Below are 107,934 nucleotides of genomic sequence, written 5' to 3'. Positions count from 1 at the left end.
AACTACACTGAGCACAAGTACACTCACCCCACTTTGTTATGCTGATTTAAGGTATTTTCACTGTTAATCGGGTGCATGGTTCTTTCCTGTATTAATTTACCTCTCAAAATATTCTGGGCAGTTATCTCGTGGAGCGGTGTCCTGCTACTCAGCTGTATGGGGTTTCTTTCACAGTGTGCTGAGAGGGAATTCTCAGGAATTTGGGAATTCTGTGAGTCGACCTGGCAAATTATTATTCCTTTACTCTTGGCATACATTGATTTTTGCCTGCGCGCTGCCTTTTTCAAAATGCTGCAAGGTTGCAAGAAGAAGAAACTGGTAAATCCATTACAATGCGTATTCCTGTGGGGTTGCAGAGGTGGAAGGATTTAGTTCTGTGCTTTCACAGAGCTTCTGCTACTTTGATAATGGAAGAAATGCAGAGAGAGAAAGAGTAAGATGTAATCAACCTGCTACTTCTGTACGGGATTTATCTGGAGCAGTTCACTCACTGGGGTACTGTTTCTGGGTGCAGTCAGCTAGCAGTGACTGATAGCACAGGGTACCGGTGCAGAACTGGGATGGCCAGTAGTGGCAGCCAAACACCAGGATGACTAAATTGCATTCCTAGAAACCTGTGCAGATCCTGGCTGCAGAGGCAGAGTACAAAACAAGGACCTCCCTTCACATGCAGAAACCCATTGCCATCTGTGGAAGAGCATCATTTCTGATTGCTTCCGACTGAAAACAAGCAAGCTCTGTGTCAGGGATATTGTTGTGAGGGTTTTTTTTTTATTTATATATCTGGAGAAGGTGCTGATCTTCTGTGTCGTCAAGCCTGGCAATGTGTAAGAAATTACCGAGAGCTTTTCCCAGGTACGGTCTGTGAATCAAATGAGGGTTATGGGGGTTCAAGGAATAAACATGGTCTGTCGAGCCAGAAGAAAAAATTTATGAGGACAGAGAACAACTTCTTAATGGTTGTACACGGCCTTGCTCATCAATGCAGGTGATTTACCGTTGAATGGATGTAAAGTGAATATGGAATGGTATTATGAAACTTCTTCAGAACAAACTCATTAGAAACTTGACCTTGCCCTGATTTGTACAACATCTGTAAGAGGCAGGGAAAGATATGAAAGGTGGGTAGAAGCATGGAACGGAAAGATGCTTTCAATATTATGGTCGTCCAGTGAAAAAGGCTCTGCAAAATAGTAATTTTATGAGGCAAAAGTCTGTACTGTGATTTTATGAACAGAGCAAATTAAACAAAGAAACAGTGTTTGACTTTAATGACAATCACTACAGGTGATGTCATCTGCTGAGGTGTAGCTCGGTGAAGATCTTCAACAAAAGTGTATCAAAGCAGTTTGACTTAGCAAACTAAAATAAAACAAGGAATTTTTAACCTGAAATGCCTCGTAAACTTTAAACTCGGAGTGCACGTATATTTGCATGAGTGATGTGCTTATAACACTCCCTCACCTCTTCTGGAGCTGGAAGCTGCAAGAAAGTCACCCAAGTAACTCACTGCAATGGCAGCCTGAGGCAGCGGCCCAGAATGGTGTGTGCTTCATCCAAAATTCGGCTTTTCTAATTGAAATATGCCCTTCTCACCGGTATTTTTCTTCCTGTATTTGCTATAATAATAAATACAGCTGTCACAGGAGACATCAGGAGGTCCTTTGGTCCCATCCCGACTCTGAAACAAGAGAGATGCTTATCTGCATCCCACCAGATGTTTGTGTGTCCTGTCCTGAAAAAATCTGAAATGCAGGGCGTTCTGCAACTTCCCATACTGGTGTTTTCATTGTTTAAACCTCGCTTTTGCTACTCTACCAAATCTTACTGTGACTTAAGTCTATGACCTGTTCTACTTTCGGTGGACATGAACGTTTGATTGCTGACCTTTACTGTAACAAAATGGACCGTCAGTATTTTGTCCCCTCTCAGTTCTCACATGAGCTCTCTCCTTGTTCTTTTTCTTTTTTTTTTCAATTAAGCAAATCCAGTATTTTAATTTGTTCTTGGGGTTTAGATTTCCTCAGCCTCCCAGCATTCTTGTTGCTCTTTTTGTGCTCTTCCAGTTGGTTTATATTTGGTTTTATTTTTTATGTGGTATCTGAAAATGGATACGATATTCCAGCTGAGATTTCACCAACACTGAGTTGAGCCAGATAATTGTCATGGGTGTCCTACGTAAAGCAGCCTTGTTAAACATCTCTGCGATGTTTTATCTTTATTGTGTTGACTCAAATTCAGTTTGCGATCCATTATAACCGCTGGCGTCTTTAGTCCGGTACTGCTGCCCAGGCAGTCACTCCCCTCCTTGTGCGTGCTCGTGTCTCAATCCTTGGCCACAAAAAAACTACTGAAAATGTCATGCCTGAAAATGAAGGGAAGAAAAAGATGTGAGGAGGCTTTTAAAATGCACTATTCTTGTGAACTCCGAGTGGGTCAGCCTCTTCAATGGAGGAGGAATTCTGAGATAATGTTAATTTTCAATATTGGGTGGAAATTAGAACATGTATTGTCTTATTACTCAGAAAGTGCTAATTTCATAAAAGTTCTGATATGAGCTGGAATAGGAATGCTTGCTTGCAAATGGGAAAGAACACAGTATAGTCCATGAGCCTTAGATTATAATTTTCTTGCTGAACTTTCACTCTCCTGTTGTTCACAAGACGAGCAGAATAATTTGTTAATGCCTCGTTAAAAAATAATGGACATAGCTGCTAGAGTTGAGATGAACCAATGTTAAATCTGAAAGGCATTTGAAGAAAGAAGAAAACACAACAGAAAAGTTATGGGATTCTGGTTTTGTCAAAACATCAATGACATGAAGATACAATTTATGGATGTGAGGTGTCTTCTTGGTCTCTCACGCAGTTACCTGGTTAGAACACTGAGAAAAGGAAAAGAAGGGGGGGAAGAAGGAAAAAAACCCCGAAAACTGAAGATGCTTTTCAGCTCCACGTCCCTGCTTATTAAGGCTTATAGAAACACAAAGAGGTGGGAGAAGAAGGAAGGAGTCTTTGACAGCGTGGAATGCCCTGCATTTGACATCACGAAAAACATCTCCAGTGGTCAAACAGTTGAGACTAGATGATCCCAAGAAGGGCAGCCATGGTTTGCTTGATAAAGAACAGTATTGCTAAAGCATGTATGTTTTGTCTGGAGAGGTTAGGAGACCTTAGATGGAAAGAAATAGGTGATACATACTCCTGGTGATGTTATTTATGATGGAAACAAAAAGCCATTAGCAAAAACCAGAAATGCGGTGTGAGCCTTTTATGGTCTTCTGGGGAGGTGCGATACTCTGGCGTTTTGGAAAGCCTGACCCTTAGAAAAGCTTGGTTTTGCAGCAGTTCCCTCCAGAGGTGGAGGACCATTGCGCTGCTGGGGCGACAGCACGCGTAGCCTTTACTGCAGCAAGGATCACTGCTTAGTCCTCCGAGCACTGTCTGACACAGAGAATTTGCTGAGCTTGTGCGTAGCCCAGAGCCGGGTCAGTCTACATATTATTCACTCTCTGTATTTCATGCTTCTTTATGCTCATGTGGCCTGGACGAATGTAACAGGGACCTGAGCAGTGGGTTTGGTTTTCCTGTGTTCGGTTCTTATGCTTTTTCCCATCTCAATCCAGTTCCTCGCACCCTGATGCAGTCTCTAATTATAAGTGAAATCATACAACCAGCCTTCCAAACTCTTGCCTCATTCAATGAATGTTTTTTTCTGATTTTTCTTTTATCCTTGTTATTTGATGTTTGCTTACATATTTTATTTATTGCATATAATTCAAGTGCAGCAGTAAATTCAGAATTACTAATTGTAATGGATTTTCGCAATGCTCTTCACTCTAGTTTCTGAATACTTTTTAACCACCATAAATGTATCTTCGCAATATTGCAAAGAGATTTTCCTCTCATTTTTCTCTTTTTTTTTTTTCTCATTTCCTTTCCTTTCTCATTTCCTCTCATTTCACTGATGCAAAGCAGGGAAAGTAACGGCAAAGCTACCAAAGTTCTCCACTGTATCTGTATGGTCCACAGTGACGATACACAAATGTCCAACTTGCCCCAGTAAACTAATTTTTAATTTTAAAAATTTAATTTTAAAAATTTATTTATTATACAATATATAAATATATAATTATAATTATTCAATTAATTTAAAAACCTAATTTTAAAAAATTTTTAATTGTATGTATCCTCTTCATTCCTCATCCACCAGGTTGCAGGTGAGCTTTCAAGGGGGGCTGCTGGTACTCGCTGTCCCCGCTGCTCCGGCTTTCCTAACACAGGGCTTCAGGAGGCTGCCTTGGCTGCCTTATGCCAGGCTTTGGCAGACAATCATGGCTCATTTTGTCCATAAGGACATCAAGCCCCAACATAAAAAGTTAGTCCCTGTGAGCCTGGTAGCCCTGCTAGAAGGATTTTTTAAAATCTAGTTTATCTAATAATCCCATTCTAATTTTCATCCTAAATTTACTCAGGCCTTTATATATATTTGGTGCCAAAAAAGCCCTTGAGTTTAAGTATCTGTGTTCAAACCATGATCTATGTATACGAACCAACCTCATCCTATCTCAGCCTTTCTTTTGCTGGAGTTAGCTGAAGTAAAGCTTTAGTCTTTTCTCATGATAGATTCTTTGTTCTTATAACCACTTTAGGAAGCCTTTTTTACAACTATTATAGTTTTTACCTATCATTCTTGAATATAAACCGTACCCAAAATCCTGCAAGAGAGCCGTTGCCATAACATCTGGATGTGCCTTACCTGGTCTTTAGATCACATTTGTCATCTTCATTTTTATGATGTTTAGTCATTTCTGTGACTAAATAATGCTTCTGCGTCTTCATCCTTCTCTATTAACTGCAACGAGTTCCCAGTTCACAAGAATTTTGGCTGTTAGTCCTGTGCGGACAGCCTTGTGCTTCGCATTAATCTTATTACTGCATTCCACTAGTCCATTCCTCAGGATTCCTGTGCTGTTCCAGAACCTCATCCAGTTCTTCATGTAGGATATTCCAGTCTTCTGTACTGATGCTTTTTAATTTTGTCAAGAACTAGCTATATTAATGCTCTTCTTTCATTTCCTTGTGCTAATGTAACTGAAAAGCAGTAAATCGCACCAGTTCCGAGACCAATGCTGGAGGAGCTTTTAAAGCACTCGCTCTCTAGCCCAAAAGTTCCCATTTCAACACAATTCAGCATGGCGTTTTTTTAGACGTTTTTACCCATGAAACTTTTCCTGCACTAATCTTCATGTTTTCCAGTTTAACTTGTATTTTCACATGTGGCACCAGATCAAATGCTTTACTGAATTTTAGGTAGGTGAGATCAACGGTGTGTTCCCTTACCAAGAAAAATCTTTCTTATCAAAGAAAGACATCAGACTTGTCTGGCATGATTGCCTATGTCGCTTTTTGTCTGTTTATTTTCCTCCACATCTTTTCCCCCTCCAGGGGAAAAATAACTTAAGTTTTACATCTCACCAAGGTCAGGCAAATTAGTCTCTATTTGTCTGGACATTACTTTCCAAGTATGTGGCTTGATTCCCGCCGCCTTCCCCTTTCTCCTCACAGTAGGATGTCAATTCTAGATTATTTTTGTACCCTTAGAGGTGGTAGGGGAAAAAAAAAAAATCACTCATTTGCATCACAGCTCGACTGTGGTGCTTCATGTTTGGTTTGGTTTTTGTTTGCTGGTGGGGTTTTTTGTATTTTTAAAGAAAGCTGCTACGTCATGGCTATTGATACAGGAAAAAGTAATGAATTTTCAAGTATTGCAAAGTCCTTTAAAAAAAACCCAAACAAACAAGAAGCTTCTTAACTAATGGTAACTGAGTGCGGGACTCCATTATCCTGCATAACTGTTGATAACCACCCGTGGACCATTACAGCCCTGGACAGCCCCGATCACTGACGCCCAGAGGTTATGTTCCTTGTGCTGCTTCAGCATTATTTACTGCTATCGTTCCTGGGCTTAAACAGAGAGTGACGGGTGCTGGCTACTCTGTGCATATGTGTAAGATAATCGTTAAGAAAATACAGTCTGAGAATAGGCACAATAAGTAAAACAGTAGAAAGGTCGTGGATCTGGAGGGTCAGGATTCCACAGGGAAGCCTGCGGTGCTCTCGGGGATTCCGTGAACCCATGCCACTGGAAACCCTGGGTCATTGACTGTGTTTTCTGAAGGTAGGAAAAATTAATAATTTTAAATACTTTGTTTCATAATGTATGTCGTTACACTCCTTACCCATAGGTATGATGAACATGAATCCTTCTGAGCACGTTTTGCTCAGGTACCTACTTATAAAGATAGGAGTGTAAGCAACAACCCTTGAATGTTAGAGGTTTGGGGCTATTTTTTGCTGTCGTTTTTGGGGGTTTGCCAGAGATACTCAGTATTTTTATAAATACTTGAAAATCATGTCTCTTTTATGATTTTCAGTAAGTCTGGAGCTTGGGATTCTCTTTTACAGAGAAAGTAAACAGTTCTGGCCAATGCCTTTGTTTGACTGAAAGCGCGTGTGATAGTATCAGCCTTTATACGAAGTAATATTGCTAAGGTTTGATTGTGGGCCTCTCTAAAGTCAGAGATAACTGTTGGATAAAAAATGACCTTGTTTCACAGGTCCAGTACTGAATTCCAAAAGTTCCAGAGAAGCTGGACAGAACGTGCTTAAATTTTTTGTTTTGAATGCAAGTAAATTTCACTGAGGTGCACACTTGTGAGGCTGGGAGTCCTACCTTTAGGCCATGCACGTTTGAGCGAGGTTTCAGGCTCGAGGCCTAGAGAAGTAGAAAAATCAGAAAGCAGAAAACACTGACTTCTGTGTGCGTGTAAAGTCCTAAAGCTCCCCATGTGGGTTAGATTACAGAATTAACATTTTGAAATACACATTTCTGGATGACTGTTGAAAGGTGGGTAAGTAGAATTTCTGTCTGACCCTTTCACGGTCAAATGTTTCGAAGCTGGTCAGCACCTTGTTGTGTAGAATATTGCGATTGTTTTGTTTTATTAAATTTTCCTTCAGTCATTCATGCCTGCCTTTGTACATCTGAAACGAAGGGACATTACTAAGTGTTCTCCCCATAGCATGAATATTTAATAGTTTGTGTGTTCTTTCTCTGTATTGTGTGCGTGCCTATGTAATATCAACAAAAATCTCTAAAAATCCATTTTTGCAAGAGATTTTCAAAGCAAATCATATGATTGAGTCACAGGGCTGAGTAAGCTATCACAGAATTTCACCTAAAATACTGGAATGAATTCGCCAAATGGTGGTGTTTTGCAAATAACCGTGGATTCAGCTAACCTCCCCTACAGATTTTATTTCTGTGTGACCTGAGTTCCCAGCACTGATGAACCGGTGTCTTTTAGAACTCAAAAATTCTCTGGCCCTTTGCAAAAGAAGATTTTCTTTGTTTTCTCAGAGGTACAGATACATTTTCTTGAGCTAGGAGCTGCTATGAGTATTATGGGTGGATCCTGCAAAGTGCTGAGTACATGGGTAACTTTAAGGGAGTATATGCTTAAAATCACCGGGCCTGCTGATGTTTAAAATTACGCATATACTTAAGTACTCGGATGGCCTGAGGCCAGTGGCTTTTGCATCTTCTAGGACTGAGCCCTAAGGAGACTAGAGTGAACGGCTGCAGCTGAATTTTCTTTTCCCATTTTAAATATAAGGTTTAAAGCACAAATTCTGATGGCTGTTTAATTAAAAATACTTATTCTAAACATGAAGAATGCAATATGCAGAGGCGATAAGCCCGGTTTCTCTCTGCCTCTCCTGGCATCTGAGCTCACTCCTCTCCAGCATTAGTGCAGGGCTTGCAGTTTTCAGCGGTGCTCCGTTCCTGCCGTATCCTCTTCCATCTTTTCCATCTGCTTCATTCTGTTTGGAAAATGGCAATGTAGAATGTGTTTGGTGTAACCTTAATCCTGACCAGCATCTGGGCTCCGTTTAAAAAAAAAAAAAAAAAAAGCATCTACTGCAGGCAAGGTTTCTGTGTGTGTTTCCCTGCTTTAGTAAAACAAAGTTGGGGTGGGGGGTGGGGGGGGTGTGAACAAGCAAAAATAACCATAGCAAAATAATATTTATTTTAACAGACATGTTCATTAAGATGTAGGTTTTAATTGCTTTTCCCGCATACGTGGACAAGCCGTGGGGCTTGTGCGTTTCACCTCACCTCTGTCCCGGCGGGCGTCGAGTCAGAGGTAAACCGGATTTGCACTGTTTCGGAAAAGGAGGGAAAGGAGAGAAGGGGGGGTTGTCTTTAAATCTTTTCTCAGCCACGCTGTTAATTACTCACAAAGATGTAAAAGTTAACACCACCATAAAAAAACGTGAAGAACTGAAACCCCTTATGACATGTCCCCATGAAACTTTTACAGGCCTTTCAGAGGTCCCCGATGGCGAGGCGATTTTACCAAAGGCTCCAGAAGAAAGTCCCGAAGATGCAGTTGTGGCGACCCACCCGTGACCGCTGCCGCTGCCCCCCTCCCGAGCCCCCCCCGTGCGGCACCTGGGCAGCCCGAAGCCGCCGATCAGGTCGGTGAAGCCCCCCGGGGGGGCGCAGGGCCCCGCTCCCGCGGGAAGAGGGGGGGGGGCTCCAGCCTCCCGCCACCCCCCGCCGCTCCGGGGGACGCTTTGAGAGCTCGGTGCGTCGGGCACCGGACGCCTCTGAAAATCCGGCGCTAGATGTCCCCAGCACCTGGGGCTGGCGCTGGCCCTGCCACCGCCGGCTGTCCTTGTGCTCAGCCGCACGCCACGGCAGCCGCTTCCCAGCCACCCCCGGGCTGCGGCTCCTCGTCCAGCCCCGCAGAATAACGCTCCTTCTGGAGCGACCCTGCTGGGGTCGGGGGTCCCCACACACGCTTCCCATTTTTTAAATGCTTTTCCATTTTCCCGGCCCCGCAGCCGGCGGTGCCCTGCGCTCAGCTCAGGGCTGTTCAACTTCCCTCCCCGAGCAGCCACAGAGGTCGCTTCTGAGCAGCACGAAAAGGTTTGGGGTTTTTTGTTTTGTTTTTATTTTTTTTATGCCCCCCCCCCCCAAGGCTCGCGGTCCCTCATGGCTGGAGTGGAAAAGCACGTTTAAATCCTAGCTCGGATTTCCCACGTGGTGTCCCGCCGAGCTGCTGTCACAGCCACACCATGCACTCCCTTGCACAGGGCGAAGGCGCTTCTCCCCTGCCTCTGCTGAGAAGGCAGAAGGTGATGAACATTTTTTAAATCAAGCCATATTTGCAGGACACCGGCACTAAAAAAGCAAACTTGTGCAAAAAGCTAGCTCTGGTCATCCACAGGCTCCTGCTTTTTGAATCCACCACCAAGTGCACAAACAACGAGGGGATTAAAGTTCTGCTGCACCTTTTGCGGGTGACCGTTGAAGCGGTGGATGTTTGTCAACGATTTGAGGGTTAATTCACATGAGTTTACATGGCGTTCTGTGTTACATGCAAAGAGCACGTGTGGTTTTGGTGTGAAGAATCAGCAGTGTGTACTGGGAGGCAAAACCGATTGCTTATGTGACTATAGAATATATTGGCTATGTGTATAAGCGTTAAATCTTGGGGGGGGGCCCTTTTTTTTTTGTGCTGTTTTCACCCTGTTCGGAGATCACATACAGTGTTTCAACACCACCTGGGGAGAAAGGGAAACGGAGGGGAGGGTGGGGAGTCCCCAAAGTTGCGCCTGGTCTTCAGACCTCCCTGTAATTTCTAAGGGAAGGTGTCCCCTGCATTTAATTATTTAGTTTAAACAGACCTAGAGCATGCCTCATCTTTAAGGCCTTTTTCCTGATGTCTCTAGGAGGCACCCTTCTTCGAGCGAGGAGATAAAAATCTTGGCAAAAAGAGCACTGAAGGATGTGAACCCCGCGGAAAATTCCACTTCCTTCACAGCACCGCCTGTCCTTCGGTCCCTCACTCGTTCCCAGGCACCCAACGAGGGGTGTCTGCCCCAGGTTCCCACACCAACTTCCTAAACAAATGCCGTGCCGCAGAGCCCCCCAGCTCGCTGCTTCTGCAGCTCAGCGCGCTCTCCCTCCTCTCTTCCTACTTCCCTCCATTTTATTTCTCCGCTGGTTTTTCTCTTCAAGCAGACTCCCAACTCTCTCTCCTGCTGAACTTGCCGGGAACAAAAGGCTCCGTTCCAGATCCAGCCCGCAGTTGCCGTGAGAAACTTCCTCGGCAGCGCCGCTGCTGCTCCGCTCTCCTCCCTCCCTCCTCGGGAAAATGGCAGTGCAAGAGCTTCATGAAAAAGGTGAAAAAACCTCCTTTCTTGGCGCCTGCCTCTCCCGCAGCAACCTCCCCCCCGCCCCAGTCGTGACGCCTGAACTCAAACTTCTCTAAAAATACACTTTAGAAGGACAGAATTTCACGGGAGTGAATATTTTATATATATATCTATATGTATAATTTTTTTTCACACTCCACTGAAAAGAGCAGCCGAGGGTGGGAGAAACCCGGCGGACCCACCTCCCGCATGGCATCGCCGCTTCCCAACTACTTGAAACAGAATAATACTTCTGCTTGACTGGGAAAATCCAGGCCCAGAGTTGAGGTCTTTCTCTTTTCGCAGCTTAAAAAACCTCTTGTTTTGTTTTGTCTTGTTTTTTAACTCTTCCAAGCGAGGTTTGCAATGTAACCCGCTTGCTCTGCGAGCCCACCCGACAGGTCCCGAATCTGGTGGGATTCAGTAGGAAATGAGCCGGTTGGCTCCTGATCCAGTGCAGGGGGGGTTTAGAAACTCCGGTCCGCATTTTGTTTGAATTTTTTTTTTGGCCTTTTTTTTTTTTTGTAAGTAGATTTACTCTTCCTTCTCCGACGCTCAGCACCCCAGCGCTCGTGTCCGGGGGCGGCTGGGCCGCCCGGGGAGCACACCCGCGTGTATAAAATAAACGCGATTTACTCTTTCCCCGCACTTTATTCCTGTTTTCCTCCCCGCGTTGCCCCCTCTCCGAACATCTCTCAATTCTCTCTGGAATTATTAAATTCCAACTCCAGCCTTATTCACCTTGACGAGTGGGAGCTGCTCTTCCCGATTAGCCCCCGAATCTGCACATATGCGCCCCAAAAAACTTGTTCCTGTTCCAATTTCAGCCCGCCGGGGATGGCTCAGGTGGGAGGTGGCCGGGCGCACGCCAGCAGCCGTTGGGCCAGGAACTCGTGTGTCACCGGGCCCGGCTGCCCCGAGCCCACCGCTGCTGCTCCGCAGGGCGTCGCGCAGGATGCGCGGCCGGCTGCGCGTCCCTTCCCCTCCGCAAACTCCGCTTCGCCTTTTACTCCTCCTAGCGAGGGCCGCTAAAATAATGCATTTCCTTGAGTCAGGCCGAGTCCCCTTTCCTCTCTTAATATGCATCCAAAGTTTTGCAGCTCCCTGTCAGATGCTAACGCCAGGCTCTCGCAGCGCGGCTGGGCAAGGGCTCGCTCCCTTCCCTGGGGAGCCACTCGGTGCTGACTCCGTGGGAAGCAGCAAAACCCCGTGTACGACCCACTCCTGCCTTTGAGCTGTGCTGCTGTGTTCAGCAAACCCACACGAGTTCCCTTCTGCTGAAACTCCGCTTCAGTCGGCAGCGCAGAGCTGCCTCGCTGCCTGCCCCTGTGCTACGGTGGCAGCGCTGGAGAGGGGGCTTCTACAGCATCCTGACCTTTATTTTTTAAGAGGATAAATCAGCACTGTCTCTCACAATGCCCAGCACATCAGCCTCTCACGGCAAACAACTCAAATAATATTAATCTTGGTGGTTATGAAGCTGCCATGAGCGAGCTTAACCTAGATATGACAGCGGCTGAAATACTGGAAGGCATGGGCTGGGCAAATATAAACACATTTACAGGAAATGTAATTTTCTTTAGCAAAACTACTCTCAGATAAGCTGAGGTACAGTAGAAAACCTTTCCTTACTCCATTCCATATTTTGCAGCGTGCTCCATGAATTATAATAGATGGGTCTCTTGTTCTTGGGTCCAGTCTGCATATCTCAGCATACCGTGCCTTTCAGTAAAATGGAAGAGCATCCTTCTTCACCCAACTACGTTTTCCTTCTTCACCCAACTACGTTCTCCTTCTTCACCCAACTACGTTCATCGCTTCTCAGCTCGTTTCGTTCTAGCTTAGTTGCGCTAGTCAATACTTTATTATAGAAACTCTACCCAATTCCTGAAGTAATAATCCAGTCCATGTTTGTAGCAAGTTGAAAGGCTGGGGATAATGATAACTTGTGTTTGTGAGCGTGAGGGAGCGCGGCTGACTTTAGTCCGGTTTCCATGTCAACGATTCAGTCCATATTTGCCATCACACAGTTGGCAGGGCCTTTTTTTTTTTTTTCCGCGGGGGGGTCGGAAAGAAGACATTACTCCTGTTTCTAGTACTCTAATCTAGACCAGGTTTCCTAAACTGCCTTAGTGTTGGGTTAAATGGCATGGCCACCTTCATGAAGGAGACTTCCACTCAGGAGGAGCCAGCCGAGCGGCGGTGGCCTGCAGTGCCATGTGAGAGCGGCGAGCTGGCTCCCCAGCCTATCTGAGCAGCCAGGGGCTGAGCCTGTTGTGGAGGAAAGCGTGCTCAGCACTTAGGGAGATGGGGAAGGGAGGACTGCTGCGTGCTGCTTAGCAGGGATCGCTCAGGCTGAGAAAAGAGCGTTGGTGCGTTGCAAGAAGCCTCGTCCGGTTCTGCGGAGCTGGAAGGATGGTAGTTACAACATGGGATGACACGACCGGCGGGAGGATTTTCAGCTCTTGGGTGGAAACGTTGTTAAGAACTGTACTGTCGTCTGCTTCCCAAAGCCCATAGTTGGAATTTCATCGAATGCCTTAGTAGTTAGTAAAGTGCCAGGGCCTCATTGATGAGGCATATTCCAAAATCTGCTTCAGCTTTCACAAACATTTGGTAAAGTGAGTGTCTCCTCATTGTGTGGGTGGCTGGGGAATCCAGTCTGCTTTTCACATTACAATCAACACCAGGTTTCATAGTCTGCCATAGCGCTCTTTGAAGAAGATTCCAAAAGACTGACACAGGGAGGTTGCGAGCATGGAGTCTTTATCTGGATGCACCTGAGCTGAAACCTAAGCTCCTGAACCGTGGTCGTTAAACTTTTGGTGGTGCTCGGTTGGATGGTGGGGCTTTGCTTCCTGAAGTAGGCTGTAGCTTTGGAGTTGGGGAGGTGGTTGCTCGAGATGGTTCTGGGATTAAATGGCAGAATTCTCTCCAGTTTAGGCCTGGTTATTTTTTTTTGAGTTTAGTGTAAATGAAACATCTAAAGAAGCATGTTTTGGTCCTGTGGTGCACTACAGCTCACCACACACATTATAAAGCCACCGAGCCTCACTTGTGAGAGCCTAACCTGATGTGTCGATTTTCCCTCTGCTTCTTTGTCTTTCTAGAACCCTGGGTTTGATAAAATAACAGAGGCGCCTCTGAAGAGAGCACGTAGATCAACTTTTTGTTCTAGCATGTTCCATGGTTTTCAAACCCTTCCAAAGAAGAGTATCTTAGCGGTTTTCCTGCTCTGTGGCCCACACAGATATCAGTAAAGCCACATGGCCTCCCTTGTGAGATTCTAGCACCGTTCTGGGGCTCCAACCTTCGTGAAGGCCTTCGAGTACTATCACAATCCCGATGTCATAATTTTATTACCCTTTTCTTTCGAGTAGTTTATTTACAGCTGCGAAGAAAGACCGACTGACCAATTTGCTGAGATGGAATCTGCTCCGCGTTGCGGGGTCAACTGTAAAGACTGTAAAACGGCAAGGCTGTCTTTGTTCGGGAGCCCGCAGGGCAGTTTATTGCTCTAGAATACATGTAAAATTTTGCTATTTATTGCCCTGTCCCGCCTCCCCTCCCACTTTCCAGCTTTGGAATAAACCCCTTTGTTCCGCCACCTGCATTCTAGGTGATATTTTATATTATAAGTTTTATAATGAGCGTGAGGGTTGAGCTGACAGCAGTAGACACCGAAATCTTCATTTCATCTGTACCAGGCATACAGCGCTGGCAAAGATTCAGTCCTTCTATGCATTGCCTTGCCTCTTGCTCCGGACTCAGGTTTCCCCACTGTCATCAGTGTTGTTAAAACAGGATTTCTTGTGGCGTGGCCATTAGACTCGGGGAGAGCCCTGTGCTTTTTCACCGTAGAGCTGGGAACGCTGCTGCCCCGTTTTTTTGTTTTGAGGTGATGTCCAAAATGGCAGACATAGACCTCAGAAGTGTCTTTTGACTCTCCACCCATTGCTTTCTGATGGTTTTTTTTCTCTCCTTAAAGTTGTATGTAATTAAACTTCACTTTTCCAAATATTTCCATATTCCAGAGGAGAAACCTGCCCATGGGACCCAGATCTGAGCTTTACCACGACCGCCATTTTTACTAGGCAACTGCATCCTAATTTCTGAGAGCCTGTTTTTTATAATCCAAACAACTCATCCTTTTGTATCTTCCAGGCTCTGTCCCAGACCCGAACCATTTGAAGTAAAATACACAACCGCAGAACCTGCTGGCGTGGGACAGGCCGTGGCCAGGACGGACTTCCAGGTATGTTTTTCCTCTCCCTCTTCCCACTCTGGGAAAGGTAGCGGGGTTGGAGGAGGTGGGAATCTGGGTCTGAAAGGGTTGCGGAAGAGCACGGCCTAATTCTCGGTTCACCTCTTGACAGCTGGGGAGCTCCAGCGCTGCCTTACCCTTTGCGATTGCCAGAGCATCCCGTCCCATTGCTCAACGTGTTGTGTCTAGACACGTTCAGGTGGTTTTGGTTCTCCCCATCCAGCCGCCCCGAGGGAGTTCCTGGTTCAGTGCCCACTGCCGTCGCTTTGGCAGGAGCGGGAACCGGACTTTCTTGGATGTCCGTGTGTGCAGTTATAGTTCTGGCGCACTGCCAACGCCTTTTCCAGAGGGACACGACTGGCGGAGAGGAAATGACAACCGCTAAGAGTTTGCAAAGCCTAATTCTAAATGGAATTTCTAGGGACAAAGAAGAGGCGCTTCGTTAACCTACGGGCCGAAACCCCAGAGCCGGTGGCGGGCAAGGCGGCCCTGCGCCCTCGCCGCTCTCCCGGAGGATTCCCGCCGGAGAACGTCGCCTGGGAAGCGCCCGGGGAAGGTAAGGGAGGCCGGGCCGCCGTCCCCGTCCCCCCCCCCCCGCCCCGGCGCCGCCAGCTCCCCCGCCGTTCGCTCCGATCCCCCCCCCCGCCCACTGCCGCCACCCCTCCCCGGCGCGGTGCTCGGCGACCGGGCTCGGCTCCGCGGATCCGCTGCGGGTTTTGCGTGCGGCAGCCTCCGCCGCGCCGAGCCGCCAGCGGCCGGGGCCGGCCCGCTCCTCCTTTGTGACGGGCGGGGGGGGGGAGCGGGCGGGGGGGGGAGGCTCCCGTCCGGGCCGCGCTCCGCTCCGCTCCGGGTTTGGCAGGCGGCCGCGGCGCTGGGTAAAATGGCAGTGCTGAGCCTCGTGTCGGAGTGAGCCCCGCTCGGCGGACCGGAGTCGGGAGCTGCCGCGCTGCTCGCCCAGCCCGGCCCCGCCGCCGCTCGGCACGGCTCCGGGGGACGGCGCCCGCCCGCCCGCCGTGTCCCCCCTCCCTCCCTCCCGCCTCTCCCGCACCGGGAGCCCCGTCCCGGGTCCCCCCCTCCTCCTCCTTCCCCCCCACTCCCTCCTCCTCCCCTTTCTCCGCCGGCTGCAACCGAGGAGGTACAGCGGGGCCAGGCCCCGGGAAGCCCAGCCCAGCGGAGCCCTCCCCGCCTCGCCAACCAGGCCCGGGGGGGAATGAGCCCCCGCTGCCCTGAAGAGCCCGCCGCCGCCTGAGCGGGGAGCAGCAGAGCAGCGAGGCCTCACGCCGGCCGGCCAGGCAGGGAGCAGCTCGGGGGGGACCGGTCCGGGGGGGGGTGGCTGGGTGGGGAGGGGGGGGGATCATGGCTGCTCAGGTCGCCCCCGCCGCCGCCAGCAGCCTGGGCGCCCCGGCTCCATCCGAGCTGAAGAAAGCGGAGGCGCAGCAGCGGGATTGTCCCCCGGAGGAGGCGGGGGGTGAGGCGGCGGAGCGCGGCGGCGGCGAGAAGCAGGCGGAGAGCGAGGGCCCCACGGGGAAGGAGCTGCAGGACGGGGCCGAGAGCAACGGAGGGGGCGCAGGGGCCGAGTCCGACCTCAAGAGCTCGAACGGGAACCCGGGCCCCAGGCCCGCCGCTGCCGCCGCCACCCTGAACAATAACCTCCCGGAGCCGCCCGGTGGCGGCGGCAGCAGCGACGGGGTGGGGGCGCCGCAGCAGCAGCAGCCGCCGCAGCAGCCTCCCCCTTCCCACCCGGCCGCCTTGCCCCCGCCAGCCTACGGCTTCGGGCAGCCCTACGGCCGGGGCGCCCAGGCTGCTGCCGCCGCCGCCGCCGCTGCGGCCGCCGCCGCTGCCTTCCACCAACATGGCGGACAACAAAGCCCTGGCATGGCAGCGCTGCAGAGCGGGGGCCTGGAGCAGTCCTACCCGGGGCCGGCGGGAGCCCCCGCGGGGCCGCCCCCTCCCCAGAACTCGCACGGCGGCGCCGAGCACGGCTTCCCCAACCACCAGTACAACTCCTACTATGCGGCCGGTCGCAGCGCCGGCTCCTACCCGCCTCCCCCCCAGGCCTACGCCCTGAGCTCCCCCCGGGGCAGCGCGCAGAGCTCCGCTCCGGCGGCCGCCGGCGCGAAGTCCCCCGCCGCCGCCGCCTTCCAGCAGCAGCAGCAGCGCTTCGGGGTCATGGGGCCCTCGGCCGCCGGCGGCGCAGGAGGAGGGGGCGCCACCCCGCAGCCCACGGCCACCCCCACCCTCAACCAGCTCCTCACCTCCCCCAGCTCCGCCCGCGGCTACCAGGGGTACCCCGGGGGCGACTATAGCGGCGGGCCGCAGGACGGGGGAGCCGCCGCCAAGGGCCCGGCCGCAGCGGAGATGGTCTCGCAGTACGGCGGGGGCAACAGCCAGGGCTGGGCCGCGGCGGCCGGCGGGGCCCCGCCGAGGAGCCACCATGCGCCCATGAGCCCCGGGAGCAGCGGCGGCGGAGGAGGAGGAGGAGGACAGACCCTCGGCAGGACCCAGCAGGTAACGGCGGGGCCGCGTGGGGCGGGCGGGCGGCGCGCCGGGGGGGGACGCGGACGGACGGGGACACGGGAGCGGACCGGGACGGGGGCGGCGGGGGACGAGGGGCCCGGGGTGGGGGGACACGGCGCTTCTCCCGCGGCTTCCCCCCGCCGGGCCGGCGCTGCCGGGGAGCTGCCATTGTCTGTGCCTGCTCGCTCGCTCTAAAATGGCTGCCTCGCCGCCTTCCCTTCCTCCCTCCCCAGCCTTTGTGCGAGGTTCCCGGCGAGCCGCCGCCGGCCTCCCCGCGGTCCCGGGGGCTCCGGTGGGGGAGAGCGGGTCGGCCGCCCCCGGCGGAGGGCGGCGAGGGGCAGGCGAGGCCGGGCGCGGGGGGATCCGGGGCTGCGGGCGGGCCCGCCCGGCCCAAACGCGTGGCCCCGGCAGCGCCGCCGCCGCCATCCGCCCCGGGCCCCGTCGTCCCGCTCCCCTCGGCGGCCCCCGCCTCGGGCGGGCGTTGGAGGGGGACCCGCACCCCTCGGCGGGGAGCGGCGGGGTCCGCCCGGGCGGCCGCGGGTCGGTAGGGCCGGTCGGGGCCATCTTCCCCGTGGGGCGGCCCGTCGGGCCGTCGGCCGGGGCCTGTGGCTGGGAGCGCCGGTAAACAGCTCGGCGATGGGAGCAGTGAGTGCAGATCGCTTTGGTTTGGGATTTGAATTATGGAGGTAAAATCCTTCTGTCAAAGCCAGGAGACAGTTGGTCTTAGGTTGACATCCTATCTGTGATCTGATTGGCTCCCCATCTCCTGCTCTTGGCCATTTATAATTGCCTCTGATGTAATGGTACAACAATCCTGATGAGCTCATAAACTTTTACACTCGGCTTTTCTGCCAGCCCCGGACCCACGGCAGCTCTGCCGCTTCGCTTGCTGCCTCCTCGTCCTCCCTCCACGCCGGAACCGGCCGTGACCTTGAGGCGGTTGGGTGGCAGCCCCGCATCGGCAGGAGCGGAACCCCAGACAGCCTGCCCTTGTTGCATTGTGCCCGAAACAAAAGAGGAGGCGATGGCATTTTGTTTGTACCTTGGGTTTATTTTGCTTGTGATGTTTTATGCAGCCCGGAATAGAGTCTGTGTTGTCGGAACAGTGGCAGGGCTGCTCTGCACAATGGGCTTGCTGTTTATTTTGGTTATGTGACTTTCCCTTTGGTATAAATGATTTCTTTGATGGGTCTGAGGATGCGTTTGTTCTTGGCTAATTTTGGCCCTTTTCAAAACTGCGGCTGTTTGGATTCTTTATTAGATGGAGAATGTGGGGGTTTCTGGGGTACGTTACAGCCATAAGAGGGGAAAAAAAAAAAACCCCAAACCCAAATGACAAAACAATCAAAATCAAACTTGTGGCTGAAGCACTGAAAACGGTGAATTACCACTTTGCGGTCAGTAGAGCCTGAATGTAGGACAGGCCTGAGCCCCTAACTGGACGTCTTGGGGCACGTTTTGACTGACTTTGGGTAGAGCGCTGATGTGTTTCCTTCCCCCTGTAAATAAAAGGGCATATTACAGACATTCAGGTGCTGCTCGTGGTCAGGCTCAACAGTGTCACAGCTCTTTGCTTTTCGGAGGAGTGCAAGTAGGAAAAACGAGCCTGCAAATCAAATTTATTGTTGTATGTGTAGAATTACCTCTTTGCTGGAAACGTGGTTGCAGAGAAGAAAGCAGTACAGTGTACGCATCAGACATTTTAGGTACAGGGAAAAGAGATGCTGGTATCTAATATCTGCAAACCTCAGTTAAAACCAGGTTACTGTCTGTGTTTAGACACGCATCTCCAAGGCCTGTCGTGGCCTCGTGCAGGACTGACAGACTTCCCTTTTCGTTCTGTGCACTTTGCTCTAACTTCAGGCCCTGGCTTGGAGACATTTGATACCGCGTGGTGTGACATGCAGCCTCCAGAGTTTCTTGCTCAGTACTTCTCTCGTGTCGATCTGATAACTGCTTAATTTTTGTTCCTTGATTACCGAAGGCTGAAGTCTCCTTCAGCATCCTGAATTACTTAATTGTCTTTTCTGTCAGATTGAAATAGTGCCCTCTAAGAGAGTGGATCTTATCTCTGCTGTGGTCATCAAACTGTTCAACGGTAACTGGTAGCGAGTATTCGATTATCCTCGGCGAAGATCTCGGCTCTCCAGGCACACGTTCATGTGTACCTGCAATACATTCAGACAAATGTCACGACGTGAGGGTGTTTGCTTGAAGGTACCTTTTGTACCCTGAAAAACTTCAATTTGGAGAAAATGTGTGCCAAAACATGGTGTTGGATTGAACTTTTCATGCAGGTATTTTACTATAGCACATACCTGATGAAAGTGTGCTTCTGTCAGTATTCTGATATGAATTTTATCTTGGAAAATGAATTTAACTCGATTCCACGAGCCACTGATACGTAGCGTATTCATAATATCTGAGTAACTCGTCCCATCAACTGGAATTATTAATGAATAGTTGTTCTGAGAATTAATGGAACTTTGGGTTAGTACAAATAGTGTATATAAAAAGTAAACCACCAGCCCCCACACCAAAAACCAAACAACCCCCCCAAAATCGTTCTTGTGCCAAGGATTATTGGACTCAAACTGACAATTCTTTCTTTTTTGTCTACTGCAAAAAGAAAAGAACAGACTTATCTAGTGAGATGAAAAAAGCTTCCACATGTCATCTGTGCTGCCCACAAGAAATGGTTGATTAATAATAATACTCCAGTCCTAAATTACAGCCTCCTTTCGCTGTGTACTCTGTTAAATTCCGTAGATTGGGAGAATTTAAAGCTTTTGTGTCTTTTCTTTGTCTTGTACAGTGATGAACGGAGAGGGTACTTACCACCTAACTTCTGAGAAACTCTGGGAGAGTGAGAGGAGAATGTAATTCATCTGACCAAACACTAGAAAGAGAATCATCTCTTGGTGTGCAGGCTTGGAGAAGATGATGTGGGAATTGTGTGGGGTTCCTCCGATCGGGAATCCTTGGGATAGTAAACCTGCGGGTTTTGGGTTGGGAAGCAGGAGTACGCAGAAAAGAGAAGTGCCTTTAATTTTTGACGCTTTTTAGGATTTATGAGTGATGCCATAGATTGTCAAGAAAGACAAAGTAATTTCTGGTGTGAATTGGCGGAATATTTCCGGTAATAACATGAGAGCAGTCACTCGCGCAGAGGCACAGGCTCCCGTCTGTAGCCCTTGTGGACACCTTCACTTGCTGGTCGGTCCTGGGAAGGTGGTGCCGAGTGGGAGCCCCTGCGAAGGCAGGTGTGCTCTGCTCTGTGTTTGTCGGGGCTGCGATAGAGGATCTTGCTTTTTTCCCCTCCCCAATGACCTTTATAGCTGGGAAATGTGGAGTAGGTTCAAGAGATCAGAATGGCTGTTCTACTGTGTGTGGGATGAGAAATCTGTGTGTTTCTGTAGGAATGACTTGTAGGAAACCAGGCCAGGATCTTAGTTTTCAATTTTTCCAGCTCTATCATGTATTTGTTTCCACCTCCCTTCCCCTCAGAGCGTGTAGCCGTTCTTAATAATGTTTTCCCAGTGGCTTGGGACTTGAGGGATACTGCTTAGGAGAAAGGACTTCCCTCCCTTTAATAGGTGGGCATTTCTCGTGGTATGTGCTTTCGCTACAACAAATGATGTCTCCTGTAACGGGAGATGTCTTTGGATCGCATTAAACCCCGACGGGTTGGATAACCTCCTCAAAGGTGCGTGGGCATCTCTAGGCCTCTGTTCTAAGTTCAGTGAAGGCAGCTTAAAAATAGTAAGTTAATAAAAAAATGCTTTTGGGCCTGTTGCCATACAATAGCTATTTTTTGTTGACTTAGATCTCAACTTTAGTAGCAAGTGAGGCATGAGAAATGTTGTTGAAAATATGTTTTTTTTAAACTAAATTGGCACCAAATGGCTCTGTGCTGCCAATGAGCTGCGATATCTTGGAATCGGAAATCGAGACCTGGCTCCTGTTGGCTTGCGTGGCAGGGTTTTTCCTTGCTTAGCATTGTAATGTTAGGAGCCCTTGAGTTGCTCGTGAGGTGTAGTACGCGCTAGACCTTTCCAACAAAATGGAGAGTGGTACATCATCTTTTTTTGGGGTAGGGTTTGCCTCCAAATGAGTGATTTTAGGCCTTGTCCGTTCTAGAAAAAGTAGGAAAACTATGCTGGTTTAATTTTGTTGTTAAGATCTAGTTAATTCAGGTGTGGACGCTGAAGGTTTGCTGGCTTACCTTTTCATATAGTCTGCGCTAATCTGAAGTAAACTAGGGGGTTGCCCGATTCTCTTCAAATCTCGTTTTCTGAAATAGCATCTCCTTGATGCTCAGTTTTGAGGTGACTAATGTTTCCAGGCAGGATATGTGTAGGGTACCGGACAGTAAACCTCAATTCTGACTCTCAGCTGGAGCTTTTTTCCCTGCCCTTTTCACCACCAGTTTACTGGGAAACCTGGGACAAACCACAGGATTGTTCTGTAGTATTTTTTTTCCTTGGTGAAATGGGGCTAGCAAGGCTTGCCTACCTGCCTTCTGTGAAGTACAAATGAAATGCTCTGTCAATCCTTATTTATTATCTGGGCTAGGGGAGGGTTTCTACATTTGGTGTCTCTTGTAATCATGTTGTTGGTTGCAAGACAGAAATGTCATTTCTGGAAGGTTGTATGTTTGACTTCCAGGCTTTTTTTTTTCCTTTCTTTTTTGGCTAGAATACTTACTGGTTTCCTAAAACTGTCCAGTTTAATTCTTTTTACCTGCTACAACTTGTGTTTCCTGAAGCAACTGCTCAACAAACAGGCAGAACCTCTTCCCTGTTCTTAAATAATACTAGAAACGGGGGCTGGGGAAACATGAGAATCAAATGTTCTGTTAGATAGCTGTGTCTTACTGTTCTTGTAAGCTTAGTATGTTCATAATACTTTGTTTTTTTTCCTGCAGTCTCATTGAGAACACTGGTCAATGGACACTATGTTACAGCAGTATTACACGAGACCCTACTAAGGGTCTTACATGAAGACCGTATTAAAAAACCCAGCAGCTTTCCTTCAGAGAGAAGCTAATGTCTAAAATGAGGCGAAACAGCGCAGCGGTTGGTTTTATCTGTTACCTCATTTGCGACTTTTCCACCATTTTTTCTTCCTGCTCTTTGCAAAGGAACACCACCAACTTGGAAATCCAGTTTTTACCCTATGAATCTGAATCTGTGATCTCGGTAATTAAAATATTAGAGGAGAAAGATGCCCTTTCCAGTTTTTACCCTGTGTATTTGAAACTCTTTGTCTAGTCAGTTTGATTTCTTTTTTGAATTGCAACTCCTGTGTGATGGATTGCTCTGGGGAAAAGCTCATCAGCATGCCATTGCCCAGTTCCTGCCAAGAATGTTTGAAACTCTCAAGTAGCAGCAGTAGCAAAGCAGAAACCAAAGGCAGGCAAGCGGAATTGCAGGGTGGGGGGGGCGATAAAAAAAGGTAAGCTTCTCAGTATTTATCATTGCTGTTACAGCTACTTGCATTTTCTTCTGGAAGGGTCCTTAAGCCATCAGCAAGGTAATAATATCTCCCCTTTTGTTCTGGTGGAAAAAATAAAGGAAATGCTCTTCCTGGGGAAAAAAATGTTTTTGAGAAGTCCTGCAAAAGTTTTTCTGTCATGTGCTGATATCAAGAAGTCCAACCTTTAATTTATCCGGAGGTTATGCACGTGCGGCGATAAACTATACTGGATGTCTGTTAGCCAAAGCCATAAATCTCCAGCTAGAAGTGAATGGCAGGTGGGATTGGAGGAAAAAAACAGTTTTCTTTGCCACACTGGACCAAAACTGACATGCTTCTGTCTGGGTCCCTGCTGTCTGCCTGTTCCTGGATGACATGGGAGGAGTTGATGCTTTTTTTGTTTCTCGTTTTAGTGGCTGGAAAAGCTGAGAAGTTGGGTCACCTGGAGAGAGACCGTGTGCACTTTCTGTGGGCTCGGGAAGACCATGCTGTGTTGATAAATCGAGCCAGTAAAATTCCAGTCAGAAATTTAATGTCATCTCTGCTGGATTGAGTATATGCTTATCATTCTTAAGGCTGAAATTCTGTAGAAACCAGGTTTCAGGCAGTCTTTTGTTTTGCCCTGGTACGTAGAGGAGGAACGCGAGGTCTTAAGTTCTTGCAATGACTGTTTTTTCAGCAGAAGCAGCTGAGATGCTGAAGTGGGAACTTGCCAAGGCGAGGCACTAGGGCTGGGACAGGGCGGAGAGTGGAATATAAGTCTTCTGAGTCTCATCCTGTGCTATAAGTGCGAGACCATCTTTTCCTCCCTAGTGGATGATTTTAGCCGAATATATTAAGACCCTTTTAATGGAGTTCTGCGCTTTAAAGAAGCAGCACCTGAGCCTGCTCTCGGAGTCTCATAGAACGAAAGAAGCAGGGCTGGAACAGGAGGAGCTGCTTCTCTCAGGACTGAGCTCATGTACATATTTTACCAGTTCCTGTAGTGTCTTAATCAGATGATAATAGGTATTAACATATGGATGAGGGAGGGGTTCCCAGTTCTTACTCTTCTTCTGTGCACCTGCACTCCCAGTGTTATAACTCAGCAGTTCAGTCGTGCAGCTTGAGCATTTTTGAGTGGTTTTTTTTTTTTTTTTTTAACTACGTCGAGAAGAGCATTTCCAGGTTTGCCCCCATGTTCTTTCTGGAGTATTTCTGAGTTTAAGTGACAGCTCAGTAAGTATTTACACAACGTAGGCTTGAGCTTTCTGTAGTGAAATCTAAAGGATGCTACATAATGATAGGTAAACTTAATAAAAGCTACTTCAGAATTTCTCAGCAAATAATTTTTCTGCTTTATGTGTTCAGAGTAAGATGATAACTGGAGCAGAATCTAGTTTCTAGTCATGTTCTTTTTTTATTTTTTGGGGGAGAAAAAAGGGACAGAAGTGCGTAGGAGCAAATAAAGAAGGGGGATTGGTTAATTCTGTAAATACTCATGTTAAAGATTTCTTTATGGGAGGGTGAGAGCGTGGAGATAGAGAGTGTACGTGTTAATTCCTATGAAATTCCCATGAAAAATCAGTTTGCGTAAATAACTCTGAAAAAGCCACTGCTCCATTACAGTTATTGGCATTTCATGCAATAACCAGCATGTCATTATTTCCTTAAGTTCGCGGTAATAATTGAAGCTCTTTCAAGGACAAATCCAATTGCTACTTTTCTTTTCTTCCCCCCCCCCCCCCCCCTTTTTTTTTAACTTGGGTAACTTTTCTTTCCCCAGCTAATTAATATTATGCTCAAACTATCCCAAGGAGCTGCCAGTCAGACATGGGGAGTAGTTTCCAGAGGAGCTGTGGGGGACCCTGACGCAGCCAGTGTCCCCTCTGCGTGGAGCAGAGCCCCGCTGCTCGCGCCTGCTGTGGCCTTGCCCTGTGTTTTGTGAGTGTGTTTGGCCATGTGGCGACCCAGAGCGGACCGAAGAGCACTTCTAAGTTTTTTGGTGTGATGCGATGGTGACATCCTGCATGTGGCTGGGAGCAGAGAGCGTTTTGGTGGTCACTGATGTCAGACTGTGGCCTGAGGTGGCCGTGACTTTCCATCCTGAGAGATTCTGTGACTGTTCTCAAAGAGAAATTGTTGAGGTTAGGAGGACTCTGGAATTTCCCCTGGGGAGAATTACTGGGTTAAACAAGTACTTCCCCCCCCGGCCCCCCCCCTCCACTTGCTTGTGAAATTTCATTCAGGTTTGACTAAGAAAAACCCTGAAAATTACCATTTCCCTTCTGATGTCAGCACCGTTCTGGCACCCTGCCTGTGAATAACCGAACAGGAATGTTTTAAAACCTGCACACAGACCACAGCTGCAGCTACACCTCCAGACGCCGTGGTGGGAGACCTGCTCTGCCCCGGCCAGGGCTGACATGTGGGATACACTCAGACCGGTGCTTAATCCAGCCAGCTCAAATTGTCGACAGTGGGTTTGTACTTTCTTAACACTATTGGTGTCCAAAGCAGTAGTTTCAGCACTGTGATTGGGGTCTGAGAAGCACGAGGCGCAGAAGAGGGAGAGTACTTGCTCTGAAAGTGGCCGTTCTGTTTTGGGTTTGCGGCACTGAATTTGATCTTTTTGATGAGGAGAACGTGCAGAGTTAGTCTGCGCTGAGTGCAGAATCTTGCTGTGGGTTCGTTGCCTGCGTTGTCTTTGTAGGTGACTATTTTTCGCATTGAACAGCGGTCTGGATCTGAATTTAAAAGGTCATCTAGCCTGCTGTCCTGCTTCAGGGCAGGATCGGCTATACCTGGGGACAGGGCAGACGGTGACGAACACGATGGAGCTGCCTCAGTCTGTTTCAGTGCTTTGCTACCCTTAGCAGTGGACATTAGGAAAAATATTCCAACTCAAATAATTTTATTTGATTTTCTGTTGTTGTCCTAGACTCTCTAGGTATGGGGAACAGAGGCATAAGTGGGTAACCTGCTTTTAAATGTGTAGCTTTCTGCCCATCCCCTGTTTCCTTGAGTTAAATTTGCTAGTTAAATTGCAAAATGTCTCCCTTTACTTCCACATTACTGTGTTCACTGGGGTTTGCGTTGAAGGGATTGTCTGTCCTGCTTTGCCACCTGAACTTATTCCAGGGTCCTGGAGCTGATGGGGCTTGCTCTGTGCTTCTCTGTATTGGATCCTTCCTGTAGGCTTGCTTGGAGTTTTGTACTTCATAACAGTCTGATGATGGATTTAAAGTCCAAATGACTGCAGGACTCTGCACCCTGTACAAGTTTAGGAGGAGAATCTGGTATTCATTAACTGTACGTAAATAATTAAACCAGTGCCAGACTAGAGGTGGTCTTCCCTCAGACATACTCCTTGTGAAATGGTTTGAAGGAAAGTTCTTACCGCTATGCAGAAGATATGTTGAAACGGGAGAAGTGCTGGAATTAGTTAAAACTTGATTTTTTTTTTTTTCTTTATATTAAATACCTCTGACTTTGGAGCTGGCATTGCTAATTGAGGAAAAGGCTTCCTGTTCAAGGGCAGTTTACAGAGCGTGATCCCGTGTTCCCAGAAGCTGCCTTTTTGTTGTGCTGTGGCTGCACGTGTTGTTTCAGTGGTCTAAGGAGTACTGGAGCCCTTTGGGCTGGGGTAGCTGTGTGCATGGGGTGATGGTGGTATTTTTTTATTAAAAACCCCTCCAAACGAATTTGCTAACTGTTGTGGGGGGAGCTTGTGGTAACTGTAGTGCTTTGGATCCCCTGGAAAGGATTCGCGGCAGCTGCTGTATATAACAGATTTGAACATTTATTTTTTTTCAGGCTGTGTGTGGATAATTGGACTGTATTGTGACAGGAAGCATTGAAGTATCAAAGTATGTCCTAGTCTTTCAGTTTATTGTGATATACCAGCGAGGCTAGCATGAGCAGTTCTCCATGTCCCAGAAGCCTTTCCTTGCCTCTGCACCCTACAACTGGGGGCATGGGAAATCTTCAGAGCAGGTGCTCAAAGCCATATCTCTCAAAATCAAGGTTAATGCTATAACTGCTAGATAATACTTTCTCCCTGGACATGGGGTTACACCTCAAATAGTTTTCTTTAGTTTTACGAAAAATCGTCATGCTAGAAATGTTGTTTTTAGCTGCCTGCGGGCAGAACGTGGCTCCCCTGGAACAGGCATGTTAGTGGGGAAGGGACTTTTGGGTGATGAGTGTGCCAATCCTGGATGAGGGTTCATAACAGAAATGGCATGAAAAGCACTCTTATTCAGCTCATGCTCTGGAGGAGAAGCAAAATGCCTGGCTATCTACTATCTACTCTTGGAGGTGCAGAAGAGGCTGACAGACCTATCCTGAGTTATCCTACCTGCCTGTACTTCAGCGATATTTCTAAAGCGCTTTCTCTGGCCTTCCTGTTTGGTTCACAAGGCATGACAGCATTGCAAAAGCTTGTTTCCACGTTAATTGTGATTGATTACCTTGCAATCTAGGACAAGATTTCCTTTGAAAAGCTATATGCTGATTTGGTGTCAGGAATTAAAATCAGATGAAGTGATTAGTGTTCTATGAAATATCCCAGAGCCGTTGAGTGCTCCCTGGCTTTCAACTGTGTTTTGGCCCTTAACCCTTGCCTCCCTTCTCCGGAGCAAGGTGCTAAATCTGTTGTCTGCATGCTCAGGTGAATAACTCGTTAGGCATATTGTATCAGGAGATCGTGGTATAATTTGCTGCTGAGCTTCAGAGTGTAGATTTACTGGCTTTAATGATGAATGCAGAATATGTTGGAAGTGCACTGTGTCAAGGCAACAGTGATACTTGTACCAAATGGTGAACGTGTATTAAGGTTAGCTTTAAATCCGATTGCTCTGTAAATGGCAATAAACTGTTTAGAGTTGTCACTGCTGTCAAAGTACAGTCATGTCTCATCTCCCTTTTCTCCTATGAGTTGTCTTACAGTTTCTTGTTATACCTGTTCCTGAAACCAGTGAAGACTTTGCAGCGTTGGCTGTTCCTCCTCCCCCCATGGCATTGGCACAGTTGTGAATTTTTGTATCTTCTCACCGGCTGCCAGCACGCACTCCCTTCAACTTGCTAAGCAACTCCCCACGTTGTTCATTTTGCTTTAAAAGAAAGCTGGATTTTCCTGTGCGTAGATGGAATAAAAGCCCAAGGTCAGAAGCGAGTGTGGGGTAGTGGACCCAGACCTCAAAAAATCACTATAACCAAGGGCTGGTGGGCTTTTCTTTTTTTTTTTTTTTTTTTTTAATTATTGTTATTTTCAAATAACGATGACCTTGTGTCACTGTGGGGCTGGGATTTGTGTTGGGCTTGCCAAGTGTAACAAACCTGAATCACGACAGCGTTGGCTTGATGAAGGCTCCAGTAGTGTGTCTTCACTGCTGTCTGGGAGCTGGCTTGGCTGCAGCTCTGAGTTTCTTGCCTACGTAGTCGTTTCATCTCCCCCAACCTCCTCTCTTACCAACGCAGGCACGACAGCAGCTCTGCTTTCTGGATGCAAATAATTCATTTGGGTATAAATACTGGAGATTGGTTGTTGCTTGCTATAAAGTTACGGAGCGCATCCTTGGTAAATGCAGATGGTAACTTGTCATTGCTGCAATTTAAAATATTTTTGGTTCCGTGGAACCGAAGTGGAGTCTTGAAGGCTGAATTTTAAGGCTAAAATAAGAGAAGGCTCAATAAAATCCACAAAAATAGCACCCAAATTTGTCAGCTGCTGTAATGAGAAGGGAAATAACTTTTCTTCCTCCTGTTAGCAAAACAAGGCTTTGTTACCTTGTTTCGTGTTGGATATAACATCCCGTGGCTGGGTCAGGAGGGATGGAGGGGGTTTAAGGTGTACTAAGTTGCTTTCTAATGAGGTGATGCTAGGGCTAACGCCAGCGCAATACAAAGTGCGCTGTGAACATCAGCGGCTGCTACCCTGTAACTGAGGTATGTCTGAGACAGTCTTGAAATAATTAGCAGGTCATTACCCACCCACCCCCTGCCCCGTGCTCCTGGCTGGGATAAGGGTGTGCCTTTGGGCAGTTACAGCTGGCTGATCCGCATTACCCCGTCACAGAGCAGAGGTGATGTCCGCCACTCGACCGGGAGTTCGAATTCAAGGCCTGCGAAGCGAGGGTGATGGAGCAGAGTTTTGTGCTATCTTAAACTGAGATTGCCTGTCTCTTCCACAGGTTCATTCCAAAACTCAGATTTCTTGGATTATTTTGATCTTCCTTTATGTTGCATTGTACACGCTTTTAAATAAATTCAGTTTTTCTGCAGAAGCAAGGGAGAGCCTGTGTAATGCTGAAACGTAGCTTGGAGAAACTACAGGCCCTGACACGCAGCTCTTATTAAAGCAGGCAGCTGCTCTGGACAAGATGGAGCTCTGCATGCTGAGATGAGGTAGCCTCTGACAGCTGTACCTCTCTTTTAAAATGAGCACGGCCGCGTCCTCCTCCATCTTAGTGTTGTGTGTGGTAGGAGAGTTAGGACCATGGAGACCAGTGGTGTTTTAGAGCCCTGACCTGATCCTGAGATGCTTCTCAGGTATGCCCATACCAACCTGGCGTGGTAGGAGGTAATGGGAATTTGCCTGCCCAGTTGAGTCTGTTCAGCTGCCATTTATTCTGGTGTAAAATGAGACAAATTTGCAAAGTGATGAGATATTCAAATACCAATTGAGCTTTCAGACAGACAGAAGTGGGTAGAAACCTGCAATGCTGCATTTTACGGATGAAGAGCTAGGAAGAAATTGTTTTTAGGAAGCTAGGAGGCTCTGCTGAAGGTGCTTTATCAGCTCTTGAATGTGTACCGGGACCCGTTGCATTTCTGTGCAGAAAGGGCTTTTAATGAATTGATAGAACTAACTTTGTTCTGGAGAGTAAGCTCTAGTGAGCCTCTTGCATTGGGCAAATGGCCTAAAGTTTTGGAAAACCACTACCGTGTTCAGTAGCAAACGACATCTCTCTGTGAGATCAGTATTGCCCATTTGAAAGGAAACGGGGGTTACAGAGAATCAGCTGGATGACCAAAGTTTGCCACAGGTCACAGTTGTCTGAACGTATTTCTGGGGCTTCTGGAGCCCTTTCAGGTTTTCAATGGTGCTTAGTGCAAATATTTTGCATCTTGCTAGTGATCTGGAACAGCTGCTTTCTTACTGATCGAAATTAGATCACTTAAGTAGCGGTGACACTTAGAATAATTTTGCTCTTCCATCCTAGCACTTCCTCCTCTTGTTTTTTTATGGCTTGCTCTTGGCCCGGTCCCATTTCTGTGGTACAACATGAGCTTGCTTGCTCCTTCTAGTGTGTAAGTAGGCCTGGAACGAAAATGCTGTAATGAGACACTTAACCGTCTTTTTGTTGACTTGCCTCCAGTTCATTAGAGCAGACGTAGGAGGTTGGCTAAACTTAAAACCTGATTTAATATTCAGGAAGGAAGTTTCTTTCCATCTTAAAAGGAACACCACCTCATTACAACTATCCTGTGTTCCTTGGGATCATCTCCCACAGAGCTGAGGTGCAGCTTTCTTTACATCTTGGTGGTGTTTAGGTTTTGGGAGGGGTCGATGGTGGCACTTCGGGAATATTGGCAAGTTGGCTGAATAGTGTGCTTCTAAAGTGAGTTGAAGTCTGGAGTGAGGGGTTAGCTAGTTGCCTAATTATTTGGCTAGAAGGAAATTATAGTTTCCGTGCTTAAATATAAGTCAAAATTATTGGAGATGACAGAGATCACACTGCCCATCTAAGTCACAAACTGTAGTCTGACTCCAGCTATCTGTGAAACATCTGAAAATTTCACTAGTCTCCGGCTGTTGCAAAAGAGTCACAATCCTTTAATTTTGACTGCATTTAATTTGGTAAAATAGAGTTTGTCAGAGTCTCCTGCCATGTTCAAATACCCATGTAGGTAGCTGTCAGCTCCTGCTTCCACTTCAGTGTCTGTTTGATAAAGAGGGAACCGATTGCCCGGCCAACTCATCCAGGCTGGGCTGGGCTATCAGATAGGGACAACGTGCGTTGTCCAGCCCGCTGCAGAGAGCGGGAGCGAGCCGTGCCACGGGCAGGCTCAGCCTGGGCTCTCTCAAAAGAGAGGTGGAGGGAAAGGGAAATGAATCCTCTGGTTGCTGCCTAACTTTCAGGTGGTAGGGGATCCCTTGTGCTGTTTGCACAAGGATGTGCACTGAGCCTGCAGGCAGGAGAGGTGTCTGTGAGGAGCCTGTCCTCGTGTTGCTTGCACATCTTGGGAGGACAGGGGTGCTGTGTGGGCCCGACTGTGGGCGAGGTTTGGCCTGGTCCTAACTTTGCATAAAAACAAAGCAGAATTTCCCCTCTCCCAGGTCATCCCACCTCGGTGTTTTTGACATAAATCTTACTTCAGGTCCTTTCATACCAAAGCTTTTCACAAGTCCAGAAAAATGTCCTGTTAATGTGAGCGTGATTCTGCCTTCAAGTAGATCCTGGAGATTGCAGAAAACCAGTTGTGTGTCGTCTTTAGATATGGTAGAGGTTGAAATATTATCGCGAGGGTCCTGAGAGATACCTAAATAGTGTGGTGTGATAAGCAGTGTGGCCATGTGTCAGAGAGAACGGACTAAAGAAAGGAGCTGAAATCCAGAGCCTTGATAAGCTGGATTTGTTGAATTTATTAAGGAGGGCTTAAAGTCGGGCTGGGAAGGAAAGATGAGATCAACAAACGCACTTTGTTTAAAACACAGGCAGGCATGGCACCTTCCTGCCCTCCACCTTTTAAAAAAAACAGAAAAAAACCCAGAACGCTGCTAGTACTTGGGTGCGAACATTGTACTCCTGTTGGGTTATTTCCAGTGAGGGTTTGAGGTGGGGCTCTCATTTCACTTCCCCACCAGATCACCTTCATCTGTTTGACTTCTTTCAGGAATAAAATGTTCCGTAATGATACATCCTGTAAGCAAAACTCTGGTCAGTTTTAATCAATTTGAAGAGTATTAGTAAGAGTGGTGCTTAAGCAAGTCCTCCGAGATGTGTGGACTGGCCTCTTGCTGAGAAACATTAATAGGGTAATTACTGATTTGTGTTTAGCCAGGAAGATATGGTTCACAGTATAGCTGCTCGGAGAAAACTTGCTCATCGTTTTTCCACTGGTAAAACTTAGTTTAGTATCCTGGCTTTACAGAAAATCTCCCCAAAGGAACTGGTGTAATAAATGTATAATCGAGGGAAGGAGTAACATTTAACAGGGCTCACTTTAGGTTTATAAGAGCTCCAAATGACTCTTGGTTAGAAGCAGGTGACTGAAGTAATTTAGAAAATGTCCTGTTTTCCTTTTGTGTGTAGCGTTAGCTTATTCTGAGGTCTGTGCGTTAGCAGAAGATTAGAGGAATAGAAAGTGTCTTTGGTCAAACTCTGACCTACTGGAAAAAGTCAGAAGAAAAAACAGGCTCCCTCTAGTTGCAGAACTGAAACTATTGGCCAGAGGTCAGTTATCTGAATGCTTTGGCATCCAATAATTTAGTCTGCATTAGCCATCAATAGTGAGACGATATTATACGTTGCCTCTCGGTTATATATTAAAATCAAAGTTAGATTCTGGGATTTGTGGGGGCGAGATGGGGAGTTTTATTTTTCTGTAGCTTACATAAAAATTCGTTTGTCCTGCAACTTTCTGAAGGGTGAGTGTTTATAACCCTGAAACCAATCCTGTACTATATTCCAAAAATCAGGTTTTGGTACCCCGAGATTGCAGGTGTGAGGCAGAGCAGCCCAGCCCGCTTCGTTACTGGGGTGAGGTGTGGGAGGCTGGGGAAGGACAACGCATTGGCCACCTCCAAGCAGAGCTAACTGTCACTGTACGGCAGACACTGGGCATTTGTTTGCTGTCATTGGCCTGATGCTTCCAGGAGCCATACTGCCTCGCAGAAGCGTTGGCTTCGGCCTCCTCTAGAGTGCTTGTTTCCCAAAGTGATGGGTACTGCCCTGGAGGGGCAAGGAAACTAACTGATGGGTGCTGAGCAGTGCCGGCGCAGGCTTGGTGTGCTGCCCTGCTTCTGGCGAGGGACTGAAGGAAGTTGGTGGATTTCTCAAATTTAAAAAAGGGAGAGGAAAAGAAAAAAAGGAAGTACGCATTTCAGTGATGACGTTCTCAGTAAAACAAGCAGGTTGTTTAAACTGTCCTGGTAAGACACTTGGTTCACATCACTGTAGTGTTTGCTGTGGGGTTCTCCAGGTGTTTTGTCTTTTTGGGGGCATCTTCATCTACTACAGTAGGATTTTTCTTTTTATTTTAACTTTAATTTTCCCTTGGCCTCTTCCATCTCTCTTTAAAAGCAGACCGCCATAGGAAGAGAGGCAGTGAAGTGTGACCCAGGGCACTGGCCCTTCAGAAGGCTATAAAAGGAGCAAGTTCAGGCTGGGATATTGACCTTAGCGCAGCCAGTTGCACCTTAAATAGGTCAGATGAAAGTGTTCCTCACTGGAAGATGAGCTGTGCTTGCTCACGAATGAGGACGGTTGTTAGTTTGTGCTCTTTTTCTCAGCTTGAACTCTCTAGACTGGCTATGGAGGAATTGGAGTTACTTGTGCGTGGAGTTTAAGGAGAAACAGTTGGGCATGAAAGTGCCCGAAGTGCAGACTTGAGCGTGAGAGTGACCTACAGCTGAAGGTAGGGCTTGCTGAAGCATCTGATGCTATTCAAGAAGCACTTGGACAACGCCCTCAGAGATAGGGTGTGAATTTTGGGGTTGTCCCGTGTAGGGACAGGAGCTGGCCTCGATGATCCTTGCGGATCCCTTCCAACTCGGGGCATTCTGTGATGCCATGCTCTTGAGCTGCCCATTGGATGTCGCTGTGTTCCCTCTTCCCCGTTAGTTCTGTTTTCCCAGTGACATCATGGCGTTGCCATGGTTGGATGATGTCACAAGGGAGTAACCATCTGCCTGCGTTAGACTTCAGCTGGTGTGCATCGGCACAGCCTGGCTGGCTTTCGTGGGTCTGCAAGGCTTTGTGCTCACAGCTCGGGTCAACCCCCGCTGCGCGTTTCGCACTTGTTTGCTAGTACCATCACACTGGGTGCAGGCACCATCACACCTACCATAGCTTAACACTGGTGAGTACCTGGAAAATTGGGTCATCTTGGTCAAGGCACTGATGCCTTGATGCTGCAGGCAGCATAACTCCCATAGTGCCCTTTGAACTTGAAAATATGGCAGAGGTTTAGTTTAGGGGCGGGGCTTAGAGGTGGGAGGTCAAATCCCTCGTCCCTGGAGGCAGGGATGTTAGTGGAGGCAGGTGTTAATGGTGTTGGATGTTGGGACCTCCAAGACCTTACCCAGTCCTGGTGTCTCACAGCAGCCTGAGCTCTTGGTAGCTCCAGAGGATGTGGAACATACTAGAAATGGCAAAGGTCAGTGCAGCCTCTCTACTTAGATTAGGGCTGCTTTTTAGAAACGTGAACGCTCAGTTGATAAAAGCCTCTTGGCAGCCTTGTGATCAAGGCAAAATATTTTTCCTGAGTAATTCTCCATTTGCTGTGACTCTCACGTGGAGGCTCCCCTGCCTGCCTTGGCATGGTTGGTGTTTCTCAATGGGGTGGAAGGCCCTGAAAAACAGAAAGCTGCTGGTGTTGAACCCACGTCTTTCCATGAGCCACTGTAGGTGTTAGCATCCTGTTAAGATGATGCTGCTATCCCTGATTTTTCAGCTTGTTGATTTTGATAGAAATGGCACAGAAAGGTTGGGGGAGCATGAGTGGTTTTATTTTCTTGCCTGGTTTCAATGATTAAACCCAATATGACCATGATACCAGCTGACTAATTCTTAGGGAAAATAATTCCCCTTCCCCAGCATAGTCCATCACTAATACAATTTTATAGCCAACATGACAATCTTGCTTTGTAACTTCACTGGCTGCAGAGACTGCTTGCCCTTGCCTTTGCATAATGAGGAGTAGGAGACGCAAGGAGAGAGCATGGTCTTCTACCGGGACCTACTTTCTTCACTTCAGTAACGTCCCATCCGGATTCATCCTCTGGGAGGTGAGCAGTTCATTCTCTGAGCCTGTGGGACGGTGTCAACCAGTGGCGGCGCTGGTCAGCATCTTCTCAGCTTGGTGACTTCCAGGCCTCTGGGGTTTGGTGGTGCCTGTCCTCCGGCCAGCCTGACGGTGGTAGGGGAGCAGCTGCGCCTCTCGCTGAATTCGCAGGGCTCGGTCGGGCTTGCCTTTTGTACCGGCGCTCAGCAGCCAAACAATAGTTTGTGCTTGCGGGGCCATGTGGTGAGTCACGTGCGGTGCTGTTTCTGCCGGGGTCCTTGCCCATCTGTTCTCGGCTCTTTCTGGGTTATCAGGCGTGGGTCCAAGTCCTCGCAGGCAGCCAGCTCCATGGCCAGAGATTACGAGCACTAACCTTCCTGGCAGGAGTGGTGTGGCTTTGCTTTTATGCAGATTAGCCATGTGCTTCTCACTTCAAGGCGTTCCACAGGAAAAGACGTTTCCTGTGTTTGGTTCTCGGTGGGCGGCTCCGGCACGTTGCACCGGCCGGGGCCGAGCCTGTACGCGTCGAGCGGGCTTGGGAGAGGGATTACGGCGTGCTGCCCCCCCTTCCCCTTCCACCTCCACTGCTACGTCACCACAACACAACCACACACGCGCTCATACTGTTGGTGTCATTCATTCAGTGCCAAGATTGCTTTAAAAAATTCCCTTGGCCCCAGTTCAAACAGGAGTACAGCTGGGATGTGTTAGATTTTAGGCAGTCTGCCCTCAATTTGAGATGAGTTATAAATAGCAGTGCCGACTTCCTTAACTACCACTCTCCGAGGTAAAATGCAGGTTAATTACTGTGGGAATCAATTAGGGCTTCTCTCGGTTAAACAGCCAGTAATGCTTTTTATTATTTTTCATCACAAAAAATGAACAACAAATCTGGTTGAGAAAAGATCTCAAATCCAAGGTGAGGGCTTAGGGCTTTTTTTTTTCCTTTCTTTTTCCTTTTTTCCCTTTCTATTTTTTGGGGGGTGGCTGAGGAAACCAGTTGTAGCCAATACCCACGTTTGCCAATAACTGAATGATGCTGATTCGAAAGGGGAGAGTTTATTGAATGACTCTCCTTCCTTTTCTTCCTCTGGCATAATAAAATACAAATATGTAATTGGGGAAAGTCAGAACTGCATTTTTCTATACAGCTGTGGAAGGTTTGGCGCTTGCTTCCAAAGTGGGATTTGGCTCTTCCCTTTACTCATTTTCCTGCTGGGACCATTAAGCAAGTCCCCTCCAATTTAACCAAACTGTTCTTTTGAGAGGCCAAATTTCTCTTCTACTGGACAAAATCTGAAAAGAATTGTTTGTGGAATCCTCTCGTCTGCTTAGAAGCTTTTTTTCTAGGAAAGCTCCAGCATTGTTTTCGAAGAATAGCTGGTTTTCACGGTGCTGTTTCATTTCTAGGGGTCTGATGTCCTTTACATTACACATACTGATTTGGAGAGCCTTTGAACTCGGCAATTTAAGTTCACCTTGGGCTTGCTGTTACAAGCTTTTAGGCTAGAAATATCTTAAATTTTCTTGAAAGCTCAGTGGTTTCTCTGGAGCACCAGCTTACGGTTGCTTTCGTTACACGCCGTACTGAGCAACTTTGCTTTTGAAAGTTTGACTGGTGACAGGCCTGTGTTTTGCCAAGTTTCGGTACTTAAGAGTGTTATAAAACAGCAGAGATACCGAGGTTGAAGGGAGAATAGAGGCAATTTCTATGAATGCAAGGAGGTGTAAGCAGGGGGTCTGGACTTCAGTGATCAAGGAGCAACACTTTCTCTCAATTATGTCTCTCTGTGGCAGGGCCTTGGCTTTTGAAGTGTAATCACAGTAATCTACTCCTGTGGTTTCCTATTGAAAGGATTTCCCATGTATCGGTCCAGAGAAGAATCTCCAGCCTTTTGCAGTCAGAGTGTGGTATTTCCTTATTTATCCTGAAGTGTTCTTGCAAGCGAACAGGCGTCACTTCCTCTTGGCTTACCCATCCCGTGTAAATACGGGTGCAGAGAGGCGCTGCGCAGCACCTCCGCTCCCCCCAAAGCCTCCGCGTGAGCTCTTGGATCGATCCGCACTTCACTGCGTTTCAACTTTGTCCTTTTCTTGGGGCGCATGTAGTTAAATTACCTAAAAGGATTGAGACAGCAGATTCAAGTAGACTTTCTGATGGTAGGCTCTTTAAGCCAGAGCAACACTGCTAAGAGGAGAGCAGTTAAAGCCCTGTCACTGAAAGAGACGTGCGTCTTTAATGGGAGATTTTGAAGGAAGAATGCGTAGCAGCATTTGAGATGTACACGGCAGCCCCAGGGAGTATGAATTAGCCTGTTGGTTTGCAACAAGGCAGGAGTGTGTGTATGAAACAGTTCCTTCATTAGAGATTAATTGGCGTTTACATTTCTTCTGTTTATAGAATTTTATCTATAAGGCTGTAATTTAGAGTGATGCTCTTCATGTTTGTTTTTAGCATCCTCTGTGCGCTAGGGCCTTGTGGAAGAGTGGCAGTTCAGAGCAGCGCAGTTTGGAAGCACGTTGTGTACTCCTACGCTGAGCAATCAAGGTGGCGACTTGGTCACATCCTGGAAATATGTTTGGGTTTTGTTTTGGTTTTTTTCTGTTATCTTTCTTTTTTTTAATGGCTGCGTAAACAGTTCCAAATGTTTCTTGAAGTTTTTTAACAGTCGTCATGCTTCCTGTAGGAGTCATGGAAAAGTGGATCTTCACCTTGTTTCTAGCCTTCCTGAAGATATGGTTAGCTTTGTGGGTGACCACAGACAAGAAAATCTGTGCAGAGGAGGCACCATGTGCTGTGTGCATATTTAAAAAAAACCAAAAAACAAAAACCTCCAAACAGGAATGTATTTGAGAAGCTGCCCTTGCTAGCGGGCTGTGAAGGTAGAGTGACAACCTGGAGGAAGCAAGTAACAAACGGAAAAGATGCCAAAATGTTCGGCCAGTAACCCCAAGGTTGCACTTGACCAGGTAGAAGAAGGAAGGAGGTGTGTGTTTGGGGGGTGGTGAAAAAGAGGTTTGACTTGTCAAAATCTAGGGCCTGGGAAGCCTCCTGGTGGCACCCTTTTTGCATACCAAAGAAGATTATGTGGGGAGGGAGAAGATGTCAGTAACCTAAGGTGATACCCACAAGGCAAGACTCGGGAAGCATTAGGGGCAATTGCTTGAAAGATGTAAACACGATTTGCATCTGTTAGGGTGTATGAAAGCTCCACATGGGTGCTGCCATTGGGGAGGTAAGTCACTGTGGCTCTGAGGGTTCAGATACAGCCATCAAAGACCTCTCTCAAATTTTTTTCTGACCCCCCTGAATGGAAGCTCCTTTCCAGAGCATCGTACAAAACCCCGTGTGGGTGCATGGTATCATCTGAGGGGTACGGCCGTTGGGGAGTGCAGGGATCTAGGGCTTCTCCAGGCTTCCTCCTCTGAGGTCCTGCAGCCCCTATCCGTGTTACTCCTCAGCAGTAGCATCTGTGGGAACTTGAACATAAAACATGAAATGTAACTTTTTCAGAACTGTTTTAGAATCAGGAAGGATAAATATGGAAATGTTCAGCACAACGGAGCATGGCAGGGCATCTAAAATCTGCCTCAATAGAGATAACCATACTGGTGCCATGCACATAGTCCTTTGTGAACAGTGTCTGTAGGATGGCAAACATGGTATCTGCAGGGGTGTCTGGGGCTGAACTGGTGTGGAGGAGGGGACTTGGATGGGGTTCTTTAATTGACTTGTGCCATATTGTTGTAAATTTGTCCAAGGGAGCCCAATTTCAGTTGAGTGGGTAGCCCCCCCTTACCAAAAATGGGGTCCTTTTCCTGCCATCTCCATTAAATTCCCTCCCATGGCCCAGCTCCTGTTGCCCCACATGAGAACCATTAACTCCCCGTTGCGCCCCTACTTACTTGTGTTTGGCGTGGGCTCGGTGCTGTGTGGCTTGCCTGGCAGGCAAGACGTAGCAGACAGCTGGTCAAACAAATGTTTTCAGGGTCTGTGTGTTGGGACTTCAAGCTGTGCTGGCTGTTGGGGTAGGATTTTCTGAAGTGTAGCATACTGCACCAACTTTTTTTCCTAGGAGGGTGGATTCTGCAAACATAACTGAAATACTGTTCTGGTCTCCGGGATTCTTTCAGGTTTCCAGCTGGAGCTGGCTTTGTGCGATATTTGCTTGTGCAGGCCTGTAGTGGCACTCCTCAAGCACCTGATCTCAGCAAGAGGGGGTGGATCTGTACAAATACCAGCCTAGGGCTAGTTGCAGGAAGGAATGGTGTAATAGAGAGTCCATTGTCATGGTGATCTGGTGGAAAAAAACATCTAATTGGTATTAGTTAGGTCATCAGGAGATCAGTGAACAATTCTTATTCAGTCCGAGTGATGGAGGTTAAAGACTGCGCCTGGGATTCATTTAGAGGTCACTACACCAAAACAGGCCTTGCTTTAGTGTGGGAATAGTGCTGTCCAGGTAGAAAGACTGGGTTTTGAGGCTTATAGTATTTTCAGGAAATGTGATTGACTGTTCTTATGTCATGGCTCCAGGCAGGGGTAGTACAGATTAGGAAGTCTTAGGAAAGTTGCATTTATTTACTCATCTCATCATGTCTGCTCTAAGACTCAGGGTTCTGACTTTCAAGGCTGACAAATTTTTCTTTTATGCATCTGAAGAAATTTGATTTAGAAACCTTTATTCTACAAAAGGCAGCAGCCACAAAGTACATGTTAAAAAAAAAAAAAAAGTGCAAAATGGAACTGCGGTCCTGAACGCTGCGAATGTCAGTAGTGCTGCATTACTACATCAATATGGATTAATTGAAATGCGTACGTGTAAATTAACAGCCTGTAGTGTTTTGGGAGACCTTGTTATATGTGAAAGAAGCAGTGTTTCTTGTGAATATTTAAATTTTCAGCCTAAATTTACCTTGTTGTGGAATATCTGGACATTAAACTGCTACCTACTACAGGGAAAAGCCACTTACACTGATAATTTGTCTTTCTTAATGATCCTTCCCTCCTTCTTTCCTGTCCTCCGGCCACAGGAGATACGTCGGCATAAAATGACTTCTCGTTGGGTTTGTTCTTTGTGAAACGTCTGTAGGTTTGGAAGGGCAGCAGGAATCCTGCTGTAATTCAGAATGTAACTGTGGGGTTTAGCACCTGAGAAGAGACAGACGAGTTTCTGCTTCTCTGTGCCAACCTGTTGGAGTTTTCTTCTGGGGTTTTTGGGAAGTTGTGAACGATTCCTATGTGTAGCTGGATGTACATCGTGTGTCGCACCTTGCTTTGCAGCCTACAAGCCCAATGGATCAGATGGGGAAGATGAGGCCCCAGCCATATGGAGGAAACAACCCGTACACACAACAACAGGGACCTCAAGCGGGGCCACAGCAAGGACATGGATATCCAGGACAGCCGTATGGGCCACAAACTCCCCAGAGATATCCCATGGGAATGCAAAGCAGGACGCAAAGTACAATGGGCAGCATCTCGTATGCACAGCAGGTAGAGCACCCAAGTTTCTGTAGTCCCTATTTACAGCAGGGGCAGGCAGAAGAGCAACGAAGTACTGTGTCTTCTAAAGGAACCACCTTCAACCAGGTTGGAATCAGTTGCTTAGGTAAAATGACATTTCTTTAGGCTACGGGTTGCACCACACCTGGATCCAGGTGTGATCGATGTACAGGGACCTATGGAATCCTTGCTTCCCAGAGAGGCAGTGGCAGAGGAGTGAATCAAACAAGGGAAAAATAAATAGCAACGGGAGTAAGATATTCTTTCTGCTGTGTTCTGTTAAAGACACAGCTATTCTTTACAGAAGAAATTATTTTGGGTCGGTTTTGGCTCATTACATGATCCAAGTGGCTCCTGCTGGACTGTTTGCAGGGTTCAAAAGGCTGCGATTTTTTTCTTTTTTTTGTTTTTTGTAAGCAAGCAGTCTTTCCTTTTGATTTTACTATCATTGAAGGGTGGTCAGATCAGGGTCCCTAAAAACTTAGTTATGGTGCCTATGAAAGCTTTGTTACTGCAAAGAATAACGTCATATGCAAGTGACTTTTGCTGTTGTCTGGGAAGTATCTAGGTAGTGGCATTTCCAGTACGTTCCCAGTTAACTGCTCTGCACAGGTCTCTGAATTTTTATTTCTTGAGCATAATCTTACTTTGTGTGTGTATATAAAATAGCTTTGTAACTGGTATAACTCTACCCTCTTCTCCTGTAGATTCCTCCTTACGGACAGCAGGGCCCCAGTGCGTATGGGCAGCAAAGCCAGACTCCGTATTACAACCAGCAAAGCCCTCATCCCCAACAGCAGCAGCCTCCGTATTCCCAGCAGCCTCCATCCCAGACCCCTCACTCTCAGCCTTCCTATCAGCAGCAGCAACAGCCTCAGTCTCAACCTCCACAACTTCAGACATCGCAGCCTGCGTATTCTCAGCAGCAGTCCCAGCCGCCCCATCAGCAGTCCCCAACTCCATATCCTCAACAGCAGTCCACAGCCCAGCAACACCAACAGAGTCAGCCTCCCTACTCGCAGCAGCAGTCACAGTCGCCCTACCAGCAGCAGCAACAAACTCAGCAGACAGCTTCCTCGGCTCTTTCTCAGCAGTCATCTTCATACCCTCAGTCACAGCCGCAGCAGCAGCAGTCTGCGTACTCCCAGCAACGCTTCCCCCCTCCTCAGGTAGGCCGTCTCCTGCTTTGTTTCCTTCTGTAAGTGATTTTTAAAGAAACTTGGGCAAATCCTTTTCTTTGTGCATTAAAGATGGCTGAGCTACTACGCGTCAGCAAGCTGGCTGGAATGATTACCGTAGTAGATGTGCTGCCTGCTCTGTTGTGTCTAGATCTGTATCTCTTAGAGAGGTGTTGTGGTGGTAACAGGCTAAGCCGTGCTAATGTTGCAGTTTTGAAGGCTGCTGTCGAGTAAATGCTGCTGTTTGGCAATGCCAGTCTAAAGAATTTCATACTGGAATGGTTTTCACGCTGTGGTCTGTGGAAGTTCTCCAGGTGGTCTCCAGAGCTGCTTGGTTTAGCGCAATAGTAGAGCACAGTTTGCAGAGTGACACATAGATGATGACGGGAGAGTTTGCTCTTAAATGTGAAACTTGGCTTTAGGGAGGAGAAATAAAGCAGCAAGTGCATGGAATTGAAGATAAAATCATGAAACCAATTTTTTTTTTTAGTATAAATTGTATTTATTTTCACCAAGGCTTAATAGAATTTTAATAGTTGTGTGAAAAGCTAGCTGGCACCTTTCAGCAAACATTGCAGTGCACCAAAGGTAGCTTTTGAAAAGTTGAAGATTTTAATTGACTGACTTTGTTTGTGTAATGAAGTGCTTGGAGCTGTGGTAGGATGTTAGAAGATCAAGAAGCTAAGTGGGCAGTCTCCCAGGGCAGTCTCCCAGGACAGTCTCCGCTTTTCAGGATCTGTAATAAGGGAAAGCTGGAGAATTACTGTTTTGTCATGTTTTAGACTTCGAGCCCCAGCAGTCTCCGTAGCAGTCCGGCAGTGTTTGTCCTCCTGCGGAGCAGTAGCCCTGCTGGCTTGAACTCTTTGCTGTCTTATTTCCTGTTTTGGGCAAATGTCACTGAGGGTACATAATTCTTCTACAATGTGAGAATATACCAGAGTGATTCCATCAGAGCCTTTATTTTATTCCCATTTGTGGTTTTCTTTTGGTGTTTCTTGACGTTTCAGGAGTTATCTCAAGACTCATTTGGGTCCCAGGCATCATCTGCTCCCTCAATGGCTTCCAGTAAAGGGCAAGAAGATATGAACTTGAATCTTCAGTCCAGACCTTCTAGCCTGCCGGTGAGTGGCGAGCTGATCTAGAAGTGAATGGGGCGAGGGCAATCAGAAGCACAGCAGGATAAATTAGCGCTGGTGGTATTCCACGTGGAAATGGGAATGATGGAGGCTGCCTGTGCTTTTTACTAAGTCATTAGCTTCTGGCTTCCCACTGGAGATTAAATGTAATTTACAAAAGTAATGGATTTGAGAGAAAAGTTTAACCCTAAATGCTCTGGTCTGCATGTTCTAGCTAAGAGGTTTTTTTATTTTTGAGCTTTTTGTTTGCAGTGTCTGAAGTACCTGACTGCTGTTAGAGTAGACCCTGACCTTCAGAAGAAAGCATCTAATTTTTATTTGATTTTCTTGTTCCTTCAGCCCACTGTTGCACTGGTGGTTAGCAGACCGGCAGCGTGGTTCCCTTTCTGTGTCACTGGATCCTTATACTGCTGATTTAGGCTTCTTTGGTCCAATCTGGCTGAACAGTTGGTGAAAAAAACAAATTTGTTAGTACCTGGAGTGAGGAAGATCAGTCACAGATAGCTTCTTCCTTGGCAGATGGAGAATTATATTTTTCTTTTGCATTCTAAATCTGCTTGCTAAATGTTCAGTGAAGCCAGGCATGAGATTAGTGCCTAGTGTTCCAGCAGGTTTTGGACCAGAACAGTTTAACTTTGGGTTAAAACTTCATCAAGAAAATGGAGAAGGGTTAAAAGTTTAGATTAGTTTGCATGAGTTGGTCTGTGCCTCTGACTTGGAGGGAAAGTTTTGAGCTGCTGGGTTCTGATTCTGCTGGTTACTTTCACTGCAACCAGTAGGAAGCGAGTGAGCTTTTATTTTTTTATTTAGCCACTGGCTAAGTCAGTTCCCTGAGCTGCAGTTGGATTGGTCAGGGGAGAGGGAGCTGTGTACGTAGCAAAGTTATTTTTTGCTCTCAGCAATGAGAACGGCTTTGTTGTGAGCCCCTTGAAATAATTCCTTTGGATTGTGGGTACAAATTGTCACCCAAAATACAAAGTAATTCTAGTTCTGACCACCTAACGGGCGTAGTTGTGGGTTGTTTCTTTTTTCTTCCTTTTTTTCTTTTTTTTTTTTTTTTTTTTTTTCCTTTTGGACCCTGATTGCAAAGATTTAATTTGTTCTGAGGCCTGGGGGAAAAATCCTTTTAAATAGCATGTTTCTTTCCACTCTGCCTCTCCACAAGTTCTTCCATGTGACCCATCTTCTGGCGAAGAATGTAGGAAAAGTGAAGCCACTGAATTAATTGAAGAAATTGCTCTAGCGCCGAACGGTGGGAAGTCCTGTTCAGTAGCATTGTTGATAGAGCCTTCATGAATCCTACCAATCAGCGCCCTCTGACTCAGATTATAGGAATTAGTTGCTCTGCTTAGCAGAAGTGGCTCCTTCTCAGCACCAAGTGGGAGTTTGTTTTATACCTTGTGGTTAAATGTATTTGGCCTTTTCAAGTTTTACTTTTTCCCAAGCAGTTTAAGAAAAGATATCCCTCTCTGCTGCAAGAGTGAAGGAACCTCGAAATGAGGGAATTTGACCCAGTTTAAAGGTCTACCAATTTCTGATCAGGTACTTTAGAGGTTTGCTGAAGAGAAATCCAGGGTGCAAAAAAACAGGTCCAGCTTTTAAAAATGACTAGTTATAAAGCTCCCTTCTGTTTTAAAGAGACTTTGTAGTCATCTTGTTTTCCTGACTTTATCACCAAATAATTTGCATTTAAAAAGTTGAGCAGTCTTTAGCTTACCGAGCACTGGTGGACCTCTGGGCCTTTCTTCCTCGGTAAGCAAAAAAAATTAAAAAAAAAGGAGACCCCCTGCAGAAAACTCGCCCTTATTCTTGCATGTGTTTCATAATTCCTTGCCTTCTTGTTAACGGTCGTGTAGGACAAGGCCAGCATCTGTTAACTGAGAAATGCATCAGAGGGTGATGCTCTGGCATGGTTTGAGGGGAGGAACGCTGAGGTGTGTGGGAGCCAACTCTTCCTTTCAGTGATCAATCTCTTGCACAAAGTTTGGCCTGGGGATGCTTCGAAACCAAAGAGCTACGTGGAAGGGTGCTATCAGTTTCTTTTTATCTTCCTTATATTGCTCTGTCTGTCTGTTCTAGAAAGTTTTAACCTACTCGGGAGGATTCCTGGATCCCTGTTTTGCCATTATGTGTTACTTACAGAGGTATAGTTAGTTTGTGGGCTTTTAATTTTTTGTGGAGTTCTGAGCCCCTTTCCAAGCCTCACTGGGTGCTGTGGAATAGCTCACTGGGTATCTCGGAATCGGGGCAAATTGTGCCATGCATCATCTTTAATTAAACGTAGATCAGCTCCAGGACGAAAAGGAGGTTGCTGCTTTTTAGGTTCTTATGAAGTGTTAAATTTATGTAGCCACTGCATTTACGAGTCTTTGGCCTTCACACATTAATATTGTACATCAACATCAGTGTTGGAATTCTAAGTAAGAAAGGGGAGAATATTTCTTCGGCTAATCCTACCAGTGTATTGGGAGGTGGTGATCTCCTAGGTGGTGACACTGTTGAGTTGTTCAACTCCTGTGAGCTCTTGGTGGCTTTGTTAGGATCTGCCTGAGAAATGTCATGTTGATCGTTCTGGGTGGCGGACTTCAAGGTATCTTCCCAATAATGATTTTTGTGTCACTAAGTAAACTTTTTCCTGATGGTGTTCCTGTGTTCAGACTGTTAACAGCAGAAGACTCGAATTACTGAATTTCTCTAATGCTTTGTCTGCTCATCTGTAAGTAGCAAAAAGTCTGGTCTTCCGTTTCTGCCGGTGTTACACGCTGTTCTAGCTTCAGTATTGCCTGGTTTGTTGCTCCCTTTCTGAAGATTCTACTTTCTGTATTTTGGGGGAGTGTGCTGCTGCTAACTCGAACTCACTGATGCCTTTTAAAGAGTCGATGCATCCATGCGAGTGTCCTGGCTGGTACTGTTTTTCACCCAGCCTGCTACAGGAAGAATTTCCCTGAAGAACTTGCAGCTTCCCCAGGGAGGCTCTGTGAGGATTGCAGCTAAACTAAACTTAGATTGCTGTTGTGCATGGGAGAAGTGAAGTGTAGTCTTTTGTGTCTGGGTGTAATAGAGGAATAGTAATCCTTAGTATAAATCTGTTTCTCCCAGGAGATTCCCTAGCCTCTTCTCCTTGGCAAAGAATTCTTCCTGGCAAGCTGTATCCACTTCATTTGGTGTCTTTATCTTTAAAGGCTTGGATTCTGAGTCTGTAGGAGTCAAATATTTCCAGCTGTTAATTACCTTCTGCTTAGACATGGAAGGTGCTGGTAGCAAGTACAGGGGAAGCAAGTAGGGTGCTAGGACATCCATTTGGGTTTGGATTGCAAATCAGTTCTCTGGACTTTTAGGTCTGTTGGGAGGAATTCTGTATCTCATTCCGGAACATCTCAATACAGATTGTTATCTTGCCCCAGTCTCTGTCTTACGGGCTGCCTTGAAGGAGTTGAGTGCAAGTTTCTGATGTCTTTGAGGGGGATGAGGAGTAGAGCATCGAGACAGTGGTTGTCATACCGGGCTGTTCATACCTTCCCAACCACAGGAGGTGATAGCTGTGGTTTAGGACTTCCAGTTTGGCCCCAAAAGCCATTTATAAAGCAAAACTGATTTGATACCAGTATGTACTGGCCTGTATTTGCTTTTCATTGGACCTTCTGGGATTTCTTCAGTGAAGTTTTCCTATCTATGGAAACCAAAACTTCTGTGAGAGGTATTGTTTTCAGCAGTGCTTCGATGGGAAACCTTCTGCGAGGGGTGGGACTTCTGGAACCAGGAGGGTAGACACTGGCAAGGTTTCCGAGGCCCCAAAATAGCGAGGTTGTGTTTGAGGTTTTTGTTGCGGTAGATATGTAATGAAGCAAACTGGGGCAGCTTGGACAGATGTTTCAGAATTCCCACCCCAGAATGTCCTTTGTTTATTTTCGTCAGTGTGCTGCGTAGCCTGAGGGAGAAACCCCATCCCTCTTCTGGGCAACTTACTTTCATCTTGATCTGGAGTAGGAATCGCTTTAATCTCAGCATCTTGCACTATTGGAAAACTCTTTTGCTTATCCAGCTGCGTTTCACTTTGGCTCATCTCTGACTTTAGATCTGAAAAGTGTCTTGTCAATGGCAGAAAGGAATATAACCAACTGAAAACAGAATCCTGATCCGTCTTTTGAATGTGCATCCTGGTCTTGGGTCTTTGCAGAATGGATTTAGCAAAACTGGGTTTTGTGGGGAGGAGAGAGGAATGAGGCTGCAGAGTTTTGGCTTGTGCAGAAAGAACCCTTCTGTGAATATCCCTGGCAGTTGTGGGGTATTTTTTGTTTGGTTACCTCTTCCTTAAGTCAAGTGGTTTCTGAATTTAGACACTGGAGGTTGTCAGGGAAGCACCGTTTGGGATCTCCCATTCTTACAAAGTGGTCATTTCAACGTGTATTCTGTAGGTACTTGAAGTGGAATAAAGTTGAGGTCTGTCAGCTGCATCTCCTGACCTGGAAATAATTAATGCAACAGGCTGAAATGCAGCAAAAAAAACTGTCTCAAAGCTGCCGTGGATGGAGAGGGAGGTGCAGGCCAGGAAATGAACGTTTTCTTAAAAATTCTCTGAGCTCGAAATTAATCATTTTGACAATTTCTTTTGTTTTGGGGGAGGGGAAAAGAACCTTCTCTAGTTGAATTTGCTGGTCACTTCAGGCTCTTTTTTTTTTTTTTCTCCTTTTCTTTTTCCATATGGGACTTACTGCTTCTGTTTGGTTTGTATTTGGCCTTTTGAGCTTGTCTTATTGCTTGCCTTAAGAGAAGGATTAGTGATGTATGCATTTCAAAGCAGGGTAGTTGCATGCTGTGGTGCCTGGGCATCACAGTAGATATACAGATAAACACACCAGCACCCAGCAGCTTGCCCCGAGGAGCACAATACCTGAAACACTGGTATTAGAGATTGGTGCATTCCAGTTTATGCTGATATGAAGGTTTCTATCCCAAGTTGTGGTGATACGGGGAGTTGAAAATGTTTTTTCCTGACTGAAGCTCCTCTGAGCTTCTTGTGGTGTGTGATTGTGGCCATCATTTTTGTGTGGCTTCTTGAGAGGACTGTGACTTTTTTTTGTAAATTTTTAAAAAATTATTTTTCTAATAACCTCTAGAGCTGTGGAGAGCGTGGAGCCCCACTCGCAAAGCTACCCTAATCTTCCAGCCACTCCAGTGACATGTTTCACGCCTGTGACTTCTCGGGGTTGCTCAGCTATTTGTCCATGTGGCAATTTTCTCTCCTCCCACCCCTTCCTCCGGGTTTGAACTGAGCTAATCCGACCCGGTGCTTGGGAGGAAACTCCCCACCCCGCACTTCATCGCCCGGGCCCGCTCCGGGCTGCGCGAAGCCCTCCACCTCCAGTGAGCGTCCCTTTCGAGACGATGCCGCGCGGAGCCGCTGATGCAGCTTCGCGGGAGCCTGCGCTGGCAGCGGGTTGCACTATGCTCGATGCCGGGCTCGTTTCCTGTTTCTATTCTGGTCGCGAGCAGCTCGGCTCTGCTTCCTGCCTGCACGCCTCGCACAGATTCCCCTAACCCCCAGCCTTTCGTTTTCTTAGGAGCGATTTCGGTTACGGACCCAACTGAAAGAGGAGACGGCGTGGAGGTGGGTGGCAGGGATGGCTGGCAGCTCACTTGGGAGAGGACGGGCTCTTGTTCTTTTAGGCCTGGCCAGAGTGACTAGGCGGGTCAGTGTTTAATCAGGAAATTGCTGTAGGATGACCAGTTCTGGTCTTGGATCTCGAACAATAGCCCGTGCTCTGTCACACGCATCCCCTGCGCTGCCGCAGCCTGAAAATACAGAGCTGCTCCATGCACTGTAACTGCTGAAATGCATGCCTCGCGAGGTGACCCTCTGCTTTTCAACATGCTTTCAAGAAGCTCGTTGTAGGACATGGAAATCAGTTTTTCGCTTCCTTTTTTGCTGCTGACTTGGTGTCACTGGAGACCCTTTAAAACGTGCGGAAGCCTCTTGTCGGTCTGATGTCCGACATGCTAGCCTCATCCTCTTCCCTTTCCATCAAAACCCTGCCAGAGGTCCCACACTGTGCAGGGGAGGGAGAGTCCATGTTGGTGTGACCTTCCTCTGCTGCGTGAGCGGTTGCAGGGGTAAATGAAGGTGTTTAACTTTGGCTGACAGCGCTGCATGCGTTTTAAACGCTGCCACACCTGAACTTTCAGTTTACAGGAATAATTTTCCTGTTAATATCCTTTTGGCGTGCTGGATTGACTTGTCTTGGAGATGTGCACGATCATAAATGCCATGGAGAAAACTGTTTCCACATGGTGCTCAAATGTGGGGCATGGCAGGGGCCCAAGGCTCGCTCTGTTCCCTTCCTGCAGCGGCCACGCTGCTCGGATGGGCTTGTTGGGTACAAGGTTCACGCCATGATTTCAAAGAAGCCCTGGTAATTGGAGGAGAAGTTGTGTAATTTTTTTTTTTAATTATAATTTTGAATCAGGCCCTACACAGGAAAATAGAAACCTTTATTAAAAAAAATAAAAAGGTTGAATTTCCTGAAATGACAAGAAGTGACATCTCTAGGAATTGACTGTTCTGGCACCCTGACCCCGAGGGTAGCGCCGGGTGTATGTCAGAGTCTGGCCTGGGCCAGGTTTCCGTGGTTATGTTACCTCTTCCCGTGCACGGTCGCTGCTCTGAGCCAGGGGGAGAGGAGAATTTCCTTGATTCACTCCAAATGTGTCTTTGGTTTCTCTGTCCCGCCCGGGTCAGCAGTACCTGGGTGCGGGTGTGGTATTGCATACAGGGTCTTGACTAGAAGTGGTTTCTCTAGAGATGCCCCAGCCGTAGCCCCTGGTGTCACTCTATTGCTGCCCCCCCCACAGGTGCCAGATTCATCAGGCTTGCCAATGCCTGATACCTTCGAAATCTTATTCTCTCCTAAGACCTTCCTACTGCCTTTTTAGAAATTGATTCTGTCACTCTTAATTGTTTCAAAGAGGCTGATAACAGTACTGAAAGCTGAGTTGTCTTAAAATCCAAAGTACTGGCCTGAACAGGGGCCTTTTTTAAGTTTTTAATTATTTCAGACTCCTGCCTTTACTGCATTTCTTTGCCCACCCCAACTCGTGTGGTTGGCATGGTGGCATAATCACATGCTGAGATGACTAAATACTTCGGAGTCTAAATTGGACACATCGGAGACTGGAAAGCGCCTTCCAGAGGAAGCACTGCTGGGGAATTGGAATATCCTTACGCTGGCAATAAAGAGGGTAGCTTCCTGCCTCTTATGTGATTTAGTGTTTTATATGATCTGGGGTTTGTCTCCAGACTGAAGTAGAATACTTCAAAACCTCTGGAAGGAAAACAAAAGCTCTTTAAATAAATGGTCTGTGGTCTGTTATCAGAGACCCGTATGAGTTTCTCGCTTGCACTTGCCTTCCCAAAGCCTGGTGTGAGACCAGCCTTTTCTGATTGATGTGATCGACTTGTAGGTGTCGCTCCCCTTGCATTCCCCAACACCCTCCAAAAAAACAGCATTGCCGAGAGCATCCTCTGCTGCTGCTGCACTCTTGCTCCTCGTTGTGCCTGGGGTCCTCCATGCTTCTTTCCTGCAGCTTGGTTTAGGGTCAGTGTTACTGTTGAAGCTGGAGGTTTTATCCTTCCATGGGGCAGCGCTGTGGCTGGGTGGCCGGGTCAGCTTCTGTGTTAGCTAAAGTGACACTCCTCTGTCATACAAAACTTCAGCATTTACCACTGCTTCTTTGAATACTTTGTGTTGTGTCAATGTTTATCTAAACCTGGCAGTATTTTTTTAGAAGCTGAGCAGCCTGCAAAGGGTTAAATGGAAACTTCTGGAGAGTTTTGCTGCTGCATTTCCCAGGGTCCTGTAGAAGAGCTCAGCACCCAGCACTCCCTGAGCGGGAATGCTGGCCTTCCACGTGGTGGGTTTTCCCTTCAGCGACATCTTGTTCTATGGATGAATCATGTTACTCCTTCTATACTTTGTGCTGCAACTAAGGCTTTTGAATCTCTCCTCTCCAAAGACCGAGAATATGAAATCTGTTAGCTTGCTCAGTGTTTGAAGGGGGAGGAAAGCCCCCTTGCACCCCCCCCCCCCCCTTTTTTTTTTTTTAATTTTATTTGGAGGGGGAAGAGAAGGAGGGGTGGCACAGGGTAGGAGCAGTAGATGTGATTAAAGCTCCTGCCGAGTAGATCTGTGGGAGTGGAGTATCGACCTCTGAAAAAATCAATGGCTGCTGCGGTAGCAGTGCTGGCTGTTTTGCAAGGTCTCCCGTTGCAGGAATGTAGTAAAGCCAGCAGCACTTCCGTCTATCGTCCTCCCTTTTTATTTCGTACCTGCTTTCTGCCAAGCGACCAGACTCACCTAGATTTACTGAGGTGGATTAGAACAGCAGCTTATTTTTGCAATCAGAGTAAAATTTCTTGTGTGCCACTGAGCCCCTCCTCCTGACAGCCTCCTTTCCAAATGCTCTTTTTCCTGCAGTGCAGCTAGAGCCAGCAGCTTCTACCAGTTTGTCTAAAGCCAGCCTGGAAGAATGAGCTTTTCAGCTTCTTTTTTGAGCGAGGAAACTGCACAAATCTCTTGCATGTTCTAGTCCCCATCTTAGGTTTGTAATTGTCAGCGCCAATGCCTGAGAGGAGCTTAAACTCCTCATAAGGGAAGGGAATATGGACTCCATCTAGCAGAGGCTGGAGCCTTGGTAGTGTTACCTTCCTGATATTTGTCTTAGTGGGCAGGTGTTTTTCCCCTTGAAGTAGTAAAAGTATAGCATTTATTCCCTTTACCTAAGGACTGCTTGAATGAGTAAGTGGCACATAATAGGACTCGAAGGTTGTTATGCACGCTTGGTTTTGTAACCGGCAACTTGGGTTTTTCTCCAAAAGACCCTGCTGCAGAAGCTGAGGCCTGTAGTTTCTGGTTGCTCACATGTGGTCCTTGCTCACGTCAGAGGTTGAGCTTCCAGGGACATATCCAAGGGGCCAAACCCAGTGACTTCACTGCATAATTAAATCCCTTTGTTCCTTCTGATGCCTGATCTTGTCACATTTTGAAGGGGGATAGAAGAGAAGAGGCAAGGCCATGAACTTAAAAAGCTTTCATAAAACACGGAAGCGTACCGTGTGGCTTGTGCTAGTGCGGCAGTGATCTTCCTTCTGGGCATTCCGTGTTTTTTATGCCAGGAGAAAGTCATCCTTCTCTGTTAAACTAAAAGCCATCTTTTCAGCGCCTCAGAGAGTAAGAGGTAAGAGCTGTGTGGCAGTGGAGGCAAGCTGTGTATGGTCAAGGGGACACCAGCTTGTGTTACTAGGCTTTGGTTATATTTGATTAATCTTTAGTCATCTTGGGTAGCTTGGGAATGTGGGGGAACATGCTTCCCACACATGTACGATCACAAAATCGGTAACAGGTAAACTGGCAGCTTAAAAATACTTATTTTTGGTTTCTGTCCCACTCCTCTCAAAGTATGACAGGGTACAGAGCACATGGGAAGTTAACAGCGTCTTTCACTTACTTTAAATTCCAGAAATGTTCTAGATGTGATGAGAGGTTTTATTGGACAGACATTCTGCACACATCCTTTCTCCTCCTCCCCTTTGTTTCTTGTCCAGCCCATATGCGCACCAAGAATGATGATCATCTAGAAGGTGCTTTTGGTGCTGTAAAGATGGATTCGCTGTCTCCTGCACAGTAACCGATGGCAGGAGAGCAGAGTGAGGCGAATGGTGGCCTTCCCTGGAACAACTTGTATATTTTTGGGATAGGATAGGATGGGACTTTGGCTTTGGAATAGTTCACTTTCTTCTCCTGGCGATGGTAGGTCTTTACATTCCCACCCGGCGTGTTCCGTAAGCCTGCAGCTGCCTACTAAACGCTGACAGGCAGTGCTCAGTGGGGTTGATGTTTGTGGTGGTACGTGCTGATGGGTTTTGTCAGAATTTTAAAGCACGGCAGTTGAAGCTGAGCTGGTGGTGATGCAGGGCCTGCAGGAGTGGGGGCCCTTTCCAGCGTGCCTCCGGTAAGCTGGACCAGCTCGGAGACTGAAAAACCCTGTTCTCACTCTTTGATTTTTCAGCAAGAAAAAAACTCTGGAGACAGACTATAACTCTCTCTAGATGAAAAGTATCAACTGGATTTCTACTGTAGCTTAACTTGTGTTCCCCAGCTCCAACTTCTGGTTTCTACTGGGGAGGCAATCTGGAAGAGGCATACAGGAAGTAGGAAGGTGGTGGCAGAGGTGGAGGAGGCTGCAGAGCCCTCTCCAGACCGTTCCGTCACATCTGAGACATCCCAAGTCAGCTTTGCAAGGTTTCTTCTTGGATGTGAATCTGTGAGTCTGGTGTAAATGGGGCACGGTGAGGTCTCCAGGCTGCTTTGTGTTACGAGATAGAGTGCTTTGTGAAGCAAAAGACGCAAGATTCAGTTGTCTGTACTGTAGAAGGAGGAACAAGTCTATCCATTTCCCTAAAATAGCAGGGAGATCCTAGCTTGCCAGTCAGCTGTGTAATTTTTGTGATAGGATTGAGGTATTTTGGATGTGGAAATAAAGGGGAAGGAAAGGACAAGCTTGTGATTTTTAAGTGTTGATAGTTCTTGAATGAGTGGAAAAGAAACTGCAAAGAAAATGAAATTGTAATAGAAAGTAGGTATTTCAGTTAGTCAGAAGCAATGAAGAGGCTTTTCCCTTTCAGAAAGAATCAGGGAATAAATTTAGCTATTGTTCTCTGGTCTTGCTTGTAAGCATCTTTATGGAAACAACTGGCCGTACAGAATTTATAAGCTCCACCACATGCTCGTCTCCAGATCATAATTTCCTTGAGTGCTATCTAGTGATCTGATAGTGCCTACAGTCATTGCAGTCTGACTGCCCTCCTTCCCTCTTCCCCCACGCTTTTCATATGCACTTAGGTTGGGAATGGGCAGGGGAGTAGTAGAGGAAGGCTGCAGTCCCCAGTGAGGAGATCAGTTTGCTTTCTGGTCAGTCTTCCTGCTCTTCCAGATCGGTGGGGTGGGCTGGTGTGGAGCATTGAATCTCTTCTCTTCTGGGGTTTTGTTACCTTGATCTTAAGTATTTCTTGTTGTTTCATCTTTGTGTTTGTTTAACAAATGAACTTGTTACAGATAGTGAAATGGTGGTTCCTCTTTTCACATAAAAGAAACCTTGCTGTTTCCAGCTTAAACTAACCGGCTCCCTTGTGTTGGTCATGCCAGGACTTGCAACCCTTTCCCTGAGATACATGAACTCCCCTGCCCCCTCCTTTGGGTACCAGATTGTGTGATTTCAGGCATGGTTTTGTTGTGGTGTGAAAAGAAGGTGTTAGCTGCTGAGTCCTTATTTGTCAGCAGTACTGACAAACCCATGCTGGCATCGGCAAGGGTTGGGCAACCAATCGCAGCTGGAACAGTTATCGTTTCAGGGTCCCTATGGGCTTCCGCTATCAGGTCACATCCCAAAATAACACTGGGCAGTATTTCAAGTGAAGAAACTCAGGCTTTGGGGCTGCAGCCAGCCTGGAGTGTGAGATTCTGTGTGAAATAGTTGGAATCCCTCCAGCGTTTTTGATCTGCATGGCAGATGAGCAATAAAATGCATAAAAAACACATTGGAAACACGTGAGGAAATTCTCCAGACCCTGACGTTTCCTTCAAGTTGGCAGAGTTACTGCTGTCGAGCCTCACCTCCTGTCTCGGCTCAATTGGCTGTGCTCGCTGGAGGAGGGAAGAGGAGAGCCCTTCTCCTGGTGCTGCTGTGTCTTTCCAGGTCTCCTCCTGATGCTCTGTGGGAGGCAAATAAAACCTCACTGGCCCTCTCCTCTTGGGCTTGATCCAGAACCCACTGACAGCAGCAGGTCTCCATTATTTCAATGAGGCTTGCTTTTTTTTTTTAAAAGGCTTCTCTGCTACAGCTGTCCTTAAAATGGTCTGTAGAGAGATTGAGAGAATTCTTCTTCCCCTTAGTTTGTGGTGCACTTAAGTAAATGGGATATCAGATTTGGAGGGTGTCCTTTAGGTTTAGTTAAAAAAAAAAAAACAAAACAAAAAAACCAACCCCCCAAAAACCCCCAAACCGAAACCACAACACTCTGACTTGGTGGTTGGCATCCTGAGAAAATAACTTGATAGGTGGAAAACAGCTCCTTACTGATTAGCTCCTTGCACTTGGGCACTGCAGTCCCTGCTTCTCTCCTTCACCTTGCAGGAGTCGCACTTCTGAGAAACTTAGTCCTGCTGAACAACACACTCAGAAAGTGCTGCTGTGCTGGCCGAGCATTTCCTTGATGGGAAATGACTTTATTATTGGAATTCATAAAACTTACAGATCCGCAGAGGTGAAAGTCACTTCATGAGTTGCTTGATTTTCATGGTCCTGTTTCAATTAATGTCCTAACATCCAAGAAAGGTTGACACGTGATTCACTTTTAACTTATTTAAACTGATGATCTGAGAGTCTGATCCAAGGCCTTATAGCTAGAAGGCCTACTTTTCCTATATGTGAGGTCCATGACGGTATGCTAGCAATGCAGAGGGGCCCTCGCTCGCATGTCTGAAGCAACCCTGTATTAACCCGCTTAATTAAAACTGAATGTTTTTAAATGACTTGCAGTCTTGGGATAAGCTTTGATGCATAGGCAAGGTTGAAGACATCAGCTTTAAAGATTGTTATCTAGTTACTTAGGAGTTAATTTTCAAACAGTTTTTAACATTGCTTCATTTTATGTCTTGCAGATATTTTCATGCCTGGCATTACCAAGTCGTATCCTCTTAGTCTGCCCAGTTCATGTATGAATCATGCTGTGTTAGCTCATACCATGTTAGCAGACAGTGACCCCCCCTCATATCCTGGAGGCAAACCTTCTCTTTTGCCTCTTGGAGAAGCATGTCATTTGTATTCCTGATAATGGAAGGAAACGTTCACATTTCGCCATGCGCACTTGCTCTGTTTGTCCTTTCATGCCAGTATTTTGTCTCAGGTGTACATTTACAATGTGTTTTTTCTTCTGAACCCAAAAATCTCTCATGTTAGGTAGCTATAGGCTCTGCACCTCTGGTCTAAAGGTTTAACTGCTCTGAAATGCGGTACCCCCATAAGCTCGTGGTGGTGGGGATTTTAAAGCTGCAAAGGGTTTTGGACTCTCACTTCATTTCAGTGATGATGAAAACAGTTTTGGATGCATTTGGTGACTCAAACTAAAAGTACCTTAATATATTGAAGGGAAATACCAGTATTTCTGTCCAATTTTAGGTTGGACTGAATTGGCTTCTGGACATTCTGATCACTTCATTGACTTAGAGGGGAATCAAGGTGTGTATGTAATACCAGTGGCTGAATTCAGATGCAGTGAGTCTCAGGAAGAGGAGTCTTCTGCTCTTGATTGTGTTGGTTGATGCTTTTTGATGCAAAATGTTGGAAACACTGTGTCTTTACTCCCACTTCAGATGGTTTCCGCTGTAGGAACGTGGGTTTTGTCAAAGTTGTCCAGGGGAAAAAAAACCAAAGTAGCTGTGTAAATGAGCATCGCTTTTGATGTCACAATAGGAAGGTAGTGAAAATTGCAAGAGCTCTTAGACACTATTTTTAGGCATTTTTTCTGCAGTTTTTTTAGCTTTCATTGAAATAAAACAAAGCTATGTTTTTTTCCCAGGAAGATAATACTTCAGCAGTAAGCAAATACACCTCTGAGGCTGTTGTGCAGGAAATGATCTCTCAAACGGAAGCAGTAATGGAAGGGGAGGAAGGACATGCTATGCACTAAGTCATGCCACCAACTAACTGGCGTTTTCAGCTCAAATGTAGCACTTGCCAGCGTTTGTTAGAAGCATTTTAATCAAATTCCACAGTTAAAATAGATACAATTGCCCTACTGCAGCAGACAACTGAATGTGGTACAGCTGATGCCCAGCTCTCCCCTTTGTCCTTCTGAATGTCACTGTCTGTCCAACAAGTGTGATGGTCGGATATCTCCCAGGTCGTTTTTTCATACTTCTGTAACTCCAGTTTTCCACTTCCTAGGATGGGGTGACGTACTGTTCTCCAGCTTAGATGATGGGGCCATGCTGTCAGAGCCTTTTCACACATCACCTGGCGGACCGGTGTTACAGAGCGATAGGGTTCTTACTTGCTTCTGAAGGCCGATAAGTTTGCGGTATCTTGTGTCTGAGGTCCTTCCGCACTGAGCAGAGCTGGGAAATGTTATCCGAACTGCTGCTAAACAAGGCATCACCCAGTCAGTGTAAACGAGACCGGGGTGTCCAAGTTATTTATCAGTTGGCTCAGCCTTTCTGCATGGTGTTTTAAATGAGGTTGGCTCTGATCACGCTGGTCAGCTGAATTCTGTGCAGAAGGAGTTGATCTGAAATGCCTTAAGGATGCTGTCCAGAACACTTCTGATCTAGGGTTGATTGCTCTGAAATACTTATGAAGGATAGGTGACGTCCTGGTAAGCTTTGGTCTGCCACTTCTTCACCTGCTGTGATCCTTCCTGTCTCTGGCCGAGATTTTATCTAATCACGGGAACAGTTAACAACTTCCCTGTTTTCTGTTCAGATGCACCCCCACTTACTCTGTCTTGGACTGTTTCTTACTCATTTACTCCAGGCCAAGCCTGAATAGCTGCTGGACCTTGTTGTCAAACAGCTAGTACAATTGTGCATGTGGATCCGCACATCATCTTCTTGGAAGCATCTCCATTTTTCAGACTTGCCAGCTGATTTTTGGTGCTGTTGCTTTGCAGTTGCTGCTGCGGCAATTGGAGGTTTCAACTTTCTTAGGCTCTTTGTGCTTTTCTTCTTCAGGGTAGATACATGGAGCAGGAAGGGTATTTTCTAGCCCTGCCTTCACAAAAACCTGAATTTTGCAGGCTGGTATTGTAACTGCTAATTTTTGCTATCTTTGAGAAAGGGAAGTGGGAACCCTGAAGAGTATTTTATGGTTTTCTTTTAAATCTCTGTTTAGTTTGTTTTTATCCATCTCAAGTGAGTACTTTCCCAGCTCATGTGAGGTTTATGAATTAATTATGGTGAGGCAGGAGTTTTCTGTCTTCCAGAGGCTGAGCCACGTTTCTCTTCCAAGCCACGATCACATGGACTATCTCCTCTACTTGCAGTTTTACGTGTATTGTTGATGCGTTCTTTAATTTCTCGCCTCTAAACTGAATTAAAAGAAGGAAGTAGGAGAATTAGCCGGTTGTTTGGACCATCAGCAAGCACTCAGCAAACCAGCTAGGGAACCCTTGGGTTCAGAGACAGGCAGCAGGATAAGACACATTTGGCAGTTACCTCAGTCTGCAGCAGCCTTCGTTACTGACAATAACGTGAACAGAGTTCATTGATTTCTATTTGTAGTATGCCTAAGGGAGGAATGCACTCCTTCTTAGTGGTATGTGAGAGAACAGTCCCATGTCTTTCTTTTATTTTTGCCTGATCTGTTTCTCTGTGTATTGCAGGACCTGTCTGGTTCAATAGATGATCTCCCCATGGGTACAGAAGGAGCCCTGAGTCCTGGAGTAAGCACATCAGGGATTTCCAGCAGTCAAGGAGAGCAGAGTAACCCAGCTCAGTCTCCTTTCTCTCCACATACCTCTCCTCACCTGCCAGGCATCAGAGGACCCTCCCCATCCCCAGTTGGATCTCCAGCTAGTGTTGCTCAGTCCCGCTCTGGTCCACTTTCACCTGCTGCAGTACCAGGTAATGCTGTTGGGCGCGTGTTGATCTTTTGGTGGGACTGCCTCGTGCAGCTGGAGAGTGAATTGAAGTGGCCGGCGGGGAGGAATTGGCTGGTGGCAGCATGATGTGGTTATTGAGGTGCTGTGGTCTCCTTTGTTTCCTTTAAAACCTCTGTAACTTTTAAAGGATGCAGTAAGATGGGTGGGATGGCTGGTAAACCAGCAGTGTCATTTTGATGGGTTAATGTGCCTGATCTTTCTCTTGTTTTCCTTCACTGTGGCCAACATACCCTTCTCCTGAAGTTGTTTGTAGTTCTGGTATTTAATACTCTTGCGTCCTGGGTTTTGTGGTGTGCAGTTTTTGTGATTAACCACTCTCCTTTTTGTGGTGTAGGCAATCAGATGCCACCCCGACCACCCAGTGGCCAGTCGGACAGTATCATGCATCCCTCCATGAACCAGTCAAGCATAGCGCAAGATCGAGGTGCGTGACATGAGTTAAAAGGTTTAATCGTATGAATCTGTTTGTAAAGCCAGATTTGTAACTGAAAATTACTGGCCTAATGACAGGGATTACATGTTGAGATAGCATTTAAAGCCGCCCCAGGTTTATAAGCTGCACTGTGCAGTAAATTCAACAGTTGCTGGTCATTTGGCCTCTTCATGTTCCATCCAAGCTAGCAGTTTGGCTCACAAGATGTTTTCTCTGGCTTTTGAAACACTTTTCTGTAAGTGTTGCTTGTCCAAGGTCCATGACCCTAAGCTTCAAAATGAGGGGTGCTTGCAAAAATATTGCATGACTTTTCCCACTAAGAGAATATGGTTAGTGTGGGGGAAAGTGCATGTAAAATTCCAGTGCTCGTGGCTGAAGGTATATAGTTGTCACCCTGAGAAAACAAGCAAGCAAACAAAAAACAACAACAAGCAGCCCCTAGGATTTGCAGAGTCATACTGTCCACTCCTGTGACACCAAGGGGTTTTTTTTTCCTCCCCTTGGTTAAAGCAGGAAATTGGATCTGTTAGCTTAGCAGATAACACTGGCTCCTTAATAGCAGCCACTGTAAAATCTGTCTAGGCTGTTGCTGGAAGGATTTCGTTAGTGTGTCCTGGATGTTGCTGTTACCTAAGAACATGTGTGTCCAGTGGTACCTCTGGATACTTCACACTAATAACTGTCTGCTTCGCTCACTGGGTGACCAGGTTACATGCAGAGGAATCCTCAGATGCCCCAGTACAGCTCACCCCAGCCCGGCTCAGCCTTATCTCCCCGTCAGTCTTCTGGAGGACAGATGCATGCTGGAATGGGGCCATACCAGCAGAACTCCATGGGAAGCTACGGGCCCCAGGGCGGGCAGTACGGACCTCAAGGTGAGGGACAGTCAGCTCCTCGAGGTGGGAACTGAGCTCAGCAAATACGAAAGGCCTCTGTCTATTGCAACATCTTGTCTTTGATAATCTGTTTTTATTTGTCCCCTCGTAATGTGTGCGTAATACAAAACAGTGCGCTGCTTACGAGCTGGAAGGAACTGTGCTTTCTTCATGTTGAGATTGATGAAATGTGTTGGCTTTCAGGGCTAGTTGTACTTCTAAATGTAGGATCCTTCCTCCTCGTTAAAGAGGATGCAGGTTGTGCATTCAGTGTAACCGAGAGGAAGGGCCGGTCCCCTATGGAGAGGAAAAAAAATGAAGTGTTGTGTGTTTTGGAAAGGGTTAAGTGAGATTCTTTACATCCTGTCCCGGACCATTTAGCTCACTCTGCTCAGTTGAGGTTTGGGAGAGTTTCAGGCAGCTTTTGAATCGATGTTGTTACTTGGCTATGTCAAAACACATTTTATGTGGCTTATATCCAAGTACTTTGACTTCTTGTTGAGGTGTTAACACTCCCCCTCATCTCTGTTAGTGATCTTTAAATATTTGCTGATAGTAGATTTTTATGGTGATTCATAAACCAACTAGTTGAATGATGGTTTCTTCCCCTCTTTTTATCTCCTTAGGAGGTTATCCCAGGCAGCCAAACTACAATGCTATGTCCAATGCCAACTACCCCAGTCCAGGAATGGGAGGAAGCATGAACCCCATGGGAGCAGGGAGCCAGATGCACGGGCAGACTGGTGTGCCGCCGTACAGTGGGCTTCCTCCGGGGAGGATGAGCCATGCAACCATGGGGAACAGACCGTATGGACCTAACATGGCGAATATGCCACCTCAGGTGGGGACGGGGATGTGCCCCCCACCAGGTGGCATGAATCGCAAAGCACAAGAAGCGGCTGCTGCCGCCATGCATGCTGCTGCCAACTCCATCCAGAACAGGTAAGGAATGAGACTTCCCTGGTTACTGTTGAAGTCCCTTCCCTACATCAGATCTAGGTTTCAAAGCTGCCGATGGGGTAACCCAAAGTTGGGCTAACACTGAGCAAACACTTCCTTGAAGGTTTGCCCTTCTTGCAGACTTTTTCATCAATCTAAAAGGAAGAGCATAAAGCTTGGACAAGCAGTGTGTTGAAATACATAATTAATGACATACTTAGGGAATTTTTAATAACTATAAATAGGTGAAATCTATTTAATTCTGAGGTCCCTTCAGTTATTTTCGGTTTCTGGTCATCATTGTTACATGAGTGACTTAGAAGACGCCGCGTGTGTGGTAAAGCCCATAAATCTAGCAGACAGCCATCCAGCTGCATCTGTCTGAACCCAGGCATTACTTGTCCAGTGTAATGAACTTCTTCCTTTTAGGGCCTTGATGAGTAGCTGTGGGAAAGGGAGCTGGAATTCAGCACTGAATTTTGCAACTATTTTCTGGTTGTGTTTTGTTTTTTTTTTTTAACTGTACATTTCGGAGTAGGTATATGTGGCCTACCAGAATGCCGTGCAAGCCACGAACTTGCTTATGTAAAGCTGTTAGATATATTTGTTGTCCAACTGGCCGCTGTGCTCTTGATCCTGATTTAAAGCCTGCTTCTGCAATCTACTGTCTGATGTTACCTATGACTGCCAAGAAGTCAAGCTCCCAAATGGCAATAAGGGCTTCAAAGTCCGTCCCTTTGAGAAACAAGTTTGAGCGACAGTTGTGTATGAGGTTTTCTGATACACGTAAATAATGTAGCTTGTATGGGCAACAAAAAGGAAAGAAATATAGAAAAATCACTAAATGTGGCTGGAGCACTACTCTGTTCAGCTGTGCAAATAATGTATTCTCACGTAAATGCACCGGGCTGCAGTATTTGCAGATCTGTTCTTCCCTGTAAAGACAACTTAACAATTGAGTGAACTGAAAGGAAGGTCAGTTTGGGGATGAAGTAGAACAAGATGAAGGGTGAAAATGTTCAGAACTGAAGTCCCTCTTTCAAAACGGCTTGCACCCCCTTTTCTTTTGAGAATGAGGCTTAGGCTCTAGGGTAGCTGTGCATTAAAAGAGCAGCTGATCTTTGGTCTTTTGCTGGGAAAGTGAGCTGGGGAAAGTCACTTTTCCTTTGTAGAAGGTTTCTTTTAGCAAACCTGCTTCCTTAGAAGACAAGATCTTAATGCTTAGTATTCGGAGTAAGCATCTGTTTCTTCCTTGCCTTCTCTAGGCCTCCTGGTTATCCCAACATGAATCAAGGGGGAATGATGGGCACTGGGCCTCCTTATGGACAGGGAATTAACAGTATGGCCGGCATGATAAACCCCCAGGGCCCGCCCTATCCGATGGGTGGGAATATGGCTAACAACTCGGCAGGTAAGCCAGTGCTGACGGCGAGGCATTTCATTGATTTCATTGTACTGGATTGAAAATCAGCATTAAAATTTCTTTTAAATCCCTAGGGATGGCAGCAAGCCCTGAAATGATGGGTCTTGGGGATGTCAAATTAACACCTGCAACTAAAATGAACAATAAGGCAGATGGGACGCCAAAAGCAGAATCCAAGTCAAAGGTAAAATGGTTTGGGTTTTGTTTTTAATGACTCCCATCATCTTCAGCATCCAGGGAAATAAAACCATTGCATGTTAACTTGGATTGAACAGTGATAAACAGTGATATCTAGTAGTGAGTGTGGTTCCTGAGAGAAACCTGATGTGATTAATCCCCCTTACCCTGAACAGACTTCTCATTAGCATGGTTGTCTTGTAGTACGTGATCTGACTGCTACTTGGAACCACGGTTTTAACTCAAGAGTGTGGCGGGTGAGTGGGTTATCCGCTTTTGGGATGCGTTATGTTTTGGAGCGTAATCAAAGAAATGTGTCTCAAAACGTGCGTATGTGTGGTTGAGAGCAGGCTCTGGCTATACTTGCAATAAACCACTAAATACCCACCTATGTTAGTAACAGTATTCTTGAGGAGCCTGAACTCTGCCATCCCCTGCGGAGACCCGCTAGCCCTCAGTAAGGCCTGGAAAGGGACTTTTCTGTCAGAATTCACGTCGTCCCCTGTTTGTGACTCAGGAGTTCAAGCCTCTAGCTAGAATTTCCAACAGATGCCTGGCACACCTTATTTACATGTTCTTGTTCAAATCGTGGGCTAGTCTTGCCTTTATTAACTGGGAGAAGGTGCGTGAACAGATGCCCTTTTTGGGTCAGCTTTATCCAAGTCCCCAGATCCTGTGACTAGCTAATTGGACTGTTGCTTGAGTCAGAAGTGTAAAGGTAAAGACCACATAGTTGAAGTGCTCAGTGTAAGGAGATTCAACATGAATTACGCTTGATGTATCTGGTCTGGCTGTGCTTGAACTGTGCCAGTGGTTCCAAGAGGTTCTTCAGGATTTATCAGGAAAATTCAAACAATTGAGAGTTTTTCTTCTGGGATTCATAAACTGTTGAGAAAGGAAGGGTAGCATTTCCCAGTCCTTCGGGAGTAATCAATTTCACTTGCAAAACACTGTAGTATTAGGAATTATCACCTGCTACAGTGAAACTGCCAACAGAAGTGTAAACAAACCTGAGTTTGTTTCTGGTGCAGGCTTGGAGCTAGTCAGTGATCACCTCGCAGCTGGGTGGTGGTACACTAAAGTGTTACAGTTGTTTCACAAACAAACCTCTTACTAATCCTCTATTAAAGCCAGAAGAGGCAGGCAAACGAGTCCTTCAGGGGGTGTTTTTCTTTGCATTACTGCTACCAGTTTCAAAAGAACCACCAAAAAAGCAGTTTCTGAGCCCATAGTCTCCTCTCTTGCTACTTTGAAGGAAAAGAAATGCTCTGCAAGTTTGATACCTGTACCACTAGCAGTCTGCAGGGAGATTTCAGGAGATACCTCACTTCTGCTCATGTGTTCTGGCATCTGCCTTTCTATTTAAAACAAACAAGGACTTCAGTGCTCTTGGGCTAGGAGATGCCAGAAGCTACAAATAAGGGTTCTTCTGTCCTCCTGGTCTGCGCTGTTCAAGGATTATCTCAAGTGCTAATGAATACACTCAGTCTTGGGTGTAGGGTTCATCTAGAACATGCTCAGATTTGAAGTTCGCTTCTACTTTGGAAGTTCATTTTTAAATAAGCGTTTGGAATGCCAAAACCATTTCTGCCTTTACTCCAAGTGTATGTGATCCAGGTGGTCAAAGACAAAATAACGTGCTCATGCCCTACATCAAAAGACTTGGGGGAAGCAAGGCAAGGTGCAGGACTGCAGGTTTCAACTTTAAATAGACACTCGGACAATTCAGTGAATCAGATGTGTAGGGACTAGTGTGTGATACTCGCTTCATAACTGAAAACTCGTATTCCAAATTCCTGTGATACCTTTCTGTATCAGTCTTCCTGCATCCTGATACGCCAGCAATAGCAAACCGGTACGGGAGCTTACGTCGTATCTGGGTAGCAGGAGATTTCTGCACTTCTGTCAGTGAACAGGCAAGGGAAGGGAGATGGACTTTGGGGGGGACCCCTGGCACACATTTATCAAAGAGGTGCCTCTAATCTTTATTTTTCTTTGAGGTGTGTTTGGTTTTCTTCCTTTGTTGTGTTTAGTGTCAGTTCAACCTGGCACCTACCACTTGGGTAAGGGAAGAGACTAACCAGAGGGCAGTATTCACCCTGGCAGAGTGCAGTAGCCATGGGGAATCTCATTTGCAGTTGAATTAGATGTTTTCTCATATATTTAGCAAATGAGCCCACAAAGGATGTCTTAAAGAGATGGCTCTCTGCAAAGTCTCCCTGAGGTTTGTTTGGTTTCTGTAGCATTCCTGAAACCTTTCACTTCTTAAAAATACATGTTCTGTGAATTCGCTGAGTAGCAGCTGATTTTGTGATACCTTTGTGGAATAATACTTACCTGATGTTGATCTGAGACAAGTGTAGGTCTAATACAAAGCTGTCTTCAACATAACAGCAGAACTTTGAACTCTGCCCTGACTGCTTTTCTGAAACCATCTCGCATGTGAACTGGCTGCTTTTGTGCTGCTCAGTCCTGATATCTCTTTCCTTCTCCTAGAAGTCCAGTTCCTCTACTACAACCAATGAGAAGATCACCAAACTCTATGAGCTGGGTGGTGAGCCCGAGAGGAAGATCTGGGTAGATCGTTACCTGGCCTTTACTGAAGAGAAGGCCATGGGCATGACAAACCTCCCAGCAGTAGGCAGGAAACCCTTGGACCTTTACCGGCTCTACATCTCAGTGAAGGAGATTGGAGGATTGACTCAGGTGAGTGTCCAGCAGCCAGCGCGGTGGCTGGGTGTCTGTATTCAGAGCTGCCCACTGCCTGGCAGTCACAAGTCAACAGGCAGCACGATTCAGAGCTAGATTTGTAGCTAGATGTAAGCCATGACTTTCCATTTAGCTGTGTTTCTTTTCTTCTTATTTTTTTAAATAGTGCTTATAAAACCCAGCATCCTTTAAGGGCCAAAAGTCTGCTCTCCCATTGTCTGGTTGAGAACAGTCTGTGGTGCGATGCAGTTCAAGTGCTTTTTTTCCCCTGCTTTGTCCAGTGCAAAGATTGGTGACACTGTCTTTGTCTTTGCATCTGGCTGTTAGCTGACCTCATGGCTAATTTGATTTGCAGTCTGTCCCTGTTTGAAAAGTTTTCTCTAGGCGAAGAAGAGAGTTTACTAGTTTTTTTTGTTTTGAACACAACTGTATCTGCTCTGCTAAGCCCTTATTGCGTCCTTTGTTTTAGCTGGGAAGTGTTGATTTCTTCCCAGAAAACTTCTTGGAGGAGAAGGAGCTGGGATTTTGAGTTTAGAGCCTCTTGTTTGGTTGTGCAGGTCAACAAAAACAAGAAATGGCGCGAGTTAGCCACAAATCTCAATGTGGGCACGTCCAGCAGTGCGGCTAGCTCTTTGAAGAAGCAGTACATCCAGTGTCTCTATGCCTTTGAGTGCAAGATTGAGCGAGGTGAAGACCCCCCTCCAGATATCTTTTCAGCTGCCGATTCAAAGAAATCTCAGGCTAAGATACAGCCTCCATCTCCAGGTAAGTTTAGACGCTGCTTTAAGGCGTGCAATGAATGTTTGAACCAGAGGATCCCTGGCTCTGTAGCTCCGACTCCACGTGCTGTGGGCCAGACCAATTCCAAACTTCACAAAACCCTTGTGACTGTTTCTAATTTCTCTGGTTGCGTAGTTGAAATATTTTTGTAATGTGGGAGTGAATGATACTGGGAATAAGTCAGTACTTGTGGGATAGTTCAGTTTTTGTGTGTCCCACCTCTGTATTAAGCTTAAGAAAAGGGAGAACATGAAAATATATGCATACATATGTACACGCACCTCTGTGCCTACCAGTACATTGCTGCCTGATGAAAATCTGGTGGAGAGAGAAGTCTGGAGTTACCCCTTCAAGGTGATCTCTGCATATTCTAACAGCAGCCCTTGTTAGTGCTCAGCTTTGGGAACTTGCTAGAAAATTTGTGCTTGTTTTGACTATGCAGGTGCTACCTTCTGGGAGTAAATGCTTGATGTGGGTGTGCACTCATCTTCCTCATGAATTACTTCTTTCTGTCTTCAGCAGAAGGCAGCGAGGCCTTTCTGAGGCTTTGTGCCCAGAGAGCTTCATTAAACCTGTTAAAACGTTGGATGCTCTCGAATTCAAGCTCTTTAAAATTAACTTCTGCTGTTGTTTCAAATTTGATGGGGTGTTCCAGTTTCTGAGTATTTAAGCATAGTGTTCAATTCAGGGAAGAAAAAGCAAAAAAGGAGAAAAAGTCCAGGCTAGCAGTGCATGCTGTACTCTTCAGTCTTCGGAAACGGTTTCTCTCGTTTGCCTTGAGTGCATTGCTTGAATTGCTGCTGAGCTTGCCCACCCTTTAGGCTTCAGTCTTCCAGTTTTCCTTAAGTAAAACCTTCAGATGCTTTTTCTGGTTAGGAGCCTGTTCATGTAGGTGAAATGAAAACTTTGTCTGCTTTGAAGTTCCTGTAGTGTTTGCAAAAAATGCCTTTTTGGGTCTGAAACCTGGCATAATGTCTAGCTCCTGAGGAGTGGAATAATGAACCCTTTTTTTTGATTGTATTGCAGTTGTGTTTCAGCCCTGCTAAGCCCTTGATTGACTGTGCTTGTCCGAATATTCTGTTGGCAACTACATTTATCTATCCTCTCAGAGTGGTGTTTTGTTTCATGGTGTGATTTTTTTTTTTTTGGTGGTTGTTTTTGTTGTTTGTTTTTTTTTTTTAAACATTATTATTTTTTAAAAATAACTAAGTCATGCCTGTTTACTAGTCAGGAAACCTGTCCCAGTGCAGCTTCAACCTTGGTGTATTCTGCAAGATAAAGCAACTTTTGTGTCATTAGACTAAACTTCTGTCTAAAGTGATGGCTGAGTTCTGCTCAAGCTAGACCACAACCCACCCCCACTTTTCTTTCCAAAACCTATCTCTTGCTAACCCCCACTCCCCCCCCACCCCGAGATAGCAGGCACTGGAACAAAGATGTTAAGAGCATTTGGAGTTTATTTGGAGAGGGCTGAGACTTTTAGGAAGCCACTTAAAACTTCTTGTAGCAGCGGGCGCCTGTCAGAATGGATTAGATGGTGCTTCAATTTTTATTTTGTTTTAGCTGATATGACAGTATGTGAAGGTCGTGAGTCTTCCTTCAGGGCTGTTCTACAGGTGATCTCTTGCTCCAGCCCATCAGCAGTGGGGATTTGCAGGGCTGCTATCCCAAACTCTGTATGTGTGTGCAGCTCTGGTTTAGTCCACAGGTTTGATTCCTGCTGTGAGAGGACTGTGCTGTATTCCCTATTTAAATTGTTCTCTCCACTTGCCTTACTCCAGACTCCTGCAACTAGGAATATGCAGAGGCAGCACTGAAGCATGGTTGATTGCTCTGATCCTTTAAGCTGTATCACTCAGCATGTTCATGTTCCTCTCTTACTCTCCTCTTGCTCCCCTGGATCAGCAAGAACTGGGGGTCTGGGACACAACACAAATTGCTTTCTCAGCCTCAGCTCCAGACTGAAGAGCCGTAGAGGAGCATTGGGTCCCAGTAGGCACTACTGTTCCCAGGGGTTGCTGAGACCCCGCTGAAGCAGCGTCCTCCAGACTTGCACACACAGAGGCCTGTGTCCCAACAAATCACCCTTACTGGGGAAGAACTTCCCTGTTTGAAAGCCGAGCGGTGGACAGTGGGGCGTTTTGAAGTCCCATCATTTGGATGAAGGGCTCTGTCTTCCCACATAGACACACGTGCTTGGCTGTCCTTGCAGACTTTATAACCTGTTGGCATTGGCATACACTTCATTTCGGCCTGTTCTGTCAAATGAACTTCTTTCTGCATAACTTTGTGAATGGTGAGGATCACACTGCATGATTCTCCATTAACCGCTTTTTGAGGCTGCAGAGCATCTAAAGGCCTTGCAGGACAATCGTCTAGGTAGAGCTCTTGGTGCTGGAGCTGTTTTTCATGTACTGTGCGTTCATAACCTTCAAAAAACAAAAGCGTTTGCAGAAAGGACTGGGCTGGAGTGGACTGGGTGTTGCCTCGTGGGCACTTGGCGCTAGTTTCCTGCAACCCTTCTTGGGTTCCTGCTTGCGAACTGCAGTGTGTCCCTGGGGAGGCGTAATCAGTGTGCCGTTGGGTTTTAATTCCCAGAGCATGGAGCTGGCCCGGCTCCAACTGTGTGTAAATTTGTGAGTGGGAGGGACGGCAGGGGGTGGGGACAAACACCAAATGGCAGCGACGCAGGGAATGTCTCGAGGCCTCTTCCTGCCAATGCCAGCATTACAAACAGAGACGAGCGGCGAATTCCTGGGGGAAGTGAGTGGAGCTGAACTGCTGCTGACGAGGGAAGGAGAATGGCGGGGAGGGCCCATGAATGAAACTCCCTGCTGAGCTTGCCTCTGCCCTTCCTTCTCTCAAGACCTCCCCGGGCTGGGAGGGAGTTGTGGAGAAGAGGACAGGGTGCCAGGAAGGTGGGGTGTAAACAAACATGCCCTGGATGTGACCTCGGAGGATTTTAATGAATAGCTGAAATGACTCATCAACCAGCAGGGCTGAAGCTGAGGGATATCGGGTGCTGGGGATGGTAACTAATGGAAACATTAATTAAGAGTTCAGCTCTTGCCAGCTGCGAGGAGCATATGAACCTGAGAGCTGACACTGTCACAGCGATCCAGGGGCAGAGGAGAGCTCCTAGAGCTGACGGCACAGCTGGATTACACATGATGGCCTGGGATTTTTGATGAAAGCTTACTGTAGCGTAAAGCAACCGGTACAGAGCCAGGGAACTTGCTGGACGGGTTTTGTTGTTCAGTGAAAGATCCGGCATCTCCGGCATTCCCTGTTCCAGGAATTCTTGGGAGTGGTGCTTGAATTAACCTGCATGAATTAACCCCTCTCGAAGGGCAGAGCAGACAGGGGAGCCTAGTTCAGAGGTACTTGGTGACTTCAGCTGATGTCCTGGAATTTCCATCACTAGAAAGATCATGAGACTTCCAGGAGGGGGCTCAAACCCACCTTCTTTCTGGGTAGAAAGAGAATAAGAAGGTGATGGGTCAATGGCTGTCACTTGGCAAGAAGCACCATATTCTGTGCTGCTTGATGCACCGTAGAGCATCAGCCTTTGAAGCTAGATAGCCTGGGCAACACGACAGAGTGCCACAGTGGTGGCACAGTATGTAAAAGGGAATGTGATTAAGAACGAAGGCATCATGAAAATGAACACGTCCTCTCAGCTTTACGTTACAGTACATGGTTCTTCTGGGAAGTATGTCCTTGCAGTGTTGAGCTCCTTGTACTGTTAAAACCATGTTTCATCACTCTCTTTCTTGAAGAACTCTATGCTCTCTGTTCTTGAGGCTGATTTTCTGGGGGTTTCTGGGTTGCATCTGTAGGGTGCAAAGCTGCTCACACCACGTTTCTGTTCTTGCAGCAGGTTCAGGCTCAATGCAGGGTCCTCAGACACCTCAGTCCACCAGCAGCTCCATGGCAGAAGGAGGAGACCTGAAGCCACCAACTCCAGCATCTACACCACACAGTCAGATGCCCCCTTTGCCAGGCATCAGGTGTGAAACTGTCGTACCCTCTTCCACTACTCTGGATGCAGTGTGACTGGGAGGTTGCTTCTGGGTCACTACCACAGGTGGCTCTTTTGGTGTGGGTCTCCATGGCTTTGCTCCTTTGTTAATGGCTCTCAGCAATGTTGTTGACTCTGCCTCTGTGTGTGAATAATCATTACTCTTGGGATCGGGGTTGAGGACAGTATTGCAGAAGGGCGGTTCTTCATGCCTCTGCTGGAGAAGCATGACCGTGGTCCTTCTAGGAGGTAGCAACACCTCAGAGGGAACATGCGGGGAAAAGTTTCCTGAGGAGCTTCGTGGACCTCTATAATCCTGTGTTTGTGGGGTTTTTTTTTTGAATCAGGAGTAACTCAGTGGGCCTTCAGGATGCCTTTGCAGACGGTAGTGATCCTACGTTCCAGAAGCGGAACTCCATGACTCCAAATCCAGGGTACCAGCCCAGCATGAATACCTCTGACATGATGGGTCGCATGTCTTACGAGCCAAATAAAGATCCTTACAGCAGTATGAGGAAAGGTGAGGAAGTCCTTGTGTGCTCTTCTCGCTTTCCTCCTCGAGTGCTAATCCCTGTGTCTGGCTGTACAGACTTTCTGCTTGCCCTTCTTCCCCAGAAGATGGGACGTGTTTTCTAAGGCAGACGCGTTTATTGATCCTTCTTTCAATATTCCAGCTCCCGGAAGTGATCCCTTCATGTCCTCAGGGCAGGGCCCCAACAGTGGTATGGGTGACCCTTACAATCGTGCTGCAGGTCCAGGGATGGGTAACATGGCCATGGGACAGCGGCAACACTATTCCTATGGAGGTCCTTACGACAGAGTGAGGTGAGTACCTGAACCTAGTGAGATCCTGATTTGCTTGGCTCATGTACAGCGATTACTTTCTCTTCTCTATTGTGACTTTCCTGATCACCTTTTCCCATTTGAGGAGCAAGGATGAATTTAAGTTGACATGTGGGGTTTTTGTGTTTGCTTCCGTGTAGGACGGAGCCCGGCATGGGACCTGAGGGCACCTTAGCAACCGGAACTCCGCAGCCAAACATCATGCCTTCCACCCCTGAATCGGGGATGTACTCTCCCAGCCGCTACCCGCAGCAGCAGCAGCAGCAGCAAAGGTCTGTGTGGGGTGTTGCCACAAACAGCTCTTCCCAGTGAGAGAGCTCTGGGGCTGTGAAAGCGAAGCGTGCATCTGATCAGACGAGTAACGCATCTGTTTCTTCTCCAGACATGATTCCTATGGCAATCAATTCTCCACTCAAGGCACATCCTCGGGCAGCCCCTTTCCTAGCCAGCAAACTACCATGTATCAACAGCAACAGCAGGTAGGTTACCAGAAAGCTGATCTGTGCAACTGAGAGACAGTAGAGTTTTATCTGTGAAACTTGTGAAAAGGGGAGGATGAAAACTCTTTGGGCTGTGTTTGCTTTATGAATGGGTAGAATTAAGAACCTTCTATAGGAGGCTTCACCCCCCACCAGTTTCCAAATAGTTTAAGTAAGTTTTTAATTAGCGTTTTCAGTGTTGTGTTAGGAAAACTGTGTTAGGAGGCTGTGTAGTTTGCAGATCTGTGCGCTCCGGTCGGGCAGCAGGAGATGAGGAAGCCTTATTGGGCTTCTCTGCTCCTCCGGAACTTCATGAATCCCATCATGTTACTGTCCAAGTGATCAGACAAGTTTGTTTGGAGGAAGTCCTTGATCGTTCTGGGGAGCTGTTTCAGGTGGATCATTCTGCGCAACCCAGGGCTTTTTTTTTTTTGTCTTTGCCTTACTGAACCTGCAGACAAAGGCTTCAGACCTGCCTCCACTCCTCCACTGCCTCCTACTCATTGTTCTCAAAAACATCAGGTTTGTTTCAGGACAGAGTTTGAATGAACATGTATTTCTTTCCATAATCCTTATATATGACTTGCTCTTTGTATCAGTGCCAAGGCCCATAATGTTTTCCTGATAATTTTGAGTCCTCTGGTTTAGGAGAGTATAGAGAGGGCACTCGCTGAGCTGCGCTAAGAATAACTCCAACTGCTCTGCAGTTTGGCTCTGCAACCAGAGCCACGGGGCTCTGAGCCAAGAGTTCGAGTTACTCTGGTACTTGTCATCTTTGAAGCCCTAGAGCTCCATCTGAAGCCAGTCATGACCATGGAGCTTCTGAGTAGACTGTACAGCAGCTAGAGCATAGGCCCTTGGAGGCAAGAGAGATCTTGGATTTTAATTTTGTCTCGGCAATTGACTGTTTTCTCCATTTGCGTTTAAAAGAAGTAGGGGGAGAATAGTTCTTGCCCCTTTCAGTGACGTGTTTTGAAATCTACAGGAAAGGAAGAAGCAGGAAGTACGAGAGTTTTTTAATGTGTCTCGTTTGATGCTTCAGCAGAAACCTCTGTTTTCTGGGAAATACAAGAGAAATAGGGTCCGGTAAAATTCCTGGATGTGAGAGGAAACAAGTACCTGTGCACAGCTTGCTTTGTGGTGATCGTATAGCAGAGCTGAGCCTTTTCTACACGAAAGGCTTTTCCGTGGGCAGCTTTCTGCCCCCAAGGCATCCTTGTAGGTTCCACAGGGAAACTACCCAGCCAGCCGTGAGGAATTGGTCTTGGCTTATGAAATTGAAGGCTTGATCCAACTTCACATTGGATACAGCTAACAACGAGACAAGTCCTAGCTAATCGCAACCTAACAAAGAGACAACGAGCCCTCTTACAGGGCACGCTGTGGGGCATGTCCCCTGACTCTGAGCAGCTCTGCCTGCTGAGGTTAGGGTTGCTTGTTCCTAAGTAGATAATCTCATATTGTCGATGCTTTTCTTTTCCCTGTAGAATTACAAGCGACCGATGGACGGCAGCTACGGCCCGCCTGCTAAGCGACATGAAGGGGAGATGTACAACGTACCATACAGCGCAGGGCAGGGGCAGACGCAGCAGCAGCTGCCTCCAGCACAGACCCAGCAACCGAGCCAGCAGCAAACAGCACAGCCGTCTCCACAGCAGGACTTGTATAACCAGTATGGGAGTACATACCCTGCTGCTGACCGCCGATCTGCCGGAGGGCCACAGAACCAGTTCCCATTCCAATTTGGCAGAGACAGGGTCTCGGCTCCCCCAGGCTCCAATGCTCAGCAAAACATGCCTCCTCAGATGATGGGTGGTCCCATACAGTCTGCTCCGGAGGGCCCGCAGCAAGGCGCCATGTGGCAAGGGCGCAACGAAATAGGGTACAGCTATCCAAATCGGCAGAGCACTGGCTCTGCGCCCCAGGGGCCTGCTTATCACGGAGTGACTCGAACAGATGAAATTCTGCATTCAGACCAGAGGGTCAACCATGAGGGACCATGGCCTTCCCACGGGAACCGGCAACCTCCTTATGGTCCCTCTGCCCCCGTGCCCGCAATGACTAGGCCCCCCCAGTCTAACTACCAGACCCCCCCTAGCATGCAGAATCACATTCCTCAGGTATCCAGCCCAGCACCTCTGCCCAGACCTCTGGAGAATCGCACTTCTCCTAGTAAATCTCCATTCCTGCACTCGGGGATGAAAATGCAGAAGGCAGGACCGCCAGTCCCTGCCTCGCATATAACACCAGCAGCTGTACAGCCTCCCATGATCCGACGAGACATCACCTTCCCTCCGGGATCAGTAGAAGCTACGCAACCTGTGTTGAAGCAGAGGAGACGGCTGACAGCAAAAGATATTGGTAAGAGAAAACTCCTGCTCTTCTGCTTGTGCCTGTCGAGGGGATGGGTGCTGCTGTTCCCCTTTGGTACAGTACTGCCGAGTGGAAGGGCTCTGCTGGCTCTGAAACAACTGTGTTTTTGCAGGTTAGTTGTGTGTTCAGACATCATTTTGGTATTGTCTGTGGCGAGATTGCTGGTACATACAGTCTGTACATCATCTTAAACAGGCTCTGCTCTTCATGGGTCCAAAAAGCAGTATCAAGTATCTCCTTTTTGTTTTTAAACTGCAGGAGCTGGAAGTGTCATGTGTTTATGTTACAGGAACTCCTGAAGCCTGGAGAGTGATGATGTCTCTGAAGTCTGGGCTGCTAGCTGAAAGTACGTGGGCCTTAGATACCATAAACATCCTGCTCTATGATGACAACAGCATAATGACCTTCAACCTCAGCCAGGTGGGTGCAGATGCTCTCTTATGCAGGTCTTTGAAGTGCTAATTTTGTTGGGTTCTGTCAGCGAGATAGCAGCAAGCAGCTCGTGCCCTTGTAGGGCCAGGCTCCCAGCCGTCCCTGTACCTGCGGAGCACGCCAGGTCTGAAGAGAGCACAGGGTCTGGGTGCCTGTGCACTGGTTACTCACTGGCCCATGTAACTTACATATTGTTTGGTGTTGCAGGCGTGTGTTCTCTTCTCTGGTGAGATGTATTGCCTCTAACAGAGGAAGTGAATAACGGTGGGGAGGCCACAATAGACTTCGCAGCGAGAGTGCTGTGAAAGGCTGGAGGCTGCTTGTGTTTCTGGCGGGTGGTGGCGTTTGTTCGCCCCTGGCTCTGCCTTTGCCCCGGGACAGCGCACAGTGAGGCTGGGATGCCAGCCTTTCTCAGTTACCTGCCGCATGCCTCCGTGGCTGTTGTAAAAGCTGCTCAGCAATACCGTAAAGGCTGTTTTGCTTGGTGCGGCCCTTCACCTCCCTGTGCATTAACCACAGGGGAGAAAAAATGACAGCACATGTGTGTTTGCACAGGTATGTGTGTGTGGAAGGGGGAGGATTCAATACTGGTGGTCAGTATCTGGTTTTGCCTTTGTTCCTTTTCTCAGAGGACAGAAAGCTCTCTTTTGCAAACAGTTTGTTGCCAGCATGGAAAGAACCCATTACTTAACATCGCTGCTTAAACTCTTAGCACTTTATGCCCTGCTTTCCCAGTTGCTCCTGTTGGCCTGAGTTGTTCTCTGATCACTGTTCCCTTCCTTCCTTCCCCTCCTGTTTTTCTCCTCCCTCGTAGCTGCCAGGCTTGCTGGAACTCTTGGTGGAGTATTTCCGGCGCTGCCTGATTGAGATCTTTGGAATCCTGAAGGAATACGAGGTGGGAGACCCAGGGCAAAGAACACTATTAGATCCCGAAAGGTTCTGCAAATCTTCAGCTTCCTCCCCTGAAGAAGGGGAGGAGGAGGATGAACCACGGAGCCTGAACTGTGAGGAGGAAGATGATGATGAGGAAGAGGAGGAGGCTGCGTTTTCAAGCAAGGACAAAGCACCTCTAGAGAGCAGCGAGGAAAAACTAGTCAGTAAATTTGACAAGCTTCCAGTCAAGGTCGTGCAGAAAAACGACCCATTTGTGGTAGATTACTCAGACAAGTTGGGGCGAGTGCAGGAGTTCGAAAGCGGGCTGCTGCACTGGCGGATTGGCGGCGGAGATACCACCGAGCACATTCAGACCCACTTTGAGAGCAAGACGGAGCTACCTTTGACTCACAAACGAGCTTCCTGCAACTCTCTCTTGAGGAAACGTTCAGCAGCTGAGAGCAATCTGAGCACTAGGGAAGGAGAAGCTCCTCCATCTGACAGCTCCTCGGAGAAGAGGATAACTGCCACCATGGACGACATGCTTTCGGCACGTCCGGGCTCCCTGGCAGGGGAGGAGGAAGAGGTCAAAGCTTTGGAAACGGCGAAGGAAAGCGGCAAGTTTCCCTTTGGCATTAGTCCAGCTCAGAGCCACAGAAATATAAAAATTCTGGAGGATGAACCTCACAGTAAAGACGAGACGCCCCTCTGCACCCTCCTAGACTGGCAGGACTCTCTGGCGAAGCGCTGCATTTGTGTCTCTAACATCATCAGGAGTTTATCGTTTGTGCCAGGCAATGACTTTGAGATGTCTAAACATCCCGGGCTGCTGCTGATTCTGGGGAAACTGATTCTCTTACACCACAAGCATCCAGAACGCAAACAGGCACCCCTGACCTATGAGAAGGAGGAGGAGCAGGACCAAGGGGTGAGCTGCAACAAGGTGGAGTGGTGGTGGGACTGCTTGGAGATGCTGCGTGAAAATACACTGGTCACGCTGGCCAACATTTCTGGCCAGCTGGACCTCTCCCCTTACCCGGAAAGCATCTGTTTGCCTATCCTGGATGGACTCCTCCACTGGGCAGTATGTCCGTCAGCAGAGGCCCAGGATCCCTTTCCAACACTGGGGCCCAACGCGGTCCTCTCCCCTCAGAGACTGGTTTTGGAAACACTCAGCAAACTCAGCATCCAGGATAACAACGTGGATTTGATTCTTGCAACTCCCCCCTTCAGTCGCTTGGAGAAGCTGTACAGCACCATGGTGCGGTTCCTTAGTGACAGAAAGAACCCGGTGTGTCGAGAGATGGCTGTGGTACTACTGGCCAACTTGGCACAGGGGGACAGCCTGGCAGCAAGAGCGATTGCTGTGCAGAAGGGCAGCATTGGTAACTTGCTGGGCTTCTTGGAGGACAGCCTGGCCGCCACGCAGTTCCAGCAGAGCCAGGCCGGCTTGATGCACATGCAGAACCCACCCTTTGAGTCGACGAGCGTGGACATGATGCGCCGAGCTGCTCGGGCGCTGCTCGCCCTGGCCAAGGTGGACGAGAACCACTCGGAGTTCACGTTATACGAGTCGCGGCTGTTGGACATCTCCGTGTCGCCTTTGATGAACTCTTTGGTTTCACAAGTTATTTGTGATGTACTGTTTTTAATTGGCCAGTCATGACAGCTGTGGGATCCGAGACCCTGTGTGCGTGTGCGTGAGTGGAGAACTTAGAAACTGACTGTTGCCCTTTATTTATGCAAAACCACCTCAGAATCCACTGTCTGCCCTGCGCTGTCCTGCTTCTCCCTCGGGGAAAGATGTCCCCGTTCCCTCTCCCCTTCCCCTGCCCTTCAAACTTGTCCTGAATCCCTTATTAAAGGAGACAAAGTTCTGTCTACATAGAAGACTTTTTTTATTTTAACCAAAGTTACTGTCGTTTACAGTGAGTTTGGGGAAAACGACTTGCCGTGTTATCACATTGACAGGCACCACTTTCATAACTGTTTTTAATGGTAAACTCTGAAGGACAAAAGTGACTGCTGAACTCTGTGTGGTTTATCGTTGTACATTCACAATCTTGCAGGAACCAAGAAGTTACCAGTTGTGAACAGACCTTGTCCAAGGGAGGCCTGTGCAGTAGCGTGTAGAACTTCATGTACTGTACACCTTAAACTGTAAACATACTGTAATAATGTCTCACATGGAAAAAAAAAAAGAAAAAAAACAAACGCTGGATCAGCAGCAAGCTGTAGTTTTTAAAAATGTTTTTAGTTAATGTTGAGGAGAAAAAAAAGGCTTTTCCCCCAAAGTATCATGTGTGAACCTACAACACCCTGACCTCTTTCTCTCTTCCTCCTTGATTGTATGAATAACCCTGAGATCACCTCTTAGAACTGGTTTTAACTTTAGCTGCAGCGTGAACGCTGCCACGTGTGTATATATCTGACGTTGTACATTGCACATACCCTAAGATTCCCTGCAGTTTTGTCCCCCTCTCCCTTCCCCTTTATAGTATGACGAGTTAACGAGTTGATGACCTGCAAAAGCGAGACACAATTATTTAATCTCTTGCCAGACATCCCTCCCTGGAGGATGCTGTACAGGTCTCTGTGTATAAAGTCATTGCTGTCTCAGCAGCCAATCAACTTATAGTTTATTTTTCCTGTTTTTGTTTTCTTTCTAATGGAGGTGTGAAAAAGTTCTAGGTTCAGTTGAAGTTCCTGATGAAGAAACACAATTGAGATTTTTCAGTGATGAATTCTGCATATTTGTATTTCAGACGATGTAGCTAAAAACTTGATGTAAATTCCTCCCTTTTTTCCTTTTTTGGCTTAATGAATATCATTTATTCAGTATGAAATCTTTATACTATATGTTCCACGTGTTAAGAATAAATGTACATTAAATCTTGGTAAGATGTTTGTAAGGGTTTTTTTTATTAGCAGAATGGGGAGGTGACTTCAGTGCTGTCAGGTCTTGTAGACGTGATGTTGTAGGTCAGCTCCCTCTTGCTGCGCAGCAGAGAGACCTCAAAGGTCCTGCGCGGTCCAGCGGTGTCTGGGGATGACAAAGTCCTGGCTTGCTCTGGAGATCCTAATGCCGTCGGGTCTGGCTTTGCTTTCTGTTAGGCTTGTTTCAGCGACGGAGTTGTGGCTTAGTGCTGTTTAGGCGCGGGTAGGAGTGGATTTGTGGTGTGAGATAAAGCTACAGCAGAGAGACTCGTAGTTCACCCGGTGAAAAAGGCTGTTGCTCAGAAGGGAGGCAGTTCCCTTTCAGCTCTGTAAAATGGAAACTTCTCATTCCCTTTGCATTTTTCACATTTTCTTGGAACCATGGTGTGGACTCTGACTTCCTTCAGAGGACGGGGGTTTCCAGTGGACGGAGCTCTGCTGCCCTTCAGCAAACGGCCAAAGTTCAGGCTCTTCATATGAAAATTGGCACGTTTTCATGGAGTAGTAAATGGGCATTTTATTTAGCCTGAAGCTTTATCCTCAAATGATAACAGAAGCAGGCTAGCTGGAACGGCACCGAGCTCGTTTAAGCAAAAGAGCTAGTTACAGAAATAGGAGAAGCTTTTTTTAAAGGCAAATGTATTTTTTGTTCCAGAAATCACCTCGTTTTATCCCCCAGTCCTCTCCTATGAAGCTCTCCAGTTCCCAGAGCCCTCCCTTAACTGTATTCCTTAAACTTCAGATTTCTGGGAGTAATTGTGCCAGAATTAAACTGACTCTTTTCTGAAAGTTTGTTTATCAGCAGGAGTTGCAGGAGCTCTTTGCCTTGCAGAGGAGAGGCCCTCCTAAGAGACAGCAATGGTGCTGAGCTTCCTTGGCTTCAGAAAATACTGAATGGAAACCAAGTTGTGAGATAAGAATTCTGCCGGACTTTGCTGTTCTGTGACAATGTTGTTGATTTAAAACCCACTTTTCTGATAATTTAGTTCTGTTCCAGGAGCTTTGTTTAATCCAATTAAATTAATGTAAAGATTTTACTTTTTCTAAACAGAAAGGACCTTAGCAGCAAGGTTGAAGAAGGTAACTTGAGCAGCTTTTGTACAGCCTCCGTGTTCGCGTTACGGTGAATTTAATCATAAGTGAATGCTACATCTGGGAGGGAAAGAACAGTCACATGCGATACTAACTACCCATTTTACCCGTATTTATACAACCAGTTGATCTGAGGGGAGTAATTCCGCTCCCCCAGCGCTTGTGTGCACGCAGACGCGTACGCTTCTTGCACTTCTAAAATGGTTAAAAGAAAAATAGGAGAGGTGAGAAATTAGTAAAATGAGAACAAGCAGTGTTCACAGTTTGTAATTAGGGACTATTTTGAGAGCCACACCTGATCTCAAAACTTGACTTGGCTGCCCAGAATGCAAATCCTTCTTGCTTTGACCTGATTTGTACCCAAAGCTTTCCATTTCTGCAGGCATTCCTTGAAACGCCTCTTTGACCCTGACCGCTCTGCTGTTTCCCATTTTTACCAGCAAGGGAGAAAACTTGAGGTCTTCCCAAGTCAGAGCCCTGATTAAAAGCACTCGGGGAGCCTCCCTTAAGAGCGCACTTGGCAGTGATGCGCCCTCTCTCATTCCTGTCGTAGGTACGGTCAGGCCCGTACCATGGCACGTTGGTTCTAAGCACAAAAGACTTGCTGCTCTTGACCATGCCAGCACTGGGAGCGCGACCTGACAGCGTGCTGCTGCCACGGGCTTGCCGTGTGGTTCAAGCGTAGCATGAGCTTGGTTAGGGCGAAAGCAAAATCTGATGCCTCTTTTATCACGTGGACGAGATCTTGAGGGAAACCTGCCCACCCTCTAGTAACAGTAAGTAATTAATATAACAACATACATTTATTGTTATGTGATGTTGCTTAATGTGTTTTGGCAAGAGAATTGTTTAAGCCGTGCCCTCGCTGCAGCCGCCGTGTGGCTTCGTTTGAGGTTGGTGTTGGTGCATCTCCAGGAGGGAACACGCCGCTGGCAGCGAGGGCTCCTGGCTGGCGATGCCCGGGGAGGAGCAGGGCTGTTCCCGCTTCCCGCAAGGCTCTGCGCAGCTGGTGCCAGACCCGAGCATGGGGTCTCGGGGCAAGGGATGGAGGCTGGATGCGGGGTGCTGGGGGCAGCCCAGGGCAGGACATGAGTACTGGCTGCCCTGGCGGGAGCAGGCCAGGCCTGCGGCCTCCTCCACTGCCATCCCTTCCGTGGAGGAAGGTGGTTTAAACTTGTCTGGGGGGGCTGCAGGGAGCCTCCCCTCGCTCACGGACGCTGCACGGGAGCGCCTGGTTTTTTTTTTTTCTTGTTTTAAACAAAACCGCTCACTTCGCCGCTCCCCGGCCTTGCGACGCAACAGGGGCAGGCCCGGGGCCGCCCTGCGGCCTGCACGGGGTAAGGTGCCCCCCTGCGCCCCAGCACGGCGTCCCTCAGCGGGGCGGGGTCCCGCCGCCGGACCCGGCCTGCCGGGGGGTCCCGGGGGAGCGAAAGGGCCGGGAGCGGCGTGGCCGGGAACGCCGCCGCCTCCGCCCGCCCTTAACAAATATGGCGTCGCTGACCCACACCTCCCCCCCAACACACACACACACACACGCACCCGGCACGGCGTGACGCAACCCCGCCAGCGCGCGCAGCCCGGAAGGGGCGCGGCCGGAAGCGGTGACGGCGGGATGGAGCCGGCGCGGGAGCCGCGCGCCGGGCGCTCAGGTGGGGGAGGGGCGGGGCCGCGCGCGCGCCGCGGGGGGGAGGGGCTGGGCCCCGCCACTCCCCGTGCACGGGAGCCCCGCCCCCTCAAAGATCCCCCCCCAACCCCCCGCCCCCGCACTCCGTGTCCCCCCACCCCCACCCCGGGGCCGACGCGGCCCTGAGGCACGGCGCGGGGGTCGGGCCCGGTGGCCCGGGCCAGGCCTCTGGTGGCCCCGGTGGCCGCCGCTCGGCCCCCGGCTCTGGGCGGCGGATGCGGCCGCGAGGCCTCGCCCCGGGAGGTCCCACCCGCGCGGGGAGCACGGGCCGCGTCCCTGGCGTGGGGCAGACGGGGACAGCGCGGCCGGCGCCGGCGCCTGGGCCCGGCCTGGAAATAAACCGCGGCTCGGGTTTAACGTCCCGACGAGCCCTTTTGAGAGGCCTCGCCAGGAGCAGGGGAAGGCAGGGAGCGGGCTCCGGGGGGTGGGCGGCCGGGGCCGGTGGCAGCGGGGTGAGCCCTCCTGTGCCTCTAAGGCAGGCCGGTCCTGCCTGACCTTAAATATTAATCTATTAATAAAGACACAAGCGATAACTGTCCTTAATCTTGAAACATCCCTATCAAGCGCTTCAACTGTCACGTAACCTTAGCTGGGCTCTGCAAATCGCCAGCCTGTCTCATCTCCAGAGCGAGGGGAAACAACTCTGCGTTTCGCTCGTGCCCGTTTGAGCGCCGGCCGCCGCAGCCCTGCCCGTCCGAAGGGAGCCGCAGAAACGGAGCGTGGGTCCCCAGCGTCTCGCCAGAAGCCGGCCCGCGCACGGACGCGCTTCACGGAGGGGGATTGGTTACGTCGCCGCGCGCGATGGCGGAGACGAACACGCGCGACGGCGGCGCCTTCTCAGGCTTGGCTCGCCGCGGTGTGCGCGGACCTGACCCCAGCACCCGCAGCTCCGGCGCTCGCTCGGCGGCCCCGTCCTCTCGAGTTGATCCGGCGTAGGTTTTGTTTGCGCGCATGAGCTGTCACCAAAGGTGCGAGGGTAGAAATGTCCCCCTTTCTTGACGCGGGCTGCAGCCTCCGGACCAAGGCCAAGAGCTCCCAGGTCCGCAGAGAGCGCGTAGGCAAATGGGGTTTCCAAAATTCGGTCTTGTTTCTTTGACATCTTGGTTAAAACGGGTTTTAAACACGCCTGGAGGATCTCCTGGCTCTCACGGCAGGTTGGAGACGCGCCAAGGGGTTGCCAAGCCGTTGCTCTCCAAGCGTTCCCGGGACGCAGGCTGGAGTAGGCTTCCCAACCGGAGCCCCGTACCCCAGCCGGGAGCTGATCGCCGGGCGTGCGGAGGGAGGAAAGGCCTCTGTGGCGAGCGCCTGCTGCCACCGGGCGGCAATCGCTCTCCACTGCGTTTCTGCAGACCTTGCTGATTTCCTATTTTCCTTTACACGATGATTTACTCAGCGTCTGTTTTGTTCGTAGTCACATTGGGGGTTTTAGCACGGTTTTCAGAGCGAGCAAAAAGGAATTAATAGCTGAAAGTGAAGGGAAACGCCGAACTCGTCTTTAGTGTTAATTAAGACTGCATCTTTTTCTACTGAAATATTTTTAACCCAATTCTGCCTTTTTTCGTGCGTGCAGGTGCTCCTTCACGCACCTCTTTTCGGGGTAGCGACATTCCCGCGCTGAGGCTGTGTTCTCTACCAGAACGGTGGTTGTGGGCCGCAGCTTTTTGTAGACTTCGCTGCTTTCCGCTGCAAGGTGCGCTGTGTCGTGACAGGAACAGGCTTTTTAAAGCCATTTGCTTTGAGCCTTGCATGGCACGTTCGCGCGAAGCTGTTTCTTTGCTTTTTAAAAAATATTTAAAGCGCTGAGACAATTTTTGCCGCTCTGCTTTAATAGGATTTGCAGCTGTGAATGCGCTTTAATAGAATTTACAGCTGGGCTGAAGTACCTCCTCTCTTAAAATAACATTGCAGCTTCGTGATTCAGGAGAATGTGCCTCCCACTAGTTGCTTTGTCGGAGAGCTGTGAGTGCTCTGGAGCAAGAGGAGAATATGAGCAAACCCAAAACGTTTCTATGTGGCTAAATAGGAAGCGTAATCGTGTGGCTGGGGACTGCGACTATAAACGAGCGTATTTGGGTCTTGTTTTTTGTTTCGCTGCTGACTTGGTTTCTGTGCTCTCATGCGGTTTTTAAACTGCCAGGTTTTTTCTCCCATCAGTAAAATGGGAATAGGAAAACCTCAGTGTGTTTTTAGATCGTTGAGCGATCGGTTCGGGGATCTGTATGTATTGTGAGGCGCTGGATCAGAAAGACGACAGGTGGGAAATAGTGCAGGATGTGGTGTCATTGGAACCCAGCGAGAGCTGTGGGTCTTCTGTTTCTCAAACTGAAAAGCAGTTGGTGACTGGGGAACCAACGGAAGAAATGTGTTATCTCAGAAAGCTGCGTAACAGATACTGCCTGCCTTCTGTGGCTCCGGGCCAGTAGTTTTCGTAGCTGGTCCCAGAACGTCAATCCAGAATATACAGAAATGAAAGCAGTGAGACTCCACAAAGCGTTTTAAATCTTGCAGGTGAGGTTTGCATGGAAGAGGTGGAAGAGAGCCTCCTTAGCATGTGCAGTTGGCTTGACAGGCAGATGCCCTCGCTCTGGAGACCATATCCCTGCCAAAATATTGGAAAATTACAGGTGGAGAGGGTGGAGTGGTGCGAGTGTCACATCCTGGAGATCGATGGAAGGGGTTGGGGGAAACCTGCGTATTGGAGAAGGTGCCTTACCCTTGCTCTGATGGAGCTGCGGGCTCTTAGAATCTCAGAATGCCCGGAGCTGGGAGGGACCCACAAGGACCATCGAGCCCAGCTCCTGTCCCTGCCCAGGACACCCCAAATTCACACCGTGTCTCTGAGGGCCGTGTCCGAGTGCTTCTGGAACATCGCCAGGCTGGTGCCGTGATGCCTCCCTGGGGAGCCTGTGCCAGGGCTCCACCACCCTCTGGGGGAAGGACCTGTCCCTAATGCCCAGCCTCACCCTCCCCTGGCACATCTCCCTGCCGTTTCCTCGGGGCCTGGCGTTGGTCACCAGAGAGCAGAGACCAGCCCTGCCCCTCCTCCTGCCCTCGGGAGGGAGCTGCAGAGCGCCATGAGGCTGCCCTCGGCCCCCTCTGCTCCAGCTGAACAAACCCAGGGACTTCAGCCGCTCCTCGTACGGTTTCTCCTCTAAACCCTTCACCAACTCTGTGGCCTCCTCTGGACACTCTCTAGTAGCAGCTCTATATCCTTAATGTACTGTGGTGCCCAAAACTGCACCCAGCACTTGAGGTGAGTTGGTGCCATGGAGGCAGCCCTGAATAAAGCTGTTCTTGGCTTCCCAGGGCCAAAGGCTGGGCAGAGGGCAGGAGAGAGGAGAGAGCGTGCCTGCCAGCCCCACTCGGCAAACTGCTCACATGGATGTTACGCTCAGAGTCCACATCTTAGTTCTGCTTCTATTAAAAAAAAAAGTTTTAAATCCCATTCAGTGCATTGGATCTTGAACGTGTGCGTAGATGCTCGGGGGAGTCCTGGCCTGAGCCGCTGGTGTTTCTGCTGAGGCAGCCGCTGGGGAGGCCAGCGAGCCTGTCTGCTTCTGGTATTTACACTGGCCTGGTAAGAAATGGGCTGAGAGAACATGTTATAACCTCTTTCCCTCTGCATCCTGGTCAAGCTTAAGAAGTCAGGGAAATATTTTTAACAGGAACAATATCAAAGAGGTCTTCGGCGTGATCTTCCAGATCCCTGTTCTCTTTCTTAACCGACTTTCTTGTTCATAGAGATGTGCAGCCCTTTGAGGTGCCTGATAGTAAATAAAGGCGCCTAATTTACAAACATGGCTGAAGCCAGAAGTACCTTTCTCTGTCTGTTTTCTCTCTCTATCAATTCAGGTTTCCAAAACAGGAGGGAGAATTCCCCTGGCATCAGTGACCCACTGAGGCAGCCTTCAAGCTCAGAATGGAGCTGGCGAGCAGGCAGGATCCCCACCTCCGAGAGGTCGTGCGGTTTGCAGTGTGCTGCAGAGCCCTGACACTTCTGCTGCAGGCAAGTCTCCTGTTTCCGAACCAAAGATGCTGCGACATCTGTTGTTTGCTGCTCCAAGGCTTCTCTCTTCCGTACCGCCTTGTGCACCGTGAGCCAGCTGGTTCTGCTTGATTGGGAAATCATCTTCTCCTTTGGAGAACCAACAGGCCAGCTGCATCCAGGGAGGCAGGTTGCTGTTAAGTAAAATTACATCAATTTCCTTGTAACTTAACTGTGTTTTTATGCCCTGCTGCAAAAGGCCAGTTTGGCAGCACGAGAGGAAGATAATAAACAGAAAAGGAACAATAATCTTCTCCTGCACATTCCTCCCAAGCCTCATTTCCAGAGACATTCTTCTCTGAGCATGGGGGAGCTTGCTTGCTCACTCCATCCTACCTGTGCAGACCGAGACAGCCAGCAAAGAGCATAGCTGTAGCCGTGGCCCTCCTGAAACAAAATCAGCCTGAGAAAGCTCTTCAGCAGCAGGCCGCCAGCCAGCTGGCAGATTGCAGCAGCCCCGGTCACCGCTGGGTAGGGCTGAGTGGAACTGTCAGCTGAGATGAAAGACGCCGTGTTACAAATGCCAGAGGCCTGGTCAGACCAGATGTGTGCTTCATGGTAAAACGGCGGCTTTGTATGTCTTTTAGTCCCAATTTGTTCAGTGTGGCCTTTTTTCTCTGCCAACATGGAATTTATGGCAGGGGACTCATCCCAGACTAAGTGTAGTGAAGCTAAAAACTTACCGTCTGAGGTTTTTTGGGTTATTGTTTTTTTTAAAATGTATTTTCATTTGGAATTACAGTACAGTGCATTAAGTTGCACACCTCCTATCTCATGAGCTCTCTGGGTTTTCCTCTCACCTTTAAAATGTGGTCAGCACCACAGGTTCCTGGAGGCAGAGGTGTGTGCGCCTTGCTCATCTCCAGAAGCGAACCCCTGCGTGCACGCTGAGCTGCAGAGGCGATGGAGTCATTGGAGTGATCCAGACACTAGAGAGGGGACCTGGGAATCGGCTGCTGTTCTCTGCATCAGTTTGCTCTGGGGAAATGTTTTTCTCTCATTCTGTCTCCTCTCCCTTGTACATCAGCTGGGACAATAATGCCAGAGTAGAGCAGGAGGCTTCCCGATGCTGCAGAGGTACCTGGTGTGAGCGTATGCAGTTAGATGTGCCTGAGCATGGGGCTGAGCAGCTTTCCCTGTCCAGTTCTGTGGGCATTCATGCTGGATATGTTCCAGAGCTTTATTCCATTCAAAAGATTGTGTTTGCACCTTTTCACAGCCTTTTAGGTGTCCGTGCTGCAAAGCCTCTCAGCCTGGCTTCTGTGCTCCTCTTGTGCCCTTTGAAACCCAGGAGTCCTGCTCAGTGCTTTCAGTAGGGTACAGGAGGATTCCGCTGGATTTCAATCCTCTCTTCTTTTTCCAGGCTCTGTTTAACCTCCTGATCCCAGATCACGCTGCGGATGCCTTCTGTCCCCCTCGCCTCTCTGAGCCTGGCCTGTGGGACCTGCTCCTGGAGCAGCTGCTGGGAGGCCTCTCACACTGGGACGCAGAGCACTTCCTCTTCATCGCCGAGCGTGGTTACCTGTACGAGCACAACTGCGCCTTCTTCCCGCTGTACCCCCTGAGCGTGCGTGCTGTGGCCGAGGGCGCTCTGTGGCCCTTGCAGCGGCTGCTGCGTTTGCGGAGCCGCCTCCTGCTATCCGCCGTACTTCTTAATTCTCTCTTTTCTGTCCTGGCAGCCGCTGCCCTGTATAAGCTGGGCTGCGTCGTGCTGCAGTGTCGCAGGGTGGCTTTCCTTGCTGCCGTTCTCTTTTCTATCAGCCCTGCCAATGTATTTATGGCAGCTGCTTACTCAGAGAGCATGTTTGCCTTCCTGGCATTCAGTGCCATGTGGCAACTGGAGAAGGGGCAGAGCTGGCTCAGTGGACTGCTCTTCTCCCTTGCTTCTGGGGTGCGTGCCAACGGGCTTATTAATGCTGGCTTCTTTCTCTACTCCCGCAGTAAATGCTTTGCCCTCCAGCTCCAGGTGGGTTTGGGATCAGTAAGGAAGCTCCCTCTGTTGTGGAAGCAAGTCCTTAGCTTGGCATCTTCAGGAGTTCTGATGTGTGCTGGGATTTTTCTACCTTTTGCTTTATTTCAGTATTATGCCTATGTGAAGTTCTGTGGCCCTGGCACCGGCCTGGAGCAGGCTGTTCCCAAGCCGCTGCTGCAGCTGGCTCTGGACAAGGGCTATCGTCTGGCAGCCATGAACGGGGTTAAACCCCCTTGGTGCTCCCAGCAGTTCCCTGTGATCTATTCCTATATTCAAGACGCTTACTGGAATGTGGGCTTTCTAAGGTATTTTGAGCTCAGGCAGATACCAAATTTCTTGCTTGCTTTGCCTGTCACGCTTCTGGGCTCATGGGCTGCCTGGACCTACATCATTGCAAACCCCTGGCACTGCATAACTCTTGGTCTAGAGAGAAGAAAGAGTGAAGACGAGGGTAAACCAAGAGCTGGATTTTGCTGCCCCGCTGTCTTCGTGTATGTGGTCCATGCCACAGTCCTTCTGGCGTTTGGATTCTTCTGCGTGCACGTGCAGGTAAGACGTTCATAGCAACACACAGGAGTCATTTCTTAAGGGGAGTGCACTGTGGTGGCTGAGGCGGTGACAGTCACAGCCTGAGGCTGTCCCAGCTGCAGGGCAGCACAGGGCAATGTGAACCAAAAGCTTTGTCTTTCCTCTTTCGGAGCTACTTCCACAGGGAATTTCCAGTTAGTTCCTGCTGGAGAGTTCCCGAAGAGAGTTTGCCAGGAGCTCAGTGTGATGAGGATACCAGGACGGGGACCAAAGGGACCGGCTGGTGTTAGGTGGGGATTGACGAGTGTGTTAGGCCAGGCTTGCCAAGCCCTGCTCATTGGCTTGCTGGAGGACAAGGATACCAGGTCGTTATCATGTTGGTCTGAGCTTAATGGACCCAGAGCCTGTCACCAGTCTCTAGGAATTGTTTGAAGGTCTTTTTAGGATACAGCTAGTGGCATTAAAGGTTGGGGGTTCCAGTGGAAAAATAATTGAAGAGTGAGATTCAAGTCTCCCCTGAAGTTGCTGCCCCTGACCAGTTCTGGAGCTGAAGAGTGAGAAGGATTTCAGTGAGATGGTGGTAATTAGGCACCATGTTTGTCCAAAACCCAGGGACCACTTGACTGCTTACAAGTGTCTTAATAAAGCTAGTTGAGCTGAGAGGTGGTTCATTTCAATGTAATAAATCCTAGCATCACAAAGTGGGGCTGTATTTAAATAGATATCAGCAGTCTGGTTTGAGGCAGGCAGATGGCTCCTTCCAGCCTCGGGATCAGGGCTGGTCGCAGTTGGAGACCTGCAGTTTATGTGATTTTTTGCTCTGCCTGTCATCTTCAGGTGCTGACCCGGTTCCTTGGCTCCTCCTCTCCCATCCTGTACTGGTTCTCTGCTCACCTGCTTCAGGAATACGAACCTTTGCTCTGGAGCGAAGGGACTGATAATCGAACCGCGGCACCTCAAACTGAGAAGTCAATTCTCGGTAAATCTCCCGGTTCCTGTGGGAAGAGGACTCCTGGAAACCCTGTTGTGAGGCTGCTGCTGAACTGTAGATTAATTACCCCCCTCAGCAAATGCATCCTTGGATTTTTCCTGTCCTACTGGCTGCTGGGGCTGATTCTGCACTGCAACTTCTTGCCGTGGACATAGTGGGGGTGTGTATTGGTACAGGCGGGTTGTGGGGCAGGAGCACGGGTTGGAATTGAAACTCACTGTTTCTATAAAACCTGATATGGATGTAACGATGCTGTTGTCTGGTTGTAAAGGCGTTACTCCTCGGTTACTGCTTACGTGCAGAGCTGTCCCCGCGTGGCCGTGTCTGAGGCGGGTGTCTTTGCCAGGATGCCCCTCTCTCTGTTGTCACTACGGCGAAATTTTTCTAAGTCACTATGGCTGTCGGCCAAAATTCCTGTAAGCTGCCCGGGACAGGGAGTGGATCTCAGTTCCTGTGTTGTCTGGGGGAAGTACTGTCACAGAGCAGTTGTTTGTGGCAAGGATCTGTGTCTGTCAGATTCTGATCCATCAGGGAAACCTCCGGGAAGCATCCTTGGTGGCACAGCAGGTATCTCTTGCAGGGAGGATGCTGCTGCCCTGCATGAGCCGCCCAGGCCCCTCCGGTTCCTTCTCTCCCAAAGCGCTGGCCACGTCTCCGGGCAGAGCTGAGGGGGGACTGCGGGGCAGGGCTGGGGGCACGATGGGGGGGACACATGGCTCCGGCTGCTCTTCTGGGGTTGTACCAGGGAATGGCATGCCACGGGCCGAGGAAGGCGGCAGTTGGGGTCCCGGCACGCCCTGATAAAGGTGTGTGGATTGCCAGGCACCTTTGCTGGTTCAGCCCCAGTTCCCCCAGGACCGCAGAATCATTCAATAGTTAAGGTTAGAAAATACCTCTAGGATCTTTGAGTCCAACTGCCAAGCCAACACCCCAGGCCTCCTAAACCATGTCCCCAAGTGCCACGTCTGCATGTTTTTTGAACACCCCAGGGATGGTGACTCCCCCACCTCTCTGGGCAGCCTGTGCCAGGGCCTGACCGCTCTGGCAGAGAATAAATTTCCCCTAATATCCAATCTAAACCTCCCCTGATTCACCCTGAGGCCGTTCCCTCTCACCTGTCACTGGTGCCTTGGGAGCAGAGACCAACCCCCCTGTCACTCCAGCCCCTCTCAGGCAGCTGCAGGGAGCGAGAAGGGCTCCCCTCAGCCCCCTCTTCTCCAGGCTAAACCCCCCCAGCTCCCTCAGCCGCCCCCCAGCACACTTGTGCTCCAGACCCTGCCCCAGCCCCGCTGCCCTTCTCTGGACACGCTCCAGCCCCTCAAGGTCCCCCTTGTCCCGAGGGGCCCAAACCTGAGCCCAGCATTCGAGATGGGGCCTCCCCAGGGCCCAGCACAGGGGCCCCATCCCTGCCCGGCTCCTGCTGGCCACACCAGGGCTGACACAAGCCCGGGGGCTGGTGGCCTCCTTGGCCACCTGGGCACTGCTGGCTCATGCCCAGCCGGCTGTCAGCCAGCACCCCCAGGGCCTTCTCCGCCGGGCACTTCCCAGCCCCTCTGCCCCAGGCCTGGGGCGCTGCCTGGGGTTGGTGTGACCCAAGGGCAGGACCCAGCACTGGGCCTTGTTAAACCCCACACAACTGACCTCGGCCCATGGATCCAGCCTGCCCAGGTGCCTCTGCAGAGCCCTCCTGCCCTCGAGCAGATCGACACTCCCGCCCAGCTTGGTGTCACCTGCAAACTCACCGAGGGCGCCCTCGATCCCCTTGTCGTATATATCGATAAAGATATTAAACAGAACCAGCCCCAACACCGAGCCCTGGGGAGCCCCGCTCATGACCAGTACCAGCTGGGGTTAGCTCCGATCACCACAACTCTCTGGGCTCAGCCAGACGGCTGGTTTTTAACCCAGTGAAGGGTCTGCCTGTCTGAGCCGTGAGCCGCCAGCTTCTCCGGGAGGATGGATGGGGTGGGGGCTCGGGCTCCTGGGCTGGGGTTCCCAGGATGGGGGTCCCATGGTGTGGGTTCCCAGGATAGGGCTCCCAGGGATGGGGCTCCCGTGTGTAGGTTCCTGGGGATGGGGGTCCCAGGATGGGGTTCCCAGGATGGGGGTTTCTGGGGATGTGGGTCCAGTGATGGGGCTCTCAGGGATGGGGGTTCCTGGGGATGGGGCTCCTGGGGTGTGAGGTCCTGGGCTGGGGGCTTCTGGGGATGTGTGTCCTGGGCCGTGGGTTCCCGCGGTGTGCATTCTCGGGATGGGGCTCCTGGGGTGGGGGCTCCCAGGCCGTGTATTCCCGGAATGGGGGTCCGGCGATGGGGCTCCCGGGGATGGGGGTTCCCAGGGATGGAGCTCCCGGGGATGGGGCTCCTGGGGATGGGGGTCCGGAGCCGTGGTTTCCCGGGGATGGGGGTCCCCGGGACGGGGCTCCGGGGCCGAGGCCGCTCCCGCCCGGCGGCGGCGGGGCCCGGCGGGGCCGGCAGGGGGCGCAGCGCTGAGGCGGCGGGGCGGGGCGGGGCCGGGCGGGGCCGGGCGGGGCGGGGCCGACACGTCCGCCGGGGCGAGCGGCGGGGCCGGGCCGGGCGCTGCGGCGCCATGAAGGACTGCGAGTACCGGCAGATCCCCCCCGGGGTAGCGGCTCCGGGACCGGGCACGATCGTCTCGTCGCCTCCAGCAGGCTCCTGCCCGGAGCGGCCCGGTGCGGCCCGGCGTCCCCGGCGGAAGTGGGAGGTGTTCCCGGGCCGCAACCGCTTCTACTGCGGCGGCCGCCTCATGTTGGCGCGGCACAGCGGCGTCTTCGCCCTCACCCTCGGCCTCATCTTGGTCACCAGCGGCCTCTTCTTCGTCTTCGAGTGAGTCCGCGCTGCGGGGCCGGGGGCTCCGGGCACCGCTTGGGGGCTGCGGGGCCCTGGAGGGAGTCCCGTCTCCCCCTCGGGGGTCCCCCTGGGTGTCCCCGGGACCCCTCCCGGCATCAGGCCGCCCCTTCCCTCCTGGGGTGAAGCCGTGTGGGGGCTGGCCCTCGGACCGTTCCCCACTGGGGTCTTTGAACAGTTCTTGTCCCCCTCCTTTAGGCTGCCTTATTTTGGGGGGAGCCGTGGGTTAGCTGGCAGCCCACCCACCCCCGCCTGGTGGGAGGGAGGTGGGCTGGGGCGGCATCTCCCCGCTCCGTGGGAGCCCCGATATCCCTTCCTTCTCCCCATTTTCACCCCCGAGGCATTCCTCCGCTGCACAGCCCCCAGACCCACTTTGCAGGGGGGCGCTTGCTTCCCCTTTGCCTGTCCCAGGTGGGCTCATGCGAGGCGCCGGAGGGCTGGGCAGGGGCGGCCCTGGACTTTGTTTGCTCAGTCTGGCCCCGGAAAGGGGCTTAACCGCCCTCCCAGGATCTCCCTCTGGTCTCTGAATATCCCCCCCAGCCTCTCCTCCTGCTACCGAGGTGAGAACTGGTCCAAAACTGCAGCCAGGAAGCCCCCAGGACGGGGGGACTTGGTCTGGAGAGGCAGCAGGAATGGTGCTTCTCTTAAAGGTGCTTGATAAATAGTGACATTCTTTGGGGTCCCACCTCGAGGGTCTGCGCTATAGCTCTGCCCCCACGGTGCTGTGGGGGCCAGGGCAGAGGGAGCTGCATCTGTCCCAGTTCCCTTCGCTTTAGGAAGGCTGGCCCCAGGAAGCTCCCTGCTCCTGCGCCCCAAGGGAGGGGACAGCCCAGAGCACCCCGTTACGTCCTGCGCTGCCCGGAGGAGCCAGGGAAGGAGCACCGTTGGTTATTGACACCTCTGAGGGCTTCTGCTAGCCTGGCTCTGCGTTTCTGTCTGGGGAGGGAAGGGAGCTTGTTTTTCCTGCTGCTATACAAAGTGGGGGGGTGGTGTCATGCCTGCCTTTGGATCACAGCGTTATCTCTGCGAGTCTGAGTAAAGCTGCCCAAGCCTGCAGGCGGGGAGATGAAGGTATTTGATCGGATTAGAGGTTCTGAGATGAGCTGAAAGGGGCAGGCAGCTGTGGGAGGCAGTAACGGCATCCCAATGTGAAAACTCCTTTCTTAGTGTCATCTGTGCCTCTTTGACAGCTTTCTCTGCTGTATCTGAAACTAATGGGCAGCACTAGCACAGTAACCGCTTTGTACGGAGCCAAGCAGAGGACATCTGCTCTCCCCTCCCTTCTTGCCTAGTCACTCTTTCTTGGTTGAATGTGCCCTGGGGCTTTCCGAGTTGTTATTTTAGCAGTGTGCTTCTGTTGCATGGGTTACGGTTTGCTGGATATATAACAAATACATCTTGCCCATGTCTACAGTTCACGTTTTCTATGCGATTTCTTATTGCCTGATGGGGGAAAGGAGGGTCTGGAGATTCTCCCAGGAAAAGGGCGGCAACAAGCTCACACCTCTCATTTCAGAGACCGTTCTGTCCCTCCGTCAGGGAGATGACCAAGGGGCTCGGCAGCAGCGCTGGTCTCAGGCCGAAGGGGTTTTGTTGTTTGGTGGCTGCTTTGTTCTGGACAGCTGAGCTTGGGAGTTGAAACAAAAGTTGCTTAATCCTCTCAAACTGCCTCGCAGCCTTACTGAGACTTAGCGCTGCCCGCAGACGTCAGGACTCAAGCAGCTTGCCTGTCTGTGCTCAACTCTGGGTACTTATAGTGCTTATAATAGCAAATCCCTCTGCAGAGTGGGGGTCGGGAGGGGTCTCTGGCACTGCGCCGGCTTCCTCGGCCGGCTTCACCTGTCGTGCTGCGAGTAACGCAGCTGCCCTGATGTGGAGTGGGGTCGCGCCGGTCCCAGTCTGTGCAAAAACATCCCCAGGTCGTAGTACAGTGAGCCCAGGAGCAGGCGTCGTCTGCCGAGATGCCCGGTGGCGTGTCACAGCAGTGTCAGTGCTGGAAGGCGTCCGAACATCTGGCACACCATGAAGGGCACACGAGTCATCCAGAGACAGCAAAGCTGTGTTGAATCGCAGCCAAATGCCCTCTCAGCTTCACATGTTGGACCGAATGGGATCGCGTTTGCACCGATTTTGATTCCTGCTCAGCTTGGGGTGTTTCTCCATGTGCTCTTGATGCTGCTGCTGTAGAAGGTGACTGGGCTTTGGGGCAGCTGATAGGTTTTTGAAACGTGATTCTGCGGCTTCAGAAGGGCAAAGAGGTTGTGAACAGTTGTGAGCTGCCATCTTTGTGTTCCCAGTGCTGCTCCGGTGTTCTCTGGGCTGGGTCTTGCTGTTGCAGAGGTCTCTGCAAAGCAGCAGTGCTTCAGCCCTCTGCCCCGTGATCATTCAGGCCGTGCAGTGTCACAGCTGACAGCCAGTTCTGTAGCGATGGTTGGTAACAATGCTTTTTTTCTTTTCTTTTAACAGCTGCCCCTTTCTTGCTCATCACCTCACCTTGGCCATCCCCATCATTGCAGCCATCCTCTTCTTCTTTGTCATCAGCTGCCTGCTCCAGACAAGCTTCAGAGACCCGGGAATCCTGCCCAGAGCCACCCCGAGTGAGGCCGCAGACCTGGAAAAGCGGATCGGTGAGAATTCTATTCCCAGTCCTGTGTCTTGTCCAGTGCATGCCTCTGCGTGCGCCACACACATTTCAGGCTCAGTGAGTCTCTGGAGAAAAGACGTGCGTATCAGATCATGAGGCTTGACAGTGCCTTACAAGTCCTGCTAAGGGAGGTGTGACAAGCTCCTCTAGCAGAGCAGGCAGTGCTTCAGAGAGAGGATCTGCAGGGAAGCAGAGGTGGTTCTCCTTTCTGTTTAGTCCCGTCACTTTCCCAGGCAAAGCCCTGTAGAGCGCGCCAGGGCCGTACCTGCTCCTGCCCGCAGGGTGACACCTGAGAGGGCAGCGGCCCTGCGGAGAGCTCAGGGAGGCAGAGCTTGCAGCATCGGTGCCCTGAACAGGGACACCGTAAGGGACTGTGTGCCAGCAGCTGGGGGAGCATGAAGCCCCCCTTCAGAATCACGCTGCCAGGCTCTTGAAGGCAGGGCAAGAGTCCCTGTGCTGCTCCGTAACGGTGCATTAGTTACTTTAAATGTTGTCCAAACTCAGAGGAACCTGACCCTGTACCGCAAAATACGGGCAGTGAGGATGTAGGATAATTAATTTAGGAATGAATACTTTTTAAGATGATGATTTGCCATTGAGCCTCTTGTGCCGCAAGGTTTTCTTCATTGTAATGGTTTCCAACAGTATGCTAATGTTTGTCCCCATCTGAAAAATGCTAAGTCACGCTGTTTTGGTGGTGGCCAAGAAGGTGCGTCCATCCAGGATCTGCGGACCTTGTTGATGTGACAAAAGCTTCAGCAAAGCTAACGTGAGACAACTCAAATCTGCCCCACTGAAGACAGGTGCAAGGCAATAGTTTGACATCTGACTGAAAAATAAGGTTTTAAAATATCCTCAGAGTTCTTATCCATGTTTCTATTTATAAGTGCCTAAAGCAGTAATCTGGCTGCAGATGCTGCCTGATGTGCCAGCTGTTACCGTTAATATAATCCGCTTATTATCCTCTTAATGCGCTCACTGTTACATCTCTATTTTCAAAGACTTCATCCGAGTTGGAAAGGTGCTCTTTCGAGAATGGCTTTAATAAAGGAGTAACCCCTGAAATGGCAAATGTGACAGAGGTTTTCCAGCTCGTGCTTTTGCTGAGCGGAGAGACAGTCTCCAGCTGCCACTCCCCAGCAAATAACGAAGTGCCAGCCCACACAGATGTGACTTGCGGTGTCCCTAAAAATCCTTGATTTTGACCTTGAGGAGGAGGAATCCTCCCATGCTACTAATGTACCTGCATCAAATTTCAATGAAATCCGCCCAGAGCACTGCGACCTGCTCGCTGTCCTCCCCCACTGTGATGGAAATGAGCCCCCTGAGCCGGGCGGTGCCTCCGGCTCCAGCTGCTGGCGGGGGCTGCTTCTCCTGAGGTTACCCTGATGTGACCATCTCCCGATCCCTGTAACTTGGATGCGTACAGCGGAGGAGGAGCCACGTGTGCGTTAACAGGTTATGTTGCCTCCTTGTGCTCTGATCCCTTAGAGGTGCAGAGATGAGTTGGTGAGTTGGGCACATTAGCGCTGCTGCTTTTATGCTCACTATTTATAAATCGCTTTATGTTCTCAAACTGCTGGGCAGATATTACTTCCTCTTGGCAACGCAGCAGCATTGCCACTGAATGGACAAGGAAAGGACATAGATATTGCTGTAGGGAACTGAATGGAGTTTCTGGCTGCCCACCCGCCAACAAATTCTGTAGGCTGAGCTACCTCTTAGCTCTTGCTTAAGATCAGGAGAGCACGTGCCAATCCCTCACCCTGCCAGGAAGCAGCTCGGGGTGATATGGGGGCTTGGGTTTCACCTGTCCCTCCTTGCCCTTGCAGACAGCATGGGTACCTCTACCTATCGCCCGCCGGCCCGCACGATGGAAGTGGTCATAAATAAGTATGTGGTGAAACTCAAGTACTGCTACACCTGCAAAATGTTCCGCCCTCCACGCACCTCTCACTGCAGTGTCTGCGACAACTGTGTCGGTAAGCCCAGAAAGCGGAAAGGTGTTGATATCTCGTGTCTGTGCGTTGGTGGGGGTTTTGTGTTCCTGGACAGGCTGCTTTTCCTTCTTGGGAAGGATTATAAAGCGAGATACCGAGTGGTCTTTCTTCTGTCCGTTTAAAATGAAAGCAACACCAGTGCAGTGGCTCAGGACGAGGGGGCAGCGCGTCCAAGACTCCCTGTCTCTGCTTTCCCTGGTTCTGGGAGGACTGTACCATGAAACGCAGTTAAGGGCCCCACTAAACGCAAGGTTTGCTGCAGGCTCCTTGTCTGTGGCCTTACTGTTGTCAGGCTGGTAGAGGCGCCACCATAGGTGCTGGCTGAGCCCTTCTGTGTCCTCTCCCTGTGCCATCAGACTGTGGGGGGGCAGGGGGGAATGAACAAAGACCTGAAGAAAAGCCTTTGATGGCTCCGCGCAGGCGTGGGACAGGTGCAGGGGGGTGGGCAGGGAGGTTCCCAGCACAGCCTGGCAGCACCAGAGCCACTTGAACTGGCAGCAGGGTGGCATGTGATTTAGGGACGTGGCCGGAGAGTTTACTCATCGTGCGGCTGCTCCTGGTCAAGCACCACGCGGATGCGGAGGCTGTGCTTTATGCTGTCTGCTGGGGCAGCCCGAGGAGCGACCGACCCACGAGCAGTAGCAGGACCCAAGGCTCTGGTTAGGAGAAGTAGTTCTGGAGTTGCCAAGCGTTGCGTGCTGGGGGATAGCCGTGGGTGGCCGTGACTCCTCCTTACGCTGGAATGGCTCGCTGGGAAGCAGCCGTGGCCGGGGCAGTGTTTGGAGAGGAGCTGTCTGGAGGAGCGGGCGGGCGCCTGCTTTGTGTGCGATGGGTTTTGTTTGCACTGGTGTCCCCTGCAGGATGGCCACCGCAGTCCTCTTAGTCTGAAATGCAACCCTTTCATTAGAAGGCAGTCATGAGGTTTTCCAGATATATTGCACCTGCCTTGGGTTCCCAGGCAGTTTCTGTGGTTTTAGAGACGTATCTTTTTAACTTTGAAAATTATTTTTGTGCCCCGAAGAAGGTGGGGGAAGCTGACATGCAGAAAGGGAGTAGCGACGCTGCGTGCACACACCCAGCGCTGCTAGGTACTGGAAAAACTGCTGCACTTTCCCTGCTCTCTTTCAGTTTTAGTAATGGTAGACGTTACCAGTCACAAGGCTTGTATTTATGCAGGGTTTGGTGAGAGGAAAGGTTTGGCCTTTGATGATAAAAAAGGGCATGTGAGTAGGCAGCAGTGCTCTGTTGAAACTTCTTGCTAACGTACTGCTGTGGAGAGGTTCTGGTCTCAGGGGGGTGGGTGGAAGCTTGATTTGTAGCCCCCTGTTTTCAGAGGCTCAGCAGTTTGCTGTGTTACGGGGTGTGTGGTAGCGGGAGTCCTCACCATGTCCTTTTGTTTCAGAGAGGTTTGATCACCACTGCCCCTGGGTGGGCAACTGCGTGGGGAAGCGCAACTATCGCTACTTCTATGCCTTCATCCTCTCCCTCTCCTTCCTGACAGCCTTCATCTTCGCTTGCGTCGTCACCCACCTCACTCTGCGTAAGTACCGCGGGTACTAGCCCCGATGTGTGCCCTGCTCCTGGCCGTGCAGGACTTGAGGCAGCACTGGGTTGCTGTTCTGGTTGGACAGAGCGTGGGGAAGGTCTGGCTGGTTTGCACCAGGCTTTTTAGTGCAGGTGGCCTGAATAAGCGAGGTCTCGGACTGCAGGGAAACAAATCTACCCTGCACCACGCTGCAGAGAGACCTTGAGAGCTGGTGACTGGATTATCTCCTCCAGAGCTGGCGGGTGCATCTGCTCTTAACCTGGTGGGGAAGGTGACTCGCCCATCAGCCCCAAACCTCCTGGAGCTGCGTCTGCACGCTGACATTTCTGCAAAGTTACAGACTGCAGATGTTTCTCAGCCAGGCAGATCCATATGGCCCACGGCGGGGTGGCTGCGTGCTTGGGAGTGAAGTGTTGGCTGGAGATGCAAGGCTGCCTGATGGGATGTCGTTCCTTGTCCTGTTTTGCTTTGCAGGCTCTCAGAGAGATGGATTCCTCACCACTCTGAAGACAACACCTGCAAGATATCCTTCCGATGCCATCGGCTGCTCAGACTGCCGAGTGCTGGTGCAGCAATGCTAATTGTGTAACAGAATTGCAATGAGCTCTTTGTAGGGTCACCTTTGTGTGCTTTCCACAACCTAGTTTAGTCCCCTAGCTGCCTGGTTGGGGCAGGCAGGCATCTCTTCGTCTGTAGACTGATAACATTAACAAATAGGTAATTCCTTATTTAGTTCACTGCCAGGGACTAAGGGTGGGTGACAAACTTGTTTCCCAGTTTGCAAGTTTAGGTGGAAAGGGAAGCGGCTGGAACAGGCTGTGCCTTGGTGGATGCCTGACGAATGGCACGGGGAATGGGAAGCTTGCTGGGGTGTTTTTGTGGCCCACTGTGTGTGGTCACAGTGCATACTTCCCAAAACAGCCCTCGGCCTCTCCTTGCAAGATGACTTTGTTCCCTGAGGCTTCCTTGACTTTTGTTTCACTGTGCTGGAGCTGGTGATTTGTTTTTTCTCAGTCTGGTCTATTTTGGGCCTCTCAGGTTTTCACACTTATTTAGTCGCCTCCAACCTGACGACAAACGAAGATGTAAGTACCTGGATGCTTGTCCTTCTGCAGGGCCGGCCCCGGTCCTTCCTAAGCAGGCGTGAGGCTTTCAGGGGATCCTTGGCTGCCTGCCTCGGTGCAGTAAGGCACGCTGCCTCCATTGCCTGTGATAATCCACTGCAAAGCAAAGGGCCTGTGCCTGAGGCATTTAGGCTGCGGTTCCAGGTAGGTGAGCCGGGGGAAAGCAGCACGCAGCAGCAGGGGACTGTGCAACACGTGTTGCCTGGCAGTGTCAGCCTATGGGGGTCACGCGCTGCAATGTTAGAAAGGTCACGTGTGTGTTTTTTCCAGTCTGTATGTGGCCTTGCTTAAAATTAGTTCTGAGATTAAAAAAGGAAGGCTGGCCCCAGAGATTTATTTGGGTGTTAGCTTGGCACATGGGCGATCTTAATTCGGCATCCCGCATAACCACAGGTTTCCTCTGAGACCCTGGGCAAGTCCCTTTGTCTCTATCGGTTCCTCATGTCTAATAGGCAAATAAGGTACAGGCATCTCCTGATGAGATTTACTTCAAAGTCTGGGGTGCATGCAGATTCCAAGGGCCAAATGAGTACCCTGAGCAGGGCAGATTGTACGGAAAAGCAGGATCTGTCTGATCCTCGGAATCAAGAAGTACCTGTGATCCTTGCCGGAAGCTTCCAGCACTGCAGAAAGCAGCTTTGCATCCCTTTTTTTTAAAATCTTTTTCCCCCCCTCACCTGTCTGCTGCATTCAGAGGTGTCGGCAGAGGTGTGCAAGGCCGTGTAAGCGAAGCTAATGGAGGTCGCGCCTCCCTGAAGCGCGGTGGCCCCTTGCCTCCCTGGCTGCGTTGCCCGCGTTGCCAGCCTTATGCTGCAACTGGGGAGAGGAAGTAAAAACAAAAGGAGGAAATGTAATGGTAAATGGTTCGCTGCAGCCAGGGGCCCGAGGCCAGGGATAGCATCTGCCCGCTCGTGTGTGCCTACGCTTAATGTGACCAGAGTTTCGAAATCAGAGTCCCGGTGGCAGCTGCTCAGGGTGGGGACAGATGAGATTGTTTTCTCCTGTTGTAGCATGGCCTGGGAATCCCCTTGCTGTTTGTTCAGCCTGAGGAGCCCAGGAGGGACCATGAGCTAAAGCCCTGCTCTGATGAGCTTTCAGCCTGGTGGAGGATGAGGAGGGGAGGAGGAGGAGGCTGGCACTGAGGACGGGGACAATGACAAGTTGCCATGCAGCATGGGGAGGGCACAGCTTTGGAGCTTTCTAGCTGCAAGGTTGAACCTTGGCAGAGGCGGGAGCAGCTTATTGCTGTCTCCCCTGGCTGCCTTTCTGCAGCTGTCCTGCTTCTTACTGCAAACATCCTCCCTTGCTTTGCTTTAAGACAAGCCTTCCACCTCTTGAGCAAGGATTTGAACCGAGTCCGTTATCGTGTAATTATCTGCTATTACAGTGTTCCTGTCTTTATCTGCCTGTATCCTTTCCCTTTCAGATCAAAGGGTCCTGGTCAAATAAGAGGGGCTCAGAGTTTGCCAATCCCTACAGCCATAAAAGTATCCTCACAAACTGCTGTGCGGTGCTCTGTGGACCATTCCATCCCAGGTAAGAGCCTTTGACCTCCACGGCACTGGGAATCGCATCCTCTCTGCGAGAGGGGCCTTGGAAAGGATAGATCTAGCACCATTCAGGGGAGGCTGTGTCAGCACAAATGCATCTGCTCCCACGATGATGGGGAAGCAGTTTCTCAGTCTCTGGAGAGAGCGGCTGGAGAAACGTGTAAGGGACATAACTGTTACTTCTCTGTTTGAGCTTGACGAGCTCTGGTCACTTGTAATTGTTTCATGGAGTTTGCAGATAAGGCACATCCTGCAATTCAGCAAGGGGAGAGTAACGGCAGCAAAGGGCTCGGCAGCAGATGGTACTGGCGTGGCAGTACTTCTTAGCGCATGTTTTTCCTCCTGTACTCTGAGGATCGAGTCTCGTGGCAAGCAGCCAGCAGAGAACCACACAAGGCAGCGTGGAGACCCTGGGTTTTACCAACACTTAGATTACCTGAAACGCTCAGTAGCATCCTACCAAATGCTCTTACCTGTGAGTTAACCAGAACCGATGCTGAAACAAGGGCGAAGGCAGGCAGTTTGCTGCGGGTGCAGGGAAGCTTTGGGCTGAAGCACGGGCACCTGCAGCACAGGATTACGGCTGCTTTGTCACAAGAGGGTGCAATTGGGCAGCGTCAGGCCCGCGTCCCCTCGATGTGCTGCGGGATGGAAGCCACGCAGCAGGCTGGGAGCTCAGCCTGTCCTCGGGCGGGTGGGGGTCCCTGAGACAAGCTTATTCAGTGGGTCCAACATGGATTTATATGGAGCGTGTCGAAGGTGCTGACTTGGCGCTACACAACAGCGGGGGAGGGTGTCTGAGGCTGCGCAGCTAGAGTCAAAGCGGGTGTTATGCTTATATCTGGCCCTGCTCCCTGAAGTACCCCCAAGCGTTTTGTTGGATTCAGAGGTGCCGAAATGCCCGCGCTGCCATTCAGAGACGGTAAATCTGTGGATTCAGGGAGCCAAGCTGTTTGCTGGGAGGGTGTGGGGAGAATAGTGTCTTACTCCAATTCTTTCCTCGTTGATGTTGTTTTCCTGTTGTGAAGACCTTTCGCCAGTTCCCATTTGGGTTTGTGGTGACCCAAAGCTTTAACTGCCTAAAGGCTTTTTGGTGGCTTGTGTGATAAGTGTGTGGTTTGCCTAATGGGCAGGAAGCTGTTATCCAGCGTGCTCCTACCGATGCTTTGGTTAGCAGTTCCCACAAGGAGAGCCCTCTGTGGCTTGTGAGCTCCTGTCTTCGTGGAGTCTTCATTTCCTTAACTCCTCTCCCCCGGCACCCTTCCCCTTTCTGTTTTCCAGTTTGATAGACAGAAGAGGATTTATCCAGCCAGATGTTGGGACCCCATCCAGTCCTAAGAGTGAAATCCCTTCATTTGGAACCAAAACTGACACCAGCATGGTAGGAGGCATTCCCTAGCAGTGCCGTGACGTAGCCCAGTGCCTGCTGTGCCTGCACCTCGCTCCAGCCAGTACCTTTCCTCTTACCACCTCCCCAGCCTCAGGCGGGACAGCCCTGCGATGCAGAGCTGCCAGAGACTCAGCTGAGCCATATGTTGCCTTTTTTTCTATTAATTTATTATTTTTTTTTTGTTTATTTGTTTCACTGTGATGTGGGCTATCTGGACTTTTGACTGATAGAGCCCAACAGCATGCAAGACCCTCAGGCTCGTGCAGAAAGCTGGGGGGACCCTGCTGCACCTGAGAAGCAAATAGGTCTGGGGAGCCACCAGACCTCTGAGCATCCGCTCCAGGGGGGTGCTGCGTTTCCTGCTGGGAGTAATGAGGTGGGCCAAGGGTGGGAGGTGGGGACTGGCAAACAATCCCACTCTGAGCTGGTCTGTCACACCTTGCCTTCTGGGCTGGTGGAGGCGTAAGTTCCCTGGTATCCCTGTTATCGCTGTGAACACGTCCTGCTCCCTGTGCCGATGTGGAAGGGCTGTTTTGTCTCTTAATGGCTGGGTTCTCACCTTGGCCACTGCCAGAGCAGCTTTTCTTTTCCAGAAGCTGCTGTGCCTTGGTAAGTTGGGGTTGTTCAGCTGGGAGGACTCTGGCTCCCAGCAGATGTGGAAGCTAGCTAGGTGTCCCAGCTACTGTTGATCCTATTTTCTGGCTGGTCACTGAGGGGTGCTGAAGAATTTGTGTTTTGGCCCTGCCAGTCAGTAAGACAATGTTTTGCAGCAAGGACACAAGTTAGGATGACCCTTCTTTTAATGGGGAAGAAGAAACACGCAGCCTTCTGTGGCTCTCATCATGAGATGCTGGTTGGCAAGGCTACAGTTGTAAGATTTGGGAACGTTAGCTTGCCAGGAAAGCCTGGTTTTGTCCTGTCTGTAGGAGACCAAAAAGCAACAGAAAAACAAGTGAATTCCTGAGGGTCGCACCCTTCCCAGGTGGAGTTTCACAGAGGAAGCAGTGAGCGGTAGCTGGTCTCTGATAACCTTATCTTGTGCTCTTGGTTTGGGTTTCTGGCCAGCAGATGAGAGCAGGGCTGTCCCCAGCACCTCAGGAGCGATCCCCGTGTGCCTGGGCTCATCCCTGAGCATGGCTCTGTCCCTGCGGGGGCACGGGAGAGCCGGTCTGGGCCGCCAGCTCTGCGTCGCTGACACAGGAGTGTGCCTAGGGGAGAGCCACAGACCTTGTTAGCAATACTTGAATCAAGTTATTAAAAGCTGCTGGATATTTTTTGCACAATTTGTAGATTTTTGGGTTTTTTTCTACATAGAACATTTTATATTCGATGCAGGTAGCGTTGTGCGTGTTAGCACCAGGGCAGAGGCTTGCAGCGGTTTGTGTCAAGCTGCCTGGTTAGGTTTCCGTGGGTCAGACGAATGTATTTCATCCTCGGGCAGAGGCAGCGCACTTACGGGGCAGCCTGTCCCCACTGAACTCACCAGCGTCGCGCTTTGCGCACTGTGGGTGACTCCGCCAGCCCGCACGCAGCTTCGGGGCGCGCTGGGGGACGGTGGAGGCACAAGGTTCCCCCGGCCTTGCGTTTCTGGGCGGCCGCACAGAGCTCTCGGTGCACGTGCTGTGGCCACCGCCGCCTCCACCTGCCCCTCGGCGAAGAGGTGAGAGCACGGCGGAGGCGGCTGAATTTCGGCCGCATCCCGGCAGATGGCTCTCGCTGCCTGGGGAGGCTCCCGGTGCTGCTCTGCCAGCTGCCTCGGCCCTGCAGCTTCGTGCCATCTCACGGGCCAGGCGCTTTAGCACATTGCCCGTGTTTCATCCGGAGAGGCCGCCCTGCCCTTCCCTCCCCACTCCTCCCGCAGGGATGTCCCCAGTGGGGCTCGTCCCTGCCCTTGAGGAGCCTCGACGCTACCTCCTCGGGGCAGGCGTGGGGCCGGGACGAGCCGAGCTGTGCTGAGCGGGTCTGGTGCTGGGGCGTGAGGAGGAGTGGGGGGGTGTTATCAGGGGCCAAACTCCTTCCTGTTATTATTTAAACCAGTTTACTTTGTTACTCAACAATAAAATTATATTTTTTAAAGAGTTAATTGCTTGGATTATTATTTTATTGCTTTAAGACAGAAGAGGGCAGGTGTCTCGGTATTTAACGTCTGTCGGGCAGCAGCTGGACTCTGTATTAGGCCCGGGTCTTGCAGGACGGGGCTACAGGGGATGCTTAAGAGCAATTGGTGCTGCCCTGACTCTTGCTGGAGCAAAGGGCTTTTCCTGTCCCGTGCCTCCAGGCGGGGCAGGGTCTCATCCCCTCGCCGCTCCCCCTCCTGCAGAAGCTGTCACCTGAGCATCCTTTCCCAACCCACCTCGCTCTGTCCAGGGCTGCGCCAGGATCTGTGGTCCCTGTGTCTAACCCAGCCCTCTCCGGCCATACCGGCAGGTGTTGAGGTGCATAACCTCTGGTGTCTTCCCCAGGAGGACGCCTGCCAGGACTTTGCCATTTCCTGCACAGCCTGACGGGATTTGCCCCCTCCTTGGACGTTAGCCCTGCTTTCTGAGGGTTAGCTGGTAAGAAAGTGCTTTCTTCTCCCCATCATCCACTCAAGTGACCCATCTCATCTCCACTGCATGACCAGCTCTGTCCGGAGCCCATTACCCGCCAGTTGTGTAGACGTCTGTGTGCTGTGTTCACCCCACCAGTATCCCACTGGCATCCCACCGGCGCGAGGGGCGGCGAGTCCTGGGTTGCGCTGTCTCAGCGTGGGGCAGAGGGGTTCCCCGCAGCCTTGGCAAGGAGAGGGTGATGGTTTCCCCCAGCTTTGTGCTGGGGCTTGGCACAAGATGGTGCTGCCCGCTCTGTGTGTGTGGGTCTGGGTAGTGCGTGGGAAAAAGCATGGCTGAGGGTTGGCTCAGGCTCTGGGCAGGGGGTTCCTGGTGCCCAGGGTTCGCTGGGTGACGTGCTGCAGTCGTTTGTGCTCGCTGGAGCTGCCATGATGGGTTTAGAGGAAACCCCCAGCTGATGCAGAGATTTGCAGTGAGCTGTGGCCCGAACAGAGGAGTGGGAGCCTGGAACATATTTCCAATTGCAGCTCCGACCCGCTCTGTGGTTCAGGTAATCCCTCCCCTCCCCCTCTGCCTCTTTTCCTCTCCATGACACCACGTTCCTCCTTCAACATCCCCGTGGCCACAGTAAGTTCCATCCAAAGCACGTTGTGACGAAGCCCTGCTTCACTTGTGGGCTGCAGAGCGGCCCTTCTCCCTTTCATGCACCCCTGCCCTCTCCATCCCTGCAGCACCCACGGGCTCCTGCCTGCCTGAGCCTCGGCAGCAGCGATGGAGCCTGGCTGTCCCTTTCTCCTGGCCTGCGCTCTCCTCCATCCCGGACTGTCTCCCCTTTCTGCCACTGAGCCTGGCTGCTCCGCTTTGCTCCCTGCTGCTCCTCACTCGTGTATTTCTGGCACTAACCCTCTCTTTCTCTTCTTCCCTTCTCCTCTTCCTCACGCTGGGTCGATCCAGTGTCAAGAGCCCTGGCGGCTTGCAGCTCTCTGCCTCTTGCGGAGCGCCCTGTGGGGAGCCCAGACTCTGTGGGCAACACCCGAGACTACAGCCATGACCACCACGAGTGCCTCCGCTCGCCAGGGCTACGCGCCTTCCTCCCTCCCGCCGCAAGAGAGGGGGGAAAGCGGCCGTGCACAAGGGAAAGCTTTTCCAACCCCGCTCTGGGAGCCAGGACTGTCATCCTGTGGGTTCAAAGCCATACACCCGCCCCATCCGAGTGCAATAACTGGAGTTCCTGCTGTCTCCTGCCACTGGACAGGCTCATGCAACCTTGCCGAGGCTGCCAGTGGCTCCCCGTAACCACCAGCCTTACCCCCAGTGAAGGTGTTTCCCCTCCCGTAGATGCTGGAAGATAGCGGTTAGCATTCCAGCGGGCTTTCGAAACAAGCAGGCTTCCTGCCAGCGCGTTTACAGCCAAGCTGGTGGCGTTACACGCCCGACCACACCAGCCCCTCTCCGAGCCGTGTCCATGTGTTGGAGGACTCTCCTCTGCGGACAGGAGTTGGTGCGAGGTCAGAGTTTACCCTTGCAAACCGCCCCCGGCCAACCCCTCCTTTCCTGTTTCATCTTAGTGCCGCTCTAGTTTTAGGGGAAGGGGTTCAAGCCCTGCGGACCTTGACCAGCCGCCCCTGCAGCCAGCGTCACTGGAGGCTGCAACACCGCCTGGGTGCTCCAGCACCCAGCTCCGGGTCCTCCCACCGCCGGCAGCCGGGCTGGAAGCTGCGCTGCGGAGCTGTGCAGCCAGGCCTGACCCCCCCCCACCCAGCACAGACCCCGGTAGGATTCACCGTCTATTTATGCCTTTTACTTTTGTAACAAAATAAAAGTTTCTCCTATTTACTGTACGCCAGCGTCTGGCTGCTGCGCTGCCAACGGAGGGGAGCTGCTCCCTCCAGCTCCTGCCTGGGCATGCCGGTGCTGCGTGGGGTGGAGGAGCCGAGCGGAGCCACAGAGGGCTGGCACCCCTCTGCCGTCAGCCACGCCGGCCACGGGACCGGGAGCCGGGAGCTCCCTAAACTCAGCTGTGGCACTAGCCGTGGCCTTGAGGCAAGTCTCAGCCTTTCATGGCTCTGCTCCCTCCTGTTCAGCGGGGAGGGCTCGAGCCTTGCTGCTGGGGCCGAGGGAGGAGCGACGGGCAGTGCCTGTGGGAGCCGGGGCGCGGTGAGCACCCCTCAGCAAAGTTTGTCCCTCTCTGAAGTGTCGGGAGGCGACAGCATCCCCACATCTGGGCTGGACGGGTGAGGACGGTGTGGCTGGGCAGGCTGTGAGCATCCTTCCAGCGCCGCCAGGAACAGCCACGAGCATCCTCTGCCTCCTGCCTACCATGGCAGAGCAGCTCCAGCGCCCAGCCCACGCCTGCCCGCAGCATCGCCAGCTCGGTTCACGGGACTGGAGACATGGACTGGCCTGGGCAGCGTCCCCTGGGGCTGGGGCTTAACTGGGTATCCCTCTCTCTGGGGCAATGCCCCTTCCGGTGCTGCTCTGTGGTATTTGGAGCAGCCACGGGTGCTCCGTGGGGTGATGCTGCTGCCAAGCTCACCCGCAGCCTCTGCACAGCGACCTGGGGCTCTCCCCTTCACCCACACGGTGATCTTTCACAAAACCGGTAGAGCAGAATGTTTTTGCAGCCTCCTCTCAGCCCATTGCAACCAAAATTTGGCAGCAACTCAGCCTCTTTGGCAGGGGGTGCTGCAGATGCCTGAGCTGAGTCCGAGCCATCGCACACCCCATCTGAGCTTCCCTCTCTGCTGTGGGGGTCCCGCCAGGGGCCGGGGGTCTCCCCGGAGACCCCCCCCCTCTCCAAGGAGCAAAGCTGACACAGGATTAAACTGTCCAGATGCAGCTGGGCTGGTGCAGGATCAGCCCTAGGTTTGAAGCTGGGTCTGGTGGCAAGTGCTTGGCCAGGGCTGGGGGCTGCAGACCCCAACCACATACAGCTTTACTGCTCAGCCTAACTCCCACCTGGGGGTTGCTGCCTTGTGTTTTTGCAAGGGAAGAACGTGGGGGGTTTTTTTCCAGAGGCTACATGGGGCTGCCTGTTTAGCCCCCAGCCCCTTTGTGGGGGCTTTTGCACTTGGCTGAAGCTCTTAGAGGGTCTCTATGGGTCTGCCTCCACCCCTGCGCCCCTCCTCTGCTGGGCAGAGGGTGGGAGATAGGCCGTGGTCTCCCATGGGGCTGGTCCTTTGGAAAATGCCTCTTCCCGGCTCAGCGGGGTGTAACCTGCTCCCACGGCGGATCCCTCACCTGGGGAAGGAGCTCTCATCGCTGGCGAGGCGCTGCGCGTGGTGCGGCTCTGGGGGTGGGACACGGAGGGGCTGCGGGGAGGCTGGTGGAGCCGGACACCCTCGAGCTGCCAACGCGTCTGAGCCCCTCAAAGGGCAGGGGAACCCCAGACCCACCACGTGCCCGGGGGCTTGGCCGGGGGGGTGTGAGCAGCCCCCAGTCCCCCTGGCCGGGGTAGGGAGGGAGTGGTGTGGAGGTTGGGAGGGATTTTTCCTGCGCATGGTTGGGAAAAGCATCCATAGGGCCTCCGCCTCCAGCATCCTCCATCGCCCCGTCCCAGTAGGACCCGCGCGAGGCGGGGGGGATGACAGTGACGGCGCACTCCCGGCCGGGGTGGCACAGGGCGCTGTTTGCAGGGGTGAGTAAAGCAGCGAGTCACGCTGATTAAGAAAAAAAAAAGCAACAAACCAAAAAAAAACCCCACACTACAAACCCTTTTTGCCGCCGCCCGGTGCCGCCCGGTGCCCGCCCCACCCTGCCCTTCCCGCACGGCTCCCGCACGGCAGATAAGGCCGGGGGTTGGCGCAGGCTGCGAGGCCGCGCTTCGCCAGCATGGCGAGGAGCCGCCAGCGCCTGGCGTGTGGCAACAAGCTTAAGCAGGTTGAGAGTGAAACTGCAGCGCAACGCGAAGCACAGATCCTAATCGGGGCGGCGCGTTTCCACCGGCAGCCCAGCACCGGCAGCCAGCTTGTGTGGAAAAAAAAAACCCACCCCAAAACCTAAAAATTACAAAAAAAAAAACCCAAAACACCAAACCAAAACTCTTCAACTGCCACTTGACAGAGGAGAAAAGTCCTTGGTGAGATGCTGGGATGGGGAAATGTACCCCCAGACTGGAGGTGTGCGGTGGGGGAGCCCCGAGTTCAGCAGGGCTGTGGCTGCTGCCGGCCGGATCCAGGCTCGCACCAGCTGTGGGTTCCCCACTACGGGAGGCTTTTGCGAGGGGTGTCAGGCCGGTCCCACCACGCGGTGGCTCAAAGGCTCGGGCCGCTCCTGCCCTGCTTTGGGGCCGTCCCTCCCGCGGCGCGTGGGCAAGTTGCTGAGCCTCTCTGCCTCGGTTTCCCCATCTGTGGGAATAAATACCTGCCCGTCAAGCCCTCGCAATTACCAGCAAAGTTAATCACCATATAAAAACGACAGTGATACGATTTTTAGGAGGGGGGAGGAAACAATTTTTATGACCGGACACACCCTGAGGCCCGTTTCTCTTGGGGGGGGGGGTGGGGGGTGGTGGGAAGAACTGAACACTGCTGCATCTCTGCGTACCCCCTCCGAAATAACAACCCACCCGGTGTCCCCCTTCCAAGCACTTTCAGCGCGGGACAGGTGTCC

The 107,934-nt window shown here is 49.8% G+C and overlaps 3 protein-coding genes and 1 long non-coding RNA gene across 12 annotated transcripts; all 4 read left to right on the top strand.

Annotated features, from left to right (window-relative positions):
• Positions 1-5,930: 5,930 nt before the first annotated feature.
• LOC142066868 (uncharacterized) lies at positions 5,931-13,351 on the top strand. 2 transcript variants are annotated; one of them, XR_012663820.1, is made up of 3 exons: positions 5,931-6,180; positions 8,387-9,206; positions 9,804-13,351. It is a non-coding gene; the product is annotated as an uncharacterized LOC142066868 (long non-coding RNA). The 2 variants fall into 2 exon arrangements; XR_012663819.1 differs by having other exon boundaries at positions 5,936-6,180; positions 8,387-8,543.
• A 1,081-nt stretch (positions 13,352-14,432) lies between these two features.
• ARID1A (AT-rich interaction domain 1A) lies at positions 14,433-77,305 on the top strand. Of its 6 annotated transcripts, XM_075114917.1 has the most exons (22): positions 14,433-14,523; positions 14,954-15,088; positions 16,797-17,040; positions 39,803-40,015; positions 40,732-41,193; positions 42,210-42,323; positions 57,769-58,009; positions 58,382-58,471; positions 59,188-59,355; positions 59,982-60,297; positions 61,560-61,705; positions 61,792-61,901; positions 64,391-64,600; positions 65,161-65,368; positions 69,261-69,393; positions 69,752-69,924; positions 70,079-70,229; positions 70,388-70,519; positions 70,630-70,726; positions 72,214-73,087; positions 73,389-73,519; positions 74,346-77,305. In XM_075114917.1, the coding sequence occupies exons 3-22, from the start codon at positions 16,891-16,893 to the stop codon at positions 76,068-76,070; spliced, it is 5,844 nt and encodes a 1,947-aa protein (XP_074971018.1). In that variant the 5' UTR covers positions 14,433-14,523; positions 14,954-15,088; positions 16,797-16,890; the 3' UTR covers positions 76,071-77,305. The 6 variants fall into 6 exon arrangements, with proteins under 6 accessions (XP_074971018.1, XP_074971020.1, XP_074971019.1 ...); XM_075114919.1 differs by lacking the exon at positions 14,433-14,523 and having other exon boundaries at positions 14,908-15,088; XM_075114918.1 differs by lacking the exons at positions 14,433-14,523; positions 14,954-15,088 and adding an exon at positions 15,370-15,824.
• A 2,685-nt stretch (positions 77,306-79,990) lies between these two features.
• Positions 79,991-87,900, top strand: PIGV (phosphatidylinositol glycan anchor biosynthesis class V). 2 transcript variants are annotated; one of them, XM_075114920.1, is made up of 4 exons: positions 79,991-80,082; positions 83,970-84,123; positions 85,526-86,683; positions 87,500-87,900. In XM_075114920.1, exons 2-4 carry the CDS (start codon positions 84,037-84,039, stop codon positions 87,806-87,808), a joined length of 1,554 nt encoding a protein of 517 aa, XP_074971021.1. In that variant the 5' UTR covers positions 79,991-80,082; positions 83,970-84,036; the 3' UTR covers positions 87,809-87,900. The 2 variants fall into 2 exon arrangements, with proteins under 2 accessions (XP_074971021.1, XP_074971022.1); XM_075114921.1 differs by lacking the exon at positions 79,991-80,082 and adding an exon at positions 80,221-81,807.
• Positions 87,901-90,187: 2,287 nt separating this feature from the next.
• Positions 90,188-103,352, top strand: ZDHHC18 (zDHHC palmitoyltransferase 18). Of its 2 annotated transcripts, XM_075114595.1 has the most exons (9): positions 90,188-90,499; positions 92,987-93,147; positions 94,997-95,146; positions 96,567-96,704; positions 97,185-97,233; positions 97,693-97,795; positions 99,261-99,370; positions 100,666-100,765; positions 103,237-103,352. In XM_075114595.1, the coding sequence occupies exons 1-9, from the start codon at positions 90,243-90,245 to the stop codon at positions 103,276-103,278; spliced, it is 1,110 nt and encodes a 369-aa protein (XP_074970696.1). In that variant the 5' UTR covers positions 90,188-90,242; the 3' UTR covers positions 103,279-103,352. The 2 variants fall into 2 exon arrangements, with proteins under 2 accessions (XP_074970696.1, XP_074970697.1); XM_075114596.1 differs by lacking the exon at positions 103,237-103,352 and having other exon boundaries at positions 100,666-102,853.
• Positions 103,353-107,934: the final 4,582 nt, after the last annotated feature.

This window comes from Phalacrocorax aristotelis, chromosome 20 (genome assembly GCF_949628215.1).
Source record: "Phalacrocorax aristotelis chromosome 20, bGulAri2.1, whole genome shotgun sequence".
Taxonomy (NCBI): domain Eukaryota; kingdom Metazoa; phylum Chordata; class Aves; order Suliformes; family Phalacrocoracidae; genus Phalacrocorax; species Phalacrocorax aristotelis.
The sequence above is the reverse complement of the archived record's forward strand: the minus strand, read 5'-3'. Positions and strand labels throughout refer to the sequence as shown.

What these genes read in the sequence shown, in the direction of transcription:
- ARID1A (XM_075114913.1), top strand. Translation starts at nt 15,889, where the DNA reads ATGGCTGCTCAGGTCGCCCCCGCCGCCGCCAGCAGCCTGGGCGCCCCG. An exon ending in GATACAGCCTCCATCTCCAG is followed by an intron (nt 65,369 to 69,260) that starts GTAAGTTTAGAC and finishes CTGTTCTTGCAG; the next exon opens with CAGGTTCAGGCTCAATGCAG. An exon ending in TTACAGCAGTATGAGGAAAG is followed by an intron (nt 69,925 to 70,078) that starts GTGAGGAAGTCC and finishes TCAATATTCCAG; the next exon opens with CTCCCGGAAGTGATCCCTTC.
- PIGV (XM_075114920.1), top strand. Translation starts at nt 84,037, where the DNA reads ATGGAGCTGGCGAGCAGGCAGGATCCCCACCTCCGAGAGGTCGTGCGG. An exon ending in CCCTGACACTTCTGCTGCAG is followed by an intron (nt 84,124 to 85,525) that starts GCAAGTCTCCTG and finishes TTCTTTTTCCAG; the next exon opens with GCTCTGTTTAACCTCCTGAT. An exon ending in TCTTCTGCGTGCACGTGCAG is followed by an intron (nt 86,684 to 87,499) that starts GTAAGACGTTCA and finishes TGTCATCTTCAG; the next exon opens with GTGCTGACCCGGTTCCTTGG.
- ZDHHC18 (XM_075114595.1), top strand. Translation starts at nt 90,243, where the DNA reads ATGAAGGACTGCGAGTACCGGCAGATCCCCCCCGGGGTAGCGGCTCCG. An exon ending in GGCCTCTTCTTCGTCTTCGA is followed by an intron (nt 90,500 to 92,986) that starts GTGAGTCCGCGC and finishes TTCTTTTAACAG; the next exon opens with CTGCCCCTTTCTTGCTCATC. An exon ending in CGTCACCCACCTCACTCTGC is followed by an intron (nt 96,705 to 97,184) that starts GTAAGTACCGCG and finishes TTTGCTTTGCAG; the next exon opens with GCTCTCAGAGAGATGGATTC.